This window comes from Aulonocara stuartgranti, assembly GCF_965226115.1.
Source record: "Aulonocara stuartgranti genome assembly, chromosome: 14".
Lineage (NCBI taxonomy): Eukaryota > Metazoa > Chordata > Actinopteri > Cichliformes > Cichlidae > Aulonocara > Aulonocara stuartgranti.
In genome coordinates this window covers 36,129,829-36,256,906 of record NC_138950.1, presented here as the reverse complement: position 1 = coordinate 36,256,906, position 127,078 = coordinate 36,129,829, and the positions used below count along the sequence as shown (strand labels likewise).

General features: G+C 39.8%; 5 protein-coding genes across 9 annotated transcripts; 2 read left to right on the top strand and 3 right to left on the bottom strand.

The window, feature by feature from the left end:
- Positions 1-5,757: 5,757 nt before the first annotated feature.
- On the bottom strand, positions 5,758-28,412 carry LOC309687273 (Na(+)/H(+) exchange regulatory cofactor NHE-RF3-like). 4 transcript variants are annotated; one of them, XM_082502129.1, is made up of 12 exons: positions 28,294-28,412; positions 26,445-26,470; positions 24,067-24,109; positions 23,774-23,973; positions 21,169-21,240; positions 19,685-19,817; positions 19,200-19,336; positions 18,905-19,112; positions 13,334-13,534; positions 13,081-13,247; positions 6,273-6,356; positions 5,758-5,859 (listed from the first exon to the last, which is right to left on the bottom strand). In XM_082502129.1, the coding sequence occupies exons 1-12, from the start codon at positions 28,328-28,330 to the stop codon at positions 5,827-5,829; spliced, it is 1,341 nt and encodes a 446-aa protein (XP_082358255.1). In that variant the 5' UTR covers positions 28,331-28,412; the 3' UTR covers positions 5,758-5,826. The 4 variants fall into 4 exon arrangements, with proteins under 4 accessions (XP_082358255.1, XP_082358257.1, XP_082358256.1 ...); XM_082502131.1 differs by having other exon boundaries at positions 23,813-23,973; XM_082502130.1 differs by having other exon boundaries at positions 24,067-24,128; positions 28,294-28,382.
- Positions 28,413-44,497: 16,085 nt separating this feature from the next.
- On the bottom strand, positions 44,498-74,490 carry nlrx1 (NLR family member X1). 2 transcript variants are annotated; one of them, XM_082502117.1, is made up of 12 exons: positions 74,029-74,490; positions 73,621-73,674; positions 71,998-72,116; positions 69,953-70,343; positions 60,794-61,025; positions 58,732-59,896; positions 58,245-58,428; positions 56,893-56,988; positions 54,402-54,488; positions 51,200-51,451; positions 50,386-50,590; positions 44,498-45,067 (listed from the first exon to the last, which is right to left on the bottom strand). In XM_082502117.1, exons 2-12 carry the CDS (start codon positions 73,638-73,640, stop codon positions 44,930-44,932), a joined length of 2,889 nt encoding a protein of 962 aa, XP_082358243.1. In that variant the 5' UTR covers positions 73,641-73,674; positions 74,029-74,490; the 3' UTR covers positions 44,498-44,929. The 2 variants fall into 2 exon arrangements, with proteins under 2 accessions (XP_082358243.1, XP_082358244.1); XM_082502118.1 differs by lacking the exons at positions 69,953-70,343; positions 71,998-72,116; positions 73,621-73,674; positions 74,029-74,490 and adding an exon at positions 61,449-61,498.
- Positions 74,445-80,590, top strand: LOC309686925 (uncharacterized protein; the record flags this gene model as incomplete). Its single annotated transcript, XM_082501598.1, has 4 exons — positions 74,445-74,525; positions 75,618-75,672; positions 78,381-79,409; positions 79,603-80,590. 4 exons carry the CDS (start codon positions 74,445-74,447, stop codon positions 79,617-79,619), a joined length of 1,182 nt encoding a protein of 393 aa, XP_082357724.1. The 3' UTR covers positions 79,620-80,590.
- Positions 80,591-81,296: 706 nt separating this feature from the next.
- On the top strand, positions 81,297-110,496 carry efhd1 (EF-hand domain family, member D1). The gene is made up of 4 exons (XM_082502152.1): positions 81,297-81,890; positions 90,276-90,423; positions 104,559-104,693; positions 105,133-110,496. Exons 1-4 carry the CDS (start codon positions 81,607-81,609, stop codon positions 105,265-105,267), a joined length of 702 nt encoding a protein of 233 aa, XP_082358278.1. The 5' UTR covers positions 81,297-81,606; the 3' UTR covers positions 105,268-110,496.
- Positions 110,497-113,332: 2,836 nt separating this feature from the next.
- On the bottom strand, positions 113,333-121,770 carry kcnj13 (potassium inwardly rectifying channel subfamily J member 13; the record flags this gene model as incomplete). The annotated part of the gene is made up of 3 exons (XM_082502147.1): positions 121,694-121,770; positions 116,724-117,271; positions 113,333-113,907 (listed from the first exon to the last, which is right to left on the bottom strand). The coding sequence occupies exons 2-3, from the start codon at positions 117,238-117,240 to the stop codon at positions 113,333-113,335; spliced, it is 1,092 nt and encodes a 363-aa protein (XP_082358273.1). The 5' UTR covers positions 117,241-117,271; positions 121,694-121,770.
- Between the last annotated feature and the right edge of the window lie 5,308 nt (positions 121,771-127,078).

Genomic DNA, 127,078 nt, shown 5'->3' with positions numbered 1-127,078 from the left:
ATCAGACTTAGACTGGGAAATACATATTCAAAAAACTAAAATCATAGTGAGCTAAAGTAGCTTTCTTCTGGTGAGAAGAAAGCTTTTTCATTAGAAGGACCAATCGGAACCTGTCAAAATACAAAGTAACTGATCTGGTGAAAATGAGTGACTGGCAGTTAAACCAGCAGTAAATTTTGTTTTAACCTTGTTCTTTCTACTTGAATCTGTCATCACATACTATAGACATTCTTCAAGAATTGTACTGAGCAGCTCTTCTCAGACAGGAGAAAAGTAGCACATGAACATCTCAAAAATGACATGGTCTTTTCTACATGTTTTTCCCTAGATGGTAATCCAGTGCAAATATGTGCCCCTGCTCTTTCTCATGTGTGTACACTGTCTTCAGGAGAAACAAAGTTTTTGACGTAATTTATTTAATATATTTTTAGACTTGTTATCAATCTGTTCTTGTGTCCTATGGTATGCATTCTTTTCACACCTCAGAAAATAACTATGTATATATATGTTATATAGAGAAGCAAATCTACAACAACCTACAAAAAACACACAAAAAAACACTGTATAGGGATTGTATTAGCCTGTACATTTCTAAGGCTGTGAAAAAATTTTTTTTAAAACTTGCATACAAATGTATATATTTTCTTGATTTTTACCCTGCAACTAGGATGTGGACAGAAAATCCTGTAACAATTAAAAGAAATGCAGTCATCTTAACTATAACTTGTGTGTACAGCAGTTGTAGATATGTCTAAGAAAAATGCATTTTTTGTTATTATTTTTAATTATTTTGTCACGGCAACACTGTGAATATGTATATTAAGAATTCACCGTGTTGGTCTCTACCTCTTGAGCTCAATAACTTGGCATTGTTTACCTCCACACATTTCTGATCATGTGGGGATGAAATAAAAAAACAATATCAAAAAAACACTTGAATGTCCATTCATGCTTTTATACCGAAATAATAAAATATTCTGCCCCTCCACATACATCTTCTGACAGACCTTTCTTGCACTCTGTAATACAAAACCTACCAGTAGCCAAGGGTTACCTGACTGTTAGATGTTCTGACCATGATGGTTGCATTCAAAGCTCAGTGTCAGGGACAGTAGTGTCAGCAGTTGAGGTTCCATCATCCATAATTTAACTAAGAGGTGCCCTTATGCCCTGTAAAATCGAATTAGTTCCCAGAACTAAAGTAAAGCTCACTTAAGATAACTAAGGACAGCTTATTCATTGCGAGTACACAGTACTAAGAATAACTTGATATTTTTGAGTGAGCAATACTAATTGTTTACCCTACTGATAAACATTTCAAGTTCTACTAAGTTAAAAAAAGAAATTGTGGTGACTTACTATTTTTAATTTTCCTTACATACAAATAAATGCAGCTAAATCACATTATGTTTTATCATCCTTAAACTTAAGAGATTTCTAGTACAAGTATGATTCAAAAACAAAAATTAAAAGCACTTGCAATGCAGTTAAAATTATCCCAGCCTTTTTTTCAAATGCAAAAAAGTATGTCAGCCAACATACTGGACACTGTTATGTTTAACAACAAATAAGTATATTCCCATTCCCCCATTAGATTTTAAATATTAGTACAATTAAATTGTATGTTTATTTGTTAAGATAATTTAAACCTTTAATAACCTTACACTGAGACAAATTCTCAGATTTAATTATTCTGAAACTAAGTTAAAGCTTCCCATAACTTTGTATTGCAAGTTACATTGCTGATATAATCAGTATAAAATGTATTTATTGTTCAGCTCAAACAACACATTTGTTTTGCATTCAAACACAGGAGCTTTGTGTCTTGTAACATTTTAAGGATGGTTTGTTTCCATTCTTGGCATTACTGCCTGAATGACTGCCATGGATTTAGACGATCCAAATGTAAGTGCCTCAATGAAGTCTTTGACATTGTTGCAACTTCCCTTAAGGGCAGTGGATGTGGGTTGGAAGTGCAATGACCTCAAACCTGCAGGTGACCATCTTCACTGACCACACACCTTCTGTGACGGAGGGCTTATCACTACTGGTGTCCTGGAAGGAAACAATCGTATTATTGTATGGTCGACCTTGCAATATAAAGCACCTTGAGGCAACTGTTGTTGTGATTTTGCACTGTATAAATAAAATTGAATTGAATGTAGAACACCAACTTATTTGGCTTTTTAAAAAATGTATTTCTGCATTTCCTATAGAACAGATCTCAAGTTAGACAAACTAGCTGTGTGATTACATTATTAGTAAAAAATACTGTAAATTTGATATAAACAATTGTGGCACCTCAACTTGCTTCTTTCGATGTGGACGAGTAGCAACTCTACTCTACCCCTCTTGAATGACTCTTCACCACAACAGACTGGTATAGCGTCCACATCACTGCAGCTGCAGCAACATCCATCTGTCGATCTCTCATTCCTCTCTTCGTTCACTCGTGAACAAGACCCTGCGATAAATAAACTCCTTCAACCGGGGCAGCAACTCATCCCTGATGCAGAGTAGGCACTTCACCCTTTTCAGCTGAGGACCATGGCCACAGATTTTGAGGGGGCGATGTAGGTAGAGTGTTCGCCCCATGATCGGAAGGCCGGGGGTTCAAATCCACCGAATTACTAGCCTGAGGTACCCCTGAGCAAGGTACCTTCTCTACACACTGCTCCCCTGGCACTGGATTGATGGCTGCCCACTGCTTCACTGAGTGAATGGGTTAAATGCAGAGGACTAATTTCCTACTGGATTAATAAAGTATGCATTGTACATTGTCATTCCCACCATTCCACACTCAGCCATCAACTGATGTCTAACCAATCCTGACAGTACCCCTCTTCAACTTGATGTGATTATCACCACGACAGGCACCAACCATCTTGCAGCCTCAGCTCCTTCCAGGAGCCTCAACATTGCCCATTCCAATTCAATGTTCCCAGCCTCTCTCAGAATGCTTTCAGGTGTGCTAGGTCTGTCTGGCATGCGCCCCTGGCACCTGATCCAACTCACCACAAGGTGAAAGAACAGTAAAAAATAAAATTTCCCAAGCCAAAGCACAAATCAAAATTGACGTAAAACAGGTTGGTTTAAAGTATGATTAAAGTTTAGCACGATCAATGATGATTATTAATATTTTGGAAAACCAAAACACTTACCACCCAGTTGATGTCTTCTTGCATGTGTTTGATGTAATGTGGGGAGTGCTGGCCCAGAGCCTCAAAGAAAGCAAGCAGAGGGAGAAAAAAAAGAAAATTGTTTGGAAGCTGAGATTGCTTCTTATTGACTTTGCAACCATTATAGCTTAAAATATAGAAACACAATGTACACCTCATACTAACTAATTAGACTAGCACATATACTTATTAATAAAAATAATAGAAAAAAATAGTCATTTAAAACACTATCTACTACTATGTCTGAATGTGTGGTATTGCCAATGTCAGTTTAGGCCTAAAGAGATGTGTGTTATAAAAAAAAAAGAGACCACCTAAATTAAATGAAATCATTACATGCTTGTTAAAAGCTAACTTCCAATATATAGTTTCTAAAAAGCACAATAACCATTGTATGTATATTTATATTTAACATAGTCTACCCCAAAATGTTTCTGATGATTCAATAGTAGAGTTTAACTAATTTGTTTAGAAGAAGCTAAATTACTTTTCAGCTATAAAGCCCAATTAGATTGTAACCCTAATCTGGTTTATAGCTTTTGAATTTCACAACAAAACATGAATCTAAAATACTATTAAAACTAACAAATACTAGTATTATTTAAAATGAAATTAAACAGAAATGTTGGTTAAATGTAAAAATAGCTTGCTAAAGAATGGCTAGATTTGACATTAACAGATGCCACAGATATTCAAAAGCAGCAACAAAGCATTAGAATAAATGCCGGGTCTAAGAATATACAGTTAATATGTTATAAAAGTCCATATGAATTAAAACAAGCCGAACCCCTAAGGGCTGCACCCTCTGGAAATGTTTCGTCTTGGCTTCTGCAACGCTTACTTTTCTATTTCAAATGAGCAACAGTAAATTTGCTCAGTCTTTTATATAAGGTTTTTAAAGCTGTGGGGTTAATTTTTTAACCAACATGAGCCGAGAGGCAGCACTGGCTAGCTAGCAACTTCATAAAGTGCTAAACTGCAAGAAGGCACAAAAACAGTTTGAATGAGAATAAACATTTACTCACTAAATCAGTGGTGATACGCTGATTGACATATAAGAAATGTCAACAATACAGGTTTGCTCAGCATATTTCAGAGAAAAAAAGGCATGCTATGAACATGTGGATTGATCTGTGCAAGGGATGAGGAAAGCAGTGACATGGCATTTTCAAACCATATCATTTTTTCCTTCCGCTGAAGAGAGACTGCCTCCAGACGGGAAGAAATAAAAGCATGGATGACTGTTTCGAGGTGCCTTGAAAGAAAAGATTTCACTCTTGCCAGTTGCCTTAAATGATAAAAACTGGACTTCACCACTGCTCTAATTTGGCTGTCCAATTTAAAACCAAGGTTCAGTAATAACAGGTTTAAAATAAACTTCCAGGGGTCCCAAATCAACAGAGGACTCACAGTGCCCACTAGGTCCAAACACCAACACCTCTGTTTTCTTTTCATTAAAATTTTAAAGTTTAAAGCCAACCACACTTTAATGTCATCTAGACATGCCAAAAGAGGTTTGATGGCGATGCCATCCTTCTGCTTTAGTGGCAAATAAATTTGGCATTCATCAGCATAACAATGAAAAGCAATCCCTTCCCGTCTAAGGATGGAACCCAGAGGCAATAAATGTAATAATAATTATTGTTAATAATAAATAATAATGAAATAAAACAAAAGAAAATGACCATACCATATGGTTTCATTTTCAGTTTTGAGGGCATTTGTATGAGCTGAGATGCAGTCTCTCAATCTAGTCCTTTGTTTTTGTCTAAAAACAAAAACAAAAAGCAAATCAAAAATTGATTAACTAATTAATACTTTTAGTTGTACTATGCACAACTGGGTGACTTATTTTTTTATATACAAAGGTCCAAAAGCAGTATAAACTGTCAGATAATGAAGTAAAATATAAAGCATAGTGAAGCAACAATAGAGAGCGGTGTAAAAAGGGAAGCTCAAGTAAAGTAGGTAACTGTGAATTTAACCTACTTAAGTTATTATTTATTAGATCTTTTATTAGATATTTGCACACAAAGAAGGCAACAGCACCACAAAAACATTCAGGGGGTTTTGTGACTCGAATTAACTGAGGTGACAAAACAAAAACCTGTGGACTGAATGAATAAAATACAGAATCTCTATGCACCAATGGCACACAGTACAATAATATATTTTGAGATCGTATATGAAATATCTAGGAGTATATCCATCCACGGTGCATTCTAAAGTTTGTCATATTATATAGATAGCACAGCATGGGGATTTAAAAAGAATGGGCCTGCAGGTCAGAAGTGGATGCAGTTTGGTCCACTCAGCTTTGCCAAGTGTGACAATTGCAGCGAAGTAATTATTCAGTTTTCAGTAAACATGATGACACCATTACTACACAGGAGATGAGTAATTTGTGATTTTATAACTACAAGGATGTAAAATACTGCTGTTTTGTTGCAAATCTGGTGTTCAGTGTCCAAAATTCACATTATATGATCAAATCAAAAGGGAGGCTGCCCATAACCAAGCAGGCCTGAATCCAGACGAAGACATTGTCTTCAGTCACATCTTCATCAGCTGTTAAATCTTTACTTTCTTCAAAGTTAAGCTCTGTCCACAGGATGGCCTTGGTCACTTCTATTTTTGTTCATTTCCATCACAAGTAAACATAATGTGTTCTCTCAGAAATCTGTAAAATATAGCAAATGTCATAAAACACAATGCAATGCAAACCACAATTAATTTTGTAAATTGTCTATATTTATATGCTAGAACATCTCATTAACAACATAAATAATGACTTGAGCTTGGCAAGAAGACAATTCTTCAGCCAGAAAGGATTATAAAAGTGAAGTGAGACAGCCATCACAAATAGTATGTTTTAAACGTGGTCTTTAATATGAATATAATTTTGTTTAAAAAAAAATGTATCTTGTTAACAAAATTGTTAGCAATTAACAATTTAAGATATATTGTTCATTATCACCAGGCTGTCACCTGGTAAGAATGAACCACCAGAGCATTTAATCACAAGAATATCTTGTAGACATTATGTATACAAAGACATAATGAGGGGAGCAGTCCATGAAGGACTTAATATACCTTGGTCAATGGACCTAAATCTTCAGAGAGTTCTCTTGTGAAGTAACTAGATTCCGTGCAGCATTGACTGTGGCCAGTAGGGTCCTACAAGACAAACCCAGAGTCAAATCTAGATTCCTTTTGATTTTTGAATGCACTTGAACTGAATTGAATTAAAGATAAACTGTTGAACTGGGCAAGCCTACTAGCAACTTCAAATAATGTCAATCCAAAGACAGTGAATCATTTAAATCATATAAGTATCTATCTATCTATCTATCTATCTATCTATCTATCTATCTATCTATCTATCTATCTATCTATCTAGATAGATAGATAGATAGATAGATAGATAGATAGATAGATAGATAGATAGATAGATAGTAGGGGTGCAACGATATTCGTATCGATATTGAACCGTTCGATACAGTGCTTTCGGTTCGGTACGCATATGTATCGAACAATACAACATTTGTAATTTATTTTATCAATTTTCCTTCTGACGATGCTGTCTGTGTTGAGCGCTCAGTGAATCTGTGTTCGACTACTCCTCCTAGGCTGCACTGTCCAGCGCAGATCCACTGAGCGCTCAACACAGACAGCATAGTCAGAAGGAAGAGCGCAGGGCACCTCCCCCACCCTCATTCAGATCTGGCGTTTGGAATTATTTTGGTTTTCATGTGACGTATGACCCTGAAGGTAAGCGAGTCATGGACTAAAGTAAAACAGTATGTTGGATGTGCCATGCAATGCTCAATTACATTGGTGTGAACTAGTGTGCTAGCGCAGTTAGCTCGTTAACGTGTTGGCCGTCTAGCCCCATGCACGGAGCGATCGGCGGTAGCTCGTTAACGGAGATTTGCCGTGTTGTGGCGTTAAGGTCATTTCAACGAGATTAACCTGAAAGCACTAGTGGGAACACGACGAATATGACTGCACATTTACGCCGACATCATCCTAGTGCAAAGACAAGTGGAAGCAGACAAAAAAAAGCAAGCATGCTACTAACTTTAGCCGAGTCATTTAGACAGCTGTTAGCACATGATTCTCCTTATGCTGCTGAGAATATAGCCCAGAAGAAGCGGATAGTATAGCTTTTATTTTGGAAAGAGCCATTTCTCTCTAATAAACTCTCTTTTCCAAAGATGAGTGATTCCTCAATCAGATACAGGGCTCGCAATATCGCTAGCCCGACGTCCCGGAGCTAGCGATTTTTTCAGTCGGGCTACCAAAATCTATCTCTTCCCTGAACGTCGGGCTATTGTAGGAAAAATATATGTCAATGCTTTTGCATTCTTTCAGAAATGTAGCTGGGTAATTATGTCATTGGCATCGGTGAGCCACTGTCAATATGTGACATATTGAAGTCGCGTTTGAATTTGCGCTTGTTTTTTTGCTTTCACTTTGCAATCGTGCGAACTGTGTATAGAGAGCAACAGCACTGATCTGTGAGTGATGATAATTTGTGCACCAATTCCTCTGACATCGTCTTATTAATCGTTAGCTTACTATGCAAACATGACAAGTGAAATCTCCCGCAGCTTAAACATGTGAGAGGTTGATCGCGCAGAGAATCGCTGAGCTTATGTGAGTGCGTGTGTAAAAGCATTTCATTTCTTCTGAGCCAAATAAGACAGGTCAGGGTGAAGAAGTGACAGCCAAAGAAAAGCTTACCACAAAACGGAGAAGTTATGACAAATCAGACTATAAGGCAAAAAGAAAGTGCAGCTTTATGGTTTCATGGACAAAAGAATTTCTGTGGCTGCGATATGACGAGCTAAATAACCAGGGCTGCACATAAGTGGTCCGCAGGTGCGCATTCGCTGTCAAAATAAAAAACACGCACAAGGGTTAGGGTTAAATTTAAAAACTGTACTTTTGAGTTAAAATATATATTTATAATTTTAATAAATGACAAATTAAAAATGCATGAACATTTTTTTGTATCAAAAAAATATCGAACCGTGACACCAAAGTATCGAACCGAACCGAACCGTGAATTTTGTGTATCGTTGCACCCCTAATAGATAGATAGATAGATAGATAGATAGATAGATAGATAGATAGATAGCTTGTCTATAAAAGGTGTCTTTAAAAGCTGTCTGGACTCCTGGTGAAACATTTGCCCAAACACCCTGGAGAGGACACAGGCACAGGAAAGAAAGGTGAGTAATCACATCTTAGTCACTTCTTTGCACCACATTATTTTTAGATTTTCACACACTTGCATTAGTTCTCCTTACTGGTAAACCTTATTTGCTCTCAATCCCAATTCCTTTCTCCTCACAGACAACCACCACATTTCTTGATGAGGAGCAGCTGTGCGGGACCTGGAACAAAGGCTACCAACTGATTTTAAAATACGCAATAAATATTCAATAAATAATTAAACTTCTTGTGTGCAAATGTTCTTCATGTGCAAATCTATGCTTACAGTGCGATGCTAAATAAAGTGCTAGATAAGGTGCTTTTAATAAAGTGAAAGGTGTGCTCCTAAAGTGCTATACAAATTATAATATAAACAGTAGTAAGGGAGTCCTCTTCCTTACAGAGGCCAATGACTAGAGAGTGATAGAACCACTATCCAGGATGAAATGACAAAGATCCATGAGTACATCAGGAAGATGGCAACAACTGATCGTCTGCTTAGTGAATACCTCAGGCAGCAGAAACCCGAGACAGAAGACAAGCAAGTACAAGAACCATCATAGAAAAACATGCCCCTGCATGGTATGTACCACTAGCAGATAGAAAACATAGCTGATATCGAGAAATCCTACCAATGACTGAACAAAGAACAGAGGTGGGACCAAGTCATTGTTTTGCAAGTCTCAAGTAAGTCTCAAGTCTTTATCCTCAAGTCTCAAGTCAAGTCTCAAGTAATGTCAGGCAAGTCAGAGTCGAGTCTCAAGTCACTGGTGTAAAAGTCCGAGTCAAGTCACAAGTCTGAAACTTTGAATTTCAAGTCCTTTCGAGTCTTTAAAAAAAAAAAACGAAAAAATAATGTTGCAGTTATGCTAAATGTAAATATTAGACCATGTAATTTTAAAATCTGTGTTTTTCTCAACACATGACAAAATAGTGAACTTAGAAAATATACACAAATTGTGAAATTGCACCTCTTTAAAATGCAGCTCAATTAAACCTAGCTCCTAGAATAATTTTCACCGACAGTTCTGAGATAAGCTGCATGTTATTCTTGGATGCGGTTGTAGGACCGGCTTTAAAATCGCATGACAAAAATATCATACACATTAAAAAAAACTGTATCACCAACGTAGCCTGGACAACATTTGCTAGTTAGATGAAGTCAGCTATCTCATCTTAGCATATTTATATGCATATTTATAATTATATGGTTCTTGGAGTGAGTGCATACACTCATGAAGTTTAGTAACTTCCAGTCACTGCAACAAGCCCAGGTACAGTTTACCGACAGATGGGTGCAGGACCTTGAAATGCACCGTGTAGAACGAAAGACCATCGTACGTATCATAAGTTTACCAGTCTCACAAATCGTCATCATAAATACACATTCCTTAACCGTTTATTAATATGACCTTTGAGCTCAACGGTAATTAATTAGTAGTGGAAATAATTTCTGGTAGCATCACAGAAATGTAGCAGTGACAACAATATTGTGTGCTGTAATCGTACTGGGCAATTAGTGATACAAAAAACCTGTTTTATCCTGTGAATAAAAGTATATGTTTTTGTCAATGTACCATAATAACAGAAGCGAAACGCAATATTGTGTCAGGACAAGTCACTATTTATGCACAATAAATAAAGGAGCATAGCGCGACAATTTCTGTTCAGCGCCAGACTTGCTTGTAACCTATATCACTAATTATGTTATGAAAATGACGTATTAAGTACTAAAAAACACTGACCTTCGTGTAAATGCTTGGAGCAGACTAACCTGTGAGCTGGAGTGTTCTGGGACGTTATATTTGATCTTTGAATGGCTGCAATCCAGGCCATCCGTCGCGTCTTTGTTACTCATGGCTTGAACAATTTCTCTTCAACGACATAATCCGATAACAACCGATCTCTTTACCCGTCGGCTTCCCGTGGCTGTCATGCGACCGGCTATTGCAGTTAATAATACAACGGCTTCTTGACATTTTTGTGTTTCTTTTTATCGCTGTATAACTGATTTTAATTGAAAGCCTGCGTGCGCTAGTACCGCTTGCCACGAGTTCCCAGAATCCTTTGCGGTTCTACCCGTGAATGACGTCACATTTTCAATCTCTATATAATATGCATGTTAAATTTTATATTTGGGGTAAAATATCAAGTCTTTTCAAGTAAACCGGTTCAAGTCCAATTCAAGTCCCAAGTCATTGGTGTAAAAGTCCAAGTCAAGTCACAAGTCTTAGAACATTTTTTCAAGTCAAGTCTAAAGTCATAAAATTAATGACTCGAGTCTGACCCGAGTCCAAGTCATGTGACTCGAGTCCACACCTCTGACAAAGAAGGACTAAAAGATAAAACAGTCATGGCAACAAAGGAACAAGTTCTAAGCACAAGTTCAATAGATGCTCGGTCTACCACACGAGGCAAAACCCCAAGGTGCAGACTGTGCAAAGATGCCTCTAAGACAATCCAGCACATAACAAGGGTGCAAGATGCTAGCAGGCAGTCTGACACAGTATACAGGAACATGGACTGGAAGCCCCAAGCTCAAAATGGCCCCTTAATAGTGATTGACTGATCATATTTAAGATAAATTTATTGACTTATTTGAGGAGGACTGTAGAAAGACATCTAATACACATTGACGCTTTTGATTGAAGTTAATGAAGTTAACTCACGAAGATTGGAGATAACTAGTTTGAAAATGTATCTGCAGTATACTTATTCTAGTAACCATCTGCATTAATAATACCTCTACAGATGGTTATGAATATTTTTTTCTCTAATGGTTAAAAATTTATTTGTGAAGAAATTCATGGAATGCTTGGCTGACTCTTGGTGACCCTGGCTACAGTGGTGAAAAGAAAGCTTTGGTTGTTCTCAATTTTTTCAATCAGTGATGAATGAGATGCCACAGCTTTACAGAAGGCTTTTCTCTAGTAGAGCAAACTATGGTTCCAGGCTATCTAAAGATCTTGCGGGACACCATTTCAACTCAAGCTTACTTACATCTACTTTCAAGCGCACATTTGAGAGTTAGAACAGTTCTTTCAGTGCAAAAGAAGAATAAAATTAAAGTTAACAAAAAAGAATGTATATAAACAGAAAAAAATTTAGGATGTATATACAAATGTGTCCATAACAGCAAATACAATTGTTTTCATGTTGATATAAATATCAATTGTAACCGCAGTTGTAAACATGAGATGACTAGAGGGAGGGAGAGTACCACTGAATATCAATTAAATTCACATCCTTCTGCATTTCCTGTTAAAGTAAGGCATTTCTCAGTAGTGATACATTTAGTCTCCAATACTTGAAATGCTTATCTGTTCCCAAGCTTATTTTGTGTGTTACGGTAAATTTCGAGGTAAATTCTCCTGGGATACATGGGACAAAAAAAACAAACAAAAAAATTGCTTTCTCTGGGATGACAGTACAACTACCAGTGTTTCTCCCTCACCCCCTAAAATGGCTTACTTTTTCTGGATATGTGTTCTTTGTCTACAGGTAGTCTATTCAGTTCTTGTCCACTTTTAGAGTTAAAGCCTGTCTGTATTAGAATTATCCCTTTACGTTACTCAGCCAAAAGAGAAGTGAGTTTTTGAAAGAATTGTGGGTAACCTTTGTTAGGTACATATAGGTTAAATGCAGCCACTCTTACATTCTCTACTGAGTCCACTATCATACCAAAGTGGTCTTTATTGTCTTTGACCAGATCCTTCACTTTGCCAGTATACTGATTTGTTAAAAGGAAATACATCAGTAGATAATCTAATCCAAATACACAAAATCATGGGGTTTCTAAGATGGCATACGAAATTATAATATTAAGAAATAATTTTGGTAAATAAATTAATATTTTCACGTGTTAGAATGTTACGGGGCGTGGTCTGTGGCACCGCTGCGGGGAGGCTCACACACCGGAGCTGCATCAGCTTACCACGCCTTCCCTGCATTAAAGTCTGTACTGGATCCTGGGTGTTTGCTGTTGTTGTCGTTGGGGTGTGTGGCTGGCAGCTGAAAAACTGCAGCCGTGTGCGTGTAGTTACAATAACCGTAATAAAGAAAAGTGTTAAAAATGTGCAATATGTGGTCGGGTCTGCCATGTGTTGTCTACATAGAACCAAAAACTCTTTTAGACGCATTAGAGATTCAACGGAAAATGCTCTAAAATTTTGACTAACGGGAACATTTGAGGAACATTTGAATAACTTACTCAAGTTTGTGGACACAAGTTTGTGGACACAAACTTAAGTAGAGTAGGTCCTGAAAATGAATGATGATGAATGAATTTTTGTTTTGTTAAATGCAATAAAAAAGTTAAATGACAACAGCATTTTTCTTTAATTGATGCATATCCATGCATCTACTTTGGGCAACTAAGGTGTGAGTGTGTGAATGTTGAAAAGTGTTTAGGCATAGTTGCATGAATGTGTGTGTGATTGGGTGAATGAGGGACTGCTTTGAGTGCCTTAGTAGAAAGGCACAATGTAAGTAAGGTCTGTTAAACATGTAATGCAAGCAAAATTGCACATTTAGAAACATCTAAATATTCACAAAGCATTACTAACTTTGCAAATCCCATTAAATACCACCTTTCTAGACATTATGATGACTCAACATTTTACACTGCATGCCATGTTCTCACACATTCATGTCTAACTTCAGTAAAACAGTGAGGTCCTACCTGTATCCTTACGGTTTCTGGCATTTCTGCGACATAACCTGAGTAGAAACCAGAGTCAGCCTCCTCTCTGTCCTGATTATACTTTGTGGGTTTTCTTAGAGGAGTGTCCTCCCAGTTCTTTATGCAGTGGTGAGAACAGTCTTCATGGAATAACAGAGGAGAAATGCCTAACTGCAGGAGAACAGAAAGCAGTTCACCCCTTACACACTACGTGTTATACTATATTTGTGTGACTGTATTGATATGATTGTACTTGCCTCTCTGTAAAAGTCTCTTCCTGCAATAGATATAGCTGTAAGCGAGACTTTATCCCCACTCTGTCTAATCTTTCTAACAATGTCTTCATGCTCCATGGACTCAATAGGTTCCCCATTGACAGCAAGCAGCAGGTCTCCATCCTCCATTCCTGCACCCTGAGCTGGACTCCCCACATCCACTTCTCTCAGCACATGAACTGCAGGGTCACAGAAGATTATTATTAGATTTATTACTGTTTCCTGAAATATATTTATATATTCCTAACTTTGAGAAATATATGAATTGATTACATCTGGATTACATCTTGATATACTTTGTATAGATAGTTAAGCCTGGGCAAGGCTTAGCTCCATCTTCCAAACAGCCTGTCTCGCCCACCCAGCAGTGAATTACAGTAAAGGAAACAAAAGTATGACTTCTAATTCTGATTAGTTGGGCAGCTGACAGTCTGCCCTCCAAGTGTCCCACTGCACACTATCCTAATGAGATCGAAGATCAGTCATCAGAGGCATAAAGAAAAGCAACTTTTTTATAAAGTTGCTTTAGTGTTTAGTGTTGCTTTAGTGTTGCTTTAGTGTTGCTTTAGCCATTTAATGTTTTCTGTTTTTAAAGTGTTGAACGTAGGAATAAAAGCATTACAATAATTGTAATATTAAACAAAAGTACCGGACAAAATAAAAGCATGAATAACAGTACAAAACACAATTAAACATGAGTTAATAAAATCAACATGTCACAGTGGGTTGAAAGCTAAGTAGAAGTGGGTCTTAACAAGTCAGTCTAATGTGTAATTTCCACAATTTGTGAGCTGCAATGGGAAAAGACCTGTCCCTCTTGAACGTCCACTGTGTACTTGCAGATGGTGAACTGAACTAAGGCCACAGGACGGGAATACAAGTGCATTAGCTCAGAGAAGTAGGATGAATTTAAGGGCTTTAAGAACCAGAGTAATATAGTCTCTCTTATATGTTCCAGTTAAAAGTCATGTGGCACCAGCTGCAGGGAGGACTGGCTAGCACCAAATGGACTGGTTCTTGTATAGCGCTGTTCTACTCTTTGTAAGCATTCAAAACCCTATAGATGGCCCTGGTAGATGACCTGCTCTTCCTCCTGTGCTACAGCAACCTCCCAAACACAAAGAGATGCAGTAATCCAACCGAGCTGTCATAAAGGCATTATTTTAAAGTGATCTTTCAACACAATGTTTTTGTTTTATCTTTATCAGTTGCCTCAGCTGAAAGAAACTGCATTACACCACTGCACAGAAATCCACAGTAATTTTAGACTTTTAGACTGTCACATCTAAAATTACTGTCTAGGGTCCATGTGTACAGGAAAAAACCCAACAGTGCAACAGCAGGACCAAATACAATAACCTATGTTTCATTATAATTCAGTAAGTTCAGAGCTGTCAGTGCTTTTAGTTCCTCAAGACACTCAGTTTGTATGCAAGTCTGTATAAAGTAGACATCCTTCCATATTCACATGAAGAGGGAACAAAGGAAAGCAGTTTTGTGCTTTCTAAGAATGGAACTGAAGAGCATCAGAGAAAAAATAACAGAAAAAATGGCAGACGCCCAACTACTGAGCCCTAATTATATTCACAGTATTCATTTACTGTGTCTAGGTATTTGCTAGTTTAGCTTAGCTCGTAGCTGGCTTGCTAGCAACATGGCTTCTTCAACTGTTCTTCCTGCATCTTCCTGCTCAGTCTGTGAGATGTTTAGCTACTCTTTGGCCTCGTTGTACAATACTTGAATTAAATAAAGCCTGTTTACTGCTCTGAAGGTCAGGATCACTGAATTGGAAACCTGGCTCCGCACCCTTGAAAATCCCTATAGCCAATCTAAATGGTAAATGGTAAATGGCCTGTATTTGTATAGCGCTTTTCTAGTCCCTAAGGACCCCAAAGCGCTTTACACAACCTGTCATCCACCCATTCACACACACATTCACACACTGTGAACTTCAGGCCAGGAACAAACTCTGTTTATTGGCAATTCTGTTCCAGGTGCCAGAGCAGGTGAGACTGAAGGAACCCTGAAGTTGCTGGCTAAATGTAAAGGTAGATTTTGTAAAATTAGAATTCATGTTGGCAGTAATGACACCTGGTTACATCAATCGTAGATCACTAAAACTAATATTAAATTGGTGTGTAACTTTGCTAAACAATCTCAGACTATGTATTTTTCTCTGGTCCCCTCCCCAATCAGATCAGGAGTGACATGTTTAGCTGCATGTTCTCCTTAACTGCTGTCTGTCTGAGTCGTTTCCAAAAAACAATTTGGGTTTTATAGGTAAGACCATTAGGTGCAACACTATCCTTCCCACTTTGGACAGAGCAGCTCTAGGTTTCTCAAAATATGGCCAAATTTATTAAACCTGCCAAAATGTGACTATCCAGAATTGGGACCAGGAAGCAGACTTACAGTCTTACACATCTCTCTGCAGCTTCTCTTCTCCTGTCATCAAACAATTTAAGCATAAAAAAATCCCAAAGAAAGAACAATAGAATATCCACAGCTGCGCCAAAGAGTAAAACAGTTGAATGTGGATTATTAAACATTAGGCCTCTCTCTTCTAACTCTTCTAAGCTTTTGACAGTGGGTTGGGAAGCTTGAAAAGTCACTAAATATGGCACACACCTCCAATGTAGTGATGTGTCGGTCGCGAACAAAATGGCTCTTGGAGCCGGATCTTTGACGCGAACGACACGAGCCGGCCCCTTTTTTTTCGCTTCACTCAGCATGCGAGCCTTGTGCTTTACACTGGGATGAGGGGGGAGGGGCGGTAGTTACACTCAGTAGCACAGGAACAGAGCAGGAGGGAGAAAGAGAAAGACAGCCAGGGACAACAATGTCACATTAGAAAGGTATAGTAATCATCCACAACTATTTTCAGTTGCGGATGATAAAGGATTCAGAAAGTTTATTCATGCAGGTCCATATGACAGAGAATGTGCATGTTCTTTTTGTTTTCATATTATAATTTATATTTAATTGTGTTGTGGTTTGCAGTGTTTTGTGTTGTTTCACTTTAAATTTTTTAAAGGAAAAAGCTGAAAATTTAAACAGTTAAAAGTTGAAATGTGAATAGTTGGTTTTTGTATTATATGATTTATTTATTACATTTTATGTGGAGTGAATAAATAAAAGTATATTTACAGTGGCCCCTACAGACAAAGCACGTACAAACTCCGAAGGACGTACAAACTTTGAATCATGTAAAAACTCCAAAACACGTAAAAACTCAGAAGCACATAAAAACTCAAAACACATACAAAACACAATAGAAGTGCTCCAGGATGCTAGGTGCAGTGTTGAGCTTTTGTTACCTAGTGGCTACACAAGCCAGCAAGTACCAACAACTGGATTTGGTGTGTGGTAATAACAGGTAAATGAACATTTTTTTTAAATTATTTGAATATATATGAGTGATTGTGTATAAATACACAAACAATACACATATGCTTTCAATTGTGTAATTTAAGTGATCTAGGTAGCTCTGTTTTGGAAGTTCAGTTCATGCTAGAAATGTGCTTTGGAGTTTGTACGTGTTTTGTCTCTAGGGGCCACCACACATATTTATATATAAACATATATAAATAAAACCACTTTTTTGTACATTAGTAATTCCTTTTGTGCATAATTTTTTATTATTGTTAATAATAAATTAATTAAAGCAACAAAACAACCTGAAAAACCGGTTCAGAGCCGAAAGAGCCGGCTCTTTTTAGTGAGCCGAACCGAAAGAGCCGGTTCTCTAAAAAGAGCCGGAAATCCCATCACTACTCCAGTGTGAAGAAGGCTTTCTTGTTATGTGATTCTTTTCATGGAGTATTGCAAAATGACGCCACAGCACCCCCTACAAAATTTCTGAGTCTAAAATTTAGCAGCCTGATGTAAGATATCAAGATGTACAAAAAAGTCTCTTGGAGCAGTGTTCCCCATCCAACAGAAAGTCAGCCATTTTCAATTGAACATGTCAACGTTTGTTCACAGTTTTAAGGCCTCGTACTCTAATGAACATATCCTTGGAATTTCACCAGATCAACATAATCTGCGCTGAGTGGAATCAAGAGACCTCAGTCATGTTAAAATGCGAAGCTTTTCACGTTTCGTGAAACGGGTGGTCGTGGCCGCACGTCGAGTTTCAATCATTTGCCAAGAATTACAAAACTGCTATAACTCAAAGACACATTGTCCAATCCCTCTCACACTTTACAGGCACTATGACAGTCGTGCCTCAAACGGACTGATGTGCCATTTGTCAGCAATGGTTAGAGCGCCACTTTGTGGAAAGAGGAAGTGTACAAAAAGCTAAAATCGTCATTGATCTAGATGACATTTTGACTGGTGGTGCAATACATTATATGCTTGAGTGTGACATTAGATTGAACGGTAATCTCCATCGCCACCTGTTGGGCATGGCTGGGTGCGAGGGCCCTTCCAAAGCTGCTTCCAGCTTTAATTGGATTTAGGATTTTTGGCTTTTTCTCTGCTCATTTTTGTCTTGTTAGAGTATATATTTTAGAAGATTTCGATTTCCATTGTATCCTACTGGACTTGGCTTTCTCCTATTGGGTTATAGCAACACGGAAGAGATAAGGACAGCGGTGGCAAAGGTGTCCTCATATTCTCCAGTGTTTTTCTTCTCAAAGATTAGAACAAAATCAGCATTAGCTTAGAGTAGGTTAGTTAGATAAGTATCATTTAAGTGCCCACCCCCGCCCCAGCTGGGGTTCAGCTTCACAAACCTTATAAACCAGTCAGGCCCTGCCATCTGTTTCTCATCCCATGGTGTTTGATATTATCTGTTACTGCGACTTGATAAGCAAGCTTTCTGATGTCCTGATGCATGCTCAATCATCCAGGTAAGTAAATCCCCAAAAGTTGATTCTGTTCATCTGGATGTAGCGATTTCAGTGGGAGAAAGGTTTTATCACTGATCCAAGTGACTTCATCAGTCTCAGCTGACTGCAGGTTTCCCCAACCTTATACACAGTACCTTTGCACAGTGACTGAAACTAGCACCACTGATGAACAATGGACTGTCAAGGTCAGTTTCTTGATCATTAATATGCAAATTGTCATGACCATTGATCAACAAGACCATTCATCATTGATCAATGGCCATGAGTACCATTCACAGAGAGTTGAAGAATGGCTGCAAGCAAAGCATTGTGAGATGGTGACAGATGTATCCTTGTGCCTCCCCTTTTCACATAAATGGCCTCCTTGATTCCCTGCTCAAACCAGCGTTCTTTCCTGTCCATGATGTCTACATCCTCATTATTGAAAAAGTGTCCACTGGCCCACAAAAGTTTTGCGAGATCTCGCAAAACAAACTCGGGATCTCGCAAAACTTTTGTGAACTCTCGCAAAACAAACTCGGGATCTCGCAAAAGTTTTGCGAGATCTCGCAAAGCTCCGTCTTAATTTTTTTTCTCCCATGTCCCCTGCGGGGCTTCGTACTATATAAATAAAGCTGAATTGAAATCAGTTCAATTGAAAATAAAGTGGGACCCTATATCCTTTCATAAACTTTCCATTAATATGTCTCTCACCTTTTTGTTGTGTGCTTGCCAGCTTTTCTTGTCTCAACAGGAAGCCATATCCATCACTTCCCTTCACCAGATTCATGGTCTTAGCTTTGTGGGGGAGGCTGCAGCTTTGTGCCACCACAGGCATGATGGGAATTTTCCTTCTGATATAGCATGACTCACTGTCACTGTCAATAACAAGCACTGTCACTGAATCCCCACTCTTCTTCACCTGAGGGCCAAACACACCAGACAGTAATGCACATTCAGTGTAACAGAGCACACACATCAATTCTGACTGAGAGAAGAGGATCCGTACAGTTCTGATGAGAGCTGAGTATCTGAGAGTGGACACCATCAGTCCATTAATCCAGATCAGTCTGTCACCACTGAAGATACCCGCTTTCTCTGCTGGACCATCAATAACTGTTCTCACCATATATTGATTCTTTTCACCTGTTGACACATCCACAGTCTGTCCACAGTCAAAATCTACTCAATAATGCTTGATGAAAGAAAAAACAAAACTGTTGTATATTATAAGTAATCAGCAGAAATAATTAAATAGTTGCACATTTTGGGAACCATTAGATCACTTTTGTGATTTGATGGTTCTGGTCTATGTCCTAATGATACATAGACTAGAACCAGGGGAAACTGTTCATCTAAACTGAGTTTGAACTTTAGCACTGGAACTTCTTGGCTTTCTTGTAAAATAGTTAGAAGGTACAGTGACTTCAGGGGAGCTGTTTGTGATTGTGAGTAGTTAGCACTTGTCACAGATAGTGACAGCAAAATAAATACCATCGACTGAGACAATAGTCATTCCTAGGCCATGCTTTGGCTGTTTTTGGATGTGACATAGCCTGGGTCGAGACCAGCGATCCCCTTTGGTGGCATTGGCCAGGAATTTTAGGTCCACGCCCATAGACACTGCCTGGAAAAAGGAGAAAGGAGACATCTGCAAGATTCTGTGACCCGAAATATGTGGTTCTGGATTCATTCTTCCAGAATCTAAAGTTCAGAACACCCCCCGCAAAAAAAATCACAAAATTAAATTATTCATACAAACATTATAAATTGATTTGCATGATTTACTGAGTGAAATAAATATTTCTTCCCCAAGCAAAACATGACTTGGTACTTGTTGGTGGTGGTGGTTGGGGGGGGGGGGGGGGGGGCAATCTTTGCATTTAGTTATAATACTTTACCTATGTTGCCATTAGATGTACCCATTATGTGGTATGGTGAAATAGGTTGATGATGAAAAGCTTAACAAAGTCTGTTGGCGTTTTTTTGTTTAGTTTCTTTATTTAATGCTGTCACACTTTGTTTTGTCATTTAACTAAGAGCTTTGGGTTTCTGTCCACCAAGACCTTAAGATGCTTGTAATTTGAAATTTCTGCAGAAAGTGGGTTTAACAGTCAAATGCAGAGCAAAATTAATGCTGCAAATATGAGGATCTAAAGTAGGTGTCTTTCAGAAATAAAGTTTCAGTACCTTGACTAGTTTAAACAGAGAAATAAAAACCCTTCAAAGATACATACCTGAGTTAAATAAAATGGCGTCAGTGGCTTGCTAGCCTCACGTTAACCATAAATTGTTATGTAAACAACATGTAACTGTGCAATGATGGGACCACTGTTTCAATTTGTGTTTGTTTTGTTTTTCCATGTTATCCCTCGTTGTTAAGCACCTTGTAAAATTTCTTCTGATAACAGAGCTATAACCCTAATGGAATAGCCAGGAATCAAATCTCCAATCTTCCAATTGGTAGAGGACTAATTGTTACCTCCTGAGCTAAGCTGCCAGAGATGAAATGTTGAAAATTTGGGAGGGGAGGGGGGCTAAAGTAAAATATAGGACTAAAATATAGATTTTCAGAAGCCTCAACCTGTAGTTGATAGTAAATATGACATGTGAGCCAAGAAGTGCTCACCCTTTAATTCTTTTCTGAGGCCGTCTCTCAAAAAAAAGAAAAGAAACTGCCTTTGTGCAAAGGTTTAAAAAAAATTCATACACTTATACACACATCTGCAATGTTAACTTTAATTCCTCAGCAATCAACAACTATTTCGGGAGAGGTTGGAAAGTTCCTCATCGTCAGTATTGTCAGTATGTGTAGTAGCATTAGAACATGAGATTGTTGCTGGCTGTCACTGTTTTAAGAATAGCTGCATTTAGTCTTGATCTAAATGATGTTAATCACTGAGCATTATGATCACTGGTTACCAATAAGACATCAGATTTGAATAAAACATAGTTGTGTGAAAGATCAGTTCTCATACCCATTCATACTCTTCCCTCTTCAGCACCAGAAGAAATAGGTGTAAGCCACATGACTGGATCTGTCTCACAACCTGTTAGATAATTGCAGAGAGATAATCATAGACACATTATAAACTTACTCTTTTTCTGTATGGCAGAGTCATCCATTAAAACAGTTTAAGCCTGTCCTAATAATGTTTTTATCAATTATTCCATTTTACTTCAGACTGAATTTCAAGGTAGACCCTACAATAATACATAAAGAGAAAAACCCAACAATCATATGACACCTTATGAGCAAGCACTTTGGTGACAGTGTGAAGGAAAAACTCCCTTTTAAGAAGGAAGAAACCTCCAGCAGAACCAGGCATAGAGAGGGGTGGCCATCACCCAACCGGTGAGAGAAGGAAGAAAGGATAGAAGACATGCTGTGGAAGACAGCCAGAGATTAATAACCTTGTGTTGCTATACTCAGGGGGTGGAGCAGGGTATCACCTAATTGGAAACTTGTTGGTTCAATTATTCGCTACACCAGTATGTGTCCAAAGTATCCTTGGGCATTGAACCCCTGGTTGCTCTCCGATGCATCATCGGAATGTGAATGCTAGATACTTTAAAAAGCACTTAGGTAGAAAGAGAAAAAAAACTGCATGAGCCGTGGGGCATGTTTTATACACGTATCTATCTACACATATCACTTATACCTAAGTGGTTTCTAAAGTATCTAGCATTCACATTCCCTTTACATCCACTCCCCAAAGCGTCTCAATTGGATTTAGATCAGGGGAACGTGCAAGATGGTCCAAAAGAGTGATGGTATTCTACTGGAAGAAGTCCCTTGTCCTGCAGGCATTGTGTACTGTATCATTGTCCTGTTGAAAAGCCCAGTTGTTACCACACAGATGAGAGCCCTCAGTCATGAGGGATGTTCTCTTCAACATCTGGACATAGCCAGCAGCTGTTTGACGCCCCTGCACCTCCTGAAGCTCCATTGTTCCACTGAAGGACAAAGCACCCCAGACCATTATGCTGCCCCCTCCACTGTGGTGCATAGAAAACATCTCTATCTGTTTGTCATGCCAGTAATGTTGGAAATCAGGACCATCAAGGTTAAATTTTTCTCATCAGAGAATGAAACTTTCTTCCACCTTTTAATGTACCATGTTTGGTGTAAAGTCCAAACGGTCAGTTCTGTGGCGTTCAAGGAGACAAGGCCTTTGAAGACGTTTTTTGTTTTTGAAGCCTTTCAGTCTCAGATGCCGTCTGATGGTTATGAGGCTGCAGTCGGCACCAGTACCAGCCTTAATTTGGGTCCAGGTCCAGTGTCTTGACGGACAGCCAATTGGATCCTCAAGCTCAGTGCTGGTGAAATTTTCTACTTGACATTTTTGTTCCATAACCCTCAGGATCATTTAAGAAATTCCAAACGACTGTCTTACAGCGTCCCACCTAAGCAGCGATGACGCACTGTAAGACACCCTGCTTCTGCAGTTCGACAACCCGGCCACGTTCAAAAAGGGAACGTTTTTTGGTTTTTTTTGCTTTTGCCATTGGAACGTCCTGACAGTGTGACTACCTGAGAATGGGACAATGAATCCACATTTTTGCACAGAATTGGCCTTTTAAAGGCATGTGGTCCTAAACTTTTGATCAGCTGTAAAACAGCCTGTTTCAATTTAATTCTTGTTTTCAATATATTGCATGGTCAAAAAATGTTTCTTCTTGTTGCATGCTGAAGCTCAACTTGGAACCTTGTTAAGATCCAACCTTGCAAAATATGATTTTTTGCCATTTTTCAAGTGATCTTAAACTTTTGATTGGGATTAACTAATATTGACCTCTTACATACCCATATGGAAAAGATATATATACATCTTATAAAGTTTGTGTCTGTCTTGTGTGAAACTTATATGAAAAGCATACAAGAGTGAAAACAGATATAAGGTCCCTTGAAAAATTATATAAATGAAACTTGTATGTTTTGGATGCTTACTAAAACAATATATGAAAGTAATGAGAAAGTGGCCACTTTCATGAGTAAATCATATAAGCCTTATATGATTCACTACATGAAGTAGGCCACATCACAGTTTTTACTATTTCTTTTCCATATGGGATAGTATGTGACAATGTCAAACAATGTCAAATAATATAGAATTTATCACATTCTAAAGGATGGAAAGTCAAGAAAAAAATGTAATTGCAGTACAGCAAGTATGCACTGTAAGAAAGGACAAGCTATTTTGCAGAATGTCTGTTGTTTTAAAAAATGCAACACACAGCGGAAAATCCTCACCATGAAACCATCCTTCCATTTTCTTGAAAGCAAAATTATGGTTTCAGCCACTCATAACCTTATCTAGCCAGGCTCTTTGCCTTTCTCAGCTGGTACGAGGCAAGGAGGTCGTCAATACTCAGGTTTCACATCTAAACAGTTGGACAATTCAGAATCACTAACGATACTAAAATCCATGCCTTTGGCAGAAGGAGAGCATGCTAACTCTACAGAAGGCCCCTAGGAGGCTACAAACACCTGCTTGCTGTGAGTAAACATTGCTTGCTTTGAGTAACACAACTAACCACCATTGTACCCACTATCATATTGCACAAATTCTAGATACTAACCCTGCTAAAATCCATGTTGACCACATATTCCTCATTCACCTCCAGTACTCGATCTCCATCCTTGAGGCCACTGTGCTCTGCAGGACTCCATGGATCCAGATCTGTGATCTCAAAACCCTGGCTGTACATACACAGATGAAAGCCAAAGCTTTGGCCCTCTGAACGCTTCAGGTGGCACAGTCTCGGCACCACGCTTGGATCTGGCTTTGCAAACACAGGAAAAAAATCAACAACTAGTAGGAAGCGGGAGGGTATTATGAAATGTTTTGTTTGTAAAGATGTGTACATCTCACCAGGATCATCAGTCATGACCAGAGCTGGGTTGTCAATCCCTTCCTTTGGATTAAAGGTAAAACTGATGTAAGGAGATATTAGAGTCAATTTAAAACTCCAATTTTAAAAGGATACGATACAGTTTCATATAAAAAACTAGCACAGAGAAGGCCTGTTTACAGCAGAACATGCACCTTTTACAGAAGGTATATATGCATTTTCTTATGTTGACTATTTAACATAAGAAACACATCTAGTTACACTGATTAACAACAAGATTTATTATGTATAATATTCCTGTTCACTCCCAATTATAATATTGCTATACCAAATTGGACAATTCTGCATTGAAGTCCAATAGTGTCACCCATTGCAATGGTTAATGGACTGGTTCTTATATACAGCTATTCTAATCTACCTGAGCAGTCAAAGAGCTTTATACAACTTGCCTCATTCACCCAAACAGTTTATTATGCTTTTCCTACATAAGTGTTTTCTATCTAACATTCACACACTTGCGTGGGAGAACAACTTGGAGCTAGTGTAGCAACCCAGTGATATTCAGCATGCTGGAGCAGCCAGGGATCAAACCATCAACCTTCTGATCAGTAGATGACGTGCTCTATCTCCTAAGCTACAGCCACCCTTCACAGTCAATCTTTACATAGAGAAAGTGAAAAGTGAATCTTTGGGCTCCTCAGAGGAACAAAACAAAATCACTTCAATTGATTTCAATTCCATTTTGTTTGTGTTTCTCCAAATCGCAACAACAACCACCTAACGGTGCTTGAACCCAGTAGAAAAAGGTATCCTTTGAATATAGGTTACCACTCCTGGACTGTGCTGAGGAGAACCCCAGCCTCAGCATTCAAGTTTACCAAAAACCCACAGACACAGCTCAGTAGTCTTTGACTCACACCAAACACTACAACACAAACTTGGGGTGGTCAGGACTCTAACGCACCAACAGAGAACATTCCCTCAAAGGCAGAAGAAATAAATGAGGAAAGCACTTAACACATGGCACAACAAGACAAAACTCAGCTGAAAGGAGAAAGGCCAATCCTTTGAGGATGCCAGTGTTTATATTTTGAACACTGGCAGAGAAGACAGATGGTTTGAAAGCAGTAAAGGAGTCTATCTATGTCCATGATGAATGACCAACATCGAACACCAGTGGTGGCTTACAACACTAGCTGTCAGCCAACTACAATGTAATCTTGACATCACTGCCCTGTCACTTCAATCCACACCTTACCTCACGTGATCTTGATGGCTCACATAATGGGGCACTGGGGCAATGTTTCACAGATGGTAATCCATGATTTATTTTACACACTGGCTCATGTCATGTGATAATTTGCATATTAACCCTCAGAACCACCTCCAATGAGACATCTCCCAATGGAGCTTAAATACATGGGACTATTCATCAGTTGTTTTGTGACTAGAGATGGCTCTGACGAAATATCTTGAAAATGTTTTTAGACATTTTAGGGTAAGACTGAGGATGATATGAAAAAATCTGAAATGTTTAAGTTTTATTACGCACTCACACACATTAACTCTACATGACGGTAAAATTAAAATAAAATATTACCTTTGGTTATTACTGCGTTAAGTACTGTGTTTAATAATGGACTGTTGAAGTTTAACAGCAGCAACATTATTTATTCCAAATTTTATTTTAGTGTTACTGTCCATTGACTTGTGGAGAGAGATAGAAACACATTGTTACTAAATAATCATATAAGCTCAAGAAGGTGTCCACCCTGTTACTCTTATAGTATAATACTCATAGTAAAATTACAGTAATGGTAACTCTTTGAACCCATAACAGCATGTTAAGAAGTAATGGCAAAAAAGGAATTTTGCTGAGGAGAACTCACTCGCTCACATTCACTTTTTTTTAGTTTAACAACTCTTGCCTCCACTAACATAGGAGGGGCCAGCCAGATACCAGTGGGGGGGATAGAGATGTTTTGGCTTCACTTGACTCAGGAGGTAGAGCGTCTACTAGTTGGAAGGTTAGTGCTTCAATCCCTGGCTGCTCAATTCACACGTTAGGCAGAAGAAGCATAGAAAAAGTCCTCAGGTGTTGTATAAAAACGAGTCAAAGTACTGCTATTCAAGAGACAGTCTATTTATCATTACCATTTGACAAGCTTTAGTCTCAGCAGGTGGACTAGTATTTATTTAGAGACAAATAGACAAATTTATTTAATTGCTGCATGATATTAAGGGTTTTCTTAATTGCAACAAGCAATCAAGTTGGAGACAAAAATCAGAAATAATGTATTTATTTAAGCACAACCTACAACAACATTTTGGGAAAAAAAGGCCGCTCATGTTCATCGCAAGGCATAAAAGATTCTAGTGGGTCAAAAGGAGAACTTACTGTGGATTTCTGTGCATTCTGGCCACCTGAAGGAGAAACAGTGACACAACATGTAGATACATCTGTCTTAGTTTGTGGATATAATGAATTCTCATTATATTATACACTTTTCAGGACAACCATGGCAAGCAGTACTTACCTTGTCATATCTAAAAACAGACATAAATAAAGACTTACCAAAGTCCCTCCTTTCATATCATACATTGCATTACATTACATTACCGCCATCCTGTGGTCGCACTTTGCTATTGTTGCTGTTTCAATCTGACTGGTGACTGTAGCTCTGTTATATGAGTGTGCCTGTCACCTGTTAACATTGACTGGAGCTGATTAAGCTGAAGGGCCAGCTGCTTTTTTTCTGGTGGTTTCAACATGTGCATTGTGAAAACCTCTGTCCTTTCACAGTAAACTGGTAGAAGTTGGTTTCAGTTGGTTGGTAAAAGTAGAATGGGAGGCAGACACTTCAGCTTTCAGGCCTCTTTTCTGTTGAACCAGCTCCCAGTTTGGTTTCGGGAGGCAGACACCCTCTCTACTTTGATGATTAGACTTAAAACTTATGATAAAGCTTTGATACTGATAAATATAGTTTATCAATATTTGATGTTGATAAATAGAGTTCCCATTTTTGCTTGCTCTTTGGGGTCATCTGATTGCTAAAAATTTCTCTTTATTAGTGTAAAACTTGAATTGAATTGAATTGAATCACAAAAAGAAAAAGAAAAAACACTCAGGCACTGGGAGAGCATGTAGTGCCACTCAAAAAAAAAAAAAAGAAAAAAAAAAAAGAAGAAGCCCCAACTAGGAACCTTCAAGCAGCAGCACTAACCACTCCACCACCATGGCTATTCTGGCTGTATGAGGTGGCCAAACAAGGCCACACATTATATGGTTTATTTTTTTTTTCATCTATCACCTGCTATAGAAAGGATAACACAGCTTAACTTATCTTAACTCTTTTTTTATCACTAATAAAAACCCATCATCAATCATTATAAAGTTAGATTCATGATAATTAGTGAATACAATTTTTGTCTACCCTCTCCTGTCTGCTCGTTTTGACATGTACATGCTGTACTTGTTTTGCCACTGCATAGCTGGAAAACTGCATAGTTTCAACTGCATAGAAGCAAAATTTAATTCAAAAAGGAAAAAATGCAATATATGTCAGTTGTGTCCGTTGCATTGTGGCATATGAAAGCATAATAAACTAATTTTTAATAAAAATGCAAGTTGTTTCTCACATAAACATTGATTAAGCCAGTCACTGATTCTGGATATAGCATAAAGCGTGAAGGTCGGAATGTTGCTTGAACCCTTAAAACATTAACTTTTTTAATGTGCAAATGAGCACATTCTCATTCTCCGTTCTCTTTAATGCAATTCATTCATTATGTTTAAAGAAAGGGTAGTGGAAATGACCCCCCAGAAACATGGTCTTTTGTGTCAATATTTCACAATACTCTTCAAATCCAACTTTGTGTGTGTAGGTGTGTGCACACACATGCGTGTGAGTGTGTGCTCACACACAAAAATATCCTGCCTGTGGATTTATTTTTTTCAAATAGTGAAAGGCAATGTTTAACCAGGAAGAACATAGCTGAAGTTAGTGTGTGGTTTTATATTGACAGCAATATATACCATAGCATTTTGAAAAACACAATCCACCACAATGATAATTATGCATAAAACACTTACCGTAAAAAACAAAACAAAAGTAAACTGGCTTACCATCACTGCTATGACATTTCACACAGAGGAATTATGCCGTAACTAAGGAGTGCATGTTTACACATTTGAATATTCAAATCACGAACAGTCATATGTTTGAGAAGCAGAAAATAAACCCTACCTTTTAAGGACCTCATGAAGTTCTGTGTGCTTGGCATTTATATCTGCTCAGACTAAGGCACTGTGGACGGACAAGGTTCACAACAGACAGATAATAAAAACCTAAGATACTGACTGCTTTCTGCTTAGCCATAATGGTTAAACATTTACTCCATGACACGCCTCAAGAGGTCTGTGTGCAGAGTGTGATGCATTGCAATGGAAAAGACAACATAATGCACCTTTACCACTCTGTGGCACTGCTGTTCACTGTGGAGGACAAAATAAAAAAAATAACTCAAACCAAATAAATAAATTTGATTATTCCAAAGCAATACATCCTGCAACATGTTTTCAAATAAATTCTTGATTATCATTATATTTTATTATATAAAATATATTTTATTATATATTTTATTTTATTTTATTATAAAAAAAACACCCAGCACGCCCCTGCGGGCGGTTTATCCTTCAAGCTCGGGTCCTCTACCAGGGGCCTGGGAGCTTGAGGGTCCTGCGCAGTATCTTAGCTGTTCCCAGGACTGCGCTCTTCTGGACAGAGATCTCCGATGTTGTTCCCGGGATCTGCTGGAGCCACTCGCCTAGCTTGGGAGTCACCGCACCTAGTGCTCCGATTACCACTGGGACCACCGTTACCTTCACCCTCCACATCCTCTCGAGCTCTTCTCTGAGCCCTTGGTATTTCTCCAGCTTCTCGTGCTCCTTCTTTCTGATGTTGCTGTCATTCGGAACTGCTACATCGATCACTACGGCCGTCTTCTTCTGTTTGTCTACCACCACTATGTCCGGTTGGTTAGCCACCACCATTTTGTCCGTCTGTATCTGGAAGTCCCACAGGATCTTAGCTCGGTCATTCTCCACCACCCTTGGGGGCATCTCCCATTTTGACCTCGGGACTTCCAGGTTATACTCGGCACAGATGTTCCTGTACACTATGCTGGCCACTTGGTTATGGCGTTCCATGTATGCCTTGCCTGCTAGCATCTTGGACCCTGCTGTTATGTGCTGGATTGTCTCTGGGGCATCTTTACACAGCCTGCACCTGGGGTCTTGCCTGGTGTGGATCTTGTACTCAGAGCTTGTTCTTGTGCTGCCATGATTAGTGCCTCTGTGCTGTCTTTCAGTCCAGCTTTGTCCAGCCACTGGTAGGATTTCTGGGTATCAGCCACCTCCTCTATCTGCCGGTGGTACATACCGTGCAGGGTCCTTCCATGATGGTTCCTCGTCTCCCTCCTCTTTCTTGGGTTTCTGCTGCCTGAGGTATTCACTGAGCACTCGGTCAGTTGGGGCCATCTTCCCAATGTATTCTTGGATGTTCGTTGTCTCATCCTGGACTGTGGTGCTGACACTCACCAGTCCCGGGCCCCCTTCCTTCCGTTTAGCGTACAGCCTCAGGGTGCTGGACTTGGGGTGAAACCCTCCATGCATGGTAAGGAGCTTTCTTGTCTTGATGTCAGTGGCTTCTATCTCCTCCTTTGGCCAGCCTATTACCCCAGCAGGGTACCTGATCACGGGCAGGGCGTAGGTGTTGATAGCCCGGATCTTGTTCTTACCATTCAGCTGACTCCTCAGGACTTGCCTGACCCTCTGCAGGTACTTGGTGGTTGCAGCCTTTCTAGCGGCCTCATTTATATATATATATATATATATATATATATATATATATACATAAATACAAATATATATATTTGTATTTAGAGTTGCACTAAATACAAATATATATATATATATATATTAGGGGTGCAACGATATTCGTATCGATATTGAACCGTTCGATACAGTGCTTTCGGTTCGGTACGCATATGTATCGAACAATACAACATTTGTAATTTATTTTATCAACTTTCCTTCTGACGATGCTGTCTGTGTTGAGCGCTCAGTGAATCTGCGTTCGACTACTCCGCCTAGGCTGCACTGTCGAGCGCAGATCCACTGAGCGCTCAACACAGACAGCATTGTCAGAAGGAAGAGCGCAGGGCAAGCTAGCAAGACAGAAGTTAAGCTCTCCTTGCAACATGGACCTCCCCCATTCAGATCTGGCGTTTGGAATTATTTTGGTTTTCATGTGACGTATGACCCTGAAGGTAAGCGCGTCATGGACTAAAGTAAAACAGTATGTTGGATGTGCCGTGCAATGCTCAATTACATGGGTGGGAGCTAGTGTGTTAGCGCAGTTAGCTCGTTAACGTGTTGGCCGTCTAGCCCCATGCAAGGGGCGATCGGCGGTAGCTCGTTAACGGAGATTTGCCGTGTTGTGGCGTTAAGGTCATTTCAACGAGATTAACCTGAAAGCACTAGTGGGAACACAACGAATATGACTGCACATTTACGCCGACATCATCCTAGTGCAAAGACAAAAACAACAAGCATGCTACTAACTTTAGCCGAGTCATTTAGACAGCTGTTAGCACATGATTCTCCTTATGCTGCTGAGAATATAGCCCAGAAGAAGCGGATAGTATAGCTTTTATTTTGGAAAGAGCCATTTCTCTGTAATAAACTCTCTTTTCCAAAGATGAGTGATTCCTCAATCAGATACAGGGCTTGCAATATCGCTAGCCCGACGTCCTGGGGCTAGCGATTTTTTTCAGTCGGGCTACCAAAATCTATCTCTTCCCTGCCCGTCGGGCTATTGTAGGAAGGAAAAATATATGTCAATGCTTTTGCATTCTTTCAGAAATGTAGCTGGGTAATTATGTCATTGGCATCAGTGAGCCACTGTCAATATGTGACATATTGAAATCGCGTTTGAATTTCCGCTTGTTTTTTTGCTTTCACTTTGCAATCGCGCGAACTGTGTATAGAGAGCGACAGCACTGATCTGTGAGTGATGATAATTTGTGCACCAATTCCTCTGACATCGTCTTATTAATCGTTAGCTTACTATGCAAACATGACAAGTGAAATCTCCCGCAGCAAGCTTAAACATGTGAGAGGTTGATCGCGCAGAGAATCGCTGAGCTTATGTGAGTGCGTGTGTAAAAGCAGCAGGATTTATATTTCATTTCTTCTGAGCCAAATAAGACAGGTCAGGGTGAAGAAGTGACAGCCAAAGAAAAGCTTACCACAAAACGGAGAAGTTATGACAAATCAGACTATAAGGCAAAAAGAAAGTGCAGCTTCATGGTTTCATGGACAAAAGAATTTCTGTGGCTGCAATATGATGAGCTAAATAACCAGGGCTGCACATAAGTGGTCCGCAGGTGTGCATTCGCTGTCAAAATAAAAAACGCGCACAAGGGTTAGGGTTAAACCGTGGCTCAGGGGGTTGGGAAGCGTATCTGTAACCGGAAGGTCGCCGGTTCGATCCCCGGGCTCTCTGTCCTGGTCGTTGTGTCCTTGGGCAAGACACTTTACCCTACCGCCTACTGGTGTTGGCCAGAGGGGCCGATGGCGCGATATGGCAGCCTCGCTTCTGTCAGTCTGCCCCAGGGCAGCTGTGGCTACAACCGTAGCTTGCCTCCACCAGTGTGTGAATGAGTAGTGGCATTGTAAAGCGCTTTGGGTGCCTTGAAAAGCGCTATATAAATCCAATCCATTATTAAATTTAAAAACTTTTAACTTTTGAGTTAAAATATATATTTATAATTTTAATAAATGACAAATTAAAAAGGCATGAACATTTTTTTTTGTATCGAAAAAATATCGAACCGTGACACCAAAGTATCGAACCGAACCGTGAATTTTGTGTATCGTTGCACCCCTAATATATATATATATATATATATATATATATATATATATATATATATATATAAATATTTGTATTTAGAGTTGCACTAAATACAAAAAAAAGGTCATATTTAATCCCTTTTTTAAAAGAATCTGTAATTCAACAGTAGTTTTCTTGTGGATTTTACAGAATTTTACTCCTGTTTTTAGATAATAAAATATTGATACAATTGCAAAATCAGCATATGAATTAACACGTCTAATGTAAATTAACATTTTAATTATCAATAAACATAACATTTCCTATAATTAAAGGAAGACAACACTGTAAAATACACTCAGAATCTTAAAATCGTTTCACAAATATGCTGTTTTAAAAGACAGATAATTAAAATGAATACTGTAAATACATATCCATATACATGTAGTTTTTGCACTCCTTCCTGGATGAAAACATCTATTGTTAAATTTACTATCAGCTCAAAATGACAAGTGGTCGAGGAATTTGTCAAACCATTGCTGTAGGAAAAGAACCAATGAAACGTCCATGAAATGTCCATTCTGTCTTCCTCCTCGTGCTGTGACATGCTGTGGAAGACAGCAAGAGATTAATAACAAATAATGATTAAATGCAGAGAGGTCTATTAACACAAAGTGAGTGAGAAAGGTGACTGAAGAAGAAATGTTCAATGCATCATGGGGATCCCCCAGGAGCCTACACCTATTGCAGCATAACTAAGGGAGGATTCAGAGTTAGCTGATCCAACCCTAACTATATGCTTTAACAAAAAGGAAAGTTTTAAACTTAAACTTGAAAGTAGAGATAGTAGCTGTCTCCTGAATCCAAACTGGAAGCTGGTTCCAAAGAAGAGGGGCCTGAAAACGGAAGGCTCTGCCTCCCATTCTACTTTTAAACACTCTAGGACCTTATGATGTACTTGTGATATGGTAGTATAAGGTCATTAACCCTGTAAGACCAAACCCATCAATAAATAGCCAGAAAATTCAGATTTTTTGGAAAGGAGATGTTTAGAATAGAATAGAATAGAATAGAATTCAACTTTATTGTCATTGCACATGCACAGGTACAGGGCAACGAAATGCAGTTTGCATCCATCCAGAAGTGCTTTAGTGATATAGGTATATTACAATATATATTAGCAATAGTATAGATATGTAAGTATATTACAGAAATGGGTCTATTATGGTATGTTATAATGTACACGGTATGAAGTATGTTGTGAATATTCTATAACTAAGTATGTACAGGCTGTAGTGAGTACAAGCTATGAACAGGATATAAATATGAAAAACTATACAGAATATGAAATAAATAACTTTACAGAAATCTGAGATATACAGCTATACAGAAATGGGAACTATGCAAGTTGTAAACAGTTGTAGGATTAAAGATTATTGAATGTACAGAATGATTATTTACACAGAGCTATACAGTAGTGCAGTTAAGATAAGTGAGGGTGTAGATAGTTTCTACAGAGGCTATATAAAGTGCTAGTGGTTGTGAGTGGTGGTTCACTCCATGTTATTATTGTGTGTTTGAGGGTACAGTTGTCCATTGTGTGTGTGTATGTTCAGTCCATGTGTTAACGTGGGTCAGATGTCAGGAGGCAGAGTTCAGGAGTCTGACAGCTGTGGGGAAGAAGCTGTTCCGGTACCTGGTGGTCTTAGTCCGGAGGCTCCTGTGGCGCCTCCCAGAGGGCAGGAGGGTGAAGAGTCCATGTGATGGGTGACTGGGGTCTTTGATGATTTTAATAAGAGTTTAATAACCGTTATAACAAAATCAACTTTTTTTTTCTATATCATGTTGTGTATGATGTGTTTTTTCAAAATATATTTATATATAATTTTTGCATTGCATTTGATACTTTATTGTCCTCCATTGTTGAACAATGGACAGTCCAACAATGGAGCCAGGGCAAAAGGTTATGAAGCAAGATTTGATTCCACACACAATAAAATAGGCAAGAACAACGTTACACTCAGATTTTCCATGTCAACAGAAACATCGCAGATAGAAATTCTAAAAACAGACAGTATTACCTTACTAACCTACAAACTCAGTACAGGAAGTATTTCATCATGAATTGTAATTTTAAGCTTTCGGACCTGCCCTTGTTACTGCTTTAAATTAAATGCCAAAACTATTTCAAAAATCTGTTGATCTCCTCAATTTTGACAGCCTGGTGAAAAATGGCTTCCCACCCTCATTATTAAGTACATTTGTGACAAAGACATGTACACAGACACTCACTCTCTCTCGCATTCACCCTCACACACAGAGGGCCTTTTTTGCCTGCACAAATGTCATTTGCTGTTTTATCCATCTGAGAGCCCACCTGTCCGCCTCCCAAGTGGTACCCCCAGTACAAATGCACAGTTCTTCAGGTTGGCCATGAGCCCTGCCTCCCTCGGGGACTCTAGGACTGCCCAGGTGTTACAGTGGATTATGGCATCATTCAGGTAGGCTGCAGCATATACAGTATGCGGCCGTAGCACATGGTCCACGAGGCACTGGAACGTGGTGAGGGCTCTGAACAATCCGAAAGGAAGTTTGATGAATTGATACAAACCGTATGGAGTGAAGAAGGTTTTCTCCTTGGAAGGAATCTTCCAGTAGCCCTTGGTGAAAACCAGTGCTCTGAAAAACTGAGCCATTCCTAACCAGTCCAGGAGCTTGTTAACCCGGGGCACGAGATACGCATCAAACTGTGACAAAAAGTTGTCACAGTTTGATGCATATCAAACTGTGACAACTTTTTGACCTTGAGGTAGTTGACACAGAACCGTATAGACCCATCTTTCTCTACCTATAAGAACTGTAAGAACTATGGGGCTATGGGGCAACACCACACGCTGTGTGACTCTTCTATTACTCACACCAGGCTGCGTTTCAAAATGGTGCTCTATGAGATTCGTACAGCCCAGCAGGGGGAGAACACGTCTGCAAAATGCTGTTGCAATGCAGCAACATCTGCTCTCTGGGCCTGTGCCAGATGGTTATCGTAATGGAGGGAGACAGGAATGGCGGAATTTGGTAACTCTGGCCCCAAATTATCTCTCATTCTGTTCTGTGTCTCTGTGCTCCCTCCCTGTTGCCTTATCTGATGTCTTAGTGTCAAGCTCGTGTCTGTGCATACCTGTTGTATTTCCTGTTTTTATTTTGATAGTCCCTGTACTGTGTGTATTGTGTCTAGTTTTCCGAGCTGTGTTTTCCTCCTGTCTCCCATTCCCTGATTGCTCCTTTCTTCCGCTTGTTATTGGTCCATCTGTGTTTCTCTGCAAAGTCATCCTGTGAGTTATGGTTTCAGATTTGTTAGATTTTCCAAGTTTAGGTTTTTTCCTTAGTTTCTGTCCTTCCCATCTCTGCTCTGTCTCTTTATTTACCCCATGTGTAAATAAAGCTCATTCATCCCATCTAAGCCAGAGGCTGCATTTGGGTCTCTCTCTCTCCACTTCAACATCCTGCCAAGCTGCCCCAGTCTCACTGTGACTGGGAGGAAGGGAGGGTGGACCCAAGGACTGCCCACATAGCAAATAAAGGTTCAACAGCTGCTTCATTCGTTCTGAGAGAACAACACAGGCTACAGATTGCGTTTTTAAAAACCCATCACAGCAATTATGACAGTTAAACCAGTTTGTGTGTCTATATGTGAAATTGGAAATGCTATTCTTTTTTTGTAATTGAAGTTTTTTATTATTATTTTGAACATTTAAGAAAAACATAACATAACAACACAACACAACAAAAACCACACTCAGTGAATAAATAAAACAAACAAACAAACTGTTGCATACACAGTTAATTCTTAATTCAGACTGTATGTCACATTGTCATCATGTTGTAGACCCATAAAAACAAAAAAACTGTCCCATTGTTCTGTTAGAGTCTCTGTCTTGCTGCTCAGTCTTCCCAGCATTTTCTCGCATGCAGCATTTTCAGTCATTTTCTCCTGGAAATGCCGCTAAATAAATGCTATTCTTTTTACAAAAATCTTAGTGATTTTGGTTTATTTAACTATAAGCTTTTTCAAAAGTATACAATTATATTTTTGGACAAAGGTTTTCAATGTAACATAAACTTTAATGAACTTTACTTTTACCATAGTTCAGCCAGTGCATTTATCATCTTGTACAAATAAAAAAATATATATACACAATATGTTTGAAACATTCGATCTCTATACAACCGTTGCAAGAGCTTGGTTCGCATTGCCGGAAATAAGTCGGACTCGTTCCCGGTGGGTGATGGGCTCCGCCAGGGCTGCCCTTTGTCTCCGGTTCTGTTCATAATTTTTATGGACAGGATTTCTAGGCGCAGCCAAGTGGCGGAGGGCTTTCGCTTTGGTGGCCTCAGAATCTCATCTCTGATTTTTGCGGATGATGTGGTTCTGTTGGCTTCATCGGGTGGGGGCCTCCAGCTCGCACTGGAACGGTTCGCAGCCGAGTGTGAAGCAGCGGGAATGAGGATCAGCACCTCCAAATCTGAGGCCATGGTTCTCAGCCGGAAAAGGGTGGAGTGCCCACTCTGGGTCGGGGATGAGTTCCTGCCCCAAGTGGAGGAGTTCAACTATCTCGGGGTCTTGTTCGCGAGTGATGGGAGAAGGGAGCCGGAGATCGACAGACTGATTGGGGCTGCAGTAATGCGGACGCTGCACCGGTCCGTCGTGGTGAAGAGGGAGCTGAGTGTAAAAGCGAAGCTCTCAATTTACCGGTCGATCTACGTCCCTACCCTCACCTATGGCCACGAGCTGTGGGTAGTGACCGAAAGAACGAGATCGCGGATACAAGCGGCAGAAATGAGCTTCCTCCGAAGGGTGGCTGGCCTCTCCCTTAGAGATAGGGTGAGAAGTTCGGCCATCCGGGAGGGGCTCAGAGTAGAGCAGCTGCTGCTCCACATCGAAAGGAGCCAGCTGAGGTGGTTCGGGCATCTGACAAGGATGCCCCCTCCTGGGTGAGGTGTTCCAGGCATGTCCCACCGGGAGGAGGCCCCGGGGCAGACCCAGGACACGCTGGAGAGATTATATCTCTCGGCTGGCCTGGGAACGCCTTGGTGTTCCCCCGGATAAGCTGGAGGAGGTGGCTGGGGAGAGGGAGGTCTGGGCCTCTCTGCTTAGGCTGCTGCCCCCGCGACCCGGCCCCGGATAAAGCGGATGAAGATGGATGGATGGATGGATGGATGTTTGAAACACATTGTGCTGTATTTTAAAGTTTGTTCTACAGAATGTTTGTTCAACTTAAGTTAATGTTAACACATTTATTTTTACATTACATTACAAGTTATTTAAAGCAGATGAGCTTTCAATATTCATTCTGATTTTAACTGTGCCTAACAGAAACACACCTGCAGGACTCTTTTGTTGCAGAGAGTCTTAAAGAGTCCTTTTTAACTGCATGGATCCGAGTCTAGGGAGTACCTTCTAAACCGACCAATAGAGATACATTGTATTTTCAGTGAGGAGTTTGTCTCAGCAGCAGGAGAGACCCCACTTTTAAATCACTCCTGTGGCCACAATTTTGACAGCGGGAACATAAAGAACACACTGTTGTGTAGTGCTTAAGACCCTCACAGTTCAAAAAGTATTTTCATAAGAGTTACAGTATTGGATTTAGAAGCAGTTTTTCAACACGTGCACCGAGACAAATTTGACAGTGATTTGCCACAGAGAAACAGAATCAGTCAGTAGTTAGTGCAGGCACACTGGGTAGAGCATTCTGACTGGCCCGTTAACTTCAGGCTTGTTCTCCATTGGTGGATTTGTCTTCAGCAGATAAGTGGTTTAAATCTGGGCAGTTTGAGTCAGTTGATGACTTTTGGAATCATCTTTTGTGACTGGATGATCAGAACGGAAACTATTCACAGTTGTGTTTTAAAACACACTGCTATTATTTTGAACACGAATAAAGCTCAAAATCCATATAATATTTTTGTCCATTCATTGGGAACACTGCATATTATACACTCAACAAAAATATAAACGCAACACCTTTGTTACTGCTCCCATTCCCCATGGGATGGACGTAGAGACCTAAAATTCATTCCAGATACACAATATAACCATCCCTCCCAAACAGTGGTCACAAATCAGTCCAAATGTGTGGTAGTGGGCACATCTGCTATATTGAGATAATCCATCCCACCTCACAGGTGTGCCACATCAGGATGCTGATCTGACATCATGAGTAGTGCACAGGTGTACCTCAGACTGCCCACAACAAAAGGCCACCCTGGAATGTGCAGTTTTTTGCGCTATTGGGGGTCTGGGGACCCAGAACCGGTCAGTATCTGGTGTGACCACCATTTGCCTCATGCAGTGCAACACATCGTCGCATGGAGTCTATCAGATTGACAATGTGGCCTGTGGAATGTTGGTCCACTCCACTTCAATGGCTGTGCGAGGTTGTTGGATATTCGTGGGAACTGGTACACGCTGTCGTATACGCCGGTCAAGCACATCCCGAACATGCTCAATGGGTGACATGTCCGGTGAGTATGCTGGCCATGCAAGAACTGGGACGTTCTCAGCTGCCATCTGCCCTGAACAATGTGAACCATGATTCATCCGTGAAGCGCACACCTCTCCAACGTGCCAGACGCCATCGAATGTGAGCATTTGCCCACACAAGTCTGTTACGGCGACGAGCTGGAGTCAGGTCAAGACCCCGATGAGGACGACGGGCATGCAGTTGAGCGTCCCTGAGACGGTTTCTGACAGTTTGTGCAGAAATTGTTTGGTTGTGCAAACCAATTGTTCCAGCAGCTGTCTGGGTGGCTGGTCTCAGACGATCTTGGAGGTGAACCTGCTGGATGTGGAGGTCCTGGGCTGGTGTGGTTACACGAGGTCTGCGGTTGTGAGGCCGGTTGGATGTGCTGCCATATTCTCTGAAACGCCTGTGGAGATGGCTTATGGTTGAGAAATGAACATTCAATGCACGGGCGACAGATCTGGTTGACATTCCTGCTGTCAGCATGCCAATTGCACGCTCCCTCATTGCTTGTGGCATCTGTGGCATTTTGCTGTGAGACAAAACTGCACATTCCAGGGTGGCCTTTTGTTGTGGGCAGTCTGAGGTACACCTGTGCACTACTCATGATGTCAGATCAGCATCCTGATGTGGCATACCTGTGAGGTGGGATGGATTATCTCAATATAGCAGATGTGCCCACTACCACACATTTGGACTGATTTGTGACCACTGTTTGGGAGGGATGGTTATATTGTGTATCTGGAATGAATTTTAGGTCTCTACGTCCATCCCATGGGGAATGGGAGCAGTAACAAAGGTGTTGCGTTTATATTTTTGTTGAGTGTATTTTACTCTTTTGTTCATCTTTTGATGTATCAATATTTCAATTACTTTACAGAAAATGAAGGAAAACATGATATTGGGCAATTCAAAAAATAGCAGTGTCTGCATTTTTCCATTACAAACTCAAATATTTACTCAAAAAAAAAAAGTTAAGATTTAGCATTCCTGTGAATCACTAAACTAATATTTAGTGGTATAACCACTGTTTTTGAGAACTGCTTCACATCTGTGCTGCACGGAGTCGACCAACTTCTGGCACGTGTAAACAGGTATGCCTGCCCAGGATGATTTGACAGCCTTCCACAATTCCTCTGCATTTCTTGGTTTTGCTTCAGAAACAGCATTTTTGATGCCACCCCACAAGTTTTCTGTTGGATTAAGGTCCAGGGATTGGGCTGGCCACTCCATAACCTTAATTTTGTTGGTCTGGAACCAACATACTGCTCGCTTACTGGTGTGTTTGGGGTCATTGTCTTGTTGAAACACCCATTTAAAGGGCATTTCCTCTTCAGCACAAGGCAGCATGACCTCTTCAAGTATTTTGTTATAAGCAAATTGATCCATCATCCCTGGTATGGAATAAATAGGCCTGACACCATAGTAAGAGAAACAGCCCCATATCATGATGCTTGGACCACCATGCTTCACGGTCTTCAGGTGTACTGTCGCTTGAATTCAGTGTTTGGGAGTCGTCTGACAAACTGTCTGTGGCCCTTACTTTCATCAGTCCACAAAATGTTTCTCCATTTCTCTTTAGGCCAGTTGATATGTTCTTTGGCAAATTGTATCCTCTTCAGCACGGGTTTTTTTTTTTTTTAAACAGTTGGATTTTCTGGGGGCTTCTTGCCGATAGACTCTGACAATTAGAAGAAGCTTGTCTTAGTACTCACAGGTAACTTCAGACCATCTCCCTGGAGCTGATCATTGGCTGAGTCTTTGCCATTCTGGCTATTGTTTGATCCATTCGAATGGTAGTCTTCCATTTTCTTGCACGTCTCTCTGGTTTGGCTTTTCATTTTAAAGTATTGGAGATCATTTAAGCTGAGCAGCCTGTCATTTTCTGCACTTCTTTATGTTTTCCCATCTCCAATCAACATTTTGATTAAAGCACGCTGTTCTTCTGAGCAATGTGTGGCACGACCCACCTTTGTCAGGTTTTCAGAGAGAATTCCATGTGCAACATCTTCTTCTTTTCTGAGGTTGTAACTTTGCAAAATTAAATTAAAGAAACAAATTATTAGAAACAAGTTGTCTACTTATCATGTTCACATAAAGCAACCAGAACAATTAATACAAAAAAACCCTTTTATATTCAAGAAGAACTGTAGAAAGCTAAAATATGATACTATTCCATTCAGCTAGGGCAGCTTAACAATCACTTGGGATGAGCTTATTTAGAAGCATCAGATGTATGCTGACAAGTAAAGACATGGCCATCTATGTAAGCGCCCCCCATCCAGGGCAGTCATCAGTTGGAGGACGAGCAAGGCAACTTCTGGGGCCACCCACAAGCCCAAGACCTCGGTACCCTCTGACCTCCTCCAACCTCTGGGTAGCTGGTCGTAAATTCGACCCTGTTCCTGATTGGCTGGATCGAAACCGTCCCACACCATTTTATTGGTAATGGTTGAAGGTAGCCAAACCTCTGGGCGAAGTCCTGCTTGCAATCTTTCGACTCAGGCTGGCAAAAACTTCCGGTCACTCGGGGCCGCTGGAGTTGAGCGAAGGTGGGGTCCGTGCCTCCCCAAAAAGCTGTTTCACAGGGATCAGGTTAAACCTGGCCTCCTCCACTCTATTATATATTGGTCAGGCCCTTCTGAAATTGGGTCAGGCCCCAATTTCAGAAGGGGGTCAGGCACTGACAGTGCTTTTCCTCATTGGTAAAAGCTAGGGCCACCTCGATTTTAAATTGTTTTACTGGTGGACCCCATCTCGGGGTCGCACCAGGAGTCAGAGAGAATGTCATTTTTGCCCACACTGGCTACTGACGTGAAGACCCACCTGATTCTCTCAGGGATGCTCGCTCCTGTATGACTGTCTCCCACCGAAGTGGAGCGTTTGTAAAAGATCTGGCCGTGCAGCCACCAACTCTCCCCATCCTCACTGTTACAAAGCACCGGTTTAACTAAGAATAACCTTTTTATTTTAGTTTAACACATTTACACACACACACAGACATACATGTTTACATATGCCGATACACACACACATGCACACACACACATACATACATGTTTACACATGCCGATACACACACACATGCACACTCACACACGACGCAGATATTCTGCAAACATTCTGTTTTTACATTTGTCATCCTCGAGTTAAGACATTAAAAATACTTCATTCCACTTTTCCAATTCCACTCTTTAAGTGGTTTAGAAGATGAGCTTTTAATATTCATTCAGATGTTTTCTGACTCTATATTTTCTTTTGTCATCAGTTGGCTTTTCTAATGTGGATTTTAAAGATGTTCAGCTACTTTCCAACTTTGAAACTCTGCGTGAACTTCAGCTTTCAACAGGTCTGCACTTTGGTGAAAAAGTCAGTCTGCCCCAGGGCAGCTGTGGCTACAATCGTAGCTGCCTCCACCAGTGTGTGAATGTGAGAGTGAATGAATAGTGGCATTGCAAAGCGCTTTGGGTGCCTTGAAAAAAAGCGCTATATAAATCCAATCCATTTAAAAATGCTGAATGAGTTGAAATCCACTGAATCATTCACCTGAAGGCCAAAGATTCAGCAGTTATTACATTTCAGCTCAAACCATTCAGCTATCAGCATTCACACTGCATTTCGATCAGGAAATGCATTCTCTCTCTTTTTTCTTTACTATATACAATATATACAGTACTGTATGTATTTTGGCCATTTATGTATGTATAGCTGTATATCTCAGATTCTGTAAAGTTATTTATTTCATATTCTGTATAGTTTTTCATATTTATATCCTGTTCATAGCCTGTACATACTTATAGTTATAGAATATTCACAACATACTTCATACCGTGTACATTATAACATACCATAATAGACCCATTTCTGTAATATACTCACATATCTATATTATTGCTAATATATATTGTAATATATCTATATCACTAAAGCACTTCTGGATGGATGCAAACTGCATTTCGTTGCCCTGTACCTGTGCATGTGCAATGACAATAAAGTTGAATTCTATTCTATTATCAAGTCTTGTATATTACAGTTTTTCTCAAATGCTAAAACACATTTCACAAACGTTACCACCAGGTCCCCCAATGTCCAAACACAACACCCTTCTCTAAAGCTACATAAACACAACCACACCTTCCCACTGCAAAACTCAAACTCCCACACCAAGAGAGCAGCTCGAAGCTGTCAAAACTGTAAACACTATACACAGCATTACACACTACAGCAAAACAATTGAAAACACAATGCTCAATTTGTGAGAAGGTTCTTTGTTTCATAACTGCCAATGCATATTTTAGAAACTATACAGTAACGGATCGTCGTAGATCTCTGCAGAGGATTAGGCATTTAGATTTGTGAGTTTCATATGAGTAGTATAAATCTATAGAAAATCCTGCATGTATGTACACTACTGTAACACAACTCAATGCAAAAACAGAATCTATTGCACACAACAGTAATCTTGAAAACATGAACAGGGTGTGAAGTTTTTTTATTTACGTTATTCACACCACACACACCACAATCACTGTGCGGCATCATGTCACTGAGCTGTTGCTCGCATCTCGTCCGTAATGATGGTGCGAGGTTGTCTTGCTCTCCCTCCTGGACCTTCTCCTCTCCCATGTTGGCCTTCTCCTCTTCCTCGTTGGTCGCTCCTCTTCCTCCTCTCATTTTAACTCCTCTTCCTCATTGGCCTGCTCCTCTTCTTCCAGGGCCAGCTCTTCTCCCTCCTCTGCATCAAATTCCTCTTCCCCTGACTCTGCCTTCATCCATTGTGTTTGTTTGGAACCTTCAGCATACTGTGCACTCTGAACTTGCTTTTACATGTGGGTACAGCATTAGCAACAAGTGTCTTCAATTTTGAGTCATTGTGTGTAGTGAATGACGCCAGGTGTGTTCCCTGTGTTCAAAGATTGGTGACTGTGGCAAGCATTTTGCATCACATGGGCTTTCATTTGAGGATATGAGCAGAGTTGTTTTGCAACATGTGTTTTAGCAAGGAAAAATGTGTTTAGATTTATGAGTACAGAGGGTTGTGTTTTGTGAATTGTGTCTTCATGTGACATGTGTTTATGGTACTGGAATATGGTGGCTACATTTAGTAAATGTGTTTAGACTACTGGTCATTTGGGTTACAGGATTGGCTTTTGTGTTTTAACATTTGAGAAAAACTGTATCAAGAAATCCTTTACTTAGCATACACGTGTTTTCAAAATATTCCTTTCTGTTCTTAATCATATGTAAATTACACATGCAGACATTCTGTTTGATGCTGATAGTTGTTTGTTTTACTGCAGTGTACTTTGTTGGCTTATTTTGTGCAAAAAAGATGCATTTAATGAAGATGATATATAAAAACAGACTTTCACTCAAGGCAACCAAATGTCTCAATGCTTTGGCCTCATATGAAAATGACAAACTGCATGTCCTTTACCTCTCTCTTTCTTGTGCTTGGTAATACAAGGAAATTCATTTCAATTATTAATGTGAAATAAATCAAAATGTGCTCTTTAAAAGCAACTTTAAATGACAAACTATTCAACTAAAAATTCACAATCCAGTCACATGTGGAGCACCTCACACATTAAAGCCATACAGTTTGATTGTGTTTGGGTCTTTTAAATGGTTATGAATAGTGCAGTGTAGTTTTTACTGTAGAATCAAGAGCAAAATCTCTTCTACAGTGATGAAACTATATCTCCTAGACCAGAGGTGTCAAAACTATTTTACATCAAGGGTCACATACAGCCCACTTTGATCTTAAGTAGCCGGACCAGTGAAACTGTCTTTCTGTCAGTGTAAAGAAGTTAAATCTTTAACTGTTTTTCTACATAATCAAGAAAAAACAGCTGTGACATAGAAAGAAATCTGTCAGCATGAGTCTTTGGACTTTAACTGTACAAAATAAATGTGTAACATTACAGAAAAGGTTTGGGTAGCTCATTGCCTGGACTGTCAGTTTTTTGTTGTTGTTGTTTCTTAAATTAAACTGTAGTCATAAAAAAAACACAGACATTTCTATAGTAGAAAGTGAAAATCAGAAACTATTTTGTCATTTAATTGTTTATTGCTTAATTACTTTGCATAATATGAATGGCCTCTCTATCTTCTTTGTTCAACCTGGACAACTTTTATTACTTTCCTTCATCCCCTGGACCTTTAAGGGGAATGTAACACGTGATTGTCCGCATGGTGTACCTATCAAAATAAAGCCCAACCCCTGTCTGCAGGAATTCTCAACAGGGCTGAAGATTCAGCTCCCACATAGAGACCACATCAATAACTGACATATGAAATTATTTTGCTGGCCAGAAAAAATTGTATTGTGGGCCTGATATAGTCCGCTGGCCTGTTTTAAAACCCCTGTCCTAGACTATTAGTCATTGCTCTTTGAAGATTCTCCTATCTGGATTCATCCTATTCAAACTTGAACACTCATTTCCTGATCACCTCCTGGGTTACTTCTTGGAGGGAGGTAAATTGTTCCTATACATCTTTAGAATTTTCCGGACTCTCTTCTCAACTCTGCGGAAATGTAGCCTCTTCCAGAGGCTCTGCTGCTGTTGACGCCCCCACTCCAGATCCTCGAGAAAGACCTGCAAAAAAGAACAAAGGGCCACTGGTTTTACTGACACACACCTGACAATCAATCTTTTTTGTGCATTTCACCTCATCAATTTTAAGTTGGGTGTTTGTACATGTAAAATGACTCAAATTTAATTCTGCAAATCGAATTCATATCTTAAGGTCACTAATCCAATGATCCCTGTTCTCTGACAACATGAGTGAGGTGTCACACTAGGAAAAAATGCTGTCTCAATGCCATCTTCAGAAGCATATATGTCATAACACTAACAAACTGGATGCTTTCCACAAAAGCATCCAGTTTGTTCCACACAAACAAAAAAAACATCTAAACCTGGATCTCTAATATTTCAAATTCCTACATTATAAATGCAACAGGAGTGCCAGCGTAACAGTACTGGTAAGTGAGTTAAAGACAGACCTTGGTCATCATATCACAGCTCATGTCTGCCAGACACCTATTCAGGTGCTAATGCTCAGGAGGGAAAACAGAGGGGAATAAAATGCCCTTAAAGCCAAGGGGTAGAAATGTGTGTCACTAACTGGATGTCATGATCCTGGGTCTTTGACCCACTGTCTTGTGTTTTCAAGGTTGTTTTTTTAATGAAATATTTTCTGTTTGAATCTTGGCTTGCTTGCAGTTTCTTCCCCAGAACGGTGATACTGTTTATTTAGACATTGAGTTTTCTTGAGTCTTGAGACTAAAGAAGTCACTTGGGTGAGTGGGAAAATGTTTCTTCCTTTGAAAAGACAATATCTAGATGAATTAACTTGGGGTTTATGGATGGCAAGTATCATAACACTTGTTTATTAACTTCTGTCTATCACAGCTAAACTGAGGTGAGTTGAGGATATCCTGAACTGTTGTTTTTGATACTGTTAGCTGGTGTAAGCAAAACTGGAATCTAACAGACTTGTTAAGACTTAAACACTATCCAAATAGACCCTTATATGATGTGAATAAGTAAGCATGTTTACGTGGGTTTTCATGTTTCAGAAACTCCAGTTTAGAAGGTAGGCTTGAGGTAATAATGAAAATATATGCATACAAATGTGGAATTGCTACATATAAACTTAAAACATAAAGCAAAGAATTTGTATTTGGTTACTTGTTTGTTATAATAATGCTTCTTGGCAATATATCATATACCGTTGGTGTCAAACTCATTTTAGTTGTGGGTCACATACAACCCACTTTGATCTTAAGCAGCCGGACCAGTAAATTCTCCATTCTGTCAGCGTAAAGAAGTTACATATTTAACTGTTATTCTACATGATAAAGAAAAAGCTGCTGTAAAAAACAAAGAAAGCTGTCAGCACGACTCGTTGGACTTAAATTGTAAGAAATAAATGTGTAGAATGACAGAAAAACTTGTGGTAGCTCATTGCCCAGACTCTTCAGTTTTTGTGTTTGTTTGTTTTGGGGTTTGTTTGTTTTGTTTTTTTATAAACTGTAGCTGTAACCCTCCCCCAGAAATGTCTGTAATAGAAAAAATTTTTTTTATTAGAAATATAGCATTTTGTATATTTATTATAAGTGTTTGCAATTTGGCATAATTTGTGAAAGGTTACATTTCTTCATTATTAAATAGCATAAATAACCCTGTAAACACCTTTAGTAAATTCAACAGTAAATATATATAAGAGAAAATATATATTACTGTAATTATTCCTACAGTAAATTTGTTTTACAGTAGTAAACTGACCTAGGTGAAACTGACCAATGGCTATAGAGATTTCTTTCAAACTTTCTTCAACTGTTTTGTGGGACTGACATTGAAAAGAAAAATGATTGTTTTCTGGAGAAAACATTAATTCAAAAAAAGAGTACCATGTTCTTATTATCCTCAAACAATTTTTTAGACACACATGCTTCTAACTTGATTCGCTTCCTCTCAACTTTCTTACAAAAGGCAGTACTAACTGTTTATAAAGATAGAGGAGTCGTGTATTGTCATACACTGGTTATTAGCTTACATTGGTTATTGAGCCCAGCAAATAGTTTTGGCCTTATTACCGTCTGAAAATTATTTGCTAATGCTGTCACTGTTAATGCCATTAGTATATGATACTAATGTTTAACTGTTTGCTATCTATCCTGTGAAGAGGTTGCCTAATATTACTAGTTACAAGTTATTTAAACATAATTTGTATTTGGAAAAGCTTTGTTTTATATCTTCTTTCTTAAAGCTTTTGGCCCGAGTCACTATTTGTGAGGTGTTCACTGGAGCCTTTTGTGCCTGGTATCTGGATTAGGTTTGGTTTGGAACTGCTGTGAAAACTCAGCGGGTGAGTAAGCTGTTGTAACTAAATTAACTGAAGTCAATCTAAGCGAAACGACAAATCTAAGGTGCATATATGTTCCTTGCCTACTAAGTTTGGTTGGGGGGGGATCAGTATTTAGTAACTTTGGAATAAAAGAAAACTTAAAAATAAAGTTTTTATCTTCATTCCCCCTCACCACCTTCCTAACGCGTGGTATAACTAACACTTTTCTAATGCTTGTCACATGACTAACATTAGCGTTTAACGTTAAGTTTAAACCCATATGCCTTCATGTCTAGTATTAAATGATATTACATATGTCACAAGGTTAATATTGCTCAAGTCAGAAGTTAATTACAACTATTAAAATAGTCACGCCATTTGTGTACAAACAGTGCAATGTATCAACGCGGACACTGACTAGATTTTATCGCCATATCAAAATGCATTGGAACCTATGTTCACCCATGTTTGGTTGTGGCTTAATGAATTGTCCATGCAGTTTTTGAACACTTGCTGCACTTACATTGCACATGCACTCCAAGCACACACAGTCAAAAAAACCTTCATTGAGCTGTACACCTACTCATATGGATGCAGTGATTTGTGAGGTTGAGGGATGCCAGCATACATCTCATGATTTGTACATTTTGTGTGATCATTTTAAATGGCACATAAGAGATGGAAAATATTACTTGCCTGTTTCCTAACTGAAAAACTTATTTTCACGTGAAATCATCTTTCACATTACACATCAGCAGAAAACATTAACATGCTTTACAGAACCCTGCAAAGGTAGATAGTGATGCAGCAGGAAGTAAGCATGAGAGCGAGATCCATGAAAATTATACAGTCTCCACTGTGCACCCTGAGCTGGTCAAAGGGATTGATATAGTAAAATGTGTAATTCATTTTATGTGCTTTTTTGTTCTTGGGTCACTGCGACACCAGCAGATGTAGTTGACAGCTGTGGGGATTTATTTTTATCTTAACGCTAACATCACATAAAGTGCCCAAAAGTAAATTGCAGTAATACTGTAAATGGATAATACAGGAAAAGTGCAGTACAAGAAATTACAGTAAAAATGCAGTACTAGTACTGTAAAGGAAATTACGGTACTACTATAAATGCACAATACAGTAAGGTTACTGTGATTTGTATTTACAGTAAGTTACTGGCATCCAGCTGCCAGCTAGTTGTTGTAGATTTTACAGCAACCTTTGTACAGTTTAGGCTTTCTTATCAGATGATGGAAAACTGGTCTCGAAGCATGCTAAGAGGTACAGCTCTGCAGAAAGTGCAATTTTATTGTGGTGGAACCAAGACAGTAAAAATTAAAAGGGAATTACAATGTTTTTTCAAATGTGCAGTATAGTTTTCATCTTCTTTTGCTGCTTATTCAGTGAATTTTGGTCGGCGAGTGATAAATCTTGCAGTTTTAGAATCTGTCAGCACTCAACCACATGTCCTTGGCCGCCAGGTGAACACAGACAAACGCGAGTACATCCTTTTGCAGAATCTGTTTGCCTGCTTTTTAATTGTTTGCTGTTTTACCAGTTTTGCGGTTTTTGAAATAGTTTTGTGAGCTTTTAGCTGAGATTCTGACATTTCTGTGGATATCACACATGTCTTTATTTAAACAATAGATCTGGCGGTACATCCCATTAAACCTGATGTTCTCCCTCTCCCCTCTGGTACCAGGACCATTGGGGTTCAACAGGTTAACTGTTTAATGCTAAATTACTGTTGCGCAGCGGTATTTATTGCTTAATTAAAAGCAGTAAAACTTATGAAAATACAATAAAAGTCCAAATGTAAACAATTTAAAAAATATAAATGGGCATACATTTAGGTCTGTGACACTCAGACACTGAGCCATGGCTCTGCAGACATTTCTGCATCTCTGCTATTCAAAGCTACTTTGTAAAATTTATTTTATGCAAAATTTAATAGTCAACTATAAATTGAGTCTTTCTCAAGAAAGCAATTTTGTATTCAGTGTTTTCATAAAAGCCTTATTTTTATGGATGTGCTACTACTAGGAAGAATACACATGAGGTTTAAGGCCTGGACAAGTTTGAAACCTTTTGTCCTCCTCTATGGTGGCCCCGAGAGGCCAAACGGACTGCAACTTAAGAAAACACCAGCAATAAGAAAAATGCTGCAAAAGCACACAAAACACAACAGAAATAGGAAAAAAGAAAACAGAAATAGGAAAAACGACAACGGAAATGGGGGGGAAAAAACAGATTTCCACAAGCACGAGGGAAGTGTTTCTGGGGAGACAATAACCCAATGTGTTTGTGTTGTTTTTGGATTGGATAGTTGAGTTGAGTGCCAAGGGGTACACGCTGGGCTATGGTGGACTCAGGTTGTATGCAGACCCTGGTCCACCAAAACGTGGTTCAGCCTGGAGCATTGTTGGAAGCAGAACTACATGTGTAGTTGGTGCCTTTAAAAAATATTATGTGGTGTTATTAGAAATTAAAATAAAAAGCAAAACATCGGCTGCTGTTAGCTTCTGCCTTACACAACCCATAAATGTGGAATGGACTGGCCTAGATTTAATAAAGTGGTGGGACGATGTTTGCGGGTATGCTCAAAACACATTCAGACATGTGGTTTCGGTTATGCTTAGTGGTGATGTGAGGTTGTCCAGCAATGCTGCCGGAGAGGGGGAACCTGCGAGGCCTTTTCAGGAAGCCCACCAGTTCCCGTGATTAATTCCATCGGTCTCTTCTTCCCCTGGAGGCTGAAGTCCACTGACAAAGAAGCACTGACACTGTGGCGTTCAGTGCTTCTTTGTATGCTCCTGTGTGTTGGGGGTGCGTTCTGACGTACAAAAACAACAAACAACTGGACAAGCAGGTGAAAAACACCAGCTGGCTGGTTTCTCATGTCTTGTTTATAAACACTTAAACACAAGTATCTTAAAAATGCTGAGCTTAACCTATTATTTAAAAAAAAAAAACAGGCTTTTAAAAACCCACACAGTATGAATCATTTTTTAAATGACATGTTTTATGTACATTTTTACATTTACATTGTACTGTATGTATATACCTTTAGTTGCTGTATGACATGCTGCTGATCCCAGGATGAGGAGTTCTCTCGTATAACATTGAGAATGGGGCGCCAGTTCTCAGAGAGGTCTGTCCCTTCAGTGACAGAAGCCAGGACCTTGACCCGTTGACCACTGTGGCTACGGGGAACACCTCGGGCATACAGGGACTGCTTCGCCACTTTACTGAGAGGGTTCAAATATAAACTGCACAAAGACATGGACAAAAAAATTTCTGTAGGGCTTGCATGAAAGACTGCATGCTTTTAGTGTGTCTCTGAGGCCTTTTGCATTTCACCATATGTAGTCCATTTTAAAATGTTCTTGGTCTCATTCACAGGAGTAATAAATTGATAAATTCTATCAATTATCTGATGACACAATATCAGGATTCCCAAAAGGTTGATTCTGTTCATCTGGACGTAGCGTTTTCAGTGGGAGAAATGCTTTGTCACTCATCCAAATGACTTCTTCTGTCGGAAGAAGACAAAATGTTTCTCCCACTGAAAACGCTTTGTCCAGATGAACAGAATCAACCTATTGGGATTTACTTAGCTGGACTTACAACTTACATTACGCATGCATCAAAACAATATCAGGGTTTATAATTTAATATATGCCAAACTGTAAGTAAGGTGCTTTTTTCATGTTACGAAAACTGTCAGTGTTCTATGAAAAAAATAAATAAATATTTATAATGCAAAAAGGACAGTGGAATCAGAATTTATTTATAATGTGGTCTATGCAATACAACATTATAGCACAACTAAACCTCAAAGAAATGTTGAGCTTTGGATATAGTGAGAAGTTTCTTACTGTACAGTCTGAATGCTGGGATGTTCTCTACAGGCATCTACCAGAAGTAGAGCTGCGTCGTCTCCAATATTGTTATAGGCCACGTTGAGCTCCTGGAGTCTTCTGTGTTGTTGGAGCCTCTTAGCCAGATCCAGGACACCCTCATCCCCCAGTCCAGTGTGCATCAGGGACAAGTTTGTCAGGGACTGATTCTCTGGCAGGGCTTCCACCAGGATTTGGACTCCAGACTCCATAAGAGGGTTGTCACACAATCTGAAGACCACAATGGAATAATATGGCATTTCTGGTTTGGTCTACGACTAAGAATAAACTCCATGTGCAAATGAAGGTGTTAGGGCTTCGTAGCAAAAATATAGGCTAAGGACTATAACTCCGGTCAGTAGCTAATTGATGATCAGAAAAAAGTAATAATAAATAAACCACAATCCAATGGCCAGGTCATTAGAATTGACACTGAAAGTAACAATAAATGAATGTGAATAAAATAGCACAATCAATTCTCTTGAAGCAATCGTACAGGTAGAACAGTATGTGACTTTCCTCTGATTTAGACTTTGCTCAATGTTGAGTCAAACACTGTTGTTAAAAGAAGAGGGGATGTTACACAGTGATAAACCTTTCCCATATATAATTAATGTGGAAGAAAGACATTTAGCAAACTGAAAATGATGTCAATTGAAATGTTAGTTTGCTCTTTTAAACCATTATGTCATAAAAAAGAGAAAAAAAGAACAACATGTACAGAGTAAATTTGATTATTAACCATTGACATGTCAAACATAAGTCCAAAGATATAATATCCAAAGATATAAAATTTCATAGACTCACAAATTTGACTCTTTTTGGAAGGTGAAGTTCAACTTTAATATTACACTGTAGAGCACTCTTAAACTGTGGATCAAGGTCCAGCTTGTGTGCCATTACATTGTTTTGAAGAAGAAAAAAAGAAGAAATCAAAACAAAAAGAAAATGAACACGGTGCTTGTCATTATCAAAACTTTTCCCAGCAAATGGCCGTTAACACATCAAACAACTCAGAAAGATTACACTTAAACCTGTGGTGAGTCACAGGTTTAAGTGTAATCTTACAGGTGAGTCTCTTTACGGTCTTCAGACTTCCCATAGACAACCTGGGAAAACATGGATTCACTAAATTTATGACTCTGTCATTAAGCTTAGCTGAGCTGAATTCTTAATTCTGTCTGTTATTTTGACTGTCTCCCAGATTAGGCCGGTAGCTTTTAGTTTTATGTGTGCCAAATAAGAAGCATCATTTGATATACCCCCCCCCCCCAACAAAACAAAACAAAACATAATGAACAGCTGTCAAACAAAGCATAAGACACCTTAACAAAGGTTGACCTATTCAGTCCTGATCAAGAGTTTAAAACCACCATATTTTGCATGGTTGGATCTTAACAAGGTTCCAAGTAGGGCTGCGACATGCTACAAGAAGAAATGGGAGAGAGACAAAACATTTTTTTCAGCATGCAAATTTATTAAAGAACGAGACAAAAGCGCGTTGCTAGGACTGATCTGAGGCAAATTTCATTTCAAAAGACTACCCAACAGAAGCCTTGATAAAATGCTGGATACGGTTTCTGGTCTACTAAAGAATCAAGAGGCTGTTTTTGCTGCTTTAGACAAACAAAGCACAAGCTAGTCATTTTAACTCCATCAAAGCTGGTAAAACTCCAAAAGCTGGTAACTGTTCTTGAGCCATGCAGGTAAATAAAACTAGTTTTTAACTTATTGTTACAGTTTCTTCAAAAAGCTCTATAGTTGACAGTTATTGTGTAGATTAATAATAATCTTGGAGGTGAGACATATGTCTCATGTTCAGTGGTTTTATCTTCTGCCACCTGCATCACACCATGGAGGTCTCCAATGATGACTCAAACACATGGTGAAATTTATTCTGCCTTTGTAAAAGACCTATCTCAACCTGTAGCTACACGCTACCATCAGTGGCTCAAGATAGCTACTGTGCTTGACCCACGCTTTAAGGATTTATATTGTTTTGCAAGGGGAGAGCAAGAAGAGGTTTGGACCAGCCTTGAGGCCCTGCTGCCTCAGTGTAAAGACGCCACCACAAAGGAGCCAGCAAAGACAAAGAGCCTCCTCTCTTCATTGTCTTCAGACTGATGCAGATGAGGAAGCCCTGTGTAACGGGCCCTGAATTTGTACAGAGCAGGATCCACCATCAGCGAGAAAGACTGCTTGCTGAAGTGATGGTCCAGGCGAGAAGGGACCCACCCACAGCTGTCTGTCATAGCCCGCAAGTATTTGATTAGTCCTGCCACTTCTGTCCCATGTAAGAGAGACTGTTCTAACTTGCAGGTCACATAGTAACAAAAAAGAGAGTTGCCTAGAGCTCTGAAAATCTGAACAGGTTAGATTGTCAAAGTAACTGGCTGAAAGAGACAGACGGTAAATAAGCATGGAGCTATTGTGAATCTAATGGGTTTGGGGGGTTTTTGCACTAAAATGTTCAATGATCACATTGTTTTAACCTAATGTACAAAATAATTTTGGCTAAGGATACTCAGAGTTTAAAGCTGTTCAACCTTTTATGTTTCTACCTTATTTGTTTAAGAAGAAAAATTGCACCTTATGTTGAAATTTTTATTATTATTATTTAAATACAATACCATTTTAAAAATGTACTTAAAGTACTTAAAATAACACTATTTTTAATTGTGCCCTATTTTGGCTAGTGATATTATTTTTGTTTCTCTGTTTTTTCAATTCAAATGCAGTTTAAAGAGCTTGAGTTTATAATATTCATGACCATGTCCATGATTCTGTCACCCACTAAAACCCTTTTTAATTAAAAAAAACAAAAAACATATGCGCTTTAGGGCATATTTTCTTGTCCAGTTAATTTATTACTTTGCCCATAATTATTTGGCTTAATTTTTGGCTTAATCTTACCCCTAAACTCCTTGGAATTCAAGTTTCAATTGATGTTCTGACATTCTGGTAGTGTCTTACTTGTACCGTGTTTGCAGTTGCAATGTAAAACCAAGTTGTGCAACTTTTTCTTAATCTTTCCAATACTTATGCATTTTCAAATTATGCAATCAAATTCTGAAATCTATTACATAAAATTAAAAGACAGTGCCAAAGTAAAGATGTGACTCATTTGGTTACATACATTTGGGCTAAAAACATCAAAACTGGAATAAAAGTAGAGTCTTACTTCAGAGATCTAATAACACTCCTGGGATCTAGCAGTAGGTCTCTCAGCAGACTGCAGGACTCAGGACCAAGGGTGTTAAACTGCAGACTGAAGACAACAGAGACAATTACATGCGCACACACACACATACATATACATACATATACATACATATATATATATATATATATATATATATATATATATATATAAAAAAAACACCCAGCACGCCCCTGCGGGCGGTTTATCCTTCAAGCTCGGGTCCTCTACCAGAGGCCTGGGAGCTTGAGTGTCCTGCGCAGTATCTTAGCTGTTCCCAGGACTGCGCTCTTCTGGACAGAGATCTCCGATGTTGTTCCTGGGATCTGCTGGAGCCACTCGCCTAGCTTGGGAGTCACCGCACCTAGTGCTCCGATTACCACGGGGACCACCGTTACCTTCACCCTCCACATCCTCTCGAGCTCTTCTCTGAGCCCTTGGTATTTCTCCAGCTTCTCGTGTTCCTTCTTCCTGATATTGCTGTCATTCGGAACCGCTACATCGATCACTACGGCCGTCTTCTTCTGTTTGTCTACCACCACTATGTCCGGTTGGTTAGCCACCACCATTTTGTCCGTCTGTATCTGAAAGTCCCACAGGATCTTAGCTCGGTCATTCTCCACCACCCTTGGGGGCATCTCCCATTTTGACCTCGGGACTTCCAGGTTATACTCGGCACAGATGTTCCTGTACACTATGCCGGCCACTTGGTTATGGCGTTCCATGTATGCCTTGCCTGCTAGCATCTTGCACCCTGCTGTTATGTGCTGGATTGTCTCTGGGGCATCTTTACACAGCCTGCACCTGGGGTCTTGCCTGGTGTGATAGACCCCAGCCTCTATGGATCTTGTACTCAGAGCTTGTTCTTGTGCTGCCATGATTAGTGCCTCTGTGCTGTCTTTCAGTCCAGCTTTGTCCAGCCACTGGTAGGATTTCTGGATATCAGCCACCTCCTCTATCTGCCGGTGGTACATACCGTGCAGGGGCCTGTCCTTCCATGATGGTTCCTCGTCTCCCTCCTCTTTCTTGGGTTTCTGCTGCCTGAGGTATTCACTGAGCACTCGGTCAGTTGGGGCCATCTTCCTAATGGTATTCTTGGATGTTCGTTGTCTCATCCTGGACTGTGGTGCTGACACTCACCAGTCCCCGGCCCCCTTCCTTCCGCTTAGCGTACAGCCTCAGGGTGCTGGATTTGGGGTGAAACCCTCCATGCATGGTAAGGAGCTTTCTTGTCTTTATGTCAGTGGCTTCTATCTCCTCCTTTGGCCAGCCTATTACCCCAGCAGGGTACCTGATCACGGGCAGGGCGTACGTGTTGATGGCCCGGATCTTGTTCTTACCATTCAGCTGACTCCTCAGGACTTGCCTGACCCTCTGCAGGTACTTGGTGGTTGCAGCTTTTCTAGCGGCCTCTTCATGGTTCCCATTCGCCTGTGGGATCCCCAAGTACTTGTAACTGTCCTCTATGTCTGCAATGTTGCCTTCTGGTAGTTCAATCCCCTCAGTTCTGACTACCTTCCCTCTCTTTGTTACCATCCGACTACACTTCTCCAGTCCGAACGACATTCCAATGTCATTGCTGTATAGCCTGGTAGTGTGGATCAGTGAATCGATGTCTCGTTCACTCTTGGCATACAGCTTGATGTCATCCATGTACAGGAGGTGGCTGACAACTGCTCCGTTCTGTAGTCGGTATCCGTAGCCAGTCTTGTTAATGATCTCATATATATATACATATATATGTATATACACACACACACACACATGTATGTATATATATATATATATATATATATATATATATATATGAGTTCTAATTAGAATTTATATATTAAATTAGAATTTAGAAATAAATGTTGTATTCCAATGTACTAGTGTAATTTATTACAATATTATAAAAATGTTTCAATTTATTCATTTATTTAATTTTATTTATTTCTTTTAATTATTTATTTATTTATTTATTTATTTTTACAAAAAAGCTTGAAGTCAAACCACTACTACATACTGGTATGTATAATGTTGGTATGTGTTTGGTATGTGTATGGGTCAGTGTAATGTTGGACCCATTCATAACCCATTTTCGTCTTCTAGCTGACGGAATAAGGTCAAGATTTTACAGTTAATAACGCCATCTATTGTGCCCTCAATGCAGTCAACTCATCCTGTACCCTTAGAAGAGAAACAGTACCACACAGGCAGGGCACCCTGAGGGGAGCTGGGTTGTAGGGGATCAAATATTTCAAACTTTTTTGCAGCATGTTTTTCTGAATCTGACGCTTGATTATAATGAAACTACCATAATTACCATTGGGTAAGTGCATCATGCCATTGTAACATCCAACACAAAATAAAAGCAGTTCTAGTAGCTATAATAGTACCATCACCATCATGCAATATGCATCATGCATCATGAACTCAGGTTGCTTTTTTTTGCAAGCAACAAGATCATATATTAAGTTTCAAGTCTCACTTGAGGTTGTATGTGTGTCTGAAGGCAGGGCACAGCATCTGAAGCGTGTCATTATTCAGGAGACAGGAGGATAGGTCCAGTTCTTCAAGGTAGTAACTGTAACAAAGCACCACAAGATGGTTAAATAAAAACAATAATGAAAAACAAATAGACAGCTCCTTTGTATCCACATACACAGTCTCATATCAGCAGTATATATACAATATACACTATTAAAACTGAAGTAATAACTATGACCCCAATGGCAAACATTTTGGGATGCTGTGTAGTGACTCTATTATCGAATAATTGCACTCTTCACCCTTTCCTTATGGCAGATAGGGCCAAGAGCTTTATAGAAACCTTATTTCTGCTGCTTATATTAGAAATCTCATTATTTTGCCATCTACCCAAAATGTCTCTGCATAAGTGAGTGTTGAGTCAGACTCAGGAATTCCAGAAATCACTGTCTGCGATAACAGTTTGCAATGGCATCAACAGATGTAGGTTAGAGGCCAAAAAATACAAAACCAAGTTTTAGGTCCACAGTTTTGGGAAATGGTTGTTTCTCTGCCATTACTTGCCAGAATTTGTAGACTGTAAACTCCCTAGGCTGAATCTTCAGATGAAGTCTGCTATTCATCGCAAGAACTACAGGAAGTAACTTTCAGTGAGAGGCCTATTCTAGGCCTATATTCTCTTATTTGTTATATTAGTTAAAGTTATACCCGATTATACTCTGATCATTATTCAGCAATTAACCATAATTAACTATCAGCAAAATTACATATGAATTATGTTTCTGTGGTCACAAATTACAACACTTAATACCATTTCTCTTATTCGGAATTATGCATAATGATGGGTTGGTGACACATTTTTTGTCTTTCACATTCCTGCAACCACAGAGACACTAATCTGCCAAGGTTGAAGTTGGATCATGTCTATGCACATAAAATCCAGATATGATAATAATTTCCATTACACAACTCTCATTTAATATATTAATGAGACTTTTACATTGGTTGATATCTTTGATTAACAACACAAATTATTTACTGTTAGCAAAAGCACAAATAGAGACCTTTTGCCTGCATTTCACCTGTATTTATGTATACATCTATCTGCCTAGCACTTTTACTTTGAATTTTTATGTTCATTTAAGTGTTTGTTTTACAGTATGTTTCGCACTAAGTACCAAAGCAATTTCCTAATATTGTATACCTTCTCAACATTTGGCAATAAAACCCTTTCTGATTCTGATTCTTTTACCATCTCTCGGATGTAAAAGATGTATTTCCACCTCTTTTGACATAACATACACATACACAGTCAGTCGATCTCTAATCCAGTTCCTTCAAATAATAATTTACCTTGCAGGGGTGCAGGAAAGCACAGAACTCAGTATGAAACATTTAAGTGAAGTCATACGAATGTTGGTGAGGCGGATAGCTCTGATTGAAGTTACAACCTCTGCAGTCAGTCTGGGGTTCTGGAACTCATATAGAAGGACCAACAGATCCATCAGCTCTTCTGGTGGTTGTGGCTTGTTAAGCTCTAGTATCAAAAGAACACATACTACATGAAAATATGCAATATGGGTTGCCATACACCAATTACAGACACAATTTCTATCTTTAGAGTTCATTTATCTCATATCACATAAATGTTTACAAGTAAATCTGAGTTTTATGTTCAGTTTCTTGTTTTCTAATACTTTTGTAAAGTTCTAACGATAAATATATGTTTTGTAACTGTTAAAGCTTTAGCAATTACAGAACATTACTCTGTAGGCAGATTAAGTACTTTGTTTCACAAGAGAACGTTTTTTTGTTGTTGTTGTTGTTGTTTTTTTTTTACCTCTAACAAGGTATTTCCTAATGGCATGGGTGATCTGGGCCACAGTGGTGCTTTGAATGCTGCAGCCAAGTTGTTGGAGAAGCACACGGTTACCATAGTGCAATAGCCCACCCATGAAGATAGGGTACAGCTCAAAAGGTTGACGTTCACTGTACTGCTGTTGCTGTGGGCCATGGACTCCTACAAGGTTTTGCTCTACCTGGTCAAGGACATCCTCGTTGTAGCTATCCTCAGTGTGGAACAGCTCAGCTGCCATGGTTCTGGCTATACTGCCTTTGTTGAGACTGCTGATTTTCTCATAGAGCTTTGGAAAAAGCTTAAGAAGATTGAATACTGCAAAAATTCGGAGGGGAATTAACTTAGAAAAGATGTTAACAAGGGCACTGACATCCTCACTTGCCTGACCAATGGCCACAGATACTTTCTTGGTGAGCTTCTCAAGAGCGGATTTGTTCTCTCCTAGAACTACATAGAGTGCTGCCAGGTATTCTTGCATGGCTGGGACAGCAAACACATACTGCTTCTCATTGTTTTCCCTTAGGTCTTGTGATATAGATTTACCACTTTCTATGGAAGGAGCCAAAAAGAAGTCTAGTACATCGGTGCGGAACATGGCCAGCTGATGAAGCTCCTCATCTGTCTTTGTCTTCCCTCCTATCCACTGCTCTAGTTCTGCTTCTGAGAAGGATGTGCGTTTGTATGTCACACCTTCAAATGCAAGCTTACCTACTGTACGGACAACATATAACATCAGAGAACTTTGGTGTTCCTGAATGGGCATGTCCGTCCCTGCTCCTGTACCGAGCACTTCACCCCCAAAATTGAGCCTGAGGAAACTTGTGTATATGCCAGTTAGAGTGCGGATGGGGGCTTTGGTATTGGTAAAACGCAGAAAGTGTAAGGTTGCACAAGTGAGCCAGCAGTACGATGGAAGGAAACATGCAGCAGCAAGTTGGCTTTCTCTCTGGAGGTTGAGGTAAAGCAGTTCTACAAGATCCTGGGCCTCTTGGTTATGTGCAGTGTCACTCTGCTTTAGAAGGCGACTGGTGAAGTACGCCCGCTGGCGTGATGGGTCATTAAAACCACGTATCTGTGCGTAACGAGTAACATACTTCTGAGGGATACAGTCCAAAGCAGACAGTCTTGCCGTAATCAAGATGCTGGCCTGTGAAACATATAAAGTAAACAATAAGTGCCATTTACAAACAGTGGGACTTACAATCTAACAAACAAGGCTGAAAATTCATACTACACTTCAGTTCAATTAAATTTTATTTATACAGCGCCGAAATCACAATAGTTGCCTCAAGGCATTTGGAACGACAAAGCTATCTGGATCTAAATTACTCGTTATACTTTCTTAAGAACATGATGTATTTGAAGTGTTTTTAGTTTTTATTTTCAACGGGTTTAAAATCATAATCCTCTGCCTAATAATCCCGCGCTTCTATATTCCAGTACAAGACAGAAGTGATTAACTTTTTAAGTCAAAGTTGGACTTAAGGCCACGACTGGTCAAATTTTCCAATCCTAACTGTTTGATTAATCCAAACAGACACATGCCGCCAGTAACATAACATCTCAAGTATAGGTCATAAAGGTACCAAACGGATGAACAGTCAGGGTGCAGCCTCCGTGTCTACCTGTTCATGTTTCTAAAGTAGAATTACTCTGGTAATCGGTTTAAAGTCGCTTTGCGCTTGTTTTCATCTTTATTTTGTGTTCACACCTAAAAAAAAGAGAATTATCAAAGGATGTAAAACGTAGTAGAACAAATCTCTCCTGGGATTAACTAACGTACTGCATTAAAAACTGCATGTGTTCAGTGTAATATGTGTAATATTAAAAATAATACGATTTTTTTTAATTATTAGCATACTTTTCTAAACTCACTCTTTTGCTAAATGTTACTTTTATTCATTTTGCTTGTAGTTTTAAATAAAAGACAAGAACCTGGTCAGATTTGAAATGAAACAAAAACCTGGAGTGGGGGTACATATTAGCTTTAGCCATTTTTTGTTTAATCACTACCTTTAGTTAACCCCTTTTGGTTTTTTCTTACCTCAGGCAACAGATACTTTCTTAGCAGGTTTACCACAACTACACTTGGAGGGAGTCCCTCATTAGGATCACTGCAAAGCTCTGAGGCTCCAATTCGGAAATCCAGTTGCATCTTTTCCATTCCATTGAAAAGGAAGAGCACATCCTTGGCCTGTTTTCCCTCCCCACTTAGAAGGGGGTGTTTTTTCAGGTGTAGGTACTTCCTGCTCACCAGGTCTCTTAGAGACGTAACCCTGTGTAAAAGAGAATGTGAGTCTTTAGAATCATAAAATAACAATGTGACACTTTGGGTTGCCAAATTTATCAATCAAATGAAATTATAGAAGAATACAAAAAAAAAAAGATTGATTTTGCAATATTTTCAGATTATTTTGGAACTAGCACACTCCCAGTAACGCTGTTGGAAAATTTAAAAAAAGCATTCTTTTAATTCAAGGTTAGAGATGGTAAAGGCCAACATTTTGCTTCTTTTGCAGAAATGACTGCCTTCTCATAAAAGTTGACACTTGAAATCATGCAGCAAAACTGCTTTAACATGCAAGCACAATCATTCAGCTGATTTTGAAGTTGAATTTGTTGTTGAAGTTTATCTCAACATAGCGTTTACAGGCGGAAGAAACATTTTGCCACACATTATTTAGATGAAGTCCACCCACAAAGGCCTATCCAGCAGGCCTGGATGAAAAGGCATTTAGGCCAGGTCATCCACTAATTAGAAGGTTGTTGGACAATTGCTTCTGTTGAGCATTTGTGCAAAAATCACTAAGAATAGATTAGTGTAGTGTCTGTGATCATCTAGCCTGCTTCTGCTTGTAGTGCTCTGAGGTTTACTTTTTGTGGTTTTAAAAACCTGAATTCAACATAAGATGTTTAATGAGTTGTGCTGGCTTATTTCTATCCACGACTAAACTGACATTATACTGTGAATGAATCTGAGCATTATCAGCTTAAATTCAAATTACTCTCTACCACAGTTGATTTAACTTAAGTCTTAACATAAACACTGCACTGTGCACCAGTCCAACACAGTGCTTCACTGTAAATCTGTTAGAGTACAGTAAGCCAACGTGTTTGTCCTGCACTAAACTGAAGAATATTTTCATTTAGCATATGAAAAACACAAAGTTAGTATAATTCAGTTCATTTTGCAGGACGTTTCTCAATATCAAAAAGCAAAACTTCAAATTATATTCAGATCCAATATCTAATTTAACAAATGAGAACTTACAGTTTATCTGGCAAACTGTAGATAAATGACCTTAACAGATACTTGTTAAGCTCATAGAAATTTTGCTTTTGGAATTTTTCTGCCACTTAAAAGTAAATGATACTTGTATATAGTTGTTCCTCTTCAGTAGGACCGACTTTCATGTGTTACTGTTGATTCGGGCAAATTACTTTAACGTTTGAACGCTCAGTGACATGAAATAATAGTCTAAACCCAGGGAAGAATTCAATTCAACTAAATTCACGTTTTGGACCTGAGTGCAAAGCTACGCACATTGGGGAGGTTATCATGAGAAAACGTGCTCCAGGCCCAGTAACATCAGCAGCTCCTGTACAACAGAGTAGGGCTGTTCGATATAACGATATATATCGGATAACGATATAAAAACGTCTATCGTTTCATTTTATGCTATCGTTTGTTTCGTGGTGTCGCAAAATAAACTGTTTACGGCAATATTTTTTCATCGTTTTGATGGTCACTGTAGTGGCTATATTCATTTCTCTTTCTCTTATATTTAATATAGCCACACTACGGACGGACAAGCGCCTGTTTTTATGCATTATCGTTAGCAACAACGACGGTAAAACCATCGCGTGTCCGCTTGTTTATTTTCCACATAAACCTTTCACAATAAAGCTCAAGATCCTGTTAAGACTTTTCAAAATGAACTGAATCACGTGAACGAGCAGATTATTTACAGATGAGAAGTAAAAAAGAGCCACCAGGTGCTAAAAAATAAACCTTAGACTCAAACGTTAGAACAGGCTTTTCCCCACAGCACGCCGTGTAATAAATACAAAGAAAACGGCGGCCGTTACAACTTATGTCTAAAAATGTATAGTTTCATGCATCGGTTAAAACACTCGACTCCGGGTAAAGGACGCGCAGCTGGAAACACTTCAAAGCAAGTCGAGCTGCCCGAGATTCACAGAATTTACAGAAAATTTTACATTTTTGTGATTTATATCGTTATCGGGACGATAGATGTCTTATATGAGATTTTGGTCATATCACACAGCCCTATGTGGGATTGTGTGTGTGTGTGTGGGGGGGGGGGGGGGGGGTGTCAGAAATGACTGAAAGATTAATAGGCTCTGTTTTGAGTTTTGTTCAAAAAGGAATGACTTCATATAGGGAAAAATATATATCACATATGCAGGACACCTTAAACTAGTTTTTTAAATAAGCAGCAAGGCAGAACAAAGTCGGGGCTGCATCAAGACACAAGAACTAAACCCCAATTCAACCAGACCCAGAGCAGGATTTAACCAAGACAGAACCAGAATCAAAACTAGATGATAGTAGCACTAAAATCATCATAGACCTGCACTACACTTATTTTTTAATTCTACCAAAGTCCACTATTTAGATTCAGAAACATTTATATAATTATTTAGCCTTGTTGTGCAAACAATCCTGCATAACTTAATAAATATAGAATTTGAAAAATAACAAACCTAAAAAGAAACACTAGGTACGAGATACATGAGGACCTATGATACGGTGATACTTTTGGTAAACAACCATTTTACTAACATGTTCGGTGCGAACTGTGAGGAGGCGCTATCTAACCTCTGAAGTGGCTGCAAATTATACCAGGGTTTTAGATGAATGCCCCCCCTGTGATTTTACCTGAACCCTGCGATTTTATTTTTAATCATTTTAACAGCAAATTGAAGAAAAGCCTTGACTCCGTTGCTCCACTCACCACCAAAAAGAACATGCATCACCATGGAGAAACGAAGAAGTCAAAAAACTTAAGGGCAGCAGAGAGGAGATGGAGGAAAAATTAAAATGCAATCAACCATCAAATACTTTGCGAGCAACTTAAAATGTACAATAATACACTAAGGAATTCAAGAAATTCATACTTTTCCAAAATAATTAGTAATAACAAAAATAATCCCAAGGTCCTCTTTTCTACCATAGATTATTTATTTAACCCAGGTTTTAACAGCTCCCAAAGAACCCCACAGACTCGCTCTGTGAGCAGTTTGCAGACCACTTCAGGGGAAAAATCAGCGCCATCAGATCTGATATTTTATCTTCTCGCAATATGATTTTAAACATATCTGAGGGCTCTATTGTATCTGAGGAGACACTGGACAGGTTTGTCGTGGTTAATGCTGAGAACCTTAAGAAAGTTCAAAGTGAGACCCACCACATGTCTTTTAGATCCAATCCCCTCTTTACTTTTTAAAACACTTTATGGATTTTTTGAAGTTGAGCTTGATGAATTGCTCTCTTCAGTTGGGTGTCTTCCCTGCTGCCTTTAAAACGGCAGTGGTGAGGCCCCTTCTGAAGAAGAGCAATTTGGATTGTAATGATTTTAATAACTACAGACCTGTATCCAACTTACCATTTTTAAGTCAAATTTTAGAAAAACTTGTTTTTATTCAGATTAATGATTTTCTAAATGATAGACAGATCCTGGAGATATTCCAGTCTGGATTTAGGGTGAACCACAGCACAGAGACTGCTCTCCTAAAGGTTTTAAATGATCTTAGATATAACTGGGACGCCCAAAAGCTCTCAGTCCTGGTGCTACTGGATCTAAGCGCAGCCTTTGATACAGTAGACCACGCTATTCTTTTAAACAGACTGAAACACATGGTGGGCCTCTCTGGTGCTGTACACAACTGGTTCACTTCCCATCTCTCAGACAGAACTTTTATGGTGAGTATGGATACATGCTCCTCTAAGATCCATAAAATGACTTGTGGTGTGCCCCGAGCGTCGGTTTTAGGCCCTGTACTTTTTAATTTGTATAAGCTCCCTCTTGGCGGTGTCATCAGGAGGCATGGAGTGAACTTCCACAGTTACGCTGATGATACTCAGCTGTACATCTCCGTGTCTCCTGATGACACCAGACCAATGGATGCCCTTTTTAACTGTATTCTAGATATAAAATCTTGGATGGCAGAAAACGTTTTACAGCTTAACCAGAACAAAACTGAAGTTTTAATCGTCGGTCCTGAGGCTCAGAGAGAGAAACTCTTGTCTAAATTACAGGCATTTTCACTATGTCCTTCGCTACAAGTGAAAAACCTGGGTGTTATTTTCGACTCTGAGCTTGGTTTTATCCCACATACTAAACATGTAACCAAAACTGGATTTTATCATCTAAAAAATATAGCCAGAGTCCGCCCTTCTCTCTCAGGCCAACATGGAGATGTTGATGCATGCTTTTATTACCAGTCGCATTGATTACTGTAATGCCCTGCTCTCTGGTCTTCCCAAAAAGAATATTTCTCCTTTACAACTTTTACAAAACTCTGCAGCTCGTGTGCTGACGAAGACCAGAGGGCGGACCCACATTACACCGGTTTTAGAATCGCTGCACTGGCTCCCCGTGTGTTTCAGGATCGATTTTAAAGTTCTTTTATTGGTTTTTAAATGTCTTAATGGTCTTGGGCCTTCTTATCTTTCAGATCTGCTTCTATCATATGAACCCTCGCAGACCCTGAGGTCCTCTGGTACTGGCCTTTTGATCGTTCCTAAAGTCAGGACACATACTCACGGAGAGGCAGCTTTTCAGTGGTATGGTCCTCGTCTGTGGAACAGCCTGCCGGAGGAGCTCAATGCCGCAGAGAACGTACATGTTTTTAAGAACAGGCTCAAGACCACCTTTTTAATTTAGCTTTTACTTAATGTTTATTTATTCGATGTTATCCTGTTATTCTATTTATATTATTAAATTAGGTCCTACATAATATTTATTGTATTTTATCTTTTTATTCTGTATATACTCTTATTAGGTCATATCTCCAGTGTTTCCTCGGAGGGGGCTCTCTGCACCGGGGTTGTGATCGACCGTGGCTGCTGCAGCTCTGTGGGTCTTCTCAGCCTGGCTGGGGGGCTTCTTTGCCTCCCTCCAGCTGTGTGCCCGGCCTGGAGGCTGCGGTCTGTGACCGGCTCCGCGTGATAGTGTTCCCTCACCTGGTTCATGTGTGCCCAGCCCAATTTTACTTTTCAAGTGTGTGTGTCTGTGTGTGTGTGTGTGTGTGTGTGTGTGGGGGGGGGGGGGGGGGGGGGGGGGTATGTATCCATGACCGCTTATGTTAATGAGAGTGTGGGGAGTGAATTGGAGGGCGGGATGGGGTGGGGTAGGCTGCTTTTAACTAGAGATGGCACGATACCACTTTTGTTATGTCCGATACCGATACCGATATCATAAATTTGGATATCTGCCGATACTGATATGAATCCGATATAGTGTTTTTTAATCAACAAAACTGTTTTTTAAATATCTTGCTGCATTTTATATAAGTTCATACTCAAGTTTAAAACAACAACTACACTAAATGCTATTCTGTTATACCTGTATGCAAAAAAAAAAATTTCATAGTTCAGCAATACTGATCAATCTAATAAACTTAAACCTACACCATCCTCCCTATTCTGGTATTTTAAAGAGTACTTAGCATAAATATTAAGCAACCTAACTAATAGGGTTCCAACTCCCAGCAACAACAAAAATAAATAAATAAAAAATAGGGAACCACCCCTCACGCTCCACCTCATGATGCTTAATCGACGTAATCAACCTTAATTTGATGCAGTGTGAAAAAAAATGCACAGAAATCAATTATTTTTCAAGAAATATTAAATAGATTCAACATCTTTCTTCAACAAAATTGCAGACTGCACAGATGGTACCTTCCCAAATTAAAAGTACTATAGCTTACTAGGGTATATATATTAGACTTAATAGTTACTATATACAGTAATGGACTTCTATTCATTTTGCATCAAATTAAAACTTTGGGTGTCAGATAATTATTTATTAAAAGCTAGACATTTTAAATGAGAATAAGAAAGAAAAGTATGTCTTTGTGCCCCTTTTCCCTGTTCATGCCCTATCGGCCCCCCTGGCTAAACTTTGCTAGATCCGCCCCTGCACAGTTACCAGCGTCAGCTACGTAGAAAAAGATCCTGGAGTAGAAAGTAATATTAAATACATTCTAACAATAGCTGATCAAGCTTAAACGTGCTGCTGTTGTTCAGCTGCTGGTTTCCTCTTTCTGGTGCAAAGTGGGCCAAAAACAAAGAAGAGACACGGACTCGCGACAGAAAAGCCGATCAGCTGATCGTTAAGCAGTTTCATGATTGAAGTAGCAGCAAGAAGAGGCAGTCGCTCCATATATTGCTTGTTAAGCTTAACGCAGGAATGCTTTACAAACATTCAGAGATGGACTTACACACTTGCTTTACTTCTCTCGGGGATAACTTTGTCGGAGATGAAATGCCGGGTTGCTAGCGAAGCTCCAAATGCTATCCAGACCACCGACAGGTCCCGCATGCCACAGCCGCTCTATCACGTGATGCATACTGCTCCGACGTGCTAACGTTCTGAGGCGAGTTATGGCGTGTTGCAAGTTTTGTGAGGTGCTTTCGTGATATTTAATGGATCGGATTACATTTTTTATTTTTCTCCGATATCCGATCCAGTAATTTAGGTCAGTATCGGACCGATACCGATACGTAATATCGGATCGGTCCATCTCTACTTTTAACCATGTAAAGCACTTTGTGCTACATTTCTGTATGAAAAGTGCTTTATAAATAAAGATTGATTGATTGATGTCTGTCTCACCTGCTCTTGTTCCCTCTCTGTTCTGTCCTCATTCTCCTCTCTCTCTCCCTCTCTGTTCCTCTCTCTCCCTCTCTGTTCCTCTCTCTCTCCCTGCTCCTCTCTCTCCCTCTCTGTTCCTCTCTCTCTCTTTGTGCTGACAATCAAACCAAACACCAACATCATCAAATATACAGTTGAAACCAGATATTTAAACACTCTTCAGATAAAAACACTTTTTTAATTGTAACATCAAATCAGACTAAATGTTTATTTTTTTTTAGATTGATAAATATAAAAAACATATTTGTTAACTTTAAGAGTAAAGAGAGAAACTATCTGTATTTCTTAATTGCAAATGGCACCAAATTGTATTCCAAACTGAGCCACACTTATGGAGCTCCACAATTCTTTTCCTGGTGTTTTGGTTGACATCTCTTGATTTTCCCATGTCACAGAAACAGGCTCTGTGTTTTGCCTTATATGCATCTGCAGGTGTGCCACCAATTTACTCACATGGACTCTACTAACCTATTAGAAGCTTCTTCAGCTCAGAATGGAATCGTCTGCAGTTTTCTTATTAATTAACAATAAACTTAGTGTATATGTACTCCTAAATTTGATGAAAGTGATAAAAAATAGAAGCTCTGTCTCTCTTTATTCTGACATTTAATTAATTCAAAAGATATTTCAATATTTATTTGCCCAAAACAAAACAAGTTTACTCTAAATTGATGTTGTACAGTAAAAAAATGTTCTTGTGTTTTGCTTGTTTTGCATAGGAATATACTGAACAAAATACAAAGCATAATGTATAAAATAACATCTACCAGAGTTTTTTCTTTGAAAGAAGCCCCTTATGTCCATTCTTGTATATCAGTACATTACTGAAACCGATTTATTTAGCCGTGGAGGGTAACAACTGAAAATATGAAATAAACACACATGTAAGCTAAGACTCTCTAAAGAAACAGCATTGTTGTTGTTCGGCTTTTCATTTCGCCATTTGTTGATTCACTTGAAGAGAAGTAACGTAATATGGGTCAAGTGATCAGTTTGACATCAATCTTTTGTGATACACCGTCATATTTACATTATTTGTACAGTACGAATGATTTGCTTTGGTACCTGGTCGAACTTCAGTTCTCCTCTGTCTGCCTGGCTCCGTTTCTCCAACAGGCAGCAGCTGCCCCCGCCCCCTCGCTCAGTCACTTAGTGTCTGAGCTCGGATCATACCAATATTAGGGGGGATTTATGCACAGTCGTAAATTCCCACAGTGTGCGCTATGTGCTTCGAATATTGTGTGTAGTTTTTGTTTTATACAGTTGTCAGAAAGGCATCTAACTATGAAAAATTACACTCCAAAAGACCCCGGGCTTCTGACAAAACAACCCGGGCTTAAGCCCAGTAAGCCCCCCCCCCCCCGCTCCGCCAATGATGACAACCCGTTTAATATTATCTTAGGTAATACAAGAAAAAAATAAAAACAAAAAGGATTCTTGAGGTCGTGCTATGCTTGCTGTGACTTGGTATTTACTGATTAAATAGTAGCAGAAGGTAGGCTAACACTTATATATCTTGGAAAACCAAAATGCATTTGGCACAGTGCATTCAGATCATAATTCTGATTGCAAAAGCTGCCAGACAGGACAGAATGAAAAAAATATATATAAATGAAAATGTACTTACATTCCTTATAAAGTGTTCAGTGTTGTGAACTACTTCATCTGCTAGCAAGGGTATGAGCTGTGTGGCTGCATCTCTCATACAGACGGTCTGTATTTAATCTCATAGTAATTTGTAATGTGCATCAGTATACAGGTATCAATTTTACTGACAACCCTAGTAATTGTACTATGTTTGTTGTAATTTTGATCTCCTGAAGTCAATGTGTATGTGTGCGTGTGTACAGGAGTGTGGAGGATAATTCAGAATAATGCACGAGGGTTAACAAAGAAACAATTTGGTGGTTATTTGTTAGCTTGCTATGAATGCAATCTTTGCAACAACTTTAAATGAGTCTAAAACCATAAATTTGCTGATGCTGGCTTGTCCCAAATATGATTACATGGAAAGCTAATAGTGGATAGAGAACTACCTTTTTCCTGCTGAGTTCTCCTGCACTTTAACTGAAAGGCGATTAAGGCAGAGTTAAAAGCATTCATAATGTTAAACTAAATAAAAGAAAATAGATGTAATGTGCAAACTAAAACACTGTTTGTCAGAGATTTAAAATGTATATTAGGACCTAAGAAAATAAAAATGATAAGTATAACAACCAGTACATTAAATCCCAATCAATAAAGTTGTGCCTCTATAAATTTTCTACATGTGATAAAAAGTAAGAGAACCATCTTACTTTGACAGTTGACTGAGGTCCTCACAAGAGAAAGGAATCAGCAGCTGAAAGTGGCTCAGAGTGGTGCCAGCACACCAATCTAGCACCAGCTTTCGGACCACTGTACTTTTCCCTGTTCCCACAGCACCATAGATGAGGACATTGAGCCCCCGGCCATCACTCCAGGTATCAGTGTGCTGAAACAGCTGTTCCACAGTTACAGAGCGATTACAGTGTGTTTGGGTTTGGAATGGAGAGCCGAGTAGTCCTGCCCTCTCCTCAGCATCAGTTTCAAGGATCAGTGGGTCGACATGCATGGTCTCAGGGCTGAAGAAACCTCCAAACTGTTTTTCCTCCTGAGGAAGGTGGCTAAACCATAGGAGGAGCTTTCTCTTGTGGATCTCTATTGGGTCTATAGAGAGAAAGAAAAAGAAGGTGTTTTTATTCTTTAAGTGGTGGATTTTCTCAGATGTGATGAAACCTTATTAAAGTGGTAATGCAATAATTAATTTAATACAATGATCAAATTGAATCTGTTTTATCCTGATGTACAGTGCTGTGAAAAAGTCTTTTCCTCCTTCCTTTTTGGACTCTGACCTTGAGTTTGAGATCACTGAGATCCACACTACTCAAATGTTTTAGTATACACAGTACTGTGCAAAAGTTTAAAGCAGGCGTGAAAAAATGCTGTAAACAATGAATGCTTTCAGAAATATAAATGATTGTTTATTCGCCCCAAATGTATTCTTGTAGCAGGACAATGACCCCAAACATACAGCCAAAGTCATTAAGAGCTATCTTCAGTGTGAAGAAGAACAAAAAGTACTGGAAGTGATGGTATGGCCCCCACAGAGCCCTGATCTCAACATCATTGAGTGTGTCTGGGATTACATGGAGAGACAGAAAGGTGCGAGGAAACATCCACAGAAGATCTGTGCTTAGTTTTCCAAGATGTTTGGAACAACCTACCAGCCGAGTTCCTTCAAAAACTGTTTGCAAGTGTACCTAGAAGAATTGATGCTGTTTTGAAGGCAAAGGGTGGTCACACCAAATCTTGATTTGATTTCAATTTCGCTTTTGTACATTCACTGCATTTTGTTGATTAGTCAAAGTCAAATTACACTTTATTGTCATCTCCGCTATATACAGTACAGTATATAGAGAGACGAGATGACAAGGCTCCAGGTGCATCAGTGTAAAAACAAACAAATATAACAAGAGTAGAAAATAAATATACAATTCAGGACTAGGGGCAAAGGGATCAGTAACAATTTATTTGAAATTTACAATTTACAGTTTGACGCTTAAGGTCACCTTGAAGTGATTTAAAGTGACCAGTGTAGCAACTTGTAAACATGAGCAGAATTCTTGAGAGTAATGACTGTCCATAAGCAGCATCTGCATTACAAAGGCAGTGTACGGGGAGTGCAATAGAGTCAGTTAACAGTTTGTTTGTTTGTTTGTTTGTTTGTTTGTTTGTTTGTTTGTTTGTTTGTTTGTGTGTTTGTGTGTGTGTGTGTGTGTGTGTGTGTGTGTGTGTGTGTGTGTGTGTGTGGTGGGAGAGCCGGTAGTGAGATTGATGGCTTGCGGGAAAAAGCTATTTCGCAGTCTGGAGGATCGGGACCCGATGCTGTGAAAGCGTCTGCTGGATGGAAGCATCGGCACTTTTGATTAACACTTTCATTTTTGAAAGCATTCTTTGTTTACAGCATTTTTTCTCACCAGCCTAAAACTTTTGCACAGTGCTGTATACCTAGGGTATCCATTTGAAACTCCACCCGAGTTATTGTATTCATAAACTTGGGTGTTCATGTCGCCCTCCCACCCAGTAGGGTAACAAGAACACCCCAGTCTATTACGGCTAAGTGATGTACAACAACAATGTACAATGTAAAACAACTTTGTAAAAAATGAAAGGGCAAAAGGCCCATATTGCAGGCCTTATTTTGTAACAAGGAAATACCATCATTGTACTGTTCTACAAAGTACTGTGACATTACTACCAAACAATTGACTGATATTGCATTTAAGAGACAATAACTGAGAAAATGAACTGAAGTGTGGACCTGGTTCTAAAGAGTTTGAGGTAGTAAACTTCCTGCAGTAAAAACCAGAGACTGGCCAGGGTGCAGCCTCCATTCCCATCTGCCACATCCTCCATGTTTTGAGTAGATGACTCATCTGTCTGGAAAAAATAATGCATCATGCCAATTAGTTCAGCTGTTGCTTACAACCTTAATAAAATACAAATGCACAGAGAACAACATTTCAAGCACAACTTGCTTTCATTACTTTGCTGCTTACTTAATCTGATAATCACGCTAAGGAATAACATGTAGGAACAAGCTGTTGTTTGCATATTGCAGCAGATATAAGTTATTACACCTCCAAAGCACTGACTTTTACGCAACTGCACACAATTAATATAAACACAAATGAAACCTGTCTACTTTTGCTCTGAGAAACTTCCTGCAAGGTTCCTAAGAATTCTGTTGGGTCTTTATTACAAACAAAGAAAACAATGGAAATATGAACCAGTTTAAATGAATGACACCAGTCGTCGTTTACAAAAAAGTGAAATTCATAAAACGATTAACAGCATATTAATATTATTCTGCATAATACTTTGCATTTGCATTAACATTTGCCACAAGTAGATGGTGGTTCTTTACTACATCCCATTGTGGAAAATAGTCACATCAACTATTGTATGGACAATGTCTCTACACAGCCTAACATACCTCAACTTCTTGCACATTTTTCACACACTCAACAGAAACATTGAGCAAAGCCTGTTTCTATGAGTGCTGACATAAAGATGAAACTAACTTTCCAGTGACTACACATGTAGTCACTGGTCCTAAGTTATGACATGTCCTAGCAGTTTACACACCTTCCACTACTTATTTAACAAGCCAAAATGCAGAAGCAGTGTGTAAATCAGTAAGTACATAAGTACACTCCATGATTCAGTAGCTTGTTGATCCTCTTTTGGCAACACGCACGCATGCATGCACACACACACATACACACACACACACAGAGTGAGGTGCCGTTTGATCGGTGATATTGCACACTGACTAAGGGGGGTGCTGTTGCTACTATAATAAATACAGTTATAATAAATACAGTTTATAGAAGTAGTCAAAGGAGCTTGCAAAGAAAAGCGTCTGGACTTCTTTAAGTTACTTGAAGACATTTCACCTCTCATCCGAGAAGCTTCTTCAGTTCTAAGGTCAAATGGTGGGGAGTCCCAGATTATCTGGGACATGCAGACTGGGCAGACTGGGAATGGACGACCAACCTTCCGGTTAGTAAGTGACCTGTTCTAAATTGACTGTACTGTTACATTTAGCAGTGAATCCAAATGACAGTGAGTCTCATTCCCTCGCTCTGAAACTCCCGCTATCGCCATATTTTTCCCTATATGGTAGTATATAAAAAGACATAGTATATAAACAGTGTGCTGGGTAGAAAAATTTTCCAGTTGGGAGGGTGGAATTAATGATGCATTTGCGCTGTGTGGGAGAAAAATAACTCACAGTGAATTATCTGCAGGACAGCTTAAGATATGCCCTTTTAACCGTCGTACATAGAAATATATCGAGTATATTCGATATATCGTACATCCCCACTACTATGCCAGGGCCTTTAAGTCACTAGGCATCAAGGTTCAGTTAATCACCAACCTGTGGGGGAGGAGATTCATCCTTTTCTGCTGCTTCTTTGTCTCGGGAAGTTTTCTGTTAACAGTTAAAGCATAAAGTCACACAACTGATGCAAAAACAATCTTACATCTGCATACATCTGCATGCATTTGTTTTCTTAAGACTCAAGACGTTTATTGTCATTTCGTATGGTGTTACCCAGCCTGAAACGAAATACTGTTTCTCACCAAATTCCACAAGATGTCTTTATTTAACACGTCACCAGCCCCCTTTGTGATAGCCTTCATATTTATTTAGACATATTTTGGTATTTCTAAGAATATAATAACTCTGCTTAGACTACATATAGCGTCTGCGTCTCTTCTGCAAATGCCACTGTCTCATAGCTAACAATCATGCAAACTACACATAAAATACAATAAGACATACCACCGTCTTATCGTTCGTCTCCCGACCACACGTTGTCCAGGAAAGTAGCTTAACGCATGCAGTATGCCGTTTCCTTTTAGGTTTTCAAATTTTCAAATTTGTCCAGTATCATTAAGGACTTGACACACAGAAACATATGTATCACACCGACTGTCATTCTTCCGCTTCACCGTCGATGAGTTTCATGTTTCAACTTCCGGTAGTGCTGACGACAAGCAGTCCAAAACGTAACTCTTATCCACCTTTCCATAACCTCGATCGAAAACATCAAGGAAGATCAAGGTCGAGGAAATGTGTGTCGGAAAAATCACGAGGGCTAAGAAGTGCAACGTAATAAAAATCTGACCAACTAAAGTACGCAATTTCCCGATTTGCTAGTTTGTACTTAGTAAGTTCACTCGGGAGTCTAGACTTCCATGGGAGGACGCGGGCGTGATGACATCACAGCTCAGCTCCAGCGATTTATTGGAGTGGCTGGAGTTACAATGGAAACACGGGTAACTACTAGAAGTATTTAAAAACATTCATAGATAGATAGCTATTTCTCTATATATCTATATATCTTGTCTTTAGAAAACCTCCTTGCCATTATTCATATTCATGACCATTATTAGTTGTCTTCTAACATTAAAAAAAATCTTTCACTATGTCAACAGGCTTCATACAGTTGAGCAAATCACTAAGTGATTAAAGCACTAACTTTATTTCTCTTAATGAAAACATGCATGTTCAATCATCCAGGTAAGCAAAACCCAAAAAATTAAGTCTAAATTTTAATTCTAATGAAGTCATTTAGCTTCAATCAATTATATAGAACAGGAGTAGTGAAAAATAAGGAGAAAAAAGGGCTTTGTTTTCTGTTGCCTATATTGTAGATGCTGACTTTGCCTCCTAATTGAAACAGCAAATGAGTACGGTCAGGGGTTACAATGGGATTCAGGAGGTGGAGAAACCCTAAAATTGGTTGTATTGGTTGGCTAAGCATGGGGAAAAGAACGCCAGCTGACAAGAATTTCTATTTTGAGCTCCAGTAGGTTTCCTTTTTGTACACAACTGATTTGTGCTGCTGCTGTTCATTGTGGACTTGGATGTCTGAATTTAAAGAGGTGTAAGAAGATGTTTCATGAGCTGTCTTGGCTGATTTCCCTCCCCTACACTGACACTACACTGTTGCTGTCTTTATACTAGACATATAAAGTTGGTATGAAGGTGGAATTGAGTGAATGGATCTAAGCATCATCAAATCAATCTTTGATACCCTTTTTGCAACAAGAACAACAGGAACACTATAGCTGCTGCTGTACACCAACCCAGCACACTATTCTTTACTTTAAATCCATCACAACAACCTAACCTGTTTATCCCAAATCATGTTCAAACTGAACATGATTTTCAAAATATGAAAAAACATAACTAAACTTCATAGTCAGATCCAATATCTGATTTAAAAATGAGAACTTACAAACTTTAAATTTCCAGTTTATTAATTACCACTGAGCAGTCCTTCCTTTAAATATTACCACTCCTCTCCTCTTCCATCTTTCTCCATCTCTGAGTGAAGTTATCTTGTACTCTTTTTCTCTCTCTAGGAAGCAGCTCTACCCGAGCTAGCAAACGCAGAGTGTGACAAACTGCGCAAAAACAGTTTGTGTGTTTGCTGATATTTGCTAAACTGATAGAACCATTGCATTTGAAATTATTTGTCATTTAAAAAAAGGTTACTCCGCTTATGCTCCTTCTGTGGGGCTAGGTAGAAGCTGAAATACTGCAACTACAGATTATGAGCATCTAATTAACACTCATAACATGAGTAGTAATTAGGCCGACACTGAACATGGATTATTTTAGGGGCTTGTTCATACCCATATGAACAAGTATGTCTGCCTCTGAGGAGAAAACAAAACAAAAAACTGACCACAATAATTAGTGGTGACCCTGGAGAAGAAAAAGGTCCCAAATTTGTATTTATTTATTTATTTATTGTCAACTGGTAACGTATGTGAAACATTGGGACAAACCATCTATACTCAGGTTGCCTAGCAAACATGACACTAATGGCGAGGAACATTTACATCATTGTGCTTCACTGTTTGACAGAACTGAAGGTGAAAATATTAATATAAATAATTTTTCTTATTTTTACTAAGATATTTTTCAGTTATTATTTTATTTTCAGTTGTTACATACAGGACAGACATGACTGGGTGTAAATACTATGTGTAAATACTAAATATTGACTATTATTGTGCAACATGTAAGATCGACAGCGCACAGTGTGCTTTGAGGTAGCAGCCCAAAAGAGTGTAGCTTGTATCTGTGAGCACCCGTGTGTACACCTGTGCTTGTATTCAAAAGGTTCCTTCATGTAATGATCTTCTAGGGGGTGTGGGGAGCCATAGCCCCGTCCCCAGGGCATGAAGCAGGTGTGGAGGAGATCCAAGCTCCAGACATCCAGAGACCCCCAGAGCGCAAGAGTCCAATGTGTGTGTGTGTGTGTGTGTATATATATATATATATATATATATATATATATATATGTGTGTGTGTGTGTGTGCGTGTGTGTGTGTGTGTGTGTATATGTGTATATATATGTGTATATGTATTTGGGCTAAGAGTCTCTAACCAAAAATATAAGTGTAGCAAACTCAATGTTTACAAGGCAACAAATGAAAAGTAAATTTTCCATATAGTGACATCATTAAATTCTAAGAAACTAAATCGCTGTGATGGCATTGACATGAATTTAATCAAAAACATAATCAAATGTACTGTGAAACGATTTACCTACTTTTGAAATCTGTCATTACATAATGACTTATTTCCTTGTGAGATGTAGATTGCAAGGGTTGAGCCACATGAAGCTGGAGATAAACATCTCACAAACCAAAGGTCCATCTCTCTACTTCCACAGTCTAAGATACTGCTAGATTGTATCACTAAACTAAAGCCCTGGTTTGACTACAGTAAATTAACACTGAATTTCAGTAAAACAAAATTCATAATATTCAGGAATCTTACAAATTCTATTGCTAGGAAACTGATGATAAATAACATAGAGTTAGAAAAAGTAGCTGAAATAAAATTGTTGGGGGGTGATAATACATCACAACCTGGATACCCCACATTGTCACAGTCCCTCTGTTCTTACCAGTTGACTAGCCGCTCTGTCTTTGCTCTGTTTTGTGGGTGTATTCTGGTTTTAGTGCAGAAGCAGGACTCTCTGGTTTTTCCACACACCTGATTTAGTCATGTACCTGTTCCTGATGTCCTCATTGTGACCTCTTTTTTAAAGGAGTGGCAACTCTTCAGTCCTCCCTGGGTTGTTTTTTTTTTCAATCCAGTGCAATCCAGTTCCAAGCCTTGAGTTAATGTTTTCACCTACCTGTGAGAGAGATATCTGAGTTTTCCCTGTGCTCAGGTTTGCCTGGAGAATCCCCTGTCACAGAGTGGTGAGCAGTCTTTATTTGGATTTGAGACAGACTCTGGGAATTTAACTACTACTCTGATCATTTTAAAATTGTTATTATTCATCATAAACAAAAGCACTCTGACATGGAACCCTGCATGTGAGTCCTACCTGTGCCCAGTTCTTGACATACATTACTTAACAAATGAAATACTGTCTGGAAATGTGTCAAAACACCTATAATACACACACCCATCCAATATATTGTCATGGTCCTAGATCGTTGAACCAGTATTTTGAGTGGGGGCGACCGTGGCTTAGGGGGTTGGGAAGCGTATCTGTAACCGGAAGGTCGCTGGTTCGATCCCCTTGCTCTCTGGCCTTGGGCAAGACACTTCACCAAGACACACACCATCGGCCAGAATGGCAGTCTGTCAGTCTGCCCCAGGACAGCTGTGGCTACAACTGTAGCTACCTCCACCAGTGTGTGAATGCGAGAGTGAATGAATAGTGGAATTGTAAAGCGCTTTGGGTGCCTTGAAAAGCGCTGTATAAATCCAATCCATTATTATTTGTGTTTTGAATGCTGGGTTTCTGGGTTGGTGCTCCCTCTGTTGGTCCCTGGTATTAGTGTTCCCCTGTCTCGTCAGGCTAATCAGGTCCAGCTGTGTCTCCCACCTGTGTGTGCCTGTGTTCCTTGTCGCGTCGTCTGTATTCATCCTCTGTGTTTCTCCGTGAATCTTCTGTGTACTCAGCATTATTTTGTGTTTCACCGTGTCTCTCTGCTCCTCGCCCCGTGTCCTCCTTTTGTGTTAGTTTTCCCAGTTTAGGTTTATGTTCAGTTCTGCACGCACCTTGGTTATTATTCACCGTAAATAAAACTCACTTGCACCTCCGCCACTGTCATCCCGGAGTTTGGCACTTCAGCGCGCCTGGCTGTGGTGAGTATACAGGAAACTGATCGTGTTATTTCTGACTTTGTACTCTGGGGCTGAGTGTTTCGTGACAGGGGATGGCACTCCCAGTGATTTCCCCACTTTACCTGCTCCATGTCTGTCAGTACAACCTGTTCAGCCATCAATTCAGTTAGCTGCTCAGCAGCCATTAGCTCAGTCAGCCTCTCAGCCACCATCACAACTAGCATCATTACAACCTCTATGGCAGTCCATAGAGCAGTCAGTAGCACAGTTAATTGCTCAGTCACAGTCGTCGCTTGCCCCTCTTCAGGAGGCTGTGCCTACCCCGCCCATTTTGGACTGTTTTTCTAGTGCTCACCTTGAGCAGAGAGACAAACATATTAATACTGACATATTTCCTCATGAACTGGCTAGTTTTCAGACTGTTACTTGCTCCAGGGCCTCCCCAGAGGCTGAATTGCAGCCCTCACCTGACTCTGGACCCCTGGAGGCTAAGAAGCCAGTTGAGGACTGCACCTGGCTGTCGCTGCCTGAGCAGGGTCAGTGCTCCGCGCAACTGCAGTCTTCCTTATGTGTGCCAGGGGCCCACGTGCCTACTGGTTTTGCTCTGTGTGTGCCAGAGACCCACAAGCCTGCTGGTTTTGTTTCGTGTGTACCAGAGGCCCACGTGCCTGCTGGTTCTGTGACTGTTTTCTCTGAGGGGTCCGAGGAACTGCCTCAGCCTGCTGCTTTTGCTGGGGGGGCCGAGGAGCCCGTCCAGCCACCACCTGCGGCTCCCACGCCGTCGCCTGCAGCGCCACCACCTGCGGCTCCCACGCTGTTGCCTGCAGCGCCACCACCTGCGGCTCGCACGCCTGGTCCAGCCTCCGTGCCTTCATCCTCGTCTGGTCCAGCCTCCGCGCCTTCATCCACATCCACGCCTGCAGCGTCAGCCTCATCGCCGCCTGCAGCGCATGTGGTGGCTGGACAGGCTCCTCAATCCCCCCAGCCTGCAGCGTCAGCCTCATCCACGCCTGCAGCCTCATCCACAGCGTCAGCATCAGCCTCATCCCTCACAGGTGTACACACGGGTGCTCACACACACAAACTACACCCTTTTTAGCTCCTACCTTAAAGCACACTGTGCGCTGTCGATCTTACGTGCTGCACAATAATGTTTAACACTTAGTATTTACTGTTATATTCCCATAGATCAGCATGATGTTGTTTATCCCTTGTTAAATGCTTGTTTTCTTTTTTCTTTCTCAACAGGTGATCCAGGTGATTGATATATGTATTTTTGTCTGCTTATTTTGTTGGTTTTTGTTTTTTGCCCTTTATCCCCGTCCCTCTTCTCTGCTGTTTTTTTTCCCTCTTTCTTTCTCCCTTTTCTTTTCCTCATTCAAGTCTGTCCCGTATCTAGCAAATGAAAATAAAAAATAAAATAAACAATAAAAGGTGAATCAAATAGACCATTACGGCAAGGCTGGGATGGTCCATTTGGTAAAGTAAATCCGTTGGGCATCTTTCTTTGCCTTTAGACAATAATTCTGATGGCAAAAGAGCCAAACGGGACAGGCAAAAAAAAAAGAGAGAAAAAGCAAGAAAAAGAAAGAAAAATCACCCTCATCCACATCATCCTCGCCTGCAGCAGCATCATCATCAGCATCTTCCTCGCCGGAAGCAGCAGCAGCATCATCATCAGCATCTTCCTCGCCGGAAGCAGCATCATCATCAGCATCATCCTCGCCGGCAGCAGTATCATCATCAGCGTCATCCCCGCCTGCAGCTTCAGCGTCAACTTCGGCCTCGTCTGCAGCTTCACCTGGTCCGGCTTCAGCCTCAGATGCAGCTTCAGCCTCATCCTCCTCCTCATCCTCGCCTGGTACTGCCGCTGGCATGCCGCCATCCGGTCCGTGCCTTCCGCGTGGCCGGCCTCCGGACTTCTGTTGCCGCCACCGCCTTCCGCGTGGCCGGCCTCCTAAACTGTTTGCGTGCCGCCACCGCCTCCCGCGTGGCTGGCCTCCTGAACTGTTTGGGCGCCACCATGACTTCTTCACGGCTGGCCCTCTGGACTGTCTCATCCTGGCCTTCTGTGCTATCGGCCCCCGGGCCGGCCACCTGAGTGTATGTTGTGGACGTTTTGTTTGGGACTCTGGGGCCTCCGTTTTTGGTCCTGGTCCTGGTCTTGCACCAGTCTGCTATTTGGATCCTCCTTCTCACCTCCGCACGACTGCTGCCCCAGTCGCGACATATATATTCTGGAAAAAAGAGCAATAGGAATCAGAAATCCCCTTCAAGTAAACCATTAAATCACCTTTTTATTAAACTAAACATTCTTATATTTAAATACTCATTTTACCTCAGAACTGTACAAATAATTTTTTTTTTAAAAAGCAAACAAATGCCCCACAATATTCATAACTTGTTCAACAAGACCAAATCATCAGGACCTGTGAGGTATCCCTATGTTTAGCAAGCTGATAGTAAGGACTAATAAAATATATCATAGCATTACAGCCACTGGAACTAGTGTAACAATTGTGCAGATGAAGTTAAGAAAAAGTACATCAACACATAACTTTGCAAATTTGTGAACAATAAATTGCATGACTAGAGGAAAGGTTTCTGTCAGTGATTGGTGCAGTCTCTTTGTATTCTAATGATGCATTGTCTTTAGTGTTGTTAATCAAGGTGAGAGTAACACAAGTTCAAAGTATTATGTAGTATTATGTATTTGTCACATAGGTATGATTCCATATAAAACATTAACCAAACATAACTAAGTTTAATAACAAATATAAACAGATTATTTTCACAAGTCACAGTTGGCAATGTGCCCCCGTCGAGACGGCGCATTAGCCCAGGGCACCAAACAGGCTAGGACCGCCTCTGGTGGGCAGCGACGTAGAGAAGACTGTACAAAGGCTCCCCCAGAAGTCTAGATCAGACATAACGCACTTAAACAATAAAGCGGCTTTCCCGGATATTAGCGTCTTCTGAATTACTTCAGTTTAAACCAGCATAATTTTGAGTTGTCTCCTTGTGTTTGCTAAAGCAAGACATAGCAGCCAGCCTAGACATTTGCTAGCATTCATTTAGGGAGCGAGTAATCGGCTCATTTTGCAAACATGTACAAACGCAGAAAAAATTATTCTGAAGTTCAACCGGAAACACTTTTGTGTATCTCGTTAACGGGTGCACGCACTTTAACGGTGGTAGCACTCGCGCTCCATCCTCTCTGACAGCCTCACAAAGTAGGGTTCCATCCTCGTCATGGCATCTGAAGAGCTCGCACGAAAGCTGCAATCGCGGCTTTCTGCTACACAGGAGGCCGTACCGAGGCCCGAGCCCGAACAGAGCCCTGTCCGACCCAAACCGCAGGGGTCAGATGCTGCCTGTGGAGATTCATCATCCGAGCTATCCGCCAAACTGACGCGTAGGCTGGACATCAACGAGGGCAACGCTGCACCACGAGCGACCCGGGTCTTCAACCCTTACACCGAGTTCAAAGAGTTCTCCCGCAAGCAGATTAAGGATATGGAGGGAATGTTCAAGCGGTAAGACTGCACCAATTGTTTGTTTTGTCTCTTTAAACATGGCAGTCACGGCTGTTGTTCTCAGTCGCAGAGAATGGGGGCGAACGAGCGTGCACGGCTGGATCATGAGATTAGCCAAGGTGCAGGCTGGCTGTCATCGTGTCGACTGATTTAGCGCCTCTGTGCAAACACTCTGCACGTTAAACCGGTGTCTTTGTAGTGATGTATCGTGCTCAGATGGAGGACTTCTTAAGGTCAGTGCCGCTCCCTCGGGAGACGACACACTGACGCCGAACATCTCCAAAGATGACATAAATAAACAATGCGCTTTAGGCACAAACACAGTATGCCAGAAAAATTAACGCAATGGAGCTAAAAGCCCGAATTAGACAAAATGACAGGGGATCATTTAGTGTGTGGACCCTTCGGATTTTTTGACATCTTAAAATGACACAGATGGCTCGCTGTGTGTTATCATCCTGTATAATTTAACTCCTATTAAAAAACGTATTTTACCTGTTTTTATGAATCTAGCCTGGCCTACCCCTAGCCTGGGGGTGGATTCGGTTGTTTCCCCCCGCTTTCTTTGGGTTACTTTATTAATTTGTGCCCTGATAATCATATAGGGCAGCACCTAAAATTGGTGTAACTGTCTCATTCTTCTTCAATAACAAATTATCAAAGTATATTAAATAAACTAAAGGTTCGTGCAGTATTGTCTGTAGAGTCTTGTTTATTTTATATTAAAAATGCGATTCATTCTGCTCATGCTACTTTTCTCCTTTGTTCCCCATAGATGGCAAATGACAATAATTGTCACCTATTAGTTTGTAAACTGTTGTTCTAAAGTTTAGAAGTTGGTATTTCTGCAGTGTCATTATGTTTTGAAAACAATAAAGGAGTGGATCTGTCTATGAAGCCTCACACTTACATTACAAATGACCCATGACTGACAAGGCAGTTTGCATTTAGTGGTTGTGACTATAGTCATTTAGTGGTTTATCCATATATTTTCTCCCAGTTCAGGGTCATGAGCCAACTGCTATAGGGCAAGAGGCATGAATTGTCCTAGACAGGTTGTCAGTCTGTCTTATTCTTAACACAAAGAGGCAGAACCACCAATTAATATAACCCCACTAACTACATGTACAGTCCCGATCAAAGGTTTAAGACCATTTGAAAAATGGCAAAGAAATCATATTTTTTATGGTCAGTGTTGGGGAGTAATAGAATACATGTACCGGTGTTACGTATTTAAAATACAAAATATGAGTAACTGTATTCTGTTACATTTACCGCTTAAATTGTATTTAAGCGGTAACTGTAACGGAATACAGTTACTATGTTGAAATAAACTGAATACACAGGGGTCTTTTCCTGTTTCATATGTTAGGTTATCGCCTCTTTATCCCCTCTCTAATTTTTGTAATTCCATGCATTGCTGAAAACCCAAACAAAACACGCAATAAGAGGCACTAATGTAAGCGTTCTGTTAATGTTGGTGGTATCAGTTACACAATGAACCCAGAGCCAGCACAACAGAGCTATCAGTGCACGGGCAGGAATGCATTTCTTACTTTAAAATTCCGACACCACTTCACATTTAAAGAAGAAAGGAATGGGCAAAATCTGACCGTGATAACTATACAGTACTTACTGTACAATAAACAAAGACAAGACAAAGTGGGTTGTGCAATAAGTATTGAATACCAGGTTCAAGTTATTTTCAGGATATTGTAGACAATGCATAGACAATGCAAAATGTGCAAATATAGTATAATTTAGATGTGTGTTCAGTAACTATGTGACTGAGTGTGCAAATAAGCATATTGTTCCCAGGTCCAGTTTATAGTGGATTTGTGAGTCTTTTGGTGAGTATTTTAAGGTTTTTGTAAAGGTGTATGTGTATATCAGTCCTTTGGTGGTAGTGAGTTGAGGGCTCTGACTGCTTGGGGGAAGATGCTCTTGCAGTGTCTGGTCGTTATGGTTTAAATGCTGCGAAACTGTCTGTCAGATGGAAAGAGGGAGAACATGTGAGGGGGTGGAAAGTGTCCCTTTCTATGCTGTTCGCACGTCGGATGATGTGTTTGTCGTAGAGTTGGGTGGGAGAGGGCCTCCAGTGATCCTCTCTGCTGTCCTCACTATCCGCTGCAGAGACTGCTTTTCAGTGAGGGTGCAGTTCCCGTACCAGATAGTGATGTAGCAGCAGATGGTTTCTCAATGGTTTCCTGGTAAAATGATGTGAGATCAGGGAGACTGGCCTTCTTCAGTGGCCTGTCAGTTAGGAAGTCCAAGATCCAATTGCAGAGAGTGGTGTTTATTCCTAGTAGGTCCAACTTCTTTACCAGCTTCTGGGCAATGTTGGGGAGTAACGGAATACATGTACCGGTGTTACGTATTTAAAATACAAAATATGAGTAACTGTATTCTGGTACAGTTACAGTTTAAAAGGGTAGTATTCAGAATACAGTTACTTTGTTGAAATAAATGGATTACACGGCGGTCTTTCCTGTTTCATATGTTAGGCTGTCCCCTCTCTATTTTTGGTAATTCACCGCCGATGGAAACCCAAACAAAACACGCATTAAGAGGCTCTAATGCCTGTGTCTCAATCTCGCGACCCACGTCACCTCTACTGCGGCCCACATAAATGACGTGAAGAAATATTTTTAAAATAAAATAAATAAATATTTTTATTAATTTGAAAAATTATTTAATATGAAGGCAATAGGCAGAGTGTTACAGGCATAGCCCTAAAAAATGTAGCCTCGTGGGCAGTGTAGTCCCTGCTGCAGAGAGAATGGACTGCCATACCTGTTATGTGTCTGTGAGCGCGAGGGAGGGAGAAAAAGGAGAGTCGAAATGAGTACAAGTTGTCACTGACCAGAAACAGGAGAGGGAAGCATGTAAATATAATAACAGCCACTGCAGCCAAAAAGAGTGCCTGATGAGCCCAGTTGCAAGTAAGCTATTAAGACTCGACTGTACACTGTGTTTGTGTTTTCCTCTGAAACAATAAGTTCCATTGGAGCAGCCTTTCAATGCCGCTCTCTGTCTCTCGCTAGCAAAGTTGAGCCAGACAACAAAGTAAAGCTACTTTTCAGCTATGAGCCGACATGGAACCCGACATATTAGCCAGAGGTCTTTACTAAGGTTTGGAGCTGCGGACCTGTTTTATATACGTGTGGAATAGTTTTCTGTACGAGATCACTGCAAAAAGTGCAGCCTTACCTAATGTCCACCCTACTGTTACTCATTTATATTAAGATTTAATCTAGCTGGTATTGGTATGGCGAGTATCCTTCAGTAATAGTAATAAATCACAAAGCAATAGTACATTCATGTAGTTGTAAAAAGCTTGATAATATATTAAGTAATCCAAAGTATTCAGAATACATTACGTAACAGAATACGTTACAAAATACATTTTGCGGCATGTATTCTGTAATCTGTAGTGGAATACATTTTAAAAGTAACCTTCCCAACACTGCTTCTGGGGAATGACTGTGTTGAATGTTGAGCTGAAGTCAATAAACAGCATTCTGACATAACTGTCCTTTTTGTCGAGATGGGAGAGAGAAAGGTGAAGAGCAGACGAGATGGCATCATATATGGAGCGGTTTGGGCAGTAAGCAAACTGTAGCGGGTACAGATTCGGTGGAAGCTGAATTTTCATGTGCCTCAATACCAGCCTCTCAAAGCACTTTGTGATGATAGGCGTAAGTGCCATCGGCCGGTAGTCATTGAGGCAGGACACAGTGGACTTCTTTGGCACTGGGATGATTTTCATGGTTTTAAGGCATGCAGGTACCACAGCTGAGTCCAGTGATGTATTTAGGATGTCCATGAAGAAGCTGGTCAGCACACTCCCGAAACACCCGACCAGATATGTTTTCTCTAATGGGGAAAAAATTTAACATTGATAAACCTGGTGGTTTCCAACATTACTGGCATGACAAGCAGATCCCACCTGAGATGTTTTCTGCACGCCACAGTGGAGCGGTGTATGGCTGTTATTCATGTGATTTTTCTTCCTCCATACAAGTGTAAGGGATACTCCAAGTTTTGAACTGCCAGCATCATTGCTATGGTGAGAGCAAGAACCTACAGTATCTCACAAAAGTGAGTACACCCCTCACATTTTTGTAAATATTTTACTATATCTTTTCATGGGACAACATTGAATATATGACACTTTGATACAATGTAAAGTAGTCAGTGTACAGCTTGTATAACAGTGTAAATTTGATATCACCTTAAAATAACTCAACATACAGCTATTAATGTCTAAACCACTGGCAACAAAAGTGAGTACACCCCTAAATGAAAATGTCCAAACTGTATCAAAGTATCAATATTTTGTGTGTTCACCAATATTTTCTAACACTGCCTTAACTCTGTTGGGCATGGAGTTCACTAGAGCTTCACAGGTTGCCACTGGAATCCTCTTTCACTCCTCCATGTTGACATGATGGAGCTAGTGGATGGTTAGAGACCTTGCACTCCTCTACCTTCCATTTGAGGATACCGCACAGATGCTCAGTAGGGTTTAAGTATGGAGACATGCTTGGCCAGTCAAGTACCTTTACCCGAAGTTTATTTAGTAAGGAACTGGTCTTTTTGAAGGTGTGTTTGGGGTTGTTATCATATTGGAATACTGCCCTGTGGCTCAGTTTCTGAGGGGAGGGGATCATGCTCTGCTTCAGTATGTCACAGTACATGTTGGCATTCATGGTTCCCTCAATTAACTGTAGGTCCCAAGTGCCGGCAGCACTCATGCAGCCCCAAACAATGACATCCCACCACTATGCTTGACTGTAGGCAAGACACACTTGTCTTTGTACTCCTCACCTGGTTGCCGCCACACATCCTTGACACCATCTGAACCAAATACGTTTGTCTTGGTCTCATCAGAACACAGGTAATCCATGTCCTTAGTCTGCTTGTCTCAAGCAAACTGTTCGCGGGCTTTAGTGCATTAGCTTTAGAAGAGGCTACCTTCTGGGACGACAGCGCTTTGATGCAGTGTGCAGCATATGGTCTGAGCACTGACAGGCTGACCCTCCATGCCTTCAACCTCTGCAGCAATGCTGGCAGCACTCATACATCTATTTTCAAAAGACTACCTCTGGATATGACATTGAGCACGTGCACTCAACTTCTTTGGTTAACCATGGCGAGTTCTTGGCCACTGTGCTGCAGCTCAGTTTCAGGGGGTTGGCAATATTCTTATAGCCTAGGCCAGTGGTTCTCAAACTTTGGTACGCGTATCACTCGTTGTACTTGGGCTACTTGTAGTGGTATGCGGGAAATCTTAATTTGTTTTATTTAAAATTAAATAACATACAAAAAGGTATGCAAAGACGACACGAGAATTCCCGAGGCTCTTCTGGGAGCCGGAGTCGACCAGAAAACATCTCCCGAGTGTGAGTCGGGCAGCCTTTCCTTATTCCTTTGTTTCCCTGGGCATTAAAACTGCAAGGTGGCAGACAGCGCTGTGCTGCAGCACCAAAACGCTGGTAAAAATACAGTCCTTTTCCGTGGTGCCGCCATGCCTCGATCCCAGCCACCATCGATGAGTCGGGGGCCCCCAGGAGAATCAGTGGGGGCACGGAGATGCCGTCGGTGAGTTGGGGACTATCGCCTGGATGCCAAAGCTCCTATTAGCCTGGAGAATGTGATCCCCTTCTTCTGCGAGTGAGCGGTAATCCGTGGCCAGCAGCGGGGAGTTGGCACTGGAGCTGGCAACTGTCAGAGGAAGAGATGAGTGAAGAGGAATCCGCCGTCATCCGTTTCTAGCAAGGACAGAATGCTCTCCATGAGCTCGAGAGAAGTGCCATCACCCAGGCCAGAGAGAGAGAGGAGTTTCTCAGCCCTCTGCATCGGAGAGGAAGTAGCACTGCAGTAGCAGTGCCTTGAAAGTGGTGTAATTTCCTTGGTTGGGGGGATCCGGGAGGAGGGTCATCACACGGCGGCTGGACAGTGGATCCAGCGAAGCCACCACCCCTCAAATAATTTGGGGTCCTTAGGGGCTAAGTAAAGCGCTATACAAATACAGGCCATTTACCATTTATTTTACCAAATTATTATGCAAATAGGATTTTAGTGTTATAAACTTTATATAAACTTTACATTTTTTGTTTTCAGTTAAACTCATATTGTGTATACACACAGGGCTCCTTGAATCACTGATATCAATCTCAGACACCTGCCATAATTAGTTTGTCATGTGAGCCCAATTAAAGGAAAAAATCACATTATTAAGCTGTTAAGATGTTTCACGTTATTAAGCATGCCACAGGTTTAAAAAAATATGGGAATAGAAAAAGAACCTGTCTGTTCCAGAAAAGTGTCAAATAGTGCAATGCCTTGGAGAAGGTATGAAAACATGAGAGATTTCACAAAAATGTAAGCATGATCATCTTACTGTGAAGAAATTTGTGGCTGATTCAGAGCACAGATGAGTTTGCATAGATAAAGGCATAATGAGGAAGGTTTTTGCCAGACAAATTCATCAGATTAAGAGAGCAGCTGTTAAAATGTCATTACAAAGCAGCAAACAGATATTTAAAGCTGCTAGTGCCTTTTGGAGTCCCATGAACCTCAAGGTGTAGGATCCTCCAGAGGCTTGCAATTGTGCAACCAATGCTCACAAGCAGAAACGGTTGCAGTGTCCCAAAAATACATGAAGATTAATTTTCAATTTTCAACAACCGCTTGTATAAGCTAGCAGCTTATGCAGCTGATGTTAAGGTAAAGTGTCCTAAAAGTCACACTTTTTCTCTGACAAACAGTTTAATTACATTGTCATACTGTGTGAGTCTATCAATGTTCAATGCACTTCAGTTCCATTAATGCTGGCCAACAGCAGCAAAAATAGCAGCACTTACAGACAGAAAAATTCAAGATATCCTCAGCAACCAACCGTCACTATCACTTTCATCAGACAGAAGTAATCTTCACTGATTCATCGATTCTTATTTTTACAGCCTCTTCCAGAGTTAAAAAACAAAAACCCTGGATACCTGGCATATTGATAGCTAAAGTAAACAGGCTACACTCACTACAGATGAACAGCAGCCAGAGTTTTTGAGGTGACTCAAAAAACCTAAAATAATGCAAAAATATTTAACTGGCACATATTAGTTTTATCTGGATTTATTGCTAAGCATTGATATTAATTCAAATAATTTAATATTACTGGTCTCTCATGACTAAAACACATTTGTCCCATAGCAGCCACTGCAGCTTGGTTCATACACTTGAATTAGGAAGGGTAAGATAACAGAACTCAGTTAACTGTAATCTACTGATGTAACAGATGTAACAGGGAGATTTTACACACTGTCATTCAAGAAAAGTGATAACATTAGAAACCTGAAATTTTATATAATTCATATTAAGTTTGTCTCATACATTTTACAGATGCAGATTTTTCTACAGATTTACACAGATGCCAATGTAAGGATACGCTTTTGAGAAAGTGTAAGGACATTGCTCCTTTTTATCCTTCAAGCTTGCACTTTAGCTTGCAGCACCAGTGGTAGAATGGATACGGCATTTTTAGAATAATTAACTGTTGATATTGTCTTGGATCAGATGGCCTCAATCCCAAACAGAGCTACTGCTGATGATGCACTGTATGAGCAGAGCAGCATCTGGAGAAGCTCTTGGTGCTAGGCAGCATGGTGATGCAGATGTTAGAAATGCCATCCTGGTTTGAACTAAAGCTGAGGCTCCTGTACCTGCATGGGTTTGCTTCAGGTACACCGGCTACCTCTCAAACTCTGAAGACATGCACTTGTGACTCTAAACTGGCTGTGGTACAAATGTGACTTGTGGTCAATAAGGCTGGAAAATTGCTATTTAGAGGTAAGTATATTATAGGTAGGCCCCAAAAAGTTGATTTTGTTCATCTGGATGTAGCGTAGAATCAACGGAATCAACTTTTTGGGATTTCCTTACCTGGAGGATTGAGCATAGATGAAGAAATTATAGGCAGGTGTTTTTCAAGTACCATTACAGTAGCTTGTTAAATGTTTATTTTTAAACAATTTTTAAGCTGTATTCTTTACAATGAGAATGAGACTGCTGTCACATAACAAAGTAAACACTGGATTAAAGAGATCAAAAATATATTCACAGCTTTATAAAATCTGTGGTTGGTGCATCCCTAACATACTGCTGCTTTTATTCACCAGTGCTGTTACTAGTTGACTGACTTTGAGGATTTTCTTTTTAATTTTCCTTTTCAAAAATTGTTAAACGTTAGGTGCAGATATGTTTTAAGCTGATTGCATTGAACATTTTTACATATGGAAACATAATGACTGTGTGAATTAAATGTGGTGCCTTCATACTCCCAGCTGACTGAATCTGACATTGTGTGGGTTTCATGGCTTGTAGGTATGACACTGGGAAAGATGGCTTCATCGACCTGATGGAGCTAAAGCTGATGATGGAGAAGCTGGGAGCTCCACAGACTCACCTGGGCCTGAAAAATATGATCAAAGAAGTGGATGAAGACTTTGATGGCAAACTAAGCTTCAGGGAGGTGAGGAAGTAGTGCAAACACTTTGGGAATTGCTCCAAACAGCCACATTTCAGATAGAAAAGCTGACCCATCACAAAGAGATGTAGCAACTAGTCTTGGTTGTTGTGTCCTTGGGCAAGACACTTCACCCGTTGCCTACTGGTGGTGGTCAGAGGGCCCGGTGGCGCCAGTGTCCGGCAGCCTCGCCTCTGTCAGTGCGCCCCAGGGTGGCTGTGGCTACAATGTAGCTTGTCATCACCAGTGTGTGAATGGGTGGATGACTGGATATGTAAAGCGCTTTGGGGTCCTTAGGGACTAGTAAAGCGCTATATAAATACAGGCCATTTACCATTTAACTAGGAATTTCTTTTTTTTCTACTAATTTCTTAGTAGAATAAACAAGGGGGGGAAAAGTTTAAAAGTAGTTTAAAACTAAGAAACACTCAGATTTTAATGGACAATGCCAAAAACTAATAGCAAAGGCATTTAAAATCGTTAATCAAATTCTTCTTAAGTGTGTGATACCTCGTATCGTGCATTATGAACATTGCACCTTATACTCAATTCAATTTTATTTATATAGCGCCAAATCACAACAACAGTCTCCTCAAGGCGCTTCATATTGTAAGGTAGACCCTACAATAATACATACAGAGGAAACCAAACAATCAAATGACCCCCTATGAGCAAGCACTTTGGCCACAGTGGGAAGGAAAAACTCCCTTTTAACAGGAAGAAACCTCCGGCAGAACCAGGCTCAGGGAGGGGCGGACCATCTGCTGCGACCGGTAGGGGTGAGAGAAGGAAGACAGGATAGAAGACATGCTGTGGAAGAGAAACAGAGATTAATAACAAGTTTCATTCAATGCAGAGGTCTATTAACACATAGTGAGTGAGAAAGGAGACTGGAAAGGAAAAACTCAATGCATCATGGGGAGTCCCCCAGCAGCCTACGCCTATTGCAGCATAACTAAGGGAGGATTCAAGGTCACCTGGTCCAGCCCTTTTTGCTTTACCAAAAAGGAAAGATTTAAGCTTAATCTTAAAAGTAGAGATAGTGTCTGTCTCCCGAATCCAAACTGGAAGCTGGTTCCACAGAAGAGGGGCCTGAAAACTGAAGGCTCTGCCTCCCATTCTACTTTTAAATACTCTAGGAACAACAAGTAAGCCTGCAGTGTGAGAGCGAAGTGCTCTAATAGGGTGATATGGTACTACAAGGTCATTAAGATAAGATGGGGCCTGATTATTTAAGACCTTGTATGTGAGGAGCAGGATTTTGAATTCAATTCTGGATTTAATAGGAAGCCAATGAAGGGAAGCCAGTAGAGGAGAAATATGCTCTCTCTTTCTAGTCCCTGTCAGCACTCTTGCTGCAGCATTTTGGATTAACTGAAGGCTTTTCAGTGAGTTTTTTGGACATCCTGATAATAATGAATTACAGTAGTCCAGCCTAGAAGTACTAAATGCATTACCTAGTTCGTCAGCGTCATTCTGAGATAGGATATTTCTACTTATAGAGATGTTGCGCAAATGGAAGAAAGCAGTCCTACATATTTGTTTAATATGTCCATTGAAGGACATGTCCTGGTCAAAAATGACTCCAAGGTTCCTCACAGCGTTACTGGAGGCCAAGGTAATGCCATCCAGAGTAAGAATCTGGTTAGAGACCATATTTCTAAGATTTTCAGGGCCGAGTACAATAATCTCAGTTTTATTTGAATTAAGAAGCAAAAAGTTAGCGGCCATCCAGGTCTTTATGTCTTTAAGACATTCCTGCAATTTAACTAATTGGTGTGTGTTATCTTACTTCATGGACAGATAGAGCTGGGTGTCATCAGCATAGCAGTGAAAATGTATACTATGTCTTCTGATGATACTGCCTAAGGGAAGCTTGTATAATGTAAACAGAATTGGTCCTAGCACTGAACCCTGTGGAACACCATAATTAACCTCAGTGTGTGAAGAGGACTCTCCATTTACATGTACAAATTGGGGTCTATTATGTAGATATGATACAAACCACTGCAGCACAGTACCTGTAATACCTACAGCATGTTCTAATCGCTCTAATAGAATATTATGGTCAACAGTATTTAACCCTGCACTGAGGTCTAGCAGGACAAGCACAGAGATGAGTCCACTGTCAGAGGCCATAAGAAGATCATTTGTAACCTTCACTAAAGCTGTTTCTGTGCTGTGATGAGCTCTGAAACCTGACTGAAACTCTTCAAATAAACCATTCCTCTGCAGATGATCTGTTAGCTGTTTGACAACTACTCTTTCAAGAATTTTTGATATGAAAGGAAGGCTAGAGACGGGCCTATAATTAGCTAAGACAGTTGGGTCTAGGGATGGCTTTTTAAGTAAGGGTTTAACTACTGCCGGCCTGAAGGCCTGTGGTACATAGCTGATTATTAGAGATTGAAGCATTAATTAATGGCAGGACTTCTTTGAGCAGTTTTGTAGGAATGGGGTCTATAAGACACGTTGATGGTTTGGTGGAAGTAATTATTGAAGTTAACTCAGAAAGATCGATTGGAGAAAAAGAGTCTAAATATCAATGGTACTAAAGGTAGCTGTAGATACATCTGTGAGATGATTATGGGTAATTTTTTTCTCTAATGATTAAAATTTTAACAACAACAATGAAGAAAAACACTTAAACTGATTTTTAATTTATGAAAACATGTTATTACAAAAGATGTTCACATATTACCGTATTTTCACGACCATAAGGCGCACTTAAAAGTCTTAGATTTTCTTCAAAAAGTACGGCGCGCCCTATAGCGCAGTGCGCCCTGTGTGTTGTAAGGAGGACGTAGTAGAGAACACCATGAGAACGCTAAAGGGTGAAGTGTGGGCGCAACCCTGAAAATGGCAAAGAGACACGCTTACGAAGCACAGTTTAAACTGAAGGCCATCAGCTACGCGGAGGAACATGGAAATCGAGCAGAATTTAAGATTAACGAATCGATGGTTCGCAAATGGAGGAAGCTAGAAAACAAGCTCCGGCAGGTCAAGAAAACGCAGCTGAGTTTCCGCGGACATAAGGCGAGGTGGCCCGAGTTGGAGGAAAGACTCGAGCGGTGGATCATCGAGCAAAGAACGAGCGGGAGAAGCGTTTCGACGGTCACCATTCGGCTAAAAGCAGTTTCACTTTCACTTTTTATGAAACGGTGCCATTTTTCCATCCGGACCAGGACTACGGTAGCGCAGCAACTTCCAGCGGATTATAAGGAAAAGCTGGCCATCTTCCGCTCCTACTGCAGTAAACACATCGGCGACAAACACATCCAGCCCAGCCACATCACAAACATGGACGAGGTCCCGCTCACTTTTGACATCCCGGTGAGTCACACTGTGGAGAAGAAGGGGACCAGCACGGTAGCGATACGCACAACGGGGCACGAAAAATCTTCTTTTACTGTTGTGCTTGGCTGCCATGCTAATGGACAGAAACTGCCGCCTATGGTGATTTTTAAGCGAAAGACTTTGCCTAAAGAGAAGTTTCCAGCAGGAATCATCATTAAGGCAAATGAAAAGGGCTGGATGGATGAGGAAATGATGAAAGAGTGGCTGAGGGAGGTGTATGTAAGGAGACCAGGTGGGTTTTTTTTTCCACGCATCACCATCGCTCTTAATCTGTGACTCTATGCGTGCCCATCTCACAGCCGATGTGAAAAAACTAGTGAAACAAATGAACTGTGAGCTTGCTGTCATTCAGGAGGCCTGACAAAGGAACTCCAACCGCTGGACATCGGTGTGAACCGCCCGTTCAAAGTAAGGCTGCGAGCGGCCTGGGAGCGATGGATGACCGATGGAGACCACAGTTTCACCAAGAGTGGAAGGCAGCGCCGGCCGAGTTACGCCACAATTTGCCAATGGATTGTAGATGCTTGGGCTAACATGTCTGCTGGCACTGTTGTTCGAGCTTTCGCAAAAGCCGGCATCATTTCCGAGGAGCCGCACGGCACCGAAAGTGACTCTGACAGTGAAGAAAGTGAACCTGGCATGTTTGATGGAGATTTAGCGCAGCTGTTCAATTCAGACACAGAGGATGAGGACTTCCATGGGTTTGATGATAAAAATGTGAGTACCAAACTTTGTTTTGCTCCCGCTTTATTTTTAAATACGCATACGGTACTTGTATGCGCCCTATAATCCAGTGCGCCTTATGTGTGTGTTAAATACAGTAATGGCACACATAACTGAGACCGTGCCTTTTAATACAGTGCGTCTTATGGTCGTGAAAATACGGTACTGAAATATGACAAATGAGCATCTAAATAAATAAAGCACAACTGAAAGGTGTGGCACATTGTGCTGTGCATTACTAAAATTGCACTTATCTATAAAACTAAGCAGTTTCCAGGCCATCTGGTAGATGTAATCTTACCTGCATGTTCTGGGTCTACCCCAGGTTCTCCTACCAATAGGACATGCCCTGCCGGAACACCTTACCCAGGAAGCGACAGCCTCACTGGCGCCATATCTAGATTAAACGACTGGTTTGTCTGGAAATGACTAGTGACACCAGTACGATTAGCTGTATAGTCGATTGTGTGGGTAATTCTTCAAAAAAAATCAAAAAACAATCATTTTTAGGCATGTAAATAAAGTTAAATTATTTTTGCTGTTCAATACCTCAGAAAGTTCAACTTACGACTTCCGGTGTCATGGTGGCGAGAGTAGCAGCATAAACAGGAGCTCCTGCATCGATAGCTAAAATAATCCGCAATTCAAGAATATAATCCATTAAAAGCGACTTTCCCCTCAAGAATAATGAGCGGAGATAAAAATAAGAAGGGACAAGCCCCAGGCCGAAGCTTAGAAATGCGACTTGAGAGTAAGACAAATGAAACATGCTCCAAGCAAGAGGGCGAGAAGATGGCGGCGGAGGCCACAACATCAGTGCTAGGCCCCTTCAGACAGGTGGTGAGTGAAGTAGTGGCGGAGGGCATGCAAGACCTTAAGGCAGAGATGAAGAAGGAGCTATCGCTCGTGAGAACAAGTTTGAAAGAGGACATGAAAACCCAAATGAGCGAGTTAACACACAAGATAAATCAACAGGTTACCGCCGCCACAAGCAGGATCGAGGAGGTGGGGAAACGTCTGGAAGAAATGGAAAGAAACATGGTAGGGAAGGAGAAATGGGACATTGGAGTGAGGGATGCCATTGTTCAGCTGCTGGATAACCAGCTCCAAGAGAAGGCTACGGATTTGGAGGGGCGCTTGCGCTGTAATAACATACGGATATATGGCATCCCTGAGAACATAGAAGGCACCTCCATGCTAAGGTATGTGGAAAGCATGATGATATCGGAGTTGGGGGAGGCGTGGACTTGGGCAGCGAGAAGAACCTAGGGATAGAGAGAGCTCACCGGGCGCTGGGAGTGCAGCCGCCGCCGGGGGCGCCCCCTCGATCAACGGTGGTGCGCTTCTTAAAGTTCAATATTAAAGAACAAATCCTACGCGCTGCATGGAAGAAGCATGTATATATAAAGGAGAAACGGATTTTCTTTGATCACGACTATGCCAAAAACATACAAATGAAGAGAAAAGAGTATGGCCCGGTTAAAAAAGTACTTAAAGAAAACGCCATCCGGTTCCAGACCCCGCTTGCTAAAATGCGGGTTCATTTTGACTCGGGAATGGTCTTATACAATATCTAAGAAGACGCGGATACACGGTGGCCACAAGAAAGCCCAAAGGCATTACAGCGGAGATGATCAGTAGTATGCTACCGACGAGTGTGGTTGGGCCGCGACGCGCCGGGAATACAGCTGATCTACGCAGGAGCGCACGGGAAAAGCTGAAGGTTTTCCAGTGCACGGAGAACGTCGGTACGGAGGAATAACACCTGTGCCCCACCGGCCCCGTTTCGCTGTTAAGACGAACATAAGACCAACGGAACAACGGGTGCACCGGGCTGCTGATCATTACAGGGGGGTATATGGCTGGATGGCCTCCTCCCCTGGCCATGATGGAATATGGCACGTCGATCCCCCTTTGATCATGGAGTGGTGAGGGTCCGATGCAGGTGACTCACATGTTTTTTGTTTTTGTTTTTTGGTTTCCCTTTTTCTTTTAAAATAGGAAACGAGAGGGGCCCCACACTGTGGCATTTCCCCCAGACTGAGAGGAGAGAAAAAACCTCTCTTATGGAAGACCTGGTTTATTTGGTTAAGACAAGTTCTGTCTTTGTTCATGTGTGTTTATTATGTGTTCTGAGGGCTGGGAGTATTGTTATGTTGGTGCAGGAAAATAAGTTGGAAATACATAGAACATATGCGGTATTATAAGGTATTGTCTTTGAATGTAAATGGTATAAAGAATCCCATTAAGATTGCGTTTCTACAAGAAATGCATCTACAGTATCAAAGGAAGAATATGAGAAGTGGAAGAGAATGGGATTCAAAATTTTTTTATTATGCCTCACATAGATCTGGCAAAAAAAGAGGAGTGGCCATTCTGATACCGAACAAGGTTGGTTTTGAGTTTACTGGAGAACATAAAGATAAAGAGGGAAGATTTGTGTTGGTGAAAGGGAAAATGGAACAGGAAGACGTCACGCTGTGTAATATATATGCACCCCCTGGTAGTAGTAGTACAGGGTTCTTTAAAGAGATATTCAGTCTTATTGCCGCAGAAAGTGTTGGTACATGTATATGTGCAGGAGATTTCAATTTACTTCTCCATCCAAAATGGGATAAAACTAGCCGAGACCGGAGGGGAACTAAATTAAAGAAACAAGTAAAAACAATGTTATCTGAGTTGGGGCTTATAGATATATGGAGATATTTACACAAAAATGAACGCAAATTTACATTTTATTCAGCGAGACATGATATGTACTCGAGGATTGATTACTTCTTTACTTTTAGTAAAGATCTCCACAGAGTGAAGGATTGTATAATAGGACAGAGAGATTTATCTGATCATTCGGGACTAACTATGAAGATTGGGTTTAAAGCTAGCCCCAAAAACACCTTATGGAGGCTTAACACAGGTCTGTTAAATAATGACTCATTTAAAATGGGACAGGAGTTAAAAACATATTTAGAACTCAATGACAATGGAGCAGTTAATCCTACAATTTTATGGGATGCGGCTAAGGCTTAGGGGTAAAATTATTGCAAAATGTGCAGTCCTAAAGAAGGTGAGGAGCAAAAAAGCTGTCAGATTTGCAGGAAAATATGGAAAAATTGGAACAACTGCACACCGTTACAAGGTGCCCCCAGGTATTGGAGCAGATGAGGCCGGTTAAACAGGAGATACACAAAATTTTAAGTGAGGAAATTGAAAAAAAATTAAAATATAATAGACAACGGTGGTATGAGGCAGGACCCAAAGCTGCTAGGCTATTATCATGGAGTCTCAGGAGGCAACAACAGGAGAACACTATTCATAAAGTTCGAAATTTAAAAACAAATAAGATAACTAATAAACTCGAAGAAATTCAGAGAGCATTTGAAGAATATTACGCTGAGGTATACACACAACCGGATAAAGCAGATGAGCATAAGATTCAGAATTTCTTATCCAGCCTAGATCTACCATTTATAGGTAAGCAGCAGAATGAAAAACTCGTCAAAAATATCAGCAGAAGAGATTAACATTGGGATCTCAAAACTCAAGGCTTTTAAAGCCCCAGGATGTGATGGATTTCCACCAGAGTGGTATAGGCAAATGAGGGAACCCTTAATCCCGCTACTAAAGGCCTCTTTTAATTACACTCTGAGTGGGGGGGGCGCTCCCACCATCGTGGCGGGAGGCGTATATCTCTGTCATACCAAAAGCAGGGAAGGATAAAACTGACCCCAGAGGTTATAGACCTATTAGCGTGTTAAATATAGACTATAAACTATTTGCCGCAATTTTGGCTAGGAGGTTGAGTACATTGATGCCCACACTGATAGAGGAGGATCAAACAGGCTTCATTGGTAACAGACAAACACACGATAATATCAGAAGGGCCATTCATATTATTGACCAGATACTTAAAGGGAAAACTGGAACAGTTCTCATTGGGCTTCATGTGGAAAAGGCATACGATACGGTCGGGTGGGAATTTCTGTTTCATGTGTTGAAGAGATTTGGGCTATGTGACAGGTTTATCCAATGTATAAGAATGATTTATATGTCTCCAACAGCGAGGATCAAAGTTAATGGAAGCCTCTCAAATCGGATAACACTACAACGTGGCTGTAGGCAGGGCTGCCCGTTGAGCCCACTGCTCTTTAACCTTTTCATTGAGCCAACGGCTCAATGCATCAGAGAAGAGACTTGATTGGCGGGGGTTACAACGGGGAATGTGGAAAATAAAATTTGCTTGTATGCAGACGACGTGCTGGTAGCGCTAGGAAACCCGGAAGAGGGAATTCCTCTGCTTATGGAAATACTGGAAGAATATGGCAGACTGTCTGGTTATAGACTAAACATTCAAAAAACTCAAATCTTGACATTCTTTTTTTTAACCCCTCAAGACAATTGGTAGCAAGATATAGATTCGGATGGCATCAATCTCAAATGGAGTATTTGGGGATCCTGCTGACAAAAGACCTTGCATTGTTATATGAAGTTAATTATAATCGGGTGGACAAGAAGATATATGAAGATCTGGAGAGGTGGGGTCTGCTCCACCTCCATCTGGGCAGCAGAGTTAATAAAGATAAATATCCTCCCAAAGCTGCTATATTTGTTTGCAGCGCTTCCAGTGGAGGTTCCAGCAAAACAATTTAGGGAGTGGGATATGCATTGCTCAAGATTCATATGGGGAAATAAAAGGCCAAGAGTGAAATATGCAACAATGCAGCTGCCTGGTGAGCGGGGGGGCATGGCTCTACCGTGCTTTAAGGATTACTATCTGGCAGCCCAGATCAGACCTCTAGTGTGCTGGTGTAACTCTAAGTTTGAGGCAAAATGGAAGGACATTGAGCTTTCTTTGATGGATTTCCCAATACAGTCTGTTCTGGGGTCTCTTGAGAGTTTACCACAGGCATATCAGATGCAAATTTTAAATTTAAAATTAAATTTTTTGGTCTTAATAGGGAAATAGGGTTGCTGGGATGGCCAGCGTATCTCCCACGCTTCCTTCCAGCATTGTTAGACCATAAATTCAGGGAGTGGTCCAGGCATGGAATCACTGCGATCTGTAAGATAGTGAAGCATGGGGAGCTGATCAATTTTGAGGACGTGTCAGATTTACGAGATCGGCAGGGAAGATTTTTATCGTTACCTACAGGTTCAGAGCTTCTTCCAGAAGGAAATTAGAATGCTTGACGCAGATGCTAGTGGGGTGATCCAAATATTTATGGATGCTTATGGTGAGAACATTATAAGGGGTACTATAGGCAAAATGTACAGAAGTTTTACTGCTATGAAAAAGACCTCAACAAGATATGTCAGTCATCGATGGGAAAAAGAAGCAGGTATAACTATCTCAGAGGAAGGTTGGTTGCGGATGTGGAAGAATGTGTTATCTACCACAAATTCTTTAACATGACGAGATTTTTGGATGGAAGAATTTAATTAGATTCATGCTGGAGGGAGTGCGGGGAGGTCGCTGCAGGTTGCTTCCATGTCTTCTGGTCATGTCCTAAACTGAAGACCTTTTGTGAGGAGATTAAACAAATGGTGATGGATGTGCTGGAAGTACCACTGGACTTCTCCTTTAGTACCATGTACCTTGGGAATATCCCTGAGGATATAAATAACAGAGACTCATACTTACTGAAAATAATTATGGTTGCATGCAAAAAGGCAATTACTAAGTGTTGGTTACAGACAAGCCCCCCCACACGGAAGCTGGTCATAGACATTATTAACACAATTCATCATATGGAACTGATTACCCTCTCACTGCGGCTACAGAAGGAGAAAGGAGAGAGACTTTGGGAAAGATGGGATCGTTATACGTCAAGAGACTAGAAACTGATACCTCTGTGATGCAGAGGGACAGCTGCAAATTTGTTTGAATGAAACATGCACATGTAATATGTGTAAGTAAAACAAGGCGTTGTGTATTTTGGAATATGTGAACATATGTGAATGTGTTGGTTTCCCTTGCCCTCTTTAGTTCTGTATGTAAAATAAGATGAAAATCAATAAAGAGAAAGTGTTAAAAAAAATAAAGTTCAACTTACGATCGTGGCTCACGAGTTGGCAGTTCGTCTTGTAATCGGAAGGTTGCCTGTTCGAGCCCCGGCTCCGACAGTCTTGGTTGTTGTGTCCTTGGGCAAGACACTTCACCCGTTGCCTACTGGTGGTGGTCAGAGGGCCCGGTGGCGCCAGTGTCCGGCAGCCTCACCTCTGTTTGTTTGTGAATGGGTGGATGACTGAATGTAGTGTGAAGCGCTTTGAGGTCCATAGGGACTAAGTAAAGCGCTATACAAACACAGGCCATTTACCATTTACATTTACAGATGGTGCCAAAATGCGCCAAAATATGCCAAATGGCAAAACACCTGATTATGAGTTTATTAAACCCACTGTAACATTTCTGTGTTTCACTTTAGAAGCACCAGTCTTTGCACAGATAATGTTGATTACTGGTGTTGTGGAGTTCAATGTCTAATGAAGCATATAAGTGGTTATAGGCAATAAAATCCCAAAATAAATTAGGCGAGGAAAAAAAAAAATTCTTAAATATAAGAATCCATGTGACATTCTATTTACACAGCACCACAGCACAACAACAACAGTCGCCTAAAGGAACTTTACATTATAAGGTCAAGACCCCCCCCCCCATGTCAACAAGGGGATACGTCTGTTAGAACCAGGCTAAGGCAGCAGCATCCAGCTGTTACAGCTGGTCGAGGGGTAGGAGAATCAGGGGTAAGGGTGAGTTTTATATCTGCCAGGTGCCTTGTGAATGACACTGGATGACAAAGTTGATTTTACATTGACATCAAATTGCTGTCATGCCCACTGTTGTTAGTTGCAGTTTACACCTCGATTTTTGTAATATCAATATTACAAATATCAATAGAAAGGCTCAGAGATTCATAGATTATTCAGAGGGAGATGCAGTTGCAGCAATTTGAAAAGGCGACACTTGGTGGAAAAACACTTAGGCTTCTAGTTTTGACTACTGCTACAGTGGGGCAAAAAAGTATTTAGTCAGCCACCGATTGTGCAAGTTCCCCCACCTAAAATGATGACAGAGGTCAGTAATTTGCACCAGAGGTACACTTCAACTGTGAGAGACAGAATGTGAAAAAAAATATCCATGAATTCACATGGTAGGATTTGTAAAGAATTTATTCGTAAATCAGGGTGGAAAATAAGTATTTGGTCAATAACAAAAATACAACTCAATACTTTGTAACATAACCTTTGTTGGCAATAACAGAGGTCAAACGTTTACTATAGGTCTTTACCAGGTTTGCACACACAGTAGCTGGTATTTTGGCCCATTCCTCCATGCAGATCTTCTCGAGAGCAGTGATGTTTTGGGGCTGTCGCCGAGCAACACGGACTTTCAACTCCCGCCACAGATTTTCTATGGGGTTGAGGTCTGGAGACTGGCTAGGCCACTCCAGGACTTTCAAATGCTTCTTACGGAGCCACTCCTTTGTTGCCCGGGCGGTGTGTTTTGGATCATTGTCATGTTGGAAGACCCAGCCTCGTCTCATCTTCAAAGTTCTCACTGATGGAAGGAGGTTTTGGCTCAAAATCTCACGATACATGGCCCCATTCATTCTGTCCTTAACACGGATCAGTCGTCCTGTCCCCTTGGCAGAAAAACAGCCCCATAGCATGATGTTTCCACCCCCATGCTTCACAGTAGGTATGGTGTTCTTGGGATGCAACTCAGTATTCTTCTTCCTCCAAACACGACGAGTTGAGTTTATACCAAAAAGTTCTACTTTGGTTTCATCTGACCACATGACATTCTCCCAATCCTCTGCTGTATCATCCATGTGCTCTCTGGCAAACTTCAGACGGGCCTGGACATGCACTGGCTTCAGCAGCGGAACACGTCTGGCACTGCGGGATTTGATTCCCTGCCGTTGTAGTGTGTTACTGATGGTGACCTTTGTTACTTTGGTCCCAGCTCTCTGCAGGTCATTCACCAGGTCCCCCCGTGTGGTTCTGGGATCTTTGCTCACCGTTCTCATGATCATTTTGACCCCATGGGATGAGATCTTGCATGGAGCCCCAGATGGAGGGAGATTATCAGTGGTCTTGTATGTCTTCCATTTTCTGATGATTGCTCCCACAGTTGATTTTTTCACACCAAGCTGCTTGCCTATTGTAGATTCACTCTTCCCAGTCTGGTGCAGGTCTACAATACTTTTCCTGGTGTCCTTCGAAAGCTCTTTGGTCTTGGCCATGGCGGAGTTTGGAGTCTGACTGTTTGAGGCTGTGGACAGGTGTCTTTTATACAGATGATGAGTTCAAACAGGTGCCATTCATACAGGTAACGAGTGGGGGACAGAAAAGCTTCTTACAGAAGACGTTACAGGTCTGTGAGAGCCAGAGATTTTCCTTGTTTGAGGTGACCAAATACTTATTTTCCACCCTAATTTACGAATAAATCCTTTACAAATCCTACCATGTGAATTCATGGATTTTTTTTTCACATTCTGTCTCTCACAGTTGAAGTGTACCTCTGGTGCAAATTACTGACCTCTGTCATCATTTTAAGTGGGGGAACTTGCACAATCGGTGGCTGACTAAATACTTTTTTGCCCCACTGTATATTATCGCTAATGTGGCGGTGTTGTTTGAATGGCTCTACTTATTGTTTGGGGGAATACTGCATTGACCATCTGTGCCTTAAATACGAGTGTAAATAGAAGTAGTGTGATCATATTACCAGTAGCAAGTTAAGCGCAACCAATGTGGTGAAAAAAGTAGAAAAGAAAAAGTCAAGTTTTAAGCTTAAAATACTTTGTATTAGAGTAGAAGGATTTTAAATTCAATTCTGGTGAGACAAATATGGTTGTTTCCCTTTCTAGCTCCTGTCAGTACTCACACTGCTTTGGATAAACTGGCTTTTCAGGGAGCTTTTAGAATAGCTGTAATAATTACAAAAGTCTAGCCTAAAAGTAATAAATGCATGAACTTTTTCAACATCTGAGAATAGGATGTTTCTAATTTAAGAGATGCTGCCCAAAGCAGTCACACGTATTTGTTTAATATGCACATTGTAAAACACATCCTGGTCAAATACGACTCCAAGATTTCTTACAGTATTACTCAAGGTAATGCCATCCAGAGCAAGAATATGATGTTTTATAACATGTGTTATAAAATTTTTAGGGCAAAGTACCATAACAATTAATTTAAATTGGAGGTCATCCAGTATTTTGTCTTTAAGACATACTTTTTGTAGTGTTGCTGTAAATCTCAATGGACATCCTGGTGAAAACTGTAAAAAAAAAAGAAAAAAATGTATACAAAATTAGGCTAAACTTGGATACTAAGCTGAATACAAAAGCAATCAGCATCTGCACTCTTAACTCTCTCTCATGAATTAACCTAACATATCCATTGTGAAGTGAATTAACTTACAGCATTGATTCCATGATGCTTTGACACAGATGAAAAGAGACTTCAGCACATGGCCAACATGGCTGTAATGCTTTTCTCAAAAGAGGACCTTTGAGCAGGAAGCAATGCCATCACATGATACTAAGACAAATAAAGTTACTTTTAACTAAAACAAAAATAAACATTCCATGTTTATCCATTTCATAATGATCAAGTTCTTCATACAAAGAAAAAAATTCTCAAATGACCAAACAAATCTCAGAACTAAACTCAGCCTGAAAATTCCTGTGAGTCACTGCCCATTGTTGCCTCTGTTTTAGGAAAGGGAGGAATTCCTGGTTCCAGTGGGACCAGAACAGATTTGTAAGAGCCTGAACACACTGGGTTTTTTTGTGAAACTCCTTTTCTGGGAAGTCTTCAGGTGAAGGTTGAAAACCTGACTTCAGTGTAAGATAAAAGTTTTGGTGAAGAAACATTGTATCAAGAATTCTTCTGGCAACAACTCACGTGCTCCCGAGATCCTGCTTGGTGAGAGGCAGGTGGTGGGTAAAAAATAAACAAATAATTAAAAAAAAAAAGTGTGTGTGTGTGTGTGTGTGTGTGTGTGTGTGTGTGTGTGTGTGTGTGTGTACTTTAAACTGTCTACCTCTCTGCAGTTCCTGTTGATTTTCCGGAGAGCAGCAGCTGGAGAACTGCAAGAAGAAAGTGGTCTAATGGCATTAGCAAGACTTTCTGAGATCGATGTCTCCACTCAGGGTGTTATGGGGGCCAAAGACTTTTTTGAAGCCAAGGTATGTAATAACATTACACCGTGTACTTTAGCCGTACGCCTAGATTTTGACTTTGTCCTTAGCTCCTTCAATGCCTGTCATGACCTGTGTTCAGAGTAAAAACATGAAAATATTAACTTTACTGGAACTAACCTGTGAATGTCTATCTGAAGCCTGTTTCAGTGTTCGGGGGGGGGGGGGGGCTTTAATATACTATACCCCAATATGTGTACTTTTTCTTTTTTTTTGCACAGAATGTTAATGAGTCAAATGGCATATGACTTATCTCTGTGCCCGAGTATATGTTTGATAACTGGGGATACAGCTATGTAACTACTGGTGAAAAAACAAGTACATCAAGTACATTAAGTACTGTACCCAAAGCTTAAATTTGTGAAAAGCTGCAGTCAGCTGTGCATGGCTACTTGGGTTTAAGAAATTTGTTTTTGTGTTGTACCAGATGCAGGCTCTGTCTGCCGGTAGCAAGTTTGAGGCTGAAATTCGAGAGGAAAAAGAAGAACGCAAGAGACAAGAAGAGGAGAAAAAACAACGACATGCTGCCTTCAAGCAGCTGCAGTCCACCTTCTGCTCATAACCCACCACAGAAAGCAGATGATGCAGATTGCAAAGTTCAGTGTTACTGAAGTTTTAGAAACACACTCCTTACTTAGACTCAAACCCGTTTCAAATTGTGGCACTTAAATAAAAAACTGATTAATTAAATTAAAATTAAATCTTGACTAAAATAAAAAACATGTCATAACTAGGCACAGGGTGAAGTCCAGGATATGGTTAGCCTTGCACAAAACTGATACCTTGTATATTGTATGTTCGACCTCTAGACCATTTGAAATCCGTCTTTGGGTTTTTTTTTCTGTTTGTTTGTTTTGAGTTTTGTGCTATAACCTTGTTGATGAACAGTAGTTTGCAATCCCACAACTAAACAACCATAAATATGTTTCTGTTTACCTACAGAGTAAATAAAGATGTGTTGTAGACCTAGGCTAAGGACAACAACTGTACACTGAAGTTTAGCCGTATTGCTAAAAGCACACAGAAGACGGCTTCCATTTAATCATGCTTGCATGTTACAGTACTATTTCTCAACTTTGCCTTTGCTAAGACTTCGTTTCTAATGACCCTAGGAAAAAAAAAAGATGTTCTCAAGTGGAGGTCTGATGATAATCCTAATAGTGGCAGGAGACAGTTTTCTAAGTGGCGTCTCTTTAGTTATCCTCTTTCGTAAGGAACCATCTGTATAAAAGACCAATGAGCCATTGTTTGAATAATTCCTTTGTGATGATTTGTGCACAGTAATATGGTGTAAAAGCAGTAGCAAGCACCTTTACTGTGACCAAACAGTATGTTTGTGAGCAGCATCTCAAGTACATGCAAGTTACAAGGTCCCAGGAGAAATGTGCCCATCTAATTTGATTTTACAGGTTCCCTCCTGTAAAAAGAGTGACATATCACAAATTAAGATGTGAAAGGTCTGGTGTCTGTAGACTACGGGATAACAAAAAAAGTACAAGCTGTCACTTCAGTGCCCGATTACACCGAAAAGATGACCCAGAACAAGATAGAAAACATTCAGTTCTTTTTTTTTTTTTTTGTAGCTCCAGAAAAGTAAAATCTTCATGTGTTATTTTCAAATGCACTGTGGTGTTTTGGTGTAAGAAACAAAATGTTAGGGAGAGTTCAGTCAATATACACTGGTAACCTCACTACTGTTTTTTTTTTTTGCCAATGAGCCATTACCTATAGGTTTTTAACTGACTTCAGAGACCGCTGAAATTCAGCTTCATTTCCAAATAGGACAAATGCTGTTTTTTATGTTGTGACTGTGAATTACAGTACTATTCAGTACGACTAAGTCTTGGGCCATCGTTCATTTCTTTAAACTTAGGTAAAATGTGTAGTATTTGAGGTGAAAAATGAATCTATTTTGGAAAAAAGATGTAAGCTGACAAAATGTGGAACAAGTGAGTACCTTTAGAGGCACTGTAACAGAAAACTTGGCAAACAACCTATTTTCTGTGGCATTTCATGCTCACATCAGGTGTCTGACCTGGTCTTGTTTTTCCCATTTCAGAAATAGGGGTAACCTCAGGACTGTTGTCTCAAAATGTGAACTGGAGATTCTCATCCATGCTTTGATCTCTACTAGTTCAAATTATTGTAATACGCTGTTTTCTTGTCTAAAGCATGTAGTAATTGCTTCTAGTCCATCTAAAATGCTGCTGGAAGGCGTTTAACTGATGTTAAATCTTCTCGAAACATCTTTACACTGGCTTCCTGTCAGGTTCAGATTTTAGTTAAAAATGTATGCCCCATCTGTAATGTCCATTTTATTTATGTAACACCAAATCAAAACAACAGTTTCTTTATATTTTAAGGTAAAAACCCTAAAATAGTAATAAAGACCTGCAGTAATTCCCTGATTCTCCAAGCTGGGTTCTTAAGCCCAGGTAGGGGTCTTCTTGCTATCTCACGTGTTAGTCTGAAAACAAAGAACAATTGGGTGTTTCAATCCTTTGCTCCAAAATACTGGAACAGCTTAATCCTCTCTTTTTACACTCTTAACCCTGTGACATTCTTTAAAACAGCTTAAAGACAGGCACTTAGCTAATGTTTTTGCATACTGTGGTGTTTTACTGGTTCATGTAAAAACCATTTTGACTTTGCACAAGCTGTACTTGAATGTCTGTCACTTACTTGTTAAGAACCAATTCAAGTTATTCCTTTAGATACAGTATTTTTATTATTAGCGGCCTGTCACAAAAATGCATAATTTACTCTGATTTAATTCCAACAGAGCGATTTTCAAATTGATGGAGTTTGATTAGAGTTAGAGAGACAGGACAAAAGACATGCTGTGGAAGAGAGCTACGTTACCTGATCCATCCCTAACTATAAGCTTTGTCAAAAAGGAAAGTTTTAAGCCTAATCTTAAAAGTAGAAAGTGTGTTTGCCTCCTGAATCCAAGCTGGGAGCTGGTTCCACAGAAGAGGTGTCTGAAAGCTGAAAGCTCTGCCTCCCATACTACTCAATTACCCATCAACCACAAGTTAATCAACAGTCTGTGTACTTAATCAGATGGGGCCTGATTATTCAAGACCTTGTATGTGAGAAGCAGGATTTTGCATTCAATTCTGGATTTAACAGGGAGGCAATGAATTAAAAGCCAATATAGGAAAACTATAAATTTTCTTTCTAGTCCCTGTCAGTACTGACAGGGATGTTATAATGTTTTTGTATTATATACTATATTTCCATGTTTGTTTGCGTGTGTTTCAGTAAATCACTGTACCTTTTTCCTACCAAAATATAAAGACCTGAGGGTGGCTCAAGACTCTCAGCACTGTATACATGTCCAATGGGAAAAGTCTCACGGCAGTACTTTGAGATCAGAGACAGGCTGTACAGGATAGTCCTGCAGTTCCTTCATTCAGCACATCTGCATAGAAAAGAGATGTATGTGTTACTTCATCATGTAGTCTTAGCTTTATCATTAGCTTTGCTATGCAGCTATGTTGGTAGCATTGGTCTAGAAAAGAGACTGATACTTGAAGAAATAGCTGAATACTTTGGGAAATACTAGGATTTTCACTTCGGTAATCTCGGGGTTGCACTTTCACTTTGCTTAGCGTAAAGACTGGAAGCATGGTTAGCAACTAGCCTAGTTCTGTCCAAACATAGATATAGCAATAGCCTTAAGGCTCCCAATTATGTTTTATGTGGGTTCAGGTCATTTCTAGTATTTGGTACCATTTGAGTCCACATATCAGAACTAAGTGTATTTTGTATAATAATGGGCCAGTAGCTATTTTTCCAAATCTTGTCTTAGCCTAAAATGCCGCATCCCCATGTCACCTTTGTTTAAGTTAAGTTACCAATATGAGTTCAAAATTTTAAAATTATTTCCAGTATAAACTGATATTATTTGTAATTTTGATCATAGGTTTGATAAACATGAGTAATAGTTACTCACTTAAGGATAAAACATCTTTCCTGTTATAGTACTAGGCAGAATAGTTATTGACATGAAATGCATATCATTGTGTGTTTTTAATTTATTCACAGGATGACATTCAAAGTTTAATCTATACAATGTTTTTAGTAATTTTTAACCTAATTTATCTAATTCTTTTTTCATAGTTTGGTATCTAAACCCCAAATATGTCATGCAGTCAGACTGTATATGGAAAAGGAGACTACAAAGAATATTAAAAATTGTGTTTAAGTGATAATAATTGCACAGTACACTGGCAGGATTTTATTTTATTTATGATTATAAATGTTTTAACAATATGCATTTAAAATGTTGAATTTGAAAAATGCAACTTCTTCAAGTTAATGTTATTATCGGATTATACATTTCATTTACAAAATGGTTATTAGTGATTATTACTATGGGTTTTTTTTTTTTTTATCTGATAGATGTTAGAAACTTTTAAACCTTTACAGGATTAAATTTTCATTGAACAGGAAGAATTACAAATAATTGGGCCATTTCATTCAATGAACAAAATCACGTCCTCTCACTGGTTAAGCAAACGGTGAGGCAAGTATTCACTGGTGTGATGTCACCTTGCGGACAAAATTAATAAAATAAAATAAAACAACGTTATGCATATATTTATGGTTAAATTGAGTACATTTAAAATAAATAATAAATGGAATACTTAAAAAAAAAACTGGACCAAATTTCATTAAAATGTATTTAGCATGTCACACATGGAGAATTTGGACAAAATTGTTCAAGCATTATATCTTCAGCTTGACTAGTATACTATTCTAATAGTTTATGAAACCGCCTCTCACGAAATCATAAATGATACTACTTTGAAATGGCATTAAATAGTAGAAATGACCAAAATGTTAGCACCAAAGTGTTACGTAGATTGATAAATAGATTCAGATCTTCCAGGACCTGAAACTAAAAAGTGTTTTTGAAAAATGTATTAGCCAGTATACTTCACAGTGCTAATGCATCTATTTCCTCTTGTAGTCTCACTTTTGGAAAGAAAGTACTTTTTTCCCAATGATGTTGATCTATATCTAAAACAAAATTTAAGAAATCCTTTACAGAAACACTGTAAAGGACACATGGGCAGCAGTTTGGCTGTTGTGGAAGATGCAGTCCTCTCATCTTTTTTAAACAATATGCAGTGTCACTACCTGTGGAATGACTGTAATGTCATCTGTTAGCACCATACCTGCAACATACTGAAATCACACTAGTAAAAATTAGTTTTTAAAAATTAGTAAATAAGTAAATATTGCATATGTGCAGAACCTGCTCTGTTCTGAGTGAGGTCATTGCCTTTAATTTGTCAGCTTTGAAGGGCAGAAGTACATTTTGGGTTGCTATACGGATGTAGAAAACAGTAAAAGAATTATTATTTTCTGATACATAGATAATAAAAGAAATTCTAGAAGATCAAATAGATCCACAAGCCCAATGAAGCAGAGAGGCTCTAACCTAAACAGTGTAAAGCGCATTTTATGTTCCTGATCATTTTATTTAGTCTCTATTAATGTACTAAGTTGTAGCATGTTATTGTCGACATATAACCAACCAGTGTATGGATTGCATACTTTATCAGTGATTTGTTGTAGAAATGGACAGAGTATTTTTTGATGAATAAATTGTCTTTTGTTTTATTAGAAAAGTTGCCAAATATTAAAGTCAGCAAAATATATTTTTCAGCACTGTATAGATATTGTATTTCTGCTGTCTCTGTCAGAATGGTAATGTTAAACTTAACTGCAATAAATGATAAATAGAATGGTAAACATTGTGAATCATTTTGCTTGTAGCATTGGCTTACTTTCTTTGGGGACTTGTTCCTACCCTCTCTCCATATATTTCTCTCTGTCTCAGAATGAAATTGCTTTTCTAGTTTGAGTTCCAGACTGATTAGCAGCTGTTGACTAACTATTACACAAAATTGTAGTTAACAAGGAACAGAAAACAGGTGTGACTATGAAAGAGGTCATTATGGGCTACAACTCCCAAAGTCCCACATGATCCTGTTCATTCACAGTGTTCCAGCTGCTCAGTGTACGCTGTCCCAGCATCTTACATCTTGCTGCTGTGTGCTGTGGGGAGTGTAGGAATTTGGTACCATGTCTTGACAGTCTTCTTTTTTATCTTTGAACAAGGGAAATAACACCAAACAAACATGTAGGTTTCTGTTGCAATGTTTGGTTCTTCAACACTTTGTTTTTTGTCACAAAAAGACCTTACTACGATCTTCCAGGGAGTAGCATTGCCAAAGCAATCTGCAGTTGTCATGGGCATGTTAATCTAGAAGCTAAATTTAAGAAGTCTGAACTTCAGTTTGTTTAGAAAATATTTATTTCCTGTAATGTACACTGTACAAAGGCACATACACATTTGAAGGAACATTTCTTCACTTTAGTCTGAAGTCACTACATGATTTCTTTTATAATATACCATATAGATAACACATAGATTCTCATTCAATGAACAGCCTTAAAAGAGAAAACTATTCTAAATGCAAAATTTTGCTATTCTACCTACTAGCTTTCTTTGCTTAATATAAAAACATTTAATATTGGAAAAAATGAAAATTATTCATTTTGTATTTGCATAATGATTGAGACAATTATCTTTCAAAATAAAAGGTTTAATCCATAGACCAATCAGCAGTCAGTATCATTCTATCAATTACTACTGAGCCATATGCCAAGCAGGTAAGTCTAATGTTACACAGTTCACTTTACATCATGAGTGTCTTTGTTCTAATGGGATTCCAGAGATTATCCATAGCAGCTTACCATAACAACCATCTGATGTTATGTTGTGATTGTCAGCTCATGCTGCTAGTCTGCAGTACCGTCAGTTCTGTTGCTAGACCATAAGAATTAACAACATGAATGCCAGAGAAGAGTTTCTTAATTTTGTCCCTTGCTTTACTGTCTGCACTTCCAGTACTGCTGCTGCACCTATGAATTTTATATTGCTAGTCATCTCCCTTTTTTTTTTTTTTTTTTTTTTTTGCTCCTTTTGCTATTTTTTTTCTGTCATATATAAATAAAGTTAACAGTCACCAAAGTTGAATCTGAACTTTGAATACTCACATAGGTTAAGGATAGGAAAAGCTGTCAAACATTACCCTCTTTTTCTCATCATTTTTCTTCAGTCACTGTTACACCATCTACCCTGTTTCACAGCCCACGGCTTTACAAGATCACACAGACTTAGCCTGTTGGCAGGATAACTCTATGGAAGAAAGAGAGATGAGTCTAAATTTGTCATTGTCACTGTGAGCATGCTTGCAAATGTTAATGCAGATCACTGTACTTATTGTTATCCTGACCTTTTCACTTTTTAATAACATGTACATTTTGTGAGTGCTGCTTTTATAGCTTTGCTCTCAAATGTATTTTTGCTAGAAAACTAATTCTATTTAATTTGATAATAAAGGTAAATAAGAAATTCTATAACCTCTATAAATAGGTAATGTAGTGTTGCCACTGGGCACTCCCAGGCAAGGATGACAACATGCAAACTCTTGATTCAAACCCAGAATATTCCTACTGGCCACTCCACCACTGTGTCACGTTCTGGATCATTCAGTTGTCATGTACTGTATTGCTTGTTGTAGCTGGGAACTGTAAGTTTATTCTGGCCTGCAACTGTTTATGTCTGGTCCCAGTCAAGTAATATTCATATGTTATTCCTGTTAAGTCTATCGGAACCTACCCTTTAGCTAGCTTAAGTCAGTAAGTTCTCAAAGCAGGTATTACATTTGAACAAGGTACATCTGAATTTCTACACAGTAAATTGCTTACTTGGAATTCAATAAATATCTTATCCTTGTATGAGAAGCGTGAAAATTTAGTTGATACAAAATGCAATCAAACTGCTCCATGGCTCCCCAAAATAAAAATAAAAACCTAGAATAGATTTAAATTTTGGCTCCTGTGTACTTCTAACCATGGATTTTTCACAATCATTCTTTAAACACAGCAATTCTGCAATTTTCATTTGATTTTGGAGAAAAGAATTAACCAAATCTGGCAAGATGTGCAGTTGGTGAGTAGCAACTGTCTGTTAGTGTGGTTAAAAATACAGTAATGGGGCAAGCATGACAGTGAAACTGCAGTAGCACTCAAGTGCTGTCGATAAGGTGATGCCTAAATATAAATTGTGTATTTTCATGAGCTGAGTGACCAAACTTTTTGATCGTACCTTGTAAGTTTGAAGTGTGATAAGAGAACAGTTTAGACTGTTCTTATTCAGTCATGTAAATTCTTCTATGATCCTTGCATTTTCATCATCTTGAATTACTTTTCCTTAAGTATTAAATGTTCAAACACACACATCTCCCTATACCCCACTCCGCGCACATTCTTCCATCCTTGCTAGTCAGTCATTTTAACTAATACAACTGCCAGTAGTTACTGGTTCCCCTGCTTTGAGCACTGAGGACTTGAAGTGATTTGAGGGAGGAGGTGAGGGAGCCTGCAGCAGTACTTATATATATCTGGCATACATTTGAATTTTTATAATGTTGAATCATAAATTCAAATTTACCAAATTCAATCAAATACCTCCTGACAACAAATATATCTGCCTCCACTTGCATATTCTCTCGGTCTCTTTGAGAATCTTCCCTTCAGCATTCTTACTCCATCCTCTCATTTCCATCACCGTTGATCTGCACCACACAGTCCTTGTTCATAGGCTCTTTTGAATGGGCTGTATCAAAGTGCTGGTTGCTCACTGTGTACCTTCCACAGGCATCCAAACCCAAAGCAGGGACAAAGCGGCGGTCAAACTGGATTTCTTGGCGCAGATAAGAGGTCCTCTTCTGGCAAGTGTCGCCAGTTCCCTCCTGCAAGGCTGATAGGAAGACAACTAACTCAAAGTGGGTTGATGAACCCTCACACAGGACAGGATAGAGGGGGCTCCGACGGTCCAGGGGGTGGTAAAAGGTGAGTGGGAAAATGAAGAAGGGGCATGGCTGCTGGCCCAAATGGTCCAAATAGAAGTCCAATGAAGTCTGGTGCAGAGCTTGGCCTTCATGCTCCTCGTATAGCACAGCACTCACCTTTACATCCACCAGAGGCCGCTGCAGCAGATTGGTGACTCGAAGCATGAGGCACGTCTGACCCAGGTGTTGGCCCACCACTGCCTGGTGGCTGAATTGTATGGCTCCTGCTCGCTTCTGGGGGCGGGCAATCTTGGCTACAAATGCACCTGAAAGTTAAGACGAAGTCTTGTTCATGTTGTTTTTTTAGCCAGTTAATCACATTTTTTAGTAATGTTTCTTTGTACTAAACCATAGCACAGGAAATATTTTTCTCAAGCATCATGGAAAACCCCCCACAAAATGAGTAGTTAATAGTAATGGTTGCAGCATATGACCAAAGAACATGAAAACATGAAGTGCCATTAAGCTGAAAACTTTTTCTCAAATTATTATGAAATTATTTTAAACCTCTGCATATAAAAAGGATTATAATTCCTAAACACCTAATGTAATACTTTTGCTAAATGCTTTAAACCTCTCCACAAATCGCTACCTTATTATGGTGGAGGGGTTTTTGTGTCCCAGGGATACCAGGGGCTATGTTGTCTGAGGCTTTTTGTCCCCTGGTAGGGTCTCCCAATGAAAATTGGTCCTGGGTGATGGACCAGACAAAGACCAATTAAAAAAAACCCTATGAGCAGAAGATTGAGGGAACCATTTACCCTGTGCAGGATAGGGTTAACCAAGACCCTGCCCTGGAGCCAGCCCCGGGGAGGGTGTCCGAGGGCGAGCGTCTTAGTCCATGGAGCTCATTTGGGCACAGCCCAAAAAATAAACATGGGCCCACCTTCCTGTAGGCATACCATCCCCACATTGCGCTGCAGGGCTCGGGTGCAATGTGTGCTAGGTAGAGGCCAAGGTCAGAGACCAATCCCAGGCTACCAAGACTAGCAACTGGAACATGGAATGTCACCTCTCTGGTGGGGAACGAGCCTGAGTTAATGTGTATCGTCTGTTCTTATAAGAATGACGGCCTTCTTGGAGTCCCTGGACAGGGTGCTTGAGGGTGTGCTCTATCTGGGGGCTCTGTCGTCCTACTGGGAGACTCCAACGCTCATGTGGGCAATGACAGTGAGATCTGGAGGGGCGTGAGTGGCAGGAATGACCTGCCATATCTGAAACAAAGTGGTGTTGTGTTACTGGACTTCTGTACAAACCACAGTTTGTCCATAACAAACACCATGTTTGAACATACAGGTGTCCATAAGTGCACTTGGCACCAGGACTCTCTAAGCAACATGTTGATGATTAATTTTGTAATCATATCATCAGATGTGTGGCCTTATGTTCTGGACACTCGGTAAAGAGAGGTGCTGAAGTGTCAACTGATCACCACCTGGTGGTGAGTTGGATCAGGTGGCAGGGCAGGATGCTGGACAGATCTGGTGTGCCTAAACCTATAGTGAGGGTTCACAGGGAACACCTGTCCCAGTCCTTCAACTCCCACCTCCAGCAGAGCTTCGACAGTGAGTCCAAATGCACTCAGCACCTCAATTGCTGAAACTGCTGCACTGAGCTGTGGCCACAAGGTGGTTGGTGCCTGCCGTGGTGGTAACCCCCGAACCAGATGGTGAAGGGAACCGTTAGGCTGAAGAAGCAAAAATGTAAAAATATGTAATGTCCAAAATGTTATGGTCCTAACTGTATGGAGAGGCAGACAACTACAGCAAGTTCATATAGAAATTGGGGAATTGTATGTCTGATAGAAAATGTTTAGACTTTTGAAAAACATATAATATTTCTGCTTTTTTTTTCAGTAGTAAAACAGAAACAAAAGGTAATAGACAATGGAAAGACTAAAAGTAAAATACAAGCACTTGGATAAACATCATTACTTTCCTCACTTGTTCTGATGGTGTGCATTGTCATCAGATAAATGCACATTTCTGATTTCTATATAGCAAAGGCAGTGATCATGATAGTGGAAACAATTTTAGACCAAAGAATGATGTTTAAACTTCAAAATATCTTTTAAAATGTTAGAAGCACAACTGTATTCTTAAAGTGCCCTATTTTTACATTACTGTACTAAATGTGTCTCAAATCACAGGAGAATAACTTAAAATATATGACTATTTCTTAAGCCTCTTACACTGTGCACTGCTTTTGGTTCATTTATTAATGGTAAACTGGTCATTTTTCAATGAAAAGTTGGAGCAGTGTTACTGGGTTGGACCTGGTAACACTCACACATCGGTAAAGTAAAGTGTGGTTTGATCTGTGAATTTTTGTGAGGAGCAGCGTAATGTTTGAATAAAGCTTGAAAAAGGTTCAGACAAAAGATGCCAGTGTCCAAGATAGAATAGCATTTCTATGGGATGAAGTCAACAATATTACATATCTAATTTTCTGGCTACCTAGAAATATATTCATGGGATTTATCTCTGGAAGTGCAATACCTGGAGTATTCCAGCAGGTGTCACATTTTTTTAGCCTCAGAAGCTTTAAAACTGCAATCTCTGTTCTGCCTCATGAGGTTGGAATCCTATAGCTTTTTTTCTTATCTCAGGATTAATGAAACAGATCTTGTAACATGTTGTATTATAAGATATTTGTTTAATTAATCTTTAGATCTTTTGTTGTGCCATAAGATCTAGTTTTCCACTTCAAATGTTTATGATTAGGATGTGGATAGGTGTTTTGGAGATTACTGGTTTGATTTAAGCACTGACTGAGACTGGCAACCTGTCTGGGGTGTATTTTGTCTCTTGCCCAGATTCACAAAGTCTGCTGTGAAAGGTTCCAGCCTATGAGAAAAATGTCAACATGAGCAATTTCACAAAGAAATGATAGTATGATTCATTTAGTATGATTTACACGTTTTCCTTTAGACTTTGGGCTACCACTAAAACACCTTCTATTGTGAATATGTAAATGTAAACTCAGTGTGGTAGTTATTTTCTGTTATGTTTCCCAAATAGTAAATTAAACTTAAGACTGAGAATTGTCTTAGAATAATTGATGTTTTGATGGAGAGATGTACCTGTGATAAATGCTTCCAGCATGAGCCCAAGCAGCATCTGTACAGCCAACAGTGCTATAGCACTGGGGCAGTCTCCACTGGGGAACATAGTGCCATAGCCGATGGTTAGCTGAGTCTCCAGGGAGAAGGAAAATGCAGCAGTGAAGCTTGTAATGTGCTTTACACAGAGCACATGCCCCTGTGGGGGCGCATCATGATCCTGCACAGCAAGGTCCCCATTTAGGTGTGCCAGCAAGTACCACAGACAGGCAAACAACAGCCAGTGGGCCAGGAAGGAGGTGCAGAAGGCCAGGAGGACCCATCTCCAGCGCAGACTCACCAACAATCCCCACACATCCTGCAGGGCCAACAGCCAGGCTCTGCGTAAAGTCTCATGCCATGAGCCCGAAGAACACACAGTGGGGCGAAGTGCACAGTGTCCATCTTTGGTGATCAGACGCTGGTGAGGTGGAGCGGACAGGAGAGGTGATGAGGAAGCCTTGCCACCCAGAACACTGCTGTTCGATTTGGTTGTCATGCTTATGGGCAAAGTGAAGGTGATGATGATCCTGAAATGAAATAACAGGGGAGCTGACTAACATAGATGATCAGTAATTATCCATACAACTTTTATCAGCATTTTTCCCATACAAAAATAGATGTAAAGAAAAAAAAGAGCTAGAAGTTAGTCACACTGTGGTATGAAATTTGCCCATGTATGGAAAAGAGGTGGGGATGGGGGCTTTGTGATCTGTGGGTAAATTATTAGAGAGCTCGCAATAGCTTCTCAAGTTCCTGTTTTCTCTCTACATACTTCTTGTGACTGCTGTTTTGAATCGCATCATTTTGCTGAATAATTTCAGCTTGGTTAAAAGGACAATAAGTTCAGGTTATTCACTCCTGTCTCTTTTCTCCAGTAAATGAGCACAGAGAGCAGTTCCTACTATCTAAAGATTATAACTGTAATTAGAATTTAGTTGAAAAAAGGTCTTGATGCACTGCTGCCTGTAAGTTGGTGGATTCTTTTAGTTATGCTAAGCTAACCAAATGCTAAATCTATCTATCTATCTATCTATCTATCTATCTATCTATCTATCTATCTATCTATCTATCTATCTATCTATCTATCTATCTATCTATCTATCTGTCTGTTTGTGTGTCAAATACATTTTCACTGGAACTCTCACTTGATGCAAGTGTGGCAAGCTATCATTAAACTGAAAAAACAAAATAAACCTATCAGTGAGATCCCAGGAAGTGTGCAAGTGACTTCTTCAGTCTCAGCTGAGTTCAGGTTTCGCCTGCCTTATAAATAGTACCGAAACTAGAACCAGGTGTAAATAAACTTCAGGACAGTTGTGCCGTCCACTTAGGTGGAGTTTGTTTGTTTTCCCCCATGTATAATTCACAACAATCCTCCTGGTACTTAAACCTGTACACTATTACTCTGTTTTTACCGGAGACCCAGTTCTTAAGGTGGACCAATTTTGGTGTAGTGTGTTTAGGCAGACAGAGAAAATACGTCTCAGATGTTCTGTTACTCCTGACACATAAGGAATCACAAAAGACTGCTTAGGAGGCGATTGTCCTTCTCTCCTGGATTGCTTGAAGCATTCTTAAGGTGTCTTCCCAGCTTTGACAAATCTCCAGCTTGGATAACTACATTTACTCAGGGCCTTTTTGAGATGTTGTTGTTCTGCTTCCTTGGCAGCTGTGTCTGTTTGGATGGTGTTCACTATCTGTTGTGGCATCCTTATGACACGTAGTGTGTTCTCCAGTGGATAAGTGATAAGAATCAAATCTTAAATATTGATTGTCTACTAATCGGAAGGTTAGTGGTTTGATTCCAGGCTGCTCCAATCTGCAAGTCAAATATCCTTGGGCAAGATACTAACCCCAACTTATCCTCTGCTGTCTGCATGCACTGGAGTATAAATGTGTGTGAATGCTAGATAGAAAGAACTTCAGCATAGAAGAAGTGCTTGTATGAATGGGTGAATGAGCCAAGTTGTATAAACTGCTCTGAGTACTCAGGCAGAGTAGAAAAGTGCTACTAGGATCTGGATACACTGGTTTAAAAAAAGTCAGTGTCTACTGTACACTTTCAAATGTTTCCCATTAATGATGGACTTTTCACAGTCTAACTCCTTTCATATCCTCTCTGGTGTTTGTCTATTAAGTTAATGTGATTATTGAATTGTGGCACGTCCTGATTTTCTCCCAGGTGTCATTCACATACCTGAACCAAAGGGTTTAGGAAAGGACTGCCTAAAGTTGGTACATGAGTATGAACAAACATAAGATGGCAGACTACAGGAACCACCTGAGATGCAGCTACAGATGCAGAGAGTCAGCTGCTAAACAAACTGGTAAGGCATTTTTACAATGTCACAACTCAGGGACAATATCAACTCTGTTTCACAACTTGGAATGGAAATACAGAGGGTTTATAACAATTTAAACCACTGGTTTGCCAGAGTAGGCATAAGACTTTTCTGTCTGGAAACAAGAAGACTCTTTTAGATGTTTTCTGGCAAATGATTTACTTGTACCAGAATGGTGGGAAGAAAGAACATCTAACTTTCTGTCTGTCTGTCTTTAATGCAATAATGCACAACTTTGTGATTAATATTAACTATAGCAGATATATTTGCAGGCAATCCTCACAGGCAGAGAGCTAGTCCTGTCCTCTCCAGAGTTTCTATTTCTATGTCAATATTGTTGCCAGGAGATTAGAGCAGGTCCCAGCTGGGAATCTGTCTGAGGAACACAGCAACATGCAGAGTAGGAATGCATCTTTCATCTGCAGGGAGCTTTAAACTTACTGCACTACATGGCTCTCCACTTGTCTTGTTCACCAGTTACAATATACATTTACCACCCTTTTACGCATTTATTAAGCAACTCCCTTTTACACATAAACACATCAAAAAGATAATGCAAAAATATTTAAATACTTAATTCTCTCATACATTTCATAACTATTTAAAACACAAAGAGGAAAATAAATATATGGTGTGGGTTGTCAGTTACTGACAAATTGAGGTTATAAGTGGAGTGGTGAATCGACTGCTGATCATTTTGTAGTTTGTCTTCGGCTGCTGGGGAAACATCAGTCTGATTAAATGAAGCCAAGCATTTACATGAGAGCCATGTGCTTGTTTCCTTGTATTTTCCTTGTAATTTCAGTCTGTAAGCTGTCACTGGATCAGCTTGTGATCACGTGAGCCATTGGAAAAAGCAGAACTGAGGCAAAACATAAGTATCAGTCACATTTCTGTGTGTTCAGTACAGATCTGGAGTCAGCATGTAGTTAACCTAGCTTAGTATAAAGACTAAGAGCAGTTCCAAACGAGTATGCTGGCTCTATCCTGTCTAGCAAATAAGTAGCTAAGTAGTAGTGTTCTATATCGTTTGTTTAGTCAGAGATGTTATAAATTATAGATGAACCACCTAAAAATCCCTAACCACAAATCTATGGAAAGTTCTATATTGCCAAAATGGTAGATCTATGCCATATACAACTGTATCCCCAAAAGCCAGTTGCCTGCTTCATAAGAACTAAATCAAGGCGTGGAATGGTAGAAGCAACGTAGAAGTAAACATGATAAAATGATTTACATATGAAAGTGTCTCTTTTCACATTTTTCTGGTGTTAAAAAATGTGAATACTTGGTTCTTGAATATTTTGAAAAAGAAAAATATTAATATTAAGTATTAGAATCTTATATGCATCCATCAATTAGTCCAACAGCAAAATTAGAGTCAGAGTTCATGAAGTAAATTGAAAGAATTCAATAGGTAGGCACCAAAGCTTAGTGTCACTGCTCCGAGTGCAATACTGCCACAATGTCTCTTACTCATTTTATGCTATGATGTTGAATAATCAGTGATTTATGGTCATAATTCTGTTTGCGTTTTTTTCTGTTTTCTAAGTTGGTAACTTAGACTTGAGAATGAATTCAATGTTAGAATTTATGGTCAGTTGTCAAAGTTAATGTTTCTGTCAAAAAGAGAATTCCTCTAGACATTTAGGAGACGAAATATAAGGCCCACAGCTGAAGTCAGTTTTGTACTTATATATATTGTATGTATTTATATGCAAAATATTTTAAATAACTTAATTTAGGTGATTATGATGTTGCAGATATGTTTTTTTCTCCATTTCTCCACACTGTTATTCATAGGGCATTGTGTTCACTTAAAAACAAATTTGTAAGAACTACAGACACAGACTGGCAGATGCAGTTTGCCTGTGAACCACCAAACTTTCAAAACAGACTCTACCTTGAATATTTTATACATAGCAGCTGTGGTATCATGTTTGTAAAAACACTAGATGAAGCTATCTCTGTAAAGGTCATTAATGTACTTTGTAAATACTGCTGTTTAATGCAGTATGCAGTCTGTATGAGTTCAGTTTTTCTGACCTCATAGAGATGTCTGTTATTTATACTACAGCCTCGTTTTTGTACGATGATGTATGATGAACACTTTGTGTAACTGCTTTACTTACTTTAACTAATGGAAGTTATTTACTCTAAGTAACAGAAATTTTGCCTGATAGTGCCTCAAAAGTCTTTTTCGTATCTTTGTTAATGTAAAAGGAAGTAGACTAGTTAGTGGAAATAAGTGCTTATTGCCAGCTCAGTGGGGTGCACCTAGGTTTATATAACAATCAGGCTGCAGCTGTTCACTTCTTGTATTTGAACAAGCAAGTCTAAATACAAATATGAGATGAGTGATCATCTACATCACTGTAGCAATCATTAGTCTACTACATCTATTACAATTATCAGAGCCCACAAATTTCACTGATGTTACCCGACCAATCCTGTTTTTTATTACAAAGTCAACAAGTTAGATTAAAATAAGGGCACTTCAAAGGTTCCGCAGGACTGATGAGGTTGATCAGCTGATAACTAATTGCTCACTATCCATGTAGCAGTGTTTCAAGTCTGTCAGCATCACACGCATAAGGTTTTACTTACCTATTACTGTAGTCAGGGCTACACCTGGGCCCTATGACCTTTTCACCTTAGAGCTGATCTGAGGTCTGACAAGTGGGAAAAGTGGCTGAAGCAAATAGAGAGACTGTGCTGTTAGATCCTTGGAAGATGAGGTTTACTATCCAAGAAATCCTTAGCAGAAAGTGTCACTCCAGAGAAGTTTTTCAGTGTGGGAGTGGGACTGAGCACAGCTCCTCTGATCTGCAGCTTCCAGCTCTGGGGTGAGGATGATTCAGTTGGTCACATTACTCTGCATGGAGCCTATTAGTGTTCCCGGAAGACAGAAGATGGGGGAAGGGGGAAAGAACAACACCTTGTCACAGTTCATTCAAAGAACTGCTTAGTGCTAGCTGATGTTCTGCAGCTGTGAAAAATTGAGTTTTCTGCTGGGGGGCATATAGGTATATGCATATATGTCCCAGTATCTGTAATATCTGTTTGTGAATATACGTTTTGCTTATATATCTATTAATTTTATGGTAACTTAATTATGTATAAATATGTTTTGAATTGATTTTCTATATCTCAACTCTTAATGGAGGAATTAGCACTATTCTTCCCTCATTTGGTGTTTTGATGATGGTGGTGCAGAGTACTCTGTAATAAAAAAAAAATAAAAAAAACATACAGTAGATGCTCAAATAAATTATATCTGTTGACTACAAAGTGGCTGCCCTTCTGATAATGTGATCCTGGAAGTAAATGTTTAGGTTTGGGCCTTCCGTAATTAAATTTACTGCAATCTTCTGCAAAGACAAAAACGTAAAGAAAATTCTGTATGAAGCCTTGTAATCAAAGCTTTTCTACTTTTTTTTTTTTTTTTAAGTATGGAGTGACAGCTCGTTGGTTCAGTGAAAGCACTGCTACCTCAGAGGAAGAGTTCGAATCCACAAACTGGCCAGGGCCTTTCTGTGTGGAGTTTGCATGTTCTCCCTGTGGTTGTGTCTCTTTCCGTACATGCAGTTAGTGACTCTAAATTGCCCACAGGTGTGAATGTGAGTGTGTGAATAGTTGTCTGTCTCCCTGTGGCTGTATCCCAATTCAGGGTCTGCAGCCTTAAAGGCCGCATTTTAAGGGCGATTACATCACAGCGACGAGACGAAGGCTGTCCCAATTCGAAGGCTGCTCGAAATGCGGCCCTCAAATGCGTCCTTCATTTCCCTGAATTTTAAGGACGTGGCAGTGTAGACTTCGTGGCCCAACATATCCCAGAATGCATAGCGCAGCGGTGGGTGTGGATAATTTTGCCGAAAAAAAACGGCAGATGAGGGGCGCCCGAAGAGTAAACTTTTAAAAGTAAGTACTGAATATTATGTCGCTTATTTATGTGCAAATGTTCAATAACGAAGAACATTAAAACATTACTGTTGGCCACATGTCGGCAAAGTTATGTGACATTAATGACGTTTGTACTAACTTAAAGCCTTTACTTTAAAATATACGCCGTTCAATAGCTGACCTTAATCTTACAATGAGCTCATGTAGAAACAAACAAACAAATGAACAAAAGATTTTCTCCTTCGTTTCTGTCAAACAAAGCTGTATGAAACATTTCCAGCTGTTAGTATCATGGTTGCTAGGCAACCTGGGCAGCGCGACGGAGGCTAGACCCTCCCATTACACAAGCCTCGCACTTCCGGCCTTAGCAGTCTTTGAGTACGCGGCCCTTGTGGACCGTTAAGGCTGCATACTTTAAGGCTGCAGACCCTGAATTGGGATACAGCCATAGACTGGGGACCTGCCCAGGGTATACCCCGCCTCTCACCTTATGACAGGTAGAATAGACTCCTGCCACCCCTTGCGACCTGATAAGGAGAAACGGAAAAGGATGGATGGTGTGACAGCTATGTCCTAAATTCATTAAATCGTAAGAAAAAAAGGTGTGCATGACAAGTTGTTAATCGGACTTTGACTTTGTTGAAAACTAAATGGCTATCTATTAGCATTAAGTATTTTTGTTGGAGTAATGTAATTTGCATGGGTTGGATCAATTCAGTAAAATTAAGCTGGACTCAACTGCAGTGAAAAGGTTGGTTCGTCATTAATTCATTAAGTTGTTCTAAGTCAAGTACATTAGGTTGGAATGACAGAATTGCATAATGCTAAAATAACAAAATTTAACAACATGGAAATTTTTTCCATAATTATTTTTTTGTTCATTCAGATAGTTATTTGAATGAACATACAACCCCGTTTGAGCAAGGAAAAACTCGCTTTTAACAGGAAGAAACCGGCAGAACCAGGCACAAGAAGGGGCAGCATTCTGCTACAACAAGTCGGGGGTAAGTTGAGAGATAAAAGACATGCTGTGGAAGAGAGCCAGAGACTAATAACTCATAATTAAATGCAGAGTTGTGAGAAGGGGTGAGAGAAGGAGAAATGCTCAGTGCATCAGCAAAGGCTGACTCTTTATATCCTTCTTGAGCATATCCCTGAATCCTCTCTATTTTTTCCTCTTTTCCTGCTGCCTTGTATCCACAATTGTGTCCTGGAACATATCCAAACTACCTCAACCTTTCTAGCTTTGTCTCTAGTGCACTCGATCTGAGCTGTCCCTCTGATATACCCATTTTGAATCAGGTTCATTCTGGTCATTCCCAGATCTGACCATCTTCAACTGTGGCACCTCAAATTCCATCTCCTTTCTTTTTGATAGTACCATCATTTGCACACCCTATGTCATATTAGGTCTCTCTACCATCTTATAAACTTTTCCTTTCACTTACACAAGTGGGACAGAAAAGTGCTATTTTAAATGGTATGCCATTTAACACTGTTTGGATGGTTGACCCCAGGTAAACAAAGTCATTTAACTTCACCATATCTACTCCTTGATTGTTACAGCTGTCTTGTTTGGATTCACGCCTTCTTCTTTTCTTTTTTTTTTAAACCAAACTAACAAATGCAAAAACTACAGATCTGCTCGTATAGTTATATCTCTACTAAGATGTATATACACTTAGACTTTGTACTATTTTTTTATTTTATTTTATTTTATTTTATTTTTTAATATTCATATTTTGAACAATTGGTTCCAATGCTGCAAATCGTATTTTTATGTGTAAGGTATAAATTTGAATGACAGTAAAGCATGTCTATGTCTAGTGACGAAATAGAAGACAACAAAACAATGTCTTAACGATCATATGTTAACTGTAATTATGGTTTGTGTGTAGGAGGATTAATTTGTCAGTTGATTCTGTAAACTTATTTAACCTCCTAGTACCTTGCATCCACATAGGTGGACATCACATTTTGGGTTGTATAGACCAAAATCCTAAATTTTGCTCTACAAGGGCCTGATATTGACTTATACTGCCACTGTTCTATCAAAATGTAAAACATCCTCATATGTGGATCTCATTTTTCTCAGAAACAAAAATCAGGTAGATAAAAAAAAAAAAAATCAGGTAATTCTTTGTTTTTGCTATTTGGGCTGATTTGTCCCAATCAGCTCAAATAGCAAAGAGAGGATTTAATTTTCTTTTAGCCTTAAATTAAACAAACAACATATGAAGCAAAAGAAAAGCAAAGACAAAACAAACAAATAAACAAATAAACAAAACAAATAAACAAGCTCCACCACAGTATAGTCACTTTCATATAAATAAGGACTGAGTGGTAACGTTTGCAGATTTACAAATTCTGAGACAAACAAATCAAAACACTATTACGAACAACATTACCGCCCTGGGTTAACCCTGTTTTCATCATTCTTATATTTGTTAAAAATTTGTTTTTTATATTTAATTTTAGACTGGTTTATATTGTTACTTTCTTTAATTTCTTCTGTTAGACTGTTCCATAATTTGTTTGCTGTTTTAAACGTCACCAAGTCTTGGAATTTAATAGCTTGCATTTTGAAAAATAGTCCATTTGTATGATCCCTGTACCTGCATTATTTATTAATCTGATGGCCCTTTTCTGTATTATCGTTGTTGTTTGTGTATTACTTTTGTATGTGTTTCCCCAGACCTCTACACAGTAGCTCATATACGGCAGTAGTAAAGCACAGTATAATATATGCAGTGCTTTCTGATCCAATATTTGCTTTGGTTTCCCCAGGACAGCAATACCCCCGTGCCAATTTCCCTCGAACATAAGTAATATGTGGTTTCCAACAGATCACACCAAGAAATTTTATTTCATTTACCCTTTCTAAATATACATTGTCAACACATATTTCTACTTTGATATTTTTCTTTTGGTTTCCAAACAACATAAATTTGGTTTCATCTAGATTCATCTAGATCATTTATTTATATCAAACCACTTCTTTAATATATTTTATAATTCCTGTGTGATCATCTCCAAAACCTGTGGCAATTCCACACCTGAACAAAATATATTTGTGTCATCTGCAAATATTACAAACTTTAAAATCTGCGAGACTCTGCAAATATCATTTATGTACATAATAAACATTTTTGGACCCAATACTGAACCTTGAGGTACTCCACAAGCAATATGCATCAAATTAAATTTATATTCATTTATTTGTACATATTGTACATATTGTATTCCCTAAATAGCTTTTTAGCCAGTCCAAAACCACTTCCCTAAACCCGTACCTTTCCATTTTTTTAAATAGAATTTCATGATTAACAGTATCAAACGCCTTCTTTAGATCTAAGAAAACTCCGAGTGCGTACCTCTTATTATCTATACATTCTGTTATCCCTTCCATTAAGTCTATCAATGCCAAAGTTGTTGATCTGTTGTTTCTGAACCCATACTGACTATTTGTCAGCAATTCATGTTTTTCCACAAAGCTGTCAAATCTTTGTATGAAAAGTTTTTCCAGTATCTTAGAGAACTGGGAGAGTATTGACACTGGTCTATAATTTGTAAAATTATACTTTTCACCTGTTTTGTAAATTGGAATAACTTTAGCAACTTTCATTTTTTGTGGAAAAAACCCTTTTTGAAAAGACAAGTTGGATATATATTTCAATGGTTCTACTATACCCTCAATAACTCTTTTAACTCTTACCATATCAATATCATTCCAATCTGTACTGCTTTTGTTTTTAAGTCCTCTAACAATGTCATAAATCTCTTTCTCTTCCACTGCTCTTAAAAACATTGAGCTTCTATTCCTTTCAGTATCAATATTAAAGTCCCCACAAATAAACATTCCTTTCTGATTGAGATTTGTAAATAGGTTCTCCATACTATCCTTAAATACCTCGATCTTTGTTCCTGGTGTTCTGTATATACAACTGACAATTAGATTTTTCCTTTTTTCCATATTTATTCCTACTGTTAAACATTCCATCAATAACAGTCGTCATTCTTCCCACTCTTTTGTGCTTTAGGTTTTTATCAATGTAAAGTGCCACCCACCTCCTTTTTTGTTGCTCCTAT

What these genes read in the sequence shown, in the direction of transcription:
- LOC309687273 (XM_082502129.1), bottom strand. Translation starts at nt 28,330, where the DNA reads ATGCCAAGCACACAGAACTTCATGAGGTCCTTAAAAG. An exon ending in AGAATGCACAGAAATCCACA is followed by an intron (nt 24,110 to 26,444) that starts GTAAGTTCTCCT and finishes TTTAATCCAAAG; the next exon opens with GAAGGGATTGACAACCCAGC. An exon ending in TCAACATGGATTTTAGCAGG is followed by an intron (nt 21,241 to 23,773) that starts GTTAGTATCTAG and finishes ATTATCTAACAG; the next exon opens with GTTGTGAGACAGATCCAGTC.
- nlrx1 (XM_082502117.1), bottom strand. Translation starts at nt 73,640, where the DNA reads ATGAATCTCCTCCCCCACAG. An exon ending in CTCAAACTCTTTAGAACCAG is followed by an intron (nt 70,344 to 71,997) that starts GTCCACACTTCA and finishes TTCTCTCTATAG; the next exon opens with ACCCAATAGAGATCCACAAG. An exon ending in GACCTCAGTCAACTGTCAAA is followed by an intron (nt 61,026 to 69,952) that starts GTAAGATGGTTC and finishes TCTTTTACACAG; the next exon opens with GGTTACGTCTCTAAGAGACC.
- efhd1 (XM_082502152.1), top strand. Translation starts at nt 81,607, where the DNA reads ATGGCATCTGAAGAGCTCGCACGAAAGCTGCAATCGCGGCTTTCTGCT. An exon ending in GCAAACTAAGCTTCAGGGAG is followed by an intron (nt 90,424 to 104,558) that starts GTGAGGAAGTAG and finishes ACCTCTCTGCAG; the next exon opens with TTCCTGTTGATTTTCCGGAG. An exon ending in AAGACTTTTTTGAAGCCAAG is followed by an intron (nt 104,694 to 105,132) that starts GTATGTAATAAC and finishes GTGTTGTACCAG; the next exon opens with ATGCAGGCTCTGTCTGCCGG.